Raw genomic sequence first — 133,153 nt, 5'->3', positions numbered from 1 at the left:
TGTGCCTTAGAAAGGTTTCAACGGTGGAAATCAATACTTACACTGTTTCATGTGGTTTGGTCCAGTTGAGGTGTGGATGTACTTCAATTTTGGTCTCAACACCTAAAATGATCTTTAAAAGCGAATGGACGACATGGATAAACCACATGCATTCATGGTGGGCCCAACAAAGTTTACTCAATACGATAAGAGCGTACTATGTAACTCAGTACATAATCCGATTTTCAGTGTGACAGTGTCGGTGTCAGGACTTGGTGCTCGAAGTGCCAACTAAGAGGAGACGTTGGCTACTCCCTTGCCGACATGGTAGTCGATGCTTTGTGGACCCCACTATGATATATTCATTTCATCCCTATCGTCCATCTATTTTTCTAGATCATTTTATGGTATTAAACCAAAAATGAGATATATCACAATCTCAAGTGGACAACATTATAGGAAACAGTGTCGAATGAACATTGTGCGGATCGGATCGGATCCAATTGGATCAGATCCCAGATCAGATCAGTCCGAATTGGCCACTGATCCAAACTTGACTTAATGTACGGTTGGATCTAAGTGGGCCTTAAATTCAGATCGGATCGGGTTAGATTCTGCTCAGCTCTACTGATATATAAAAATCCTTCATTAAAATATACTGACAATTTCAAGAATGCCTCTAAAAAGTAATGAAATTAAATATTTAAAAAAAAAAAAACATCACATTGAAAATACAAACTGAAACTAGCTCCCCGTGTTAATTTAACACTTGTGTAAATGAAATTTAATAGACTTGGACATGGCTTTGTTGGTTGTGTTGATACAAAGTCTCATAAAGTATCTGTTCCAGTAAGAAAGATGATTCATTTATCAATACGAATAGGCTTAAGACAACATATTGTGAGTGTTGTTAACAAGAGGGTTGTATTTAATTATAATTTTTCAAGGCATTCTTGAAACTCAAAAATTATAACCAAGTTTGGATCCCATAAGGCTATTGTTAAAATTCTGACGCCAAAATTGTTATTAGATCTCACTTTTTTAAGTACTTATGACGCATGTTTTACATGTTAACAAGGCTTGTTTATAAATCCTTTTAAGGGATATTTTTGACATTTTCTTCATGAAAGTATGACTTTTATGGTTAGTTATATGGGGTTAAGAGAGTTACAATTTTTTGTTTTTTTATGTTTTAAGAGCTTACAAATAGAGAGAGCTAGAGTTTTTTTGTAAGTTCTCTCCATTCCTATAATTTCTTATGGATAATAAATTGATCTTCGTTTTATGCTATAATTTTTTCCCACAAGATTTTTCCACATAAAAATTGTGTGTTCTTTGGGTATGATTGCTTGGATTTTTTTATTTTATTTTGTTTGTTTCAATGTAGATTAAGGTGCTTCTGCAGAGCCGATCTCCAACAGTTGTCACTCTATTACAATCGGCACACCTTTGAATTAAGGTTTAAGATTGTGATTGAAAAGACACAAGTCACCAGTGATGTTGTAATAGAGGATGTAAAGCACTGCTCCCTATTGCAGGAATCTATAGGTGGGGACCGCTGGTGGAATGGTATGTGATCCAAACCAGTTAGGCCTCACTGTGAATTTGCTTAGTAAATTCTTAATCAGTTTTACAACGTGAACATGGACTATTAGATGCTTTTATATTTTAATCAACCATGTGCGCATGTTTTTTCACTGTAGCCATCGTTGGTGGGTTTTCTTTTCCTTAATTCCTTGTATTTTATGTTGTAATTTTTTGGGATTACTCCCTCTTGCCAAAAATAAAGGGGAAATATTATAATCACCTTAACAATTTTTTGTGTATGATGACCACAAAATTTAAAAGCATGGTGAATATCACCTCCTAAAGAAAAGAACAAGATAGCTGAAAATGGCAAAAGCGTCTACTACTGGTGGAGTGCTAAGTAATTACAAACTCTTATGAAAGAGATTAGCTGCAAATAGTGAAAGCTGTTGTATTTAAAATTATTATAAAATAATTTAGTGTTTCAAAATATCCATTGGGACGGACCATGGCTCTGGCCATAGGTGCGCATATGCCCTATAGATGTGTCTTTTCACCGAAACATTATATCCTTTCAATTTTTGTTTTGAAAAGTTATGTCTTTTGAAGCCTAAGGGTCGCACCACTTGGGTTTAAACCCAATAGTCACAACCCGTTGTGAAAGGGTGTCTTCACAAAGTCTATAATAGACTTTCTCTCATCTGTTTTAAAAATAGTAAGAAAAAGTTTGTTTTATATTAAAATTACAGTTTAAGTGTTTTCTAGTTCAGGTTAAGACTACAAAGTGGTTTGAGCCCGTGTATAGCTAGTGCACCGCTGGGACCGGGTCATAGTCGTTGTATCCTCGAGGTCGATTGCTCTGGAAACCTATTGCACTTGGGACGTTGTCCAAGGGGAGCAAATTCGATTTCAAGCCGAGTGACTCATGTCACGCCTCGACTTCTATAAACCAATAAGTTTTCTCTTTTTCTTAATTTAAATTTATTTTATTTAAATAGTTTTTCAAACTCCATATCCCAACAATCTTGTAATCGAATTTGAGATTTATTATTGAAAAATTATGGTTGCATCTATCTGGTTGGAATAGCATAAAATGAAACCACATCAACTCGATTTGTGAGCCATGACCTATATAATCTAAAGTTGTCATATCTAATCTAGTGGTCATGATCTTGTAGATACTTGTTATGTAAGTTCTTTTGACCTTTTATACAAAATCATGTATAAAAATGAATGTATGCACCGACTGAGAATGGTTAGAGAACTTTAGATCTTGATATCTATAAATTAGAATGGTTGGACTACGATCAAACATATGAGAGGCCTAAATTCCTAGACAATTAGTAAGGTTCGTTGTTACCCGTTAGGATAGAGTATGATCCTCAAGTTGTTAGATGGGTCGGGTTAAGGCCATCTTGGATACTAGAGTTATGACCTACATATCGTCTTTATGTCCAAACACATGTCATTCTATCACACATATGTAAAATCTAAAAAATCTATAGTGCCTATATCTTGGATAATGTCAGGCCTTATTCACTCATAAGAAAGCCTGCATATAGTAGATTTTCTCAAAATCATGATATGACATTAAGGAGCATTTTTATTAATCTCAAAATTTGTAATTTATTTTCGCATAGCTTAAGCCAAACGTAAACTTCACATGAAAATAGATCAAACTGTTGCACCATACTGAGTAGGATATACACTGATCTCAACATCCCTGTACAATAAAGATCAACCCAAAATGCATTTCAAAATGGGATTTTATGTTGGGATTCCCATCATATCAAGAATTTTTATTTGTAGACCATCATGTATGGTTAAAAAGAAAACTTTGGAAAGAAAATTGTGGAAAAAACTTAAAAATACAATCTTCCAAAGTATCTTCTAAAATGAGCATGATAAGTCTATGGTGTAGTCACTATCTCATAAGTCTGCTAGTTGCTTACATGTGGATGAGTAATATTCATTGTACAGTCAACCGGATGAAGGATCTAAATCCATCATATACGTGTCAGAAATAGAATTTTTGATATTGGGAAATGTACTTGCTAATTATGTGCATTCTCATCATTTTCAAGTTGGTGCAACCCTTAAGAAGGGTTCTAACCAGGAATATCTGGTGGTTATAACCATTCTATTTGAACTTGACATGTTGCATAAGAGTAAAAGCATTCCGATGAAACTTGATCGAGTCCACTGATTTGATGGACCTCACATGAGAACAAAATCGTCAAATATGGAAGGAGTTGAATGTCCCAATAACGAGATTTCTTGGACAATCTCATTAAATAAATAAATAAATAAGGTGGAGATGGCTCAAATCCAAATTGGTATAAATATAAAAAAAAAAGGTAATAATGAACCGATAATCTAACCATATATTTAGTGGGATTGAAGTGAACAATTAGAATCATTTATCTTAATTGCTCGTAGGTTTATTTTCTCGTGAGTTTGCTCTCCTAGGAAACCTTTAATACTTTAATAGAACACCGTGGTTCATATACATGCAACTATAATTTTATATGATATATGTCTTTGGATAATCTAATCCGGGCCCAATTTTGATGATCAACACTATTCAACTAATATGCCGAACCATGTATAATGTGTATCACCAAATTATTCTCTCATTGGAGAATCTTACATGTCCAACTTATGAACTAAAAGTGGATGGTTTACTGTCTACTTTATGATGAGAGATTTTAGGAAGATATTTGATGACAACTGATGGTGGGTGGCATAAGAGTGCATTGTCTAAATCGTGAAAAGACGGGGCCTACTATATTGTTGGTGCTAGAATAAATATAACATGTCATTTTGATTAAGTGCATGTTAAGGAGTTGATTTTTGTGTGATTGATGTGTATATAGTGAATAGCTATATTGATGTTGATCTTTAGAAATGCAGTAGAATACACGGTTCTACACTAAGACGTCACTACACACATGTTTGTAACATGAATAGTTCATTAGTAGGTTATTCTTTGTCTTTATAGTGACCTAAAAATTAAGTTATAACGTGAACCAACCATTGGTATGAATAACTTGTATAATAATGAGTGCACACAAGAAATAAATGAGTACATTATATTGAACTTAATCAGATCAATGACCAAGTCTATCAAACCATTGGCTCACTTATTACTGTGTATTTATAGACAATGCACATTATTCATTTTATATCATTGCATGTATTTTGTAGCCTTTAATCCATCCTATGTGGATTGATGATTGATATATTTGAATCCCATGTGCCATATGTACAAAATGTAGTATTCCTATTATAATATTATACATTAGACAATGTATGACAGTTGATACGTATACACTTAGAAATTGTACATATGTCGAAAACATCCCATTTATAAAGATTTCAAATTGTGCAAGTTATGTACTTATATACACTACAATGTTCCAAAGTTATAGATCCATACAAATATTATATTGGCCCATGTGGGATGATTAGGTTGGTGTATTTTTAAAATATTACCTTTTGCAGGCCCAATAAATGAAAGATCTAAATCTTACATACGTATTACTATAATGCCTTGAAAATCGGGGGTCGAGCAGGAACTCAACTCCTGAGTTCCAACACATCACTTATGCAATATAGATCATGATGATTAAATGTTGTCCGTATTAGTGCATTAAACATGAGTGAGATTATATCAAAACAGCATATTATACTCCAAAGACAGTTAATTTACGCAAGCGGAAGACTGTGATAAGTATATAAAACATATAAGTGATTGTAAGTCCCCAGAGTATGAACATGTCACCAGGTTAAATAATTACATATATAATTTCAAAAATTACAATATGATAAAGTGCAATGTTCAACTATCCCTGTAGCCCCAATACGCAACTTCAGGTCTACACAGACCCACTAGAGAGTTACATGTAAAAGAATTCCTCGTCATCATAGAAGACAAGCTCCATCACGTAAGCCTCGTCATCACCTATAACTACAATAGAGTCTGGTTGGTGTTTTAAAACACCGTCCCAGAGTGGGAGTGAGTGATCAACTCAGTGGAGCTATAAGGCAAAGGTTAACATGTTATCAATTCGGTTAAGCAGTAATGATAAAGCAACATAACAAAACACTCCTAAATACTCTGATTAATGCAAAGATGGTATGTATTAATGATGCATGCCCTCGCTTGCACTGCCTCTACGACATCATCTCACTATCGCGGCATGCACCCCTTCCTCTGTGCTCAACTCCAACGCCAAAGGCACATGCAATTGCGGTGCATGTACATGATTAGACAAGTTCTTAATTAGATTTATTCATACAGCAGGTTCGGGAAGCTAAGGTACATCTCCTTTACATCATTGACCCAAACGATGATCCATCTAGGGTCATCAATCCTAGATAATCACATATGATAGACAAGTTATAGGGCAATGTCACCCTTGATTTTAAAAGTAGTGGACAAGCAAGTTCAGGTCACTACAAAGGGCTCGTCACCACAACGTAGGCCTTAATTTATACTCGAGGTCACTACAGGAAAGGCTCGTTACCTTAGCATAGGCCGACAGCTCGAATACAATGTCTCATACTACCGTATTTGGCTCACGAGTTTTGATTGCTCACTGGACACTACGGAGAGGTTCGTCACCCCAGTGTAGGCCGACAGCTCGACCACGGTGTCATATACCACCATGCCCAGCTCATAAGTCCTAGCGGATCATGGTACCAAGGTTAAACGGGCTTTTTATTGGTAAGTTTAGTACCTTAGCTTCAAGCAGTAGCATCCATACATGGTGAACATACATAGGGCCAATCGGGTTGCTTGACAAGCTCGACTGATATGAGCGTACGTTAAGTTAGTCGACATGGAGTGCATACGCACTCCTCGTGGCGTAACCACTGTCAATAGTCGCCGTACGACTCGGATTCATTGAGCATATTCGTCGTGGCTAAAACAACTTGGCCACCGATTGTAAACCGTTACTGATTGCCTAGACTATATCGCAACTCCAATCACACTCCAAATAATAACATTCACATGTGAGAGTCAAAGACAGCATGTGACAACCAATCTAAATATAAATCTCATTTAAGTATTTCAACAACACATGGTGTACATGTGATCATACATAGGCATTTCAACCATAAAGCACATAGTAGTGATATAAGTTATAGAAAGGAAACTATAACTATAGATAAGGAAATTGAGAATCCCATCTCAACGCCCTCAATAAATACATTTCAACAAGTATTTTCTCATTCAGACATTTTATCAAACACTTAGACTACACATATCACATACATGTACTAAATTAGTTATAATGTATATTATAACAAGTCCTTTCACAAGGGAGTTGCCATACATACAACAAGCATGTATTCTCAATCAACAATCATAGCAAGCACAAATCATAATTCCATATTCATACGAACATTTAAACAAACACATGGAATGCATTAATTTCAACATAGTTCATATATATGTGTAATATACGGAAACATCGTATCTAAGCATATGTGATAGCAATCAAGTTAGTCATAAAATCATTAATTGACATTGAAAGCCTTGAAAACCATAACCTAAACGTTTATAGTCCATACCTTTCGCCGGTGGACTCGTATCGAACTCAGTTCGAACACTAAGTCTTCGTCTACGGCACAACGACAACCTATAACATGAAATAGGTTAACTATTTCACCCTTTACTCTATCTAGATACCTAAAACAGGTTAGGGTTATGATTTCTTACCCAAGAACAGAATCGGAATCACCGGAATAGCGATACGGGAAGGCTGATTCGACAGGTGGAGCGGTGGGATCAAAGGCCAGCAATGATCTCCCACTTTCTCTCTCACTTTCTCTCTCTTTCCTTCTCTCTTTGCTCTCTTCTCTCTCCTAAGGTTTGGAATTCGTATGGAATGAGAGAGTGGTGAGTTAAGGGCTATTTATAAGCCCAAATGTGAACTCAATGGCCTTAGGGCCATGATATACTTAAGTTATAGTCAAAAGTTGCCTGTTTTGGGCTAATGGAGCACATCTGGAGGCCCCCTTTCTGCATACGGTCTGGGAATAGTTTCCTGATATTGGATCTAGATCAAGTTAAGTTTTCAGTCCGATCGAATTTACGGATCGACTGCGAAGGACCAGTTTCAGTTCAACGGTCATCGTCACTCAATCAGGGCTACAAGTACACTAACCTGTGTTGGAAAATTTTCCTGATCCGAGGGTGTAGTTGGGTCAGAATCTGACAGTCTGGAACCTTAAATTTGGCCCTCAAGCGAATGACCCAATTCACTTAAATCTGGGTCCCGTTTCTAAAGATATTCGCATTTCTCACACACTTTGCTCCGGGCTCAAGTTGTGCATTTCTGGACACTATTAGGACTTAATTTTCGAGATGATTGTCAAGCCCAGTAAGGCGGTCATAACCGTATAGTTTCGTAATAATCGGACCTTCGACACGCAGTCCAGGTCCGATATGGAGTTTCGTGATGCTCCCGAGAACAACTGGGTTTTAAGATGGATCCTAGGTTTTTAGGCAATGTAGCGTCAACGATCTTACTGAATTTGGGTCTTGCGGTTTGTATTGAAAGCTGTCCAAGCTAATCTGACAAGTGATTTAGTTTAGCACTTAGTTAATTCTCGTCTAATTTCTAAAGGATTTGGTCCTCACCGATTTCTGTCTGAGGTGGTGCTCGGGTCTTTCTACGAATTTTTTCGGGATGTTACAATCTACCCCCCCTTAAGAAAAAAATTTCATTCTCGAAATTAAAACTTTTTCGTACTCCTCAAGAATCTGAGGGTAGTTCTTTCGAACCCCGACTTTTGTTTCCTACGTAGCCTCTTCCTCAGTATGGTGTGTCCACAGTACCTTCACAAGTGGAATCACTTTATTGCGCAACACCTGCTCCTTCCTATATAGGATACGCGTCGGTCGCAGTGCATAAGTAGCGTCCTCACTCAACTGCACCTGCTCCCACTTGATAATGTGGGAAGAATCAGGAACATATTTCTTCAACATCAACACATGAAATACGTTATGCACGCCAGCGAGTGGTGTGGGCAAAGAAAGGCGGTACGCTACCGTACCCACTCGATCTAGTATCTGAAATGGGCTAATGAATCTCGGTGTGATTTTCCCTTTCTTTCCAAACCGGAGGATTCTTTTCATTGGGAAAATATTCAGGAATACATGGTCCCCAACCTCGAACTCTAGATGTCGCCGCCTCGTATCGGCATAGCTCTTCTGTCTGTTCTGTGTTGCCAGAAGTCAACGCCTGATAATGTTGATCTTCTCTGAAGTCGTCTGTACTAACTCTGGGTCAATCAAGCTCTTCTCGCCAACCTCTGCCCAGCAATGCTGTGCTCGGCAGGGGCGCCCATACAATGCCTCATAGGGAGCCATGCAATACTCACCTGAAAACTGTTGTTATAAGCGAACTCTGCATAAGGAAGACAGTCATCCCAATTGTCCTTGAAATCAAGCACACAAGCTCGCATCATATCTTCCAACACTTGATTTACCCATTCTATCTGCTCGTCAGTATGTGGGTGAAATGCGATACTGAACTTCAGTTTCACACCCATTGCTTCCTGGATACGAGTTCAGAATATAGAGGTAAATCGTGTGTCTCGGTCTGTCGTGATCTCCATAGGAACTCCATGCAGACGTACTATCTCCTTAATGTACAGTCTAGCCAAATTGTCTACTAAGTTCGAAACTCTGATGGGGAGAAAATGAGACGACATCGTCAACCAGTCCACAATCACCCATATGAAGTCATGTCCATTCCTTGTCTTCGGCAACCCTGAGATGAAATCCATAGAGATGAAATCCCATTTCCATTCAGCTATGGGCATGGGCTGAAGCAGTCTATGAGGTCGGCGATGCTCTGCCTTGACCTGCTGGCACGTGAGACAATGGGACACATAATATGCTATGTGGGCCTTCATGTTGTCCCACCAGTACGAGCGCTTCATGTCTTGGTACATATTCGTACTGCCAGGATGCATTGCTATCCTCGAATTGTGTATAGCTTCGAGAACTTTTTTTTTCAAGTCATGAAGGTTCGAGATGCACAGGCGGCTACAATAACGTAAACCCCCGTCCATACCAACTCTCCATTCTAAGTCTTCATCTTTACTAACCCGCTTTCTCAACTCTGCCAACCCTTCATCTTCTTCCTGAGCCACAATGATTCGGTCATCGATAAGTGGCTGAACCCGAATATGTGCGATGCTCTCGAATGGCTCCTCTACCATAAGTTTCTGCTCAAAGTCTCGCACAAAATCTACCATATCCCATTCTGCTATCATCAGTGGAGACGCAAATGCCATTGTCTTTTTGCGTCTCAACACGTCTACCACAAGGTTGGCCTTGCCAGGATGGTAGGAGACCTCAAACTTGAAGTCCTTCAAGATTTCCATCCATCGTCGCTACCTCATATTCAGATCCCTCTGCGTGAATATGTATTTAAGGCTCTTGTGGTGGCAAAAGAGCTCGAACTCCTCTCCATAGAGGTAATGTCTCCAGAGCTTTAATGCAAAGATGACGACAGTTAATTCTAGATTGTGCGTAGGGTAGTTCTCCTCATGTTTCTGCAACTGTCGCGATACATAGGTAATAACCCTATCATTTTGCATCAAAACACAACCCAAACCAACACAAGACGCGTCGGTGTATATCGTATATTTGACCCCTTGCTCTGACAATACTAGTACAGGGGCGGACGTCAACTTGTCCTTCAGTTCCTGAAAAGTTGTTTGTGCCTTCTCATTCCAAGCAAACTTAAGATCTTTTCGAGTGAGCAGAGACAACGGTCTAGCTATCTTGGAAAAATTCCTAATGAATCGACGGTAGTAGCCTGCCAGGCCAAGAAAACTCCTCACTTAAGTAACCGAACCGAGCTTCTCCCAGTCCTGAACTACGGCTACCTTAGCAAGGTCCACCGCTATTCCTTCCTTGGACACCATAGGTCCCAGGAACTTGACTTCTCTCTCCAGAAGTTACATTTCTTGTACTACGCAAACAACTGGTTCTTCATTAGAGTATCAATGATTGCTCGCGGGTGCTCTTCGTGATCCGCCCGATTCTTGGAGTATATCAAGATGTCATTTATAAACACGATGACGAATCGGAATAGATACAGCCGAAACACCCGGTTCATCAAGTCCATGAACACGGTCGGTGCATTTGTGAGTCCAAACGACATCACAAGGAATCGTAGTGCCCAAAACTAGTCCTGAAAGCTGTCTTCTGCATATCCTCATCCCTGATGCGCAACTGGTGATACCCTGACTGTAAGTCTATCTTAGTGAAGTACTGTGCCCCCTTTAACTGATCAAACAGATCATTTATCCTGGGCAAAGGATACTTGTTCTTCACCGTCACTTGGTTTAATCTACAATAATCAATACACATTTGCAGTGATCCATCTTTCTTCTTCACAAACAACACGGGTGCTCCCCAAGGAGATACACTCGGTCGTATGAAGCCAGCATCCAACAGATCATCGATCTATTTCCTCAATTCCTCCATCTCACACGGAGGCATGCGATACATCGGTAATGAAATGGGTGTCGCACCAAGCACTAGATCAATAGTAAAATTGATCTCATGCCGGGGAGGTAATTTAGGTATCGTCCTGAACACGTCCGCAAAATCCTGAACTACTGACGTGTTCCCCAACATCGGACCATTAACATGCTCTAATAATGTAGCGTAGTAACTGATGCGGTAGTACCAATTGACCTGCACTGGGAATGTAAAGGTCATGCCCTTCAGTTCATGGGCTGTCACCACCCTAGCATCACAATTGATCTCTGCCCTCATCTCAGTGAGCCAATTCATACCGAGGATTACATCGTAATGACATAGCGGGGCAATAATCAGGTCGACGAGTACTGTTCTGCTCCCTAAGTCTATCAGACAACTCTTACACATCTTGGTAGTATCTGAGAAAGTCCCTGTGGTGGTAAGGAGTCTCAACCTAACCATAGTACTAGATTGCAGCCCCAGTCGCTTGACTGCTGCGTATGACATAATGGAGATAGTGGACCCGATGTCCACTACTAAGAAGACTGGTGTACCTTGTGTAAGACCCGTATCCTAGTCCGTACTGTTCCATTGAGTCCCGCGATCCTTCCTGTCGAATTTCGACGACCTGTGACGAATAATCGACGTTGCGATCGACCCTAAGCCTTATGCTGTAGATTTGAGTCGGCTTAAAACAAGACTTGTACCATTGCGACCGCACCGTCGCCGCGGTTCCGACGCCGCGTCTCTCGCACCGATCCGATACCCTGGCAGGAAGATGTGAGCCGGCGTTTATTTCGAAGAAAACGCCGCGCGTTTGCAATCCCAAGAGAATCTCTTCAATGTGTCAAATCAATCCCATCAATCAATCCCATCCATCACCTCATGTCAAGTACAAGCAACCCATGCTTTCTCTCTCCAAAGTCAACCTTTTCTCACCCTCTCTCTTACACACCCATGCTAGTCAAGTACACATCACCTCACATCCATCACTCCCTCTCTTTACATCCCATCTCTCCCTCTCTCTTTCTCATTTCCCAACCCAATTCCAAGCAACCCATAAGCCTCACACGTCCACATTTTTCCAAGGAGAGAAAAAGAAAAGTGAGTAGTGTGGCCCACTTTCCATCCCTAAATCTTCCATCTTAGCCCTTGAATCTTCATCTCCCACCATCAAAGTGAAGCACAAGGAGGTCGGCTTTCCATCGGACCAAGAAGATCGGACGGTGGGTGCCTTATAGGATAGGTTTTTTTCATGTTTTGATGATGGACCAAGTGAGGCCTACCGATCAATGGTATGGATCTCACTTGGGACCTTAAGATGTGGCCGATGGCCCATCTTGATCTTCATGATCATTCCATGATGGGGCCATTCTCCATGGACCCCATCATGATGTTTATTTTCTAACTTGGAAAGAGGTCATCTGGACCGTCCATTTGAGTGGAGAAGGGATCTCCACCGTTGATCCTTGATTTGGTGGGCCCACATGCAATGGGACCCACTCGATGTATGATTGCTTGTAAGGGAGGGCTCATAGTGGCGGAGCCCTCCATCATGCGTGTCCCATTTCTCTCTCTATCTCTCTCTCCTACTCTTTTATTTATTTCTTTATTTATCTTTGTGTGTGATGGGGTGGCCATGTGACCCACTTGGATGGGCCCCACCTTAAGGTATGTTTTATCCTTACCGTTCATCCATTTGGTGGCCCACAGGAGCAAGGCCCACCTTGTGCATGCCCTGTGCATAGGCCGTCCCTGTCCAGGGACGTCCCTGGACTGAAATGAAAATACAAATATGAGCTTGGTTCATGAGTGTTGGAGGGGGTTTGCCCATGTAGGCCCCACCTTGATGTATGGGGCTAATCCACACCGTCCATTCCATTTTCCAAACCATTTTAAGCGTTGAGCCAGAAGATGAAGCTGATCCAAGCATCTGGTGGGCCATACCTTTCAAAACGGGGGTTTTCACCGTCTAAATTCACTTGAATCTTTTTTTCATGCCAAAAATATCCAATATTGGACTCTACAGATTTGTTATGGTCTGTAGAGACCAATGGCTGGGGTAGATCTACCTGATGCGGGCCCCACATATGAAAAACCCTTGAAAAATGGGTTTTCAAAAAAAAATTAAAAAAAAATATTTAAGGGCAGCAGACGCCAGAGACGCAGGCGCTGCGTGTAGGCGGCGTCCGTGCAGGGACCCACGGCCCCTCATGTGGGCCCCACCATGATGTATATTTTGCATCCACGCCGTCCATGAGGTGGACCACCCCTTGAGGTGGGTCCCCTCCAAAATCGATCAGATCAGGACCTCAGGCAGCCCACACCACAAGAAAACAGCGGTGATTGAACTCTACCATTGAAACCCTTTTATGGGCCATAGAAGTTTCGGATCAAGCTAAAATTCTTTTTTCCTCTTCTTCCAGGCCCGTGCGACCTTGTGAACGGGTTGGATGGGAGATAAACGTTATGGTGGGCCCCACATGGGACCCACAGAGATGTATGTGTTGTACCCACCGTCCAGACAGACTGTGGGGCCTACCTTGCTGTATATGTTCGTCCGCACCGTCCTCCCTGGACGGTGGGACCCCCCCCCTGTGCGCGTGTGTGCGCACGTGTGTGTGCGTGCGTGCGTGTGGTGTGTGTATATAAATATATATATATATTATTATCTATATATATATATATATATATCATAATATGTATATGTATATATATATATATTTATATATATATATATATTATATTATATATGTTACATTGTATATATTATATATTATATTATATAATATATATTTGTTGGTGGGCCTTAGGGATTTTAATGGTGGAAATCATCATCACCACTTGTGTTTTGGTATGGCCCACCTTGGTATACATGTAAGGCCCATGTGATGGGGCCCATTCAATGTATTTGAGGCCCATGTTACAAGGCCCATTGTGATACATTCAAAGGCCCGTGGGATATGGCCCATTGCAATGTACATAAGGCCCCTTCGATGTGGCCCACTTGATTTATAAAAAGCCCATATGATGCGGCCCATTTGATGAATATAAGGCCCATGGGTCGGGGCCCAACAGGATGTCCTTAGGGTCCATTGCAATGAGGGATTCCCCCATAGTGTGTGTAATGACAGGTTATGCCTTGGGAGAAATGTTGGTTTGACGTCCACGTTGTAAGAATAATGTTGGTTAAATGTCCGCGTTATAACTCTCCCTAGGGCCCATTAGTAGGCCCACATTTGTTGATAGTTCACCACTTTATAACATGCTTAGTATAGCCCCATGATTCATACCCATACGCATCATTTGTATGCTTGATATGAGGAATGTTTGATCATAGCATAAGCCGTTGGACTGAGACATTACGGGACTCCTTATGAGACGGAGTGCCCCACATGATGGTACAGTATGGGATTGCTGCATGATTATGCGGTGTGACTCATGCATTTCGCATATGTGTGTCATGATCACTGCACCCCCTAGCGACATTAGGGCCGTGGCTCCACAGACACATCGTGGATGGCCGTATCAAATATCGAAAATACTTGGTTCTAGCACTGTGGGCACTTAGGATGTCCTTGGGTAAAAATCTCAGAACCTTTTGATACCAGGAGATGCTCCAACGTCTAGACCGAGTGGATACACGAGCACCTGAGTGTCGAATACCAGTAGGCCATGTCTCCCACTATGTCGTGGTCAGTTGGAAGGGGGTGTGGCCTTATCCACCCAATTGAGTGGGCTATAAGCTAGGCTGAGTTTGACCAGCTTGCAAATGAGTCCACTATCGACGAGCCATATAGGTATTGGCAGACTACTGGTCAAGCGGATAGTGTGGTCTCTTCCACTTACTTGACTGTACAGCTAGGGAGGAGGCAGTCAGTGTGAGGTGTACTAGTCCCTGGTGATATTCAGAGAGGAACTGTACTGATATGTGTACTTGATGAGGACTGACATGCTTGCTTTGCATCTCGCATATGACATTTGGCTATATAGGCCTCGCATCGCATGGCCTTGGTATGGCCGATAGCATTCATGACTTGCATCATATAGCATTGGTGCAGCTGATGGCATTCATGGACTTATCGCATATTTCCGCATTACTCTGATATTGTACACTTGGCGCTGGCCTTGCACACACATTTGCACCACCCTCTAAGCTTTTGTAAGCTTATGCACGATCGTTGCGTGCAGGTTGTGTTGGACAGCAGCAGCGCTGAGGCCGGAGTGCACATCAGTTTATTTTGAAGCTTTTAATCACCCTGTATTTCCCTTTCTGCATTGTACTTAAAGTTTTTGATTTAGTGGATATGTGGTGATGTTGTTTTGTGACTTGGTTATGCTTGTGGTTATGCTCTATTACAAAATTTTTTTTTTATGAAAACCCTCCTTGTAGGATCCCAGGATCGGAACCTGGCATGAGAATGCCGGAATCCGAAAATGGGGCACTACGGAGGCTGTCGGCACCGGATTCGGCGATCGGGAATTTTGTGAGCCCGTTTTCTGAGTTTGGGGCGTGACACCTTGGATATGGGTTGTAACTTCAAAAGTCATCGGTGCTGTAACTGCTATCTCGGATGCCTCAGTTGTAAGTGAATGCACCCGAGCCTGTTGAGAACGGTTCGGCTATGGTACCATAGTCGTTAAGGCGGCCTAAATCGATGTGCAGGCGGCCAAAAAGATGGATGTGCTGGTGCTGACCGTAGAGGTGGGGCTGCAATAGCTTAAGGAAGCTGGCGGTTGATCCTTTAAGGTAGCGAGAAGCTGATATCCCTCATCTTGGTGAAGTAGTACGTATCCGTGTTGTCTGACCTCTTGTAGTAAGTGCACCATAAGTCTTCTCACCTCATCGGGGCTGGTGGAGCTGTAAGTCTGGGAGGCGAGTCTGCACGGGGCCTCTTGTCAAGGAACGACCTGCTCGGCAAATCTGGTCGCTGCATGGGAACCATAGGTACGCGTGTGCGGGATAGCCTATCCCCATCCTGCTCCGCTCGTAGAGACATGCTCACTAGCTCAGCATAGGTAGATATGCTAGCGCAACACATCTTCGAGCGTATTTCGGGTCGCAGACCCTCAGAAAATTGCTGCATCCTCATCCGCTAATTAGCTAATATCAACGGAGCGTACCTAGCCAGTTCTGTGAATCTATTCTCGTACGCAACAACTGTCATCCCTCCCAGACGGATGGGAAGAAATTCACTCTCCTTCTCATTACGATATGTGAGGAAAAAATACTTCTCATGGAAGCGCATCTCGAAGGCCTCCCATGTCCATAAATAACTGACAGTAATGGTCCGAAGAACGTTGTCCCACCAGAAGCTGGCCTCCTTCTCTGTAACGCCCTGAAATTCAGGGGTCGAGCATAACTCAGCTCCTGAGTTCCAAAACATCACTTATGCAACATATTTGATGATGGATGTATGTTGTCTGTATTAGTGCATAAAACATGGAATAGATTAAGCCAAAGCACAGATATAATTCAGGGATAGGTGAAGAAAGCAAGCGGAAGACTTATAGAAATATATATGTACAAGTGTGAATCCCTAAAGTACATACACAAACCAGGTCGTATGAAAGTGTTACTTAACAAAATTACAAGTATCAAGTTACATCATTTAAATCCCAAAAATAATCCCAGAGTCCCGCGCATCAGAACAAGCTCGCTAGAACCCGTCTGAAAACTGCATGTAAGAGAAAGCAGCCTCATCATCATCCATCTCCCGCTCTGCCTCAGTGGTCGCCTCAACATCTGCAACATCATCATCTAAGACAGAGTCTGGTGGGTGTTTAACACCGCCCCAGAACGTGGGAGTGAGTGATCAACTCAGTGGAACAATAAGGCACTGGTTAACATGTTATCAGTTCAATCAAGCAGTAATGATAAAGCAGAATAAGTAAACAAATCCTAAGTACTCTTGTTAATGCAAGGATGTATGCAAAATGATGCGTGCCCTCAAGCGTACACCCTCAGCGTCTTCATCTTACGTTACACATGACACCACCTCAAAGTGCGCCACATCTACAAAGCACATGCAAATGCGGTGCATGGATATGATTACCAAGTTGTTATTAGTCCTTTTCATACAGTAGGATTGGGAAGCTAAGATACCTTCCTCATATCACCATCCAAACAGTGATCCATTCTAGGGTCGTCAGTCCTAGACATCTCATACGATCATATGGTTTCAGGTCGTAGCAAAGGGCTCGTCACCAATCAATGCACGCCTTTCATACCTTTATTACCACAATTCGGCTCGTCACCTCATTGCGGTATCCTGGTATGCTCGAGGTCACTACAAAGGGCTCGTCACCAATCAATGTAGGCCGACAGCACGAATATAGTGTCCCATACCACCATAATCGGCTCACGAATTTAGTTGCTCACTGGTCACTACGGGGAGGCTCGTCACCCCAGCGTAAGCCGACAGCTCGACCACGGTATCCCATACCACCATGTCCGGCTCATGAGTCTTAGCGGATCAAGGTACCATGGTTAATATGATTTCACTGGTAAGTTCGGTACCCTATATTCAAGCAGTAGTGTCCATACATGGTGAACATACATCGGACAATCGGGTTACTTGACGAACTCGACTAGCATGAGCGCACGTTGGGTTGAACGACATAGAGTGTGCAAACACTCCGCGTGGCCAAACCACTGCCGCCAACTCTAATACGGCTCGGGTTCATCTAATTACATCTGTTGTGGCGAAAGCAATCTCAGCCACAACCTTAAGGCAGATTACCGATTTCCTGGACTATTCATAGTCCCAAACACAGTACACTACAATAGATAATCATATTAAATGTAAAACAGTAATGGAGCAACAACTTAAATTAAGTGGTACTCAAGCATCTGAAGAATATCAACTTAACATAAATGTAAGCATAAGAAATGCTTGAAATTAAATAACAAGGAATATAACTTGCAAGAAGGAAATCATACACATTAGTGGGAGAGTCGAGAATCGCTTCTCAACGCCCATACTAGGTTGAAACATCACACTATAGATCATTCAGACATTTCTACAAACACTTAGAATACACAATACAACATATATGACATATGTTGAAATACACACATTTGGACAATTCCTTTTACCAAGGAGTTGTCATACATACATTTAGCATACATACATGACAAATAATCATGGCAAACACAAGTGCATATTTTATACGCATACGGTACTTTATACATACACATAGAATACACAAATCTCAATATAACACATGCATATTAGGAACGCAACATAAACACAACATTTGGCATGTGAAATCTCATCCATAACAAGAATAAATCATTCACTGGCATTGAAAGCCTTGAAAACCATAACCTATACACTTAAAGTCCGCACCTTACGCCAGAAAAGAAACACCGAACTGATTTATATGAGTTGTCTTCGTCAACGGCGATAGAATACCCTAAAACAAGGATAGAAATGAGATACAACAACACCAAGACTAATCTAAGCTCTAACACAGATTAGGGTTAGGTTAACTTACCCCAAAATGAACTCAGAACCGTCAGAATAACGATTCGAAGTGAAGGTTCAAGGATGTAGAAGAACAGGAAAGAATCCAAGATGATTCACCAACTTCTCTCTCACTATCTCTCTCTTTTCCACTCTCTTTCCAAGCTAGGGTTAGAGAAAATTCGTATGGAAAAGAGAGCTAGGGTTTAAGGACTATAAATAGGCCTAACTTTGATGAAAATAACCGCAGGGTCAAGGTATACTTAGGGTATAACCAAAACCTGACTCTCGCGATCCAACGAAGCACTTCTGGTAGGCCTAAAACCACGAAAGGTCAGACTTAAGCTCACTGACCATGGATCTAGGTTAGGCTGAGTTTTCGTACCGACTGGCTCTTCAGATCAGCCGTGGCGGACCACACTCAATTCAACGATCACGGAATCTCGATCAGGTCCACAAGCACAAGGACATGCCTAGGCCACCTTCCCTGATCAGAGGGTGAAATTGGGTCAAAATCCAACGGTCAGATAGCTTAAAATCATCGCGCAAGCGACACGACTCAGATTTCATAAAATCACATTAAATATCCAACCGTTCTCACACTCTTCACTCCAAACCCAAACAAATCGACCCAGAACAACATCTAGACTTGATTTTCAAGGTGATGGTCAAGCCCAACTTAGTGACCGCAACAACCTAAGATCATCGCTATCGGACTTTCGACACGCGGTCCAGGTCCGATCCAGAACTTCCAAAAATTCTCCAGAACAACTGGATTTAGCGATGGATCCCAAATTTCAGAGTAACATAGCGCTAACTAATCTACAAGTTTTGAGTTATGCAGATCGAATTTAAAGTGATTGATGCGAATTTCACAAGCAATCGAGTATAGCGCTAATTACTCCAAAAACAACTACTTAAGGAAAGATAAGCACAAAATTTCCAAGGTCATTACATTCTCGAACATGTAGGTGACCAACTCCACCTGTTCTGCCTCAATGCGGTGTAGCGGCTTTAGCATCTTGGATATGCGGTCAAGCCAATACTCGGCCTCCTCGGGTCTATGAGTACCCGTAAAAGTGGGAGGTTGAAAGCGCTCGAATCACTCAAATAGGCCGTTAGCACCCACATTTCCAGCAGGGTGCACGGGTGATGCAGGTGGAACCACACCCATGCTTTGGGCGAGGGCCCCTGCCATGGTGGCTAAAAACTGCTACTGCTGCTGTTGTTGTTGCTGCATCAAGAGCATCATCTGCTCCAACCTATCAATAGGAGGAGCCGGCTGAGGCACGTGTGGCGTCGAGGTAGACGCGCGGTTCTACTCGGGAACCGGTGGTGTAACAGGTGTCAACCCATTTGTGAGGTCAGTGGCCGGCTGAGAATCCGGCATAGTCTTGTGAGTCGATCCCAAACTGGGGTCCGTATGGCTATCGCTTAGGGGAGGAGCCCCGTCAATCGAGTCGCCAAGGGTGAGACGTGCCGTGCTCCGTGTGGCCTTAGGTGGCATTCCTTATATACAACATAGGGTGCAACCCGTGCCAGATTCAACATAAGATCATACACTCACCCACACATCATTCACATTACAACTCAAAGAAACTTCATGCATTTCATTCACCAAAATTTATCACAATACATGAGATATAAATTCACATGAGTCATGACAGAAGATGCATGTGAGCTGACTTGAACAAGCTTTAACCATTAGACATACTAACGGCCAAACAAGCCTACTAAGGCCAATACAAAGGAAGATTAACAGCAAAGTAAACTAAAAGATGACTACACATGTGACTAGTCGTTGGAATCCGGTGATGGAGGAGGGGCGCCCTTGTCCTGCATGCAGCACATGATAGCCTTTAAGGTGCGAGACACCTTCTTAAATTTTTATTTCACGAAGGCCCGGGTCTCACTGACCTCCTATCATAGGGCGACCTGGCCCTCCTTAAGCTACGCCAAACGAGATTCGATAGTAGTCCGATCATGGCGAGGCTCATGTGTAGTAGGAGGAGGTCTCTCCTTAGACTCTTGGGCCTCCTCTCCTTCTTCCTGATCTCCCCCTGAGCCACTGCTCTCATCATCACTGCCATTACCACCACCTCCTTCTTCTTCGTCGCCACTTCCTTCCTCACCTTCATTCCCTTCAACATCATCACTTTCTTCTTCTATATCATCACTCTGCTCTTCCAGGCGAGCCCTGAGTCGCCTTTGGTCAATGCCCATGTTGTCAAGCATGTTTTCGCTGATAATGTGGATCGAGGTGATGTCCTCCATATGGAGTCGGAAACAGTAGTGGCGGGCAATCTTGCAAACAAGTAGACCAAAAGGCAAAGAGGAGCTTTCTCTCTCAGACCACGCAGTGCGGATTATCTGGGATAGGATAAGGGTAGGCAGACATACTTTCTCTCCTTGTCCAACTCTGAACAAGAAATCCACCATGAATCTTGTGCATTTGGTGCAGTTACTCCACCTAGGATACACATTATACGTGCATATATGGTGGAGCAGGCAGAAGTCGTTCGTCATCTTGGATGAAGCGAGGCTATTTCCCCACCTCCAATGCTCGGATCAGCCACGTAGGAAGTGTGTGAGGAGTCTCCTCTCTCGTTCGCTAGTGAGATTCTTCTCACTGGCATGTACCATACCTTTTTCGACTCCCATAATGCAAGCAATCTCGTCCACACCAATTATGACCTCCTGCCTTCCCAGAGGCATAGAAAACTGGAGAGGTTTCAACAGCGAATTTTGAATGAGGGCGTAGAAGGTGTGCACAATGCCTTCACTCACATGAGTGTTGGCTTCAAATACGGGACCCCACCCATGGTCCAGGAGAAAATCGATGACTGGATACGTCCCAAACATCTTCTCGTCAACATGTGCCTCAAAAACGACTTACGGTTGCGGGACTTACCCAAGTCGATGTTTGACAATAGCGATCTCTCCAAAGGAATGTGAGGATCAAGGTCCCGCTTGGACCTCCGTTCATGCTCGGCACCGTACTGGCTTCAACGTCCGCCCTCCTCGTAGTACGACATGGTCGGCTCGGCCCGACCTCATCCGGGGCTGCTCTCTTCCTTCCCGTGAGAGAAAGAAGCATAAAGATTGAGAAGATGACGGTGACAATCTTGAAAGGAGCCATTGGAAGAGGGAATGTTTGAAGGATGAGGGGATTTGGTGGGTTTTGGAGGGCTTGAGACACAAAAGAGGGCTTTTGTGTTCAATAGATGAAAATAAGGACACTAGAAGGATGGAAATGGTAGTTCTCAAAGCAATGAAGGTGGGTAGATGTAATGGGTATAAGATTTGGAAGATGGAAATGTGTGTAGAAGGAAATTTGAGAGAGAAATGAAAGTTTGAGGGGTTTAGAGGGTTTGTAAAGCATGAAATGGGGTAAATAGAGGGTTAGGGGAGAGAAATAGGGGCCCCACATGTGTGCACAGGCCCACCTGACCGGGCGGTGGGCGGTGATGCCGCTCGAACTCTGGACCGTCCGCGGTGGCTCTGCCTAGGGGCGGTGTCCACCCCTCCCAAGGGTGCTGAAAACACGTGGGACCCACCTTGGGTCCCTCTACAAATTACGGTATGCCCCCATAATGGTTTGAGGTGCTTTCGGACTTCAACTCGCACGTATTCACACTTTTGGCGTGTTTTGAGCGCGGGATTCGCTGAATTACCGCCCAAGCTCATCGATTGACGGGTTAGAGAGAGATTAAGATCACCTTTACATGATCTTATACGCACACAGGGTGAGATTCAATGGTCAGTTTCACCTGTCAGCGAAACTGAAAATCCTACGACTGTTTCTACATTGCATCGTTCCCTCCTAGGTCAAGGTACGTCAGTGTACGTTGCGTTACCATTACCCAGGTCCAGTTTAATCCAAATCATGCTCTGATACCAACTTGTAATGCCCTGAAAATCGGAGGTCGAGCAGAAACTCAACTCCTGAGTTCCAACACATCACTTTTGCAACATAGATCATGATGATTAAATGTTGTCTGTATTAATACATTAAACATGAGTGAGATTATACAAAAACAACATATCATACTCCAAAGACAGTTAATTTACGCAAGCGGAAGACTGTGATAAGTATATAAAACATATAAGTGATTGTAAGTCCCTAGAGTATGAACATGTCACCAGGTTAAATAATTACACGTATAATTTCAAAATTTACAGCATGATAAAATGCAATGTTTAACTATCCCTGTAGCCTTGATACGCAACTCCAGGTCTACACAGACCCGCCAGAGAGTTGTATGTAGGAGAACTCCTCATCATCATCATAAAAGATAGGCTCCATCTCGTAAGCCCCGTCATCACCTGCAACTACAACAGAATCTAGTTGGTGTTTTAAAACACCATCCCAGAGTGGGAGTGAGTGATCAACTCAATGGAGCTATAAGGCAAAGGTTAACATGTTATTAATTCGGTCAAACAGTAATAATAAAGCAACATAACAAAACACTCCTAAATACTCTGATTAATGATGCATGCCCTCGCCTGCACTTTTGCGATATCATCTCACGATCGCGACATGCACCCCTTCCTCTGTGCTCAACTCCAATGCCAAAGGCACATACAAATGCGGTGCATGTACATGATTAACCAAATTCTTAATTAGACTTATTTACACAGCAGGTCCGACAAGCTAAGGTACCACCCCTTTACATCATTGACCCAAACGATGATCCATCTAGGGTCGTCAATCCTATCTAATTACATACGATAGGCAAGTTATAGGGCAATGTCACCCCTGATTTTAAAAGCAGTGGACAGGCAAGTTCAGGTCACTACGAAGGGCTCGTCACCACAGCGTAGGCCTTAGTTTATACTCGAGGTCACTACGGGAAAGGCTCGTCACCTTAACATAGGCCGACAACTTGAATACATTGTCCCATACTACCGTATTCGGCTCACGAGTTTTGGTTGCTCACTAGACACTACGGAGAGGCTCCTCACCCTAACATAGGCCGACAGCTCGACCATGGTGTCTCATACCACTATGCCCAGCTCATGAGTCTTAGTGGATCGTGGTACCAAGGTTAAACGGGCTTTTCACTGGTAAGTTTAGTACCTTAGATTTAAGCAGTAACGTCCATACATGGTAGACATAAATAGGGCCAATCGAGTTGCTTGACCAGCTCGATTGGTACGAACGTATTTTGAGTTAGTCGACATGGAGCGTATACGCACTCCTCGTGGCCTAACCACTGTCGATAATCACCATACGACTCTGATTCATCAAGCGTATCCGTCGTGGCTAAAACAGTTCGGTCACCGATCGTAAACCATTACCGATTGCCTGGACTATATCGTGGCCCCAATCACTCCAAACAATAGCATTCACATGTGATAGTCAAAGACAGCATGTGGCAACCAATCTAAATATAAATCTCATTTAAGTATTTCAACAACACATAGTGTACATGTTATCATACATAGGCATTTCAACAATAAAGCACGTAGTAGCAATATAGGTTACATAGAGGAAACTGTAACTATAGATAAGGGAATTAAGAATCCCATCTCAAGTAAATACATTTCAACAAGTATTTTCTCATTCAGGCATTTTATCAAACACTTAGACTACACATATCACATACATGTACTAAATTAGTTATAATGTACATTATAGCAGATCCTTTCACAAGGGAGTTGCCACATGTACGACAAGCATGTATTCTCAATCAACAATCATAGCAAACAAAAATCATAATTCCATATTCATACAAACATTTAAACAAAAACATGGAATGCATTAATTTCAATATAGTTCATATATATGTGTAATACACGGAAACATCGTATCTAAGCATATGTGATAGCAATCAAGTTAGTCATAAATCATTAACTGACATTGAAAGCCTTGAAAACCATAACCTAAACGTTTATAGTCTGCACCTTTCACCGGTAGACTCGTATCGAACTCAGTTCAAATACTAAGTCTTCGTCTACGGCACAATGGCAACCTATAGCATGAAATAGGTTAGTTATTTCACCCTTTACTCTATCTGGATACCTAAAATAGGTTAGGGTTAGGATTTCTTACCCAAGAAGAAAATCGAAATCGCCGGAATAGCGATACAGGAAGGCTGATTCGGCACGTGGAGTGGTGGGATCGAAGGCCAACAACGATCTCGCACTTTATCTCTCACTCTCTCTCTTTCCTTCTCTCTTTGCTCTCTTCTCTCTCCTAGGGTTTGGAAGTCGTATGGAATGAGAGAGGGGTGAGTTAAGGGCTATTTATAGGCCCAAATGTGAACTCAATGGCCCCAGGGTCATGGTATACTTAGGTTATAGCTAAAAGTCGCTTATTTTGGGCCAATGGAGCACATCTGGAGGCTCCCTTTCTGCATAGTCTGGGAAAAGTTCCCTGACATTGTGTAAGGCCCACCCCCACAACACATGATATTGTCCGCTTTACCGAAGCTCACGGCTTTAAAACGCGTCATGTCTATTAAGGGGGAACCCAACTTATAACCACCACAACTTCGGACAACTCTTCCAATGTGGGATAAAGTTTCACCTTCACTGTGGGTACAGTAGCATGCCAGTACAGTAGCCTGCCAACCACTGGTAGCTGGCCCAAGCCCGTCAGACCCCGCTCACATCAGCATTTGCCCACATATGCCCGCCCACATGTGATCACACAGTGATGGGGCGTCACAATATCCCCCACCGAAGGCAGAGCCGTCCTCAGCTTTGATACCACTTGTAAGGCCCACCCCCAAAACACATGATCTTGTCCGCTTTGCCGAAGCTCACAGCTTTAAAACGCGTCATGTCTATCAAGGGGGAACCAACTTATAGCCACCACAACTTCGGACAACTCTTCTGATGTGGAACAAAGTTTCACATTCACTGTGAATACAGTAGCATGCCCGCACAGTAGCTTGCCAACCACTAGTAGCTCGCCCAAGCCCGTCAGGCCCCGCCCACATCAGCATCTGTCCACATGTGCCCACCCACATGTGACTACACAGTGATGGGGCATCATACATTAGATCTAGGTCAAGTTAAGTTTTCGGTCCAATCGGATTTACGGATCGACCGCGGAGGACCAGTTTCAGTTCAACGGTCATCGTCACTCGATCAGAGCCACAAGTACACTAACCTGTGTTGAAAATTTTTTCTGATTCGAGGGTGTAGTTAGGTTAGAATCTGATGGTGTAGAATCTTAAATTTGGCCCACAAGCGAAGGGCCCAAATCACTTAAATCTAGGTCCTTTTTTCTAAAGATATTTGCGTTTTTCACACACTTTGCTTTGAGCTCAAGTTGTGCGTTTCTGGACACTATTAGGACTTGATTTCTGAGATGGTTGTCAAACCCGGTAAGGCAGTCATAACCGTATAGTTTCGCGGTAATCGGACCTTCGACATGCGGTCCAGGTCCGATACGGATTTTCGTGATGCTCCCGAGAACAACTGGGTTTTGAGATGGATCCTAGATTTTTAGGCGATGTAGCGTCAGCGATCCTACTAATTTTGGATCTTACAGTTCGTATGGAAAGCTGTCCAAGCTAATCCGACAAGTGATTTAGTTTAGGACTTAGTTAATTCTCGTCTAATTTTTAAAGGATTTAGTCCTCAGCGATTTCTGCCTGAGGTGGTACTCAAGTATTTGTACGGATTTTTTTGGGATGTTACAATTACTTTATGAATATTAAGTACTTGATAACTCACATTATATGAATGCTTGTCTCTCTAGAGTTTCACTTAGCATGAAGCAAATGGTGACTTAAGTTTTTCAAGTAGACTAGTAGTGAATGTGCATTAATTCAATGTTAATTCTGATTTATATTTTATTATGTAGAAAGTGATATTATAGAATACTGGGTCTAATAACAGACGGACCATCGGCACATATCACTTAATTATTTAACACACTTATTGCTACTTTTCTATAAACGGTTCATATTATTGCTCTTATACATAAAGTTGTTGATAAAGTGACAAGTACGCATGCCTAATTTACGAGACAAGTTAAATTCACTTTTGGTATCATTCACAATACTTTCTAGACAATATTACCTGCTTAGAAATGTGGAGAAAATGTTATTTTCATCCGATCATGTACTAACCTAGAACACCTGTTAAATCCAGTCAATTCATGTGATAGTTCCTATCAAAGATTTCTCTTAACTATTGGTTAATGGGTTTATCAGGTGGGCCATAGATATATCTATCGAGGCTAAATATGAAATTGTGGGGGTGCAGTTGGATGCATTTAAATAAACCACTTAACCCATGGAATATAATTTTAGTCAATAAGTATTTGATAAATGGGTTGACATATATAAAATTGAAGATTTGCACTAAGAAAATTATATGTTAAATGTTATGGATCAATATGCACATGTTTTATGTTGACATGTAGATCTTCGAGACAAGGTGTCTGGAATTAAACATATTACATGTTTCAATGATCAAATTGGTAGTCATCAAATGAATGGTAGAAAGAATATTGGTAGCAGTCTGAATTCATAAGATGATTATTGGATCAATAAGATTTTTAGGCTATATTCTATTATCATTAGAGGTTAGATTTAGACATATGAAACTAGTATTCATATGAGACTATAAGTTTATGCAATGAACTGTGTTGTTTTACCATCAACAAATATATCTAATAACTAAACTTATGTACATATGGGCTCATTGTTCAATCCATCGATCAAGATACTTGATAATGAACGTGGACATTTCTCCTCCATATTCAGTTGTTAAATATCTATTAATTATATTGAATTCTAATCACTAATTGATAAATTGGCTGACCTTTCATGTGTTAGGGAACATATGATAACATGATAATGTTGCGATATGATTACATGAAAGTTATACACTATTTTAGTTGTCATATATCTATGCATGACATATTACTCCAGCCTCTTTGTATTGCAGATACAATAAGGTCGATTGACGTTATCACCACTTAGTTGAATAGTGGGCTAGTGAAGTAGCTTGAATTGTAAGAATACATTCAAGGCTAAGAAAGTTAGTTGTATTCATAATCGGTGATACAACAACAATCATAATAAAAGTGATGCTCAGTATCTGTTACTTGATAGAATCATAATTGTTGACTCAGTGAGGTTAGAAATGAGTTCAGTATGCTTTGACTTAAGATATGAATAATCAAAGAGGCTGCAGCTGACTGCCAAAGACTTGATTGAGGAGTAAAATGAGGAATTAGCCTAGGCAGAGACTCATTTATGAGTAGCTAGTTGGTGAGGCAATAACTTGCCAATATGATGATCCCTAACTGATCTAAAAGGATGATTAGCCACAATGGGACTGAGACATGACCAAACTTGTATGAGAAAAAAGCCTGACGGAGCAAAGACGGGTGAAGGTAAAAGACCTACGGGTCATAAATCCTCTGACCAAATGACTATCTAAAAGATTAGTCAATGATACATCGAAGGAAATGAGGCTGAGCCTAATATATGAGCTACTAATATTGGCAACCCAACCTATACAAGTAGAGATCTTATTAGATAGGTTCAATGGGTAAACAACAAGGCACGAGGTAGACGATTGCACTGATGTAAATGAGCCCCTTTTATGGTGTACAGTGCGAGCAGCAATAAAGAAGGATGAGTTTGTGAACTCTTAATGAATCTATAGCCATATATTTGGTGTTGTACCCAATTGCTGTATACACTTGATGGAATTCACCTATGTGGATGTGGAGGTGGAGGCTGCTTCCTATGAGAATCTAGGCGAATTCTCTAGAATACTCCTGGAATCCAAGTAATGATGTATGGCCGAAACGTACTGAACCGCAGAATCACTTATAATGGAAAAGTTGTGTGAGTTACATGTACTTGCGATCTACATCAAAATGAATCAGGTTCAAGACTATGGTGTCACCTGATTCCTGTAGACCTGTCATATTTACTCTAATGTCGGTTCAAGTCTATGATGACACTGACAACATTACACAACTCTTTCATCTTAATCCGAAATGTTAAAAATTTTAAAACATGTGAGGGATTGTTGTATTTTAAATTATTTAAAAATAACTTAGTATTTCAAAATATCTGTTGGGACGGACCATGACTGTGGCCATAGGTGCGCATGTGCCCTACGGATGTGTCTTTTGACTGAAAGGTTATATCCTTTCAATTTTTATTTTGAAAAGTTGTATCTTTTGAAGCCTAAGAGTCGCACCACTTGGGTTTAAATCCAATAGTCACAACCCTTTGTGAAAGGGTGTCTTCACAAAGTCTATAAATAGACTTTCTATCACTTGTTTTAAAAATAGTAAAAAAAAGTTTGTTTTATATTAAAATTACGGTTTAAGTATTTTCTAGTTCGGGTTAAGACTACAAAGTGGTTTAAGCCCGTGTACAGTGAGTGCACCGTTAGGACCGGGTCATAATCATTGTATCTTGAAGGTCGATTGCTCTGGAAACATGTTGCACTTGGGACGCTGTCCAAGGGGAGCAAATTCGATTTCAAGCCAAGTGACTCATGTCACACCTCGACTTCTATAAACCAATAAGTTTTCTCTTTTTCTCAATTTAAATTTATTTTATTTAAATAGTTTTTCAAACTCTATATCCCAATAAAAGCAAAGTACAAGCGATAAGATAAACAACCAAACCGACATTTAAGAGTGAGAGAGAGAGAGAGAGATTTCTGCTCCCAGCAGCATTATTAAATTAAGCAGATAACAAACACATTTCTGATACTGCAGAGAAAGAGGTTTGTTGGAGGACTCTACTCATTGCAACTTGAAATACATCATAAGCATGCGACGTATAAAGTGTAAACAAAAAGAAAACGATGAAGGCTTTGAGGAAAATGACTCTTCTTTGCTTTTTTGTTTATTTGAGACAACCCTAAAGGGTTGAATATATAGAGTTTTACAACGACTATACAAGGTAAAATAATAAATACAAAATCTTCTATTTATACATCGTTTATCTATAGAATCGGCTATACAAGGCATGTGGCTTGTCTAACATCCCCCCTCAAACTAATGCTAGTCATCGACAAGTAATAGTATTTGCTAACTAGAAATGAGTATCGTGTAGAAGTGAGGGACTTCGTGAGAATGTCTGCAATCTGATCATGGGATCCGACATGTGGTAGTGAAATGAGCCAAGATTGAAACTTCTCGTGGATGAAGTGACAGTCAACTTCAATATACTTTGTCCGTTCATAGAAAAGCGGATTAGAGGCAATTTAAATGGCACTCAAATTATCTACATGGAGTAGAGTAGGATCTTGTAGATGAACGCCTAAGTCAGAAAGAAGTCCACATAACCAGATGATCTCACTACAAGTAGCTGATATTGCTCTATACTCGGCTTCCGTGCTTCATTTGGAAACAGTGGTCTGCTTCTTACACTTCCAAGAGATGAGAGAAGTGTCGAGAAAAACACAGTAGCCAGTGGTAGATCTGCGTGTGAGAGTACAACCGGTTCAGTCAGTATCTGAATAAGCACGAAGGTCCAGAGGGGCCGTGGAGGAGAAGAACAGATATCGATTTAGAGTTCCACGTAAGTACCGTAAAATGTTATACTTCACTACAATAGTTATAAACTACGTCTCACGTCCCAGTCTTACTTAAACCATTTACAATGAAACTTTTATTGTGTCTTGCATTTTTGCTATTGCATAAACTAATTTTAAACTGTTGAGTTTCATTAGATTAAACTGCTTGGGTCCTTACTCATGCCTCCATGGTAGACTTACAAGAGTTTCAACACCAAGTTATATGAATTTGAGTACCTATTGCAGTGAAATCCCACTGTAGTGTGAGTGCATGAGTAAGGGAAAAAAAAAAAAACTATTTCTTAAGAGATTGCTTGTGACGACGGGTGGAGAGGTCTATGTGGCCAAGGCTGTGTGGGGCGTTCATGGTATGGCCCACATGAGTTTTGAATTTGCCTGATTTATAGAATCTTATCCTATCATGTGGTGGTGAATTTGTCATGGACATCTCTGTGGACCCCACACTCACAGGCAATCCTCTCCCTTTTGGAGTGGCCACGAACATGGTCAACCAAAATTTTAGCGGTTAAAGTAGTTTCTGAATAATAATAAATCAAAAACAATTTTATTTTGATAAAATTTCCATAATATATTAATTATTTTCGGAGACTAGCTAACCCCCCACGCACCTGTACACCTGGCACCCCTTCTAACTTGGACACTTGAGTGGACATCTAATGGACGCGGCTTCCCGTGCCTCTGCCCTAGGAACTTGACGTGGTTGGAAGCTGTGGGGCCCACAGAGATGACCGTGACAAATCCGATCCCTCCATCAGTTTCGGAAAACCACGCTTGGCAAGAGTTAAAATTCAGGCAGATCCAAAACTCAAACACGGAACTTCCTGCGCGGACGGCAGATTAAATACCTACTGTTGAAAGTTTTGGATGAAGCCGATATTTGTTTCATCAGGTATACATTTTTTTTATTTTTTTTTACACACGCGCACACACCCCCACACACTCACGCCGGTGGAATTTCACCCCCTACGGGTACTCGAACCCTTACCGGGAGTTGGAACTCCTGAAGAGTCTACCACCCGAGCAAGAGTAAGGAGCCTGCCTCATCCAGGTGTAACTGATCTTAAGAAAAGGTTGGATGAGTAATCGAACCCATGACGTCGTGTAGAAATTCCTGTGAGTCTGCCATTGAGGCACGAATAAGGATAGTAACACTACACTGCTGAGGTAGAAGTTGGGACATGCATTGCATGTAAAGGCACACGTGTGGGCAATCCTCTTGATTTTCAGTCAAATCCCATTCTGACGTCAGCATGGGATGTAGTCCAGATCCCATGCTAGCTCCGGGTGGGTCTTTATAAATACCCATTGAAAGGGTGCGGATTAGCTACCGACAGGTTGGACAGCGAGACCCGCTACTGAAGTGATGTCACCAAGTTCCGTAGGCCTACCATGACGTATGTTTTGTATCTACACCTTTTATCCATTTGGAGAGATCATTGTAGGACAATATCCACGTAAAGAGTTAAATCCAAAGCTCCGTGAACCCCAACAAAGAAAACAGTGGGGACAGTAATGCCCACCAATAAAAACTTCTAAAGGCCACGAAAGTTTTAGTGAGCAAGGTGCCTTCTCTGATTTGCTTATGGCTTTCCCTAGGCATTAAGGACCAGTTTGGATACCACTAAATTTTATTTTATTTTTTTATTATTATTATTTTTAACTTAAGGTAGTTTTTTTGAGTGCCTGTTCATAATTAAATTATCTTATGCTACCAATTTTATTTTATTTTATTATTATTTTTATTTTTAACTTAAGGTAGTTTTTTAAGTGCCTGTTCATAATTAAATTATCTTATGCTACCAAAGTTACTTTCCCGTTAGTATTTCCTTCTTACTTTTCAACTTGTTTAACTTTTTTATTTTTCTTTGCCTCTCATGTCTCATGTGACATGTGATGTATGTCCATATTAAAAGAGGCCCCACATCATGAACGGTCTACATCAAAGGTGGGACCCAGACGATGGATGGTCCATATTAACACATAGTAGATGTTTCACATCAAAGGTCAGCCCCTAATGTCAAACTCTAACCATGGTGGTGGGGCCCACCGTGATGTATGAGAGAAATCCAACTCGTTCACTAATTTGGCTAGTCATTTTAGATAGTGGACCACAAGATGAGGCAAATTCAATGCTCAAGCGAGCCACAAGACAACAAATAGTGGACTGTTAGAGGCTACCATCCAAATAGTTTCTGTTATGAAACTCACCAATTCCTTGAATCAATGGCAAGGATCACGCTTAAGATTGAACGGTCGGATCCGATCTTAAGCTTGGGCTATAGAAACACCAACCCGATAAAACTTGGGTTGGGCTTGGGTTACCCGACCTAACCCGAACCCGATCAATATGTAAGTTATTTATAAATTATAATTGAGTGTGGATCGTTTGTGTCGAAGGCACACTAGTGATGTTGAGTTTCATTTGTCCATGTCATTTCCAGGGACTCAAGTTAACAAGATATGTCAGATTTCTCTCTCTCAAAATAGACTTCATGCTATGCTACATGACTTTTAAAGGAGTAACTTGTCTTATATTTTAACTTATTTTAAAAAAAAAAAAAAGTTTTTTATAATGAATAATTACATATATAATTAATAAAATTATAGATACAAAAAATAAGTCTTATATTAAAATATAATAAACTAATGTAATAACGAAAATATTAGCATGTATATACCCGATCAACCCGGCCGAGTCCGCTTGGGTTGAGCTTGGGTTGAGAATTCCCAACCCGAGATTGAGTTGGGTTGGGTTAGGATTGAGGTATAGGAACCTTGGGTTGGGTTAGGGTTGAGCACCAACCCCACCCAACCTGACCCGCCCGACTTTCAGCCCTGATGGGTGCATAATAACGATGTGAGGTGCTGTTACATACTCCTCGTGTCATACTCTACCTGGAAATCCATGATGTTTAAGAGAAATCTAAGCCGTCTACCAATTTTTGCCTATCATTTTAAGGCTTGGGACAAAAAATGATATAGATCAAGTTCAAAGTAGGCCACAGAGCAGTAAACATTAAATATAATTTCAACAGTACGAACTTTTCAACCTACTACTTAACATTGAATATAGTTCACAGTACGAACTTCTCAACTCACTTTTTCTCATGCTTAAAATGAGATGTTGCAATTGGTGGATGGATTAAAATTCTCAAAACGAGACGTTGCAATTGGTGGATGGGTTAAGCTTCTCAACCCACTTTTTTCCTACGTGGAACTCATGCCTAAAATGAGATGTTACAATTGGTGGATGGGGGTTATTCGACTGAGTTTTTTTTTTTTTGTTAATGACGTCATGAAAAAGGTTTCTTTATTAAAAGAGATGGATAATTTTGTAAATAAGAAAATATATACGTTAGTGCATGCGAGATTCATTGCAAGCGGCAGGTCTTGCAAGGGGAGGTGGATTGCGTCTCTAGCCAGGAAGCATATCTATAAGGAGGCCCACCGTGTTGTAACTGTTTGTCCACGCATCTATCTCTATTCTCAAATCATTTTAAGGTATGAAACAAAAAATGAGGCAGATCAACACCCAAGTGGTCCACACTAAATGGTAAGCTTGGGTTACATTAAATGCAAGTCATCCTACATTGATTAAAAAGTAAGAATCATATATGGTGAGGTCTCCTTGAGCGTTAGATCTTCTTTATTTTTAGGCTTATACCTTAAAATGATCCAAGAAAAGGGAAGGACAGCATGATAAACAAATACATCACGGTGCCCCCACACAATCCGCTTCCTTTGCAGGCTCCCTGTTCGACATTCTTTTCCCTGCTGAGAAAAACTTGGATGCTTAGCCAGAGCACGACCAATCCAAGCAATTGAAACAGTAGATTCCCCGTTGACGGGTTCCAATCAAACAACTCGAACAGTGGGCTCCCCGTTGATGGGTTCCAATCAAACAACTCGAACAGTGGGCTCCCTGTTGACCGGTTCCAATCAAAGAGTTGCGCCTACAGAAATGAATTGAATCCGAGCCTTCCGGTTGGAGGCCGTGGTATTTTTTAAAGTCAAACATGCAGATCCAACAAAGAAATTGACAATAATATGAGGTTGAATCTTCCGGTCAAATCTGATTTTATTGGATAGTTGAGATAGTGGTACATATACTGTGTATACACCGCAGTAGGCATGCCTGCGAATGTTCATATTTCACCAGCAAATCGAAATAAGGGTTTCCCTCTTTTGGAGCAGAAAGAATTTATAGGCAGATTATCACTATAGCCTTGCCCTTGCCCTTGCCCTTGCCCTTGCCCTTTTAGAGGTCTTCTACTTATACTCACTACTCACTCCTAGCCTTCACAATTCTTGGTCTCTGTTGCACATCATCAAATCATCCAAGTCTATTTTCCCTTTCTTACTATCCATTGATGCCTGAGTAGACTCGGACGATTTGGTCATGTACAACAAAGACCAAGAACTGCGCTGCTTAGGACTGGGTTGTTGCAAACTAAAGGCTCTAAAAGGGCAAGGAGAAGGCCCAAGAGAACTCACTAGTCATCCTTGCCCTTTTGGAACTTGGAAAATGATTCATGTAGCCGACCACAATTAGTTGAGACAAAGGCTTAGATGCAGGATACTTGTCATATGAAAGGGAAGAAAACTGAAAGTTTTATTTCTCAACAGAACTAGTGGTTTGTTATGGAAGAAACTATGTTAAGGTAAATAGCCTATCAACAACAAAAAGACACAGAAGCATTGCTAATAAATATGTAATAGAGATAAGATTCCAATGGAAAAAAAGTTCAACCAAAAAAACGATTAGAGGCAGTTTTCTTCAAATCATAAAAGAAGTCGTAATTTTATCTTTAGATAATACAACTACAATTTCGTATGCAAAATAGCTAATGAAGGAAGCTTCAATAGCAAGAAAAATAAGCTTCCCAAATCAAACTGTACGTATTGCTGAGATAATGAGATTACACAAATGGAAAAATGTCCAGAATTAGCATTCATCTGTGCTAAATTGCAGAACAAGATGGTGTGGATGCGCAACAATGATAATTCAGTGTATCTACAGAGACAACAATGGCCGTCGGCTACCAAAATATACAGCATAAAATATATATGAAAAGTGCTCTTTCACAGTCTATATATCAAGATACCAATGCAACCAAAATCCGATCAGAATTCCAAAGCATCTTCTTCCTCATCTTCATCCTCTTCTTCATCCTCATCAGAATCATCAGCAATGAGTCCATTATGATCAACATCAACATCATTCACCTGTCTCACAAATTGCCCTCGAAGTCGAGGCCTCCTTTCCGCAAGTCACTTTGGATTGACATACCTGATCTTTTTGTCAAAACATCGGTCTTTCCTCTTCTGCCTAAACTTCATCAACGCTGCCTCTCTTCGTTCAACTCGAACAGATTTCACTTCAGCTGAAGATGAGCTTGCAATGGATGGCCACAGGTAAGGTCTATGCATTTGACCTGGTTGCAAATTGGCATTGACTGGGTAATAAGAAAAGGGTGTCATCATGGGTACATGAGGACACTGTGGAAGAGCATTATATTGAGGAAGCATGGCTGGGGTTGTGCACTTTGGTGCTTCATGCAGGCTTCCTTGATACAGTTGCCCAGATGATGGCATCATGACTTGATTCATCATTCCCGGCAAATAAAATGGCAAAGGAGTGAGAGATGGAATATGTGGAACTTCAACTTGGCTTTCGTTGCTCGGATGCAAACGTGATGTTGAGAATTTTTCCTGGGATAAGTTCCATCCTTGTGGATAGTACAGAGGCACAGGCGCACTAGAAGACCTCTCCAAAGTGCTGAATGTGGGTATATTCTCACCGCCCAAGAAACTACTTCCATGAGAGTAGTTTTCCCATTCTTCTCTGCTATTGCGGCCTTCAGTATCACCTACTTGCGTGCGTGACAAAGGAAGTTTCTCTTTGGTGATTAACTGTTTTGATGGAGCCACATTTTCATCTACACAACCAAATCTAGGATGGTTGTTTGTTGGCACACTTGACTTCACATATGTAAAGAATGCTGAACACTCCCCAACCTTGAGTTCACTCTTCTTTGGGCGTGATGAAATTCCTCCTAACAATACCATTTATTTATTTATTTTACTGAGGAGGGAGCGAAGAGACCTACAGCTACAAGTATTCACAAAGAAACTAATCAATCATCGGTTGCGGCAGAAAGAGTGGAGTCGCTTACCCAATCGGTCACTAGGAACCAACACATTAGGATAGAGTTCTGACAAATTACATAGTGAAGGATCCACAGAAGCAGATGTAAGAACTCTGTTTAGTGGGCCTTACTGATCAACGGCTTGGATTGTCATTCAGTTGGACTGGATGATTGAGTAGAACAGTCGGCCCCACTTCAGGTGATGCGCTACGCAGTCTATTTACGCAGCTTTGTGTACTAGGGCTGGAATGCTATAACTGTCTTACGCAGATAGCAATTTGAGTTGTACTAGGATGCTACAATGTGGAGCGTGGGAGAGAGAGTTGTGATGGGTTTCAAACTCTCTCTCTACAGATTCTATAAAAGAGAGCTGGGTCCCCAATCCTACACCACAGCAGAAATTCAAGTCCCATCTACTGACTTGCAGAAAGGGTGTGAAAGAGAGGAAGATCCTAAGCTCTAAAGGAATTCTGGTATTCTGGTGTTCTTATCCGGCTTCCATGGCGGCGTCTCAGCTAGGTAAGATATCTGAACCCCTGATTGCCATGTCCCATGCACAGACAGATCCGTGGGCCTATTCCGCATATAGATTAAGTCCCACAGTTGGTATCAAAGCCATCTGTGCATAGGTATGGATGAGTCATATCACATCAGCATTAGAGATTTTCGAATTCCTGGAACAATTGAAATCAGGGATTTTTCCCTGAATTCAGAAATCAACTGTTAGGGATTGTTCCCAGAATTCAGACATGAGTAAAATAAAGGATTTAGGATTCGGAATCCCCAAATTAGGAAATTAGGGTTTTCAGATTTGGATCCCCAAATCAGATAAATTAGGGATTTCAAATCCCAAATCTCAAATTGGGGATTTCAGATATACAACCCCAAAATCAAGTTGAGATTAGGAATTTTCGAATCCCTGGATTCTAAAATCAGACTTATTAGGGATTTAGATTCGAATCTCCAAATCTGGATCCAGTAATTGGGGTAATCTAGAAATACGAAACCCACATCTATTTAAGGTTTTCAGATTCCAGATTCCAAAGCTCAGATTCGCATACGATAATCCCAAATTGGGGATTTCATATAACTTACCTGTATTTCTGGGAGATGACCATGGAGACTGTAGCCGCCATCTTTGTTGGACAGTTATGCGTCTTCTACTTCATCCTCATCCACACCAGCGTCGCCATCTCTCTTTGCGGCAGCCGTTAACGTCGCATGGAGAAAGTCTCCTGGCAGATGCTGGCAGCACAGCTCGTGATCGAGCTCTCTCCCATCGATTCCCTCTTACGGTCGAGAGCGACTGCCTTTTTGGGTTTTTTTTTTTTTTTCGTATGTTAGGTCGAAAACCACTCGACATAAGGACGGGATTTACAGACCCCATTTTCATGTATTCGGGTTTTTAGATTTAGACCTGATTTGACATGTGCGGGATTTTCAACTAGGCCTAATGCTTATTCAGGGGCCCAGTCTCGAGTTTTGGATCCACCTGATATTTATTATGGGCCTGACATTAGTTCGAGGCCCATTAAATCCCACGTATTTATGAAATCTCAAGTATTTCGTTTTGGCCCTGTCAAAACAAATAGGCCCATTTAAGCCATTAGTCTTCTATAGACATTCATGGGCCCAATTTTTCATAACCTTTACGAGCCTAATATTTCATAAGGCTGTTGGGCGAAACTCGTATGTAGTTGATATTGTAATCATTATGTTTACATTATAAACATTAATGATTGATCTAAACCATCCATGATGTATTCCATAGGCATCTCATATAGAATATTCACTAGGTGGGATAAGGGTGTGTATACACTATAATTGAACTAAACAGATTGTTGATTATTACCGTCCATCTTATGATAATTCTAATTTAATTATGAGTGCCTTAAGGATGATGTATAGATCATACAGATCAAATTCTGATGAAACCCCTATTTAGGCCCATTACCCATCCTTAATAGTCTTACATAGACCATTGGATCATAGGAAGCGAAACATATCTGACAGTTTCTCTTTATAGTTCATCCATTTTCCAATGATCAAAACTGAATATCTTATGGGCCGCATCAGAATAATTTAGATATAATCCATAGAGAGGCGGAATTATAAAAGCAATCTTAAAGTCTATATGTGTAGTTTTGGATTCGGTTGTGTTAGCCACCATAGTGACCTCAATCGATAAAAATTCTACAAATACAGACTTGTAATATTGGATTAGAATGATTGCATACAGTTGCGTTCACGTCTTCATGCATGCAGTAACGAAAACACAGATGATTACCGTTTGGCAAACGCATGAACAGGTGAAGTAAATGGTGCTGGTAATGTAAAACTAAAAGACTCATCTCACCCACAGGTGTTGAGTGTCTCAGATTTATATCACTGACATCACTTAGCTTCATGTTCAGGAGGATCACTAACATGTTATTATTTCCTCCCATAGGAGGAATGATGATAATGTAACAAATTCTCACCAGGATGTGATGGTTGGGCCCATTTTCATCCTGGATGATTCAGTTGATGCCTCCCTTAGCAACTGAATTGATTAATTTTGCCTGATATTTGTTTGCATTCACAAAATTGCTTTTGTGAAACTATGAACTAATGTGAGTATATGTGTATCTCTTATATTTCAGTCTCAATTCCAACTAATACGCATCAAGTCCCTGCCTTAAATGGGTCTAATTATACTCAATGGAAGAACGCCATTGAAGTTGTACTGGGCTGTCTTTAATTAGATCTTGCCCTGATAACACCAGAACTGTCAAAACCATCTAATAATACCACTGAAGTTGAATATAATCGATGGGTTGCATGGTTTAGATCAAATGATACATGCCTGAAAGTCATTAAGTATTCAATTTTTGAATCAATGAAGGGTGTCATGCCTGAAACAGATAAGGCTAAAGTTTTCCTGACTGAAATGGGAAAACGATTCAAGAAAACTGATAAATCTGAAGTGAGCATTCTTTGGAATAAATTGACTCGCTCGTCCTACAATGGAAAAGGCAACATCCGTGAATACATTGTAGAGCAGATCGAAGTTGTTTCTAAGATTCATGCTCTAGGGCTTGTACTCACTGATGATCAACTGGTTCATTTGATCATAAACAACCTACCTCCTCAATTCGGCACGTTCCTGGTAAACTATAACACTCTGAAGGACATGTGGTCATTGGATGAACTCATCACTCAGTGCGTCCAAGAAGAAGACAGGATCAGACAGATGATAAAAGTTCAAAATGTTAATATGCTGACTTCAGGACAAGGGCATGGGCAAGGGAATAAAGGTAGAAGGAAGAGGAAACAAGGTTCTAATAATGGATTCTCTGGTCCTCCATCTGGAAACCATGAGAATCAATCTGGAAATGGATCTAAACGCAAACGGGTTAAAGGCAAACCATGCTACTTTTGTAAAAAGACGGGTCATCTAAAGAAAGACTGCGAAGGTTTTAAGGATTGGCTTATAAAGAAAGGTAATCATTCTATTCTTGTCTGTTTTGAATCTAATCTGACCGATGTGTCAGTGGATTCCTGGTAGATAGATTTAGGAACTACTATTCACATATGCACTTCTATGCAGGAATTACTACAGGTCAGGCCACCAACTGATGCGGAGCGCTCAGTATACGTAGGCAATGGTGTCAAAGTTGACGTGGAGGCAATAGGAGTCTATAGGCTTAAGTTGAAGACTGGTCATTTTTTGAATTTAGTAAATACATTCTGTGTGCCGTCTATAAGGTGCAATTTAGTTTCAATTTCCTGTTTGGATAAGTTGGAATATTCGTTCTACTTTGGAAATAAAAGTTTTAGTATTTACTTTAATTCGATTAAAGTTGGAACCGGCTTTTTAGTAAACAACTTATACCAGTTAGACTTGATTACCTCTTACGTTTATAATATTAATACCTTGCATGGAAATGTAGTGGGATCCAAGTGAAGACTAGACTATGAGAATTCCTCCATGTTGTGGCACAAGCGGCTGTGCCATATATCTTGTGAGAGATTAGACAGGCTTGTGCGAGAAGGAATTTTACATTCTCTAGACTTCTCTGACTATAAAGTATGCATTGATTGCATAAAAGGGAAACAGACTAGAACGAGAAAGAAAGGTTCAACCAGGAGTGTAGATCTATTAGAGGTTATACATACAGATATTTGTGGACCATTCCCTACAGCCTTATGGAGTGGCCACAAATATTTCATTACCTTTATAGATGACTACTCTTGCTTTGGGTACCTATACCTTATCAGTGAGAAATCAGATGCCCTGTATGCTTTTAAAATCTATAAAGCCGAGGTTGAAAATCAACTCGATAAGAGAATTAAAGTTGTCAAATTTGACCGTGGTGGTGAATACTATGGCAGATATGACGACTCAGGACGCAATCCAAGGTCATTCGCTAAATACCTGCAGGATTGTGGCATTATTGCTCAGTACACTATGCCTGGTACTCCAAAGCAGAATGGAGTTGCTGAGAGACGTAATCACACCCTTATGGATATGGTGCGAAGTATGGTCAGCAATTCAACATTGCCAGAATCTCTGTGGGGTGATGCGATCAAAAACGCAGTTCATATATTAAACAGGGTTCCCAGCAAAGCAGTAAGCAAAACTCCTTTTGAGTTGTGGAATGGGAGAAAATCAAGTCTCCGATATCTACATGTTTGAGGTTGTTCTGCTGAGGCTAAAATTTATAACTCGCATGAAAAGAAGCTTGATCCTAGAACCATAAGTTGTTTCTTCATTGGATACCCAGAAAGATCAAAAGGCTATCGATTCTACTGTCCTTCCCACTCCATCAGGATTGTTGAGACTGGGAATGTCAGATTCATTGAGAACACTGAAAACAGTGGGAGCACGAACATAAGAAATTTTGTATTTGAGGAACAAAGGACTGTGACTCCTGTCATAGTCAATCCAGATCACGTGGACATTAATGATGCAGTCGATTCTGCAGTCACTGCAGAGCACCACGTAGAACCTCATATACAAACCACTGATGAGAAAAATCAAGATCAAACCCAACAAACTGAACCATTAAGAAGATCTGAAAGAGAGAGAAGGCCTGTAAATCGAGACGATTACATCGTATACTTACAGGAACACGACTTTGACATAGGGGTGGAAAAGGATCCTGAATCCTTTACACAAGTCAAACAAAGTGCTGATCCTTCTCGTTGGTTTAATGCCATGAAAGATGAGTTGAAATCCATGCAGGACAATAAAGTATGGGATCTTGTAGAGTTACCCACTGGAATAAGGCCGATTGGTTGTAAATGGATATTTAAAACCAAACGGGACTCCAAAGGTAATGTCGAACGATATAAAGCCAGACTTGTTGCCAAGGGTTTTAACCAATGTAAGGGCATTGACTTTAAGGAGACTTTCTCACCAGTATCCAAGAAAGACTCATTCAGGATCATAATGGCTCTTGTAGCTCATATGGATTTAGAGTTACATCAGATGGATGTAAAGACTGCATTTCTCAATGGGGATCTAAATGAGAATGTGTACATGTTGCAGCCCGAAGGTTTTGTAGCTACTGGCGCAGAACATTTGGTTTGCAAACTTAAGAAGTCTATCTATGGGTTGAAACAGGCATCGCGGCAGTGGTACCTTAAGTTTCATGAAGTAATTTCTTCATATGGCTTTGTAGAAAACACTGCAGATGAATGCATCTACATTAAAACCAGTGGGAGTAAGTTCGTTATCATGATTTTGTATGTTGATGACATTCTGTTAGCTAGCAGTGATACCAGGATGTTAAGCGACACCAATAAATTTTTATCTCAAAAGTTTGAAATGAAAGACCTTGGTGAAGCTTCTTACGTCATCGGCATTGAGATTCGCCGTGACAGAACACTTGGACTGCTCAGCTTGTCATAGAGGGCCTATATTGCAAGGGTACTCGAAAGGTATGGCATGCAAAATTGTGCTTCAGGAAAGTCGCCTATTGTGAAGGGCGACAAATTTGGTTTATTTCAGTGTCCAAAGAATGATTTAGAAAAGAATCAAATGAAAGAATTTCCGTACGCATCAGTAGTAGGGAGCATCATGTATGCTCAAGTCTGTATGCGACCGAACATTGCCTTTGTTACTGGAATGTTGGGAAGATATCTATCTAATCCAGGAATGCAACATTGGATAGCTGCAAAGAAAGTATTACGGTATCTTCAGAGAACAAAAGACTTCGGACTCACATACAGAAGGTCTGATCAGTTGGAGTTGATCGGATATTCAGATGCAGACTTCGCAGGCTGCGTCGATACTAAGAAGTCTACTTCAGGATACATCTTCATGATAGTGGGAGGAGCTGTGTCGTGGAAAAGCGTGAAACAATCTACCACAGCCTCATCTACTATGGAAGCTGAATTTATTGTCTGCCATGAGGCATCTAATCAGGCACTATGGTTACAGAGTTTCTTTTCAGGTTTGCGGGTACTGGAGCATATCCCGAAACCATTGAGAATATTTTGTGATAATTCGGCTGCTATTTCCTTCTTTAGTAACAACAAGCATTCGTCAAGGTTGAGGCATATCGACATCAAGTATCTTGTTGTAAAGGAAAGGGTTCAGAATCATCAAGTGTCCGTGGAATTCATCGGCACTAAGCAGATGATTGCAGATCCGCTCACTAAAGGGCTCCCTATCATGCCATTTCAGGAGCATGTAACATCCATGGGAGTCATTGATCCCACAGATGTTTTCAGTTAGTGGGAGTTGAGCGTACTTTGATTTTCAGAGACACTTAGAGATCTCGTTTTATACAGTTTGTTTGGATGATTTTGATATAAAGATTTATTTCTACTTATTTATATATATGCGCAAATTTTGAATAAGTGGAACTACAGTTGTGTCTCGTTGGAGACATGAAAAAGCTTCAGGACCTCTTAAGGATAGGCACATATTATCACACTAAAGTGTGTAATCCTTATACCACATTTCCTAATTCGTGATCTATGTCGTTAAGATTGAAAGTATTTGTGATCGTGCTTAGACTCACTTCGCCTAAATAAAATGTTGTGATGACTACTGCGTTTCGATACTGACTGTCTTAATGGACCAGATTGAATAGCATTACTCATACTGTCCAACTGTTTCATTGGTTAGCAATTTAGATATTTTCTTAAATGATCAAAACTTGTTTTCAAAATTATTCTATATGACCATCATTGACGTTGCTCAATGAGGCCCAAGTGAGAGAATGTAAGAACTCTGTTTTGTGGGACTTACTGATCAACGGTTTTGATTGTCATTCAGTTGGACTGGATGATTGAGTAGAACAGTGGGCCCCACTTCAGGTGATGCGCTGCGCAGTCTATCTGCGCAGCTTTGTGTACTAAGGCTGGAATGCTATAACTGTGTTACACAGACAGCAATTTGAGTTGTACTAGGATGCTACAATGTGGAGCGTGGGAGAGAGTTGTGATGGGTTTCAAACTCTCTCTCTACAGATTCTATAAAAGAGAGCTGGGTCCCCAATCCTACACCACAACAGAAATTCAAGTCCCATCTACTGATTTGCAGAAAGGGTGTGAAGGAGAGGAAGATCCTAAGCTCTAAAAGAATTCTGGTATTCTGGTGTTCTTATCCGGCTTCCATGGCGGCGTCTCAGCTAGGTAAGCTATCTGAACCCCTGATCGCCATGTCCCATGCACAGACAGATCCGTGGGCCTATTCCGCATATAGATTAAGTCCCACAGCAGAGACATTAGACTGTAAAGGAAACACAAACAGGCAACTTAGACATCTCTGAGCAGCAAGTTGCAGCAGGAAAATGCAGAGGATGTGTTTCAGGACAAGAACAAACAGGATGACCATACAGCACGGATAATTGTAATAAGCATTTCATGGAATAAAACGGGTCTATAGCTAGTACCCGAGTATTTCAACTCTTTGAATAGATCCTTCTGCCTGTGTTATTCCTTTACCTTCATAGACCAGATAAACTAAAAGGATAATGCATGGAGAATAAGGCAATAAGCTACTCAGGGCCCATGACAGTAAAACCCACAAACTTACATGGATACGTTTATTAGTGCCAAACATGGAAATAAAAGGTGTCAGACATACAACCTTGGAAAATTCAGCAAACTGACATGTCATACATTAATAATATAAATAGATATGGCACGTGGAGAGGGGGAGACTAAGGTGAGAGGGCAGAAGAAGCAATTATAAAAACCATTGCATTGGACAAAAGTAGTTCTCTGGGCAGACAGCTTCACCTTGAAAATGACCTAAATGCCCTTTATTTTGGTTTAAAAGCATTTCATTGCCCTCTAATAAAGCATAGTTTTAGCGGTTTGCAAAACTAATTGAGTGTAAATTTTTGCCATGGCCACTCTTGTTGTATATAGTAGAGGCAATGCTGAGACACATTTTTGCAAAAATATTTATATCACAAAAGCAAAAAATAAAAAACTATCTCAATAAATAAAAATATAGGGAACATATTACGACATGATGCCAAAAAAGAAGAAAAAGATACAATGAGATATTTCCCTAATAGCTGTGTCAACATGATACCAAAGAAAAGAAAAGAACTAGAACTAGATAAATAAATAATAATAATTCTGTCTATTCAAGTTTGGGAGTGGAAAGAGAAGTGTGTTTTTTTAGTTATTCCATTTGTTTGTCTTCTAAAGAGTTTGCAAATGTCCTTTATGTTACTGTCAATTTGTCTGTAGTATTTTAATGTGCTTCGCAAATTTTTTTTCTTAAGCTTTCTTATCTCCTTAAGATTGTATTAGTCCAATCACCATCCTTTATGTAACTGTCAATTTGTCTGTAGTATTTTAATGTGCTTTGCAAATTTTTTTCTTAAGCTTTCTTGTCTCCTTAAGATTGTATTAGTCCAATCACCATCCTTTATGTAACTGTCAATTTGTCTGTAGTATTTTAATGTGCTTCGCAAATTTTTTTCTTAAGCTTTCTTATCTCCTTAAGATTGTATTAGTCCAATATGATTGGTGCTTGATATCTTCTTTTTCATTTTCTTTGCAGTTTTCAACCATTGTGTATTTTTTATGTAATTATATTTGCCAATGTTGTGCTCTTTTTGCCTCGTAGTGTGTGTTCACTTTTCCTCTCGTTTCTTTTGATTACTAATTATGCAGAGTATTCTTGCATAATTGTCTATTCATTCATATTAAAATGATGCAGGACATGAAAATTAATATGATATGCAAGATCTCAAGCTTTAGATTATACTAATTCAGAAACAATCAAATAAAATTCCACATCCCAGGGAATCTGTGCGGGTCCAAGCCTACACAGGCTAGGGCTAGATCAGTAAAATTATGGACCAAACGATACTCAAAGGGAAGTAAAAATCATCCACACATGCACAACAATCAGTCCCTAATCCAAGGGATTCACCAATTCCAATTCAGAAAACCCTAGGGGTAAGAAAATGGCAAATAAATTGAAAATAATGCAATCTAGGATTAGGGTTAGGGAGAATAGGTATGAGAGGAGTAAAATATGCGGAAATCTGAACCTGGAGATAGTCCCTGCGTGTAGACAGCGGACCAGGCCTATCGCACATGCGCAGGGTTTGGCCGCACGTGCGAGGGGGCGCTGAACACGGAGAGCACCTCCTTGACTCTGGTTGGCCAGGGGAGGGCTTCAAAACTCCTAAGTTTCATGTCGATCGGATGTGCGGTCTGTGCGTGGTGCTCTGCTGAAGTTTTAGCTCTCCTGCAGGGCCAGAATCTGGAATTCTACTGTAAAAAGGAAAACTGTTGCAATAAAGGACAAATTTGAAGCGTGGATGGTGGTAAGAGATGAAAAATAGAGATGGTAGAGGATAGGGGCGAATTATGATCGATGTGGCTTCGCACCACGGTAGTTAGCCCTTCGATAAAGGGAGGGCTTCGCACCCAATTGGATTTCCACAACTCGAGAACTTAGAAAAGTAGAAAAATGCAGAATTTTTGTTAAGCTTCAATGGAAAAAAAAAAAACCTACGAGGGGTGCCAATATTTTTTACTAGGTAAATTCTAGGTGACACTTGTATCACAAGTGTATTGGTGATATTTCAATAATATCGCCGACGTAGAGATGTCACGGAAAGTTTGTTTATTTAAAAAATTCTATTTCATTTTTTTATGAGCACATTGTTCTTTGCAATTTTCAATTTGTCGTTCTTAATATTGATAATATCTCAATATTATAGTTATTGCAACATGTGCGATATTTAGACCAAAATCTTTCATTTCCTTTCTAGTTGTTGACAATTTCTTAGCAAAATATTGCGAGTTTTCGATATTTTGCAATATTGATGAATGTTTGGATGGAAGGTTGGATGGATGATTTGATGGTTAGTTGGGATGGATGGGATGGTTAGATTGTTTCTTACGAAGACACATGCTTTTAAGCCCCCATTAAATGGAAACTTATTGTGTACACATTCTTTTTGCAAATTTTTTTATTCCTAAATATGTAAATACGTGTATTTTAGCATCTCCTGAAGTTTCACAAAAAATTCTACTGCTTTCCCCATTTTTTTCCCGCATTTCCGGTTATCAGCGATATTATCAACGATATTGATATTGTTTTTGTATCCCTATCTAGTGAAACGTGTAGCGATACCGATACTTGAACACCTACGCTACAGGAGATTAGCGCTATTTGGTTGTGCTACATAGCGCTATGGCAGCGCTACACTACATAGTGTGCGCTACACTACGCTATTTGAAACACTGATCTTAATGATGACTTCATTTTTAGTGTCATCGGATCCAATCTCCTCTCATACGACATTTATCATGAAAGATAACATTAAGATCAACAGCAAACATTGGATGAATTGTTGAATAGCTGCATCCTTGAAGAAAATATGTAGAAAGGCCAGAGTTGAATCAACTTGCTTTCTTAAAATTATATCCATATCAAAATTTCAAATCCAAACGGCAATTCAAGAGAAGAAAAGATTGCATCAGAAGCTATTACTAAAAGAAGAAACTGACCATGATAAAAATGATGCTGGGACCTTGGATTACCTTCCTCTAAAAGGCAAGGCTATCTGATGCAAATGGATCGTTGAAGTACAATGAGTAGAGAACATAGCAAGATGCCATTTACCACAGCGTATTTTTCAAAAGGAAAAAAAGAAGAAGCTAAAATACATAATTGTATAAAACAGTGTAGCTTTCAAATTACCAGCAAAAAAGCACAATTTTTTCGTATTCTGATTAAAACACAGATAAACAGAAAACGTTTAAAAAAGGCAAAAAATGGCTTGCAAAAACCGCAAGGAATTTGTCCAGCTTTCATCATCATCTAAGCCTTACCTGAACAAATTTGAGTCGACTACATTAATCTTTTTTGGCCATTCTACTGGCCATTGTAGAAAGCAATGAGATGGAAAGAGAAAGGGAGAGTAAGAGAGAAGAGAAGGAAGCAAGAAATTTGGGGCAAAATTGTTGTGTTTAGCCCAAACGGCCAACACTTAACGCATGCACACACAAACTAGATGACTAAGGTCTAACTGAAGGTCCAGCCCTTGATAGAGTGGAATGGCAGAACAGGATTCAGGTAACCAACACCAATTAATTATTATGTATTTATTTATTTATTTGAACATTGGAATTTATTAGAAAAGGCCGCAACCAAAAAATAGAAGCAAACCAAAAAGTCTAAGAAAGAAAAATTACAATTCTTGCCAAGTAACTGAAAAAAAGCACAATAGCCTTTAAAGCCCCACATAGCATGTACAAGTATCATCAAAGACCCCACATTGGGAAGATGCTTGTGGGTTGCATGAAGGATGAGCTTGGTGAAGTTTTGACCGTAGGATTGCGAGGATGGCATGATCGGACCATTGGATGCCACTTAATCATTGTGGCCCGTCTTGATCATGGACATCATTGGGACCCATTGAGCTCTTAGGATGGTTAGATTATTTTATGCTTTAGTGCTTTGGTTAGTTAGTTGATTTATTGGACTACTTTCATTTCTCTTTTAGTAGGGAGGGTATTTTGAAATAAGTGACTTAGGGGGTATAAAGCAAACTATGTTTAACTTAAGTTGGTTTTTTTTTTTTTTTTTTTTTTTTTTTTTTTTTTAAATAAAACTCCAAATTTGGAGCTATAAAAAGCCTTGGACGTCCAACCCTAATGGAGATGGTATTTTGAATGAAATTTTGAGAATTTTCTCTTATGCTCTTGTGAATGGAGTTCTTTTAATGGTGTGAAGCCATCCCTTTAGTGTGAAATCAAGAGGAAACTACCTTGGAGTGAATTCAAGACCATGTTTTTTAACGCTGAATTTTTGCACTTAACGCGGAATAGGGAAAACTTTCCATGTTTAGTGGTGTTTGTTAATGCATTATTAACGCGAAAGACGGAAAGCGCTAAGTGGTTTTTAACTGAATTCTTTCCGTGAAAGGAATCTGGCTTAATGGTGAATGCGGAATGCGCTCCGTGATTTTTCATTAAACAAAAATATTTGCTTCCTAAAGTACCTTTTTTCAAATAACTACGGCAATTTTTTCTTTTAAATTGTTTGCGAAATACAAAATCGAATAAGTGGATGGTAAAAAAAACATCATAGTGGCCCTTAGAAAGGTTTCAATGGTGGATGGCATTATCACCGCAACATCCTTTAGTGTGGTTCATTGGAGCCTTGGACCTGCTTCATCTTTAGGCTCACATATTAAAATAATATGAGGAAAATGATAAATGGCTTAGATAAAACACTTACATCATGGTGGGCCCCACAGAGCCCTTCCGTCCAGGTGGGGGTAGGACGCAATCCGCGTTTGAAGCAGATGGGCTGGGGAGGCGGATTAGATACTGCCAGTTTGAGCAGCGCGTCAAGTACTGAAGTGACATCTCCAAGTTATATGGGCCCCACTGTGATGTATGTGTTTTATCCACACCGTCGATCCATTTTGAGATATTATTTTAGGGCATGATCCAAGGAATGAGGCAGATAAAAAGCTGTGGTGGACCTCATCACAGAAAACAGTGGGGAGAGTGATTCCCACCGTTGAAACTATCCTAAGGCCCACCGTAATGTTTATTTGAAATCCAACCTGTTCAAAAGTAAAAAAGACATAAAAGAAGGAAAACACAAATATCAAGTTGATCTAAAACTTTTGCGGCTTTTAGAAATTTTTAATGGTGGGTGTCACTGCCCCCACTGTTTTCTGTGCTGGGGTCCACTGGAGCTTTGTATTTAACTCATTCTTTAGATCTTGCCCTAAAATGATCTCTCCAAATGGATGGACGGCGTGGATACAAAACATACATCATGGTGGGGCCCAAGAAACTTGGTCACGTTACTTCAATAACCGGTCTTGCTACTCAACCTGTCAGTAGTTAATATGCGCCCGGGTTGGGACGGAATTGGGAAGCGGATTGGCTGGTGTACTGACGTCAGCAAGTTTCATGGGTCCCATCATGACGTATTTGTTATTTCCAAACCGTCTATCCATTTTATGAGCTTGTTGTAAGGCTTGAGCTGTAAAATAAGACAGATCTAAAGATAAATTGAACCATACTGGAAAAAGTAGTGGAAGATTGAATGTCTACCATTGAAACCCTTTTGGGTTGCTGTAGTTTTGGATCAATATGAAATTTGTTTTTCCTCTTCATCTAAATATTTTTGACTTTATGAATAGATTAAATGAAAAATAAATGTTATAGTGGGCCCTGCGAATTTTTTAATGGTGAAAATCATTATGCCACTACTATTTGGCTCATTTGAGTTTTGGATATGATTCATTTTTTGGATAATACTCTAAAATGAGCCCAAAAATTTAATGAATGGTGTAGATATAATAAATACATTATTGTAGGGAACATGTAAGTTTGATATCCTTTGAACCGTTCGTACAACTCAGACCTCGAGGAGTGTCCACGCTCGTCTTCGCATAGACACGTATATACACCAGCTATGTAGCTCGTCTTCGTAGAAAGTTCCTGCGCTAGAAACCTATATGGGCACACTTTGACTTTTGTGAATAATGATATTTTAATTTTCTATCAAATACTTCATATTTTATTTGAATTAAATAGAATAATTTTATTTTTATTTAATAAAAAGTAATTTCTTTATAATGTAAAATATTTCCAAACAAGAGATAGGGATAAATGTGTCAAATTAACATATTTAATACATTTGATATGTTTGTTAACAAACAGATTGTTTCAAATTCAGTACTAAAATTTCAGACTTCAGCCATAATTATCAAACGAGTTTTTTGACTTCAAATTTCAGATTCAGGATTTAGACTTTAGATTCAGGCTTTAGACTTCAGATTTAACAAACGGCTCCGAGACTATTTTCTCTCTTATTTCTCGAAGGTAACTTCTCCCTATTTTTCCTTTCTCTAATCTCAAACCGTAGCATCCAAAACCCATATCCATCAACCCAAACCCTTTCTACTCCCAAACCCCACCCGATTGCATACAGATCCGACCATCCGTAAAACCGTACAGACTGGACCGTACGGGCAGCCATACGCCCGCACGTATGTGGCCCCTCTAACACGTGGATTTGATCCCCTTTGCTTCCTCTCTCATCCCATCACAACTCCTTCACAAAACCCTAACCCTAATTCATATTTTTCCCTTTCTTTCATAACCATAAATCCCCCTTTTCTTTTATAAATCTTAATTCCCCTCAAAACCAAAATTCCCCTCAATATCCTTTGGATGCAAGTGATTTCCCTTGATTGATGGCCTATCCCTATGTTAATTTGGGGGTTTCTTAATCCCATTGGGACCGATTGCTTAAGTATGTTAACCGTTCCCATTCCGAGCATGTATTAGCCGATGATCCTACATATTGTGCACTTGTTTACTGTTTTAGATTGATATGAGATTGCTGAAATTATGATTTATTGCTCATATAATCTGAAATTTTGATTTTAACATCACTTTAGGAAAGAAATTTTCATCCCGCATCATCCTAGTTCCTTCTTCTCTATAAGATTAAAGCAAGAAGATCAATATCAAGATTAAAGCTTCAAGCACTCATTCTACAATCTCTCTCTCTCTCTCTCTCTCTCTCTCTCTCTCAATAATCCTATTTCTTGAATGTTGATGACTTGATGTATAGTTATTCATTGTTAAACGCATCTAAGGATAAATAGGACTGTGAAAGTAACGGATCCGGTTCAGATGCAGGAGGTAACTATCATGGACATGGCTATTGTTATTGCTAGGAAGGCACTCCTATGGAAGATATTAGGTTAATGTTGTGAACATTCTAAGTTTAAAATATTTTCACTTTTTCGTTTGTAAGTCGTCTTTGATTTTCACTTCTACATATATGATGAATTGAATTTTATGTACAACCTCAAACTCGACAGTTCAAACACAACTCGACAATTTGAACTCGAACTCAACTCAAAAGCTTGAGCTCGAACTCGACTCGAGCTAGCCCGAGTTGTTGACCGAACATAGCCGAGTTGGCCAGTCAGGCTCGAGGACCAAGCCGAGCTGAACTCGAGTTGGGGTAGGCTGCTAGCCAAACCAAGTCGAGCTATGCCAAGCTCAACTTGATTTGACTCGGTGTCCAGCTCTACCTCCCGCACCACCCTAACCACCTCATTAACCTTCCCAACCAACACTATAATCTTCTTTGGCAACGCCAACAACCTCCTTTTCCTCACACAAACACTTTTGCCCATCCCACCTCCTCTCTGGATTCCGTCGGCAAGACTTGACGATGGCACGTGCATTGGAGATTTTTGGATAGTTGTCCATTGTTCCTTCGGTAGGCCCTACTAAGTTGGGTAAACACCATCCAACCCATGCATTGCATGAGCCTTGCCATGATGATGGGATGCGCCAAATTTTATTTATTTATTTTTTTAATGATGACAGGGTGTCCCCGCCCCTTTTTTTAGGCGAGACGCAATCACTCGCAAACCACGTGCATCGGGTAAAACAAGGGGAGGGGAATTGAACTCGCGTTTGTGGGGAGCAAACCCACGATGCTAGCCATTTGCCCAAACCCTGGGCGTGTTGATGTGCCAAAAAATTAGGCCTATACAATCTTTAGGTGAGATGCACCATAGAAAATAATGGGTGTCCATCCACAAACCCCTAAATTCAGGTAGTGGCTCATATGATGGTTGGATCAACCTATTTTCTGGGAGTCCAACTTCCATGGTGGGGTGATCTTACAGGACAGGTTGGATGCAATACACACAATCCGATGGGCCCCAAGCACGGTTATTGCAGAATAGTTGCCAAAGTATTTAATGCCTAACCATTTTTGTGGGGTCGTTCGGGTCAAATGCGAATTTCCTAAGTCTAGGAGCCCGTGCAAAAAAAATCCTTCTTGGCCCACAACGATGTGTGTGCGATATCTATTGAGTCCGTCAGTTGTGCCAACTCATATCAGAATATGGCTGCAAAAATCAGATAGATTCAAAACTCAAGTGGGCTACCACCATAAAGAATAGATATGGGGATGCCTGCCATTGATACTTTCCTAAGGCCAACCATAATGCTTGTATCATCCAACTCATTCATAAGGTGAGTCCCGCCAAGATTGAAGGGCAAATACAAACATCAACTTCATCTAAAACTTTTGTGGGCCCCGAGAAGGTTTCAAGATGAGTGTCTCCATTCCCACTATTTCCCATGGCATGGTCCCACTATTTCCCATGGCATGGTCCACTTGAGTTTTGGATCTTGCTGATTTTTGGGCTCGCATCCTAACATCAGCTAGTGCAATTGATGAACGAAGTGGATTTTTTTTTTGTTTTTTATAACGACAGGGTGTCCTCGCCCCTTTAAGGCGAGACTATTCCCTGCAGAGATGGACGGAGTAGATATCACACCTATATCAAGGTGGGCTCCAGAGCCTTTTGTTGCATGGTTCCCATTTGCTGCAGACCTGAGTTTGAAGTATGGTCCGCTGATCGAGTATCCAGGGGATAAAGGCACGTGTAGGCTTCAGGGACGACCATGTCACCCACCTTCTCCGGGCGATTTAAGTCGCTCGTCCTTCGGAGCCTCCCCTTCACGCAACAACCGATGTGTGCCCCCCTTATGTCAGCACCTCGAGCCCAACCCAAGGCCACACGCTCACTCAACATTCAAGTCCTAACCATGTGTTAGCTAACCCGTTCGAGATTGGGGATTTCTATTTGGGCCCAGACCCGGATCTGGATGGTTTCCTGTCTTCTCTCCCAGAAGTGTCAGTCTCTTCATCCAATTACTAACCTCTAGCCATCACCTTGGTCCCTCAGTCATCCTCCCCTTGCGACTTATCCACTGGCAATCCCAACCGTCTTGAGTTCCCCATGGTGATCTGGAAAACTCCCAACCTCTTACTCTCCCCCTTCCACATATCGAAAAAGAGCCCTTGAAGTGAATCTGAAGACGACTTCTCTGGGAGAGACATGTCAAACTCCTATTATTCGAACTACCAGTCCCGCCCTTCATCCCCCCCACAATTCCATCCAGCCCTCAGGAGATTCCTTAGATCTCGGTCCTATCACACTATTCCAAGAGAACCCATCGAACGAAGTGCTAGTAGCAGAACCTCTTCAGATGTTCGCAGATCTTACTACCGAATTAACACCATTGGATGGAAATAGGTCAGACCTTATTAACAAGATCCAAAACAAGTGCTGGATAAGAGAAGCTATTGAACACGTGGGAAGATCTCTTGGGCTATCTTTCGGGGATTGGATGGAGGATTACATCGCCCTATTCCATTGTATCGAAAACAGAGGAAGACCCATCCCAGAGTCCAGATCACCAGCCAAACAAACCCCCAAAACTAGCAGCAATCGCGAGCTCCAACGTCTGAAATCTAGTCCAGGTCTCAAATCAGTCTCCAAAGCCAAGCACCGGAGGCAGGGCAACCGAGGAAGCTCTGTTATCCAATGAAGATCATTTCATGGAACGTCAGAGGGGTGGCCTCTAAGCAAAAAAGGAGCCTTATTAAAGCATCAGTAAGCAGGAAAAACCTAGATGTTATTTGTTTCCAGGAGACCAAGGTCCCTCTTCTCAAGAACAACCTGCTGGCCACCTTGTGGAGGGCGAACGATGCGAAGTGGACATCTCTGGATGGTGCTGGAAGCTCGGGAGGTATCCTTGTCACGTGGAAATCCTCCAAGTGGTACCTCCTGTCCTCCTCAAGAGGAGCCTTTTCGGTGTCAGTCATTCTGAAAGATAAGTCTTCCAACTTTTAGTGCCTCATTTCTGCCGTTTACGGGCCTACTGTTGATTCCGCTAGGACTGATTTTTGGGATGAGTTAACCCGTGCTAGACAATCCTTTTTAGGCCTTTATTGTGTGGTCGGCGACTTCAATGTCATCCGTTTCGCGGAAGAACGCTCTCGCAGGAGAAGGATATCTCTAGCCATGCATCGATTTTCTGAATGGATTCTGTCCCAAGAGCTAATCGATCTCCCGTTCTTAGGGGCCAGGTTCACTTGGACCAATGGTCGTAGAGCTCCCATTCAATCAAGATTGGATGGATATCTCGTTTCTCCAGAATGGATCGAGGCATTCCCCTCAGTCCATCAAATCGCTCGGCTAAGAACCACCTCAGACCACTGTCTGATCCTTCTTTTCATGGAAGAAGATAATTGGGGTCTGAAACCGTTCAGGTTCAACTCCTCTTGGCTTAAGACGGAAGGCTCAAACAGAAGATAATAGATTGGTGGTCGAATTTTCAGGTGGAAGGATTCGCAGGGCACAAGCTTATCTGTAAGCTCAGACTCCGCAAACTTAAACTTAAGGAGTGGCGCCAGGAGGAGGTCCATAAGAGAGAGACCGAAGCAAATTCTCTTCTCACGGAGCTCCATCGCATTGATTCAGAGGCTGAAGGAAACCCAATTTCGACTGATCTCCTCGGCAGGCGCATCCGTATTATCCATGCTCTATTGGCCAGAGCCCTAGAAGATGAAGCTTCCTGGAGGATAAAATCCAGAATCAGATGGATAGCAGAGGGTGACAAAAACACCAAATTCTTTCACAGTATTGCCAACATGTATTCCCATATAAAGGCCATAGTTAGCATCTCCGATAACGGCGTATATATTGAGGATAAACAGGCGATTGAAGACCTTGCCATCAACCACTTCAAAGATCTCTTATCTTTTGAAAATCGGTCCAGACCGCGTCTTGACTTCGTCAACTTTAGCAAATTGGATGCAACTGAAGCCAATTTCCTAGAATCCCAATTCTCAGAAGAAGAAGTCAAGGCTGCTGTTGACGCTTTGGGAGGGGATAAGTCTCCCGGACCAGATGGATTTCCAATCATCTTTTTTCAAACCTTTTGGGAGATTGTCCATCAAGACGTTCTTCTCTTCATTCAGGAATTTCACGGCAGAGGTAGACTATCGAAAGGGCTCGGTGCTTCCTTGATTGCCCTCATACCCAAGGTGGCTGGGGCTTGTTCTTTTTCCGAATTTAGACCTATCACTTTGGTTGGGAGCCTGTACAAAATCCTTGCCAAAATTTTAACTACTCGCCTTTCGAAAGTCATTGGGAAGCTAATTTCGCCCAATCAAAATGCCTTCATTAAAGGTAGACTGATCACAGATTGCGCCCTAATCGCCAACGAGGTCCTCCACTCCTGTCAGAAATCAGGCTCTAAGGGCATTTTCTGTAAGCTTGATATGGCCAAGGCTTACGATCACATGGATTGGGGATTCCTCCTGTATATGCTAACTCGTATGGGTTTCGGGGCCAAGTGGAGAAAGTGGATAGAAGCCTACATCGGATCGGTTCATTTCTCAATATTCTTAACGGCTCTCCTAAAGGCTTCTTCAAGAGCTCAAGAAGCTTGCGCCAAGGGGAGCCCTTATCTCCCCTTCTCTTTCTCATAATTGGCGAGGCCTTTTCCAAATTGATGTCTGAAGGGCAGGAAGAAGGAATCCTGCGAGGTATAGCTATGCCAGGGCTGCCTTCACCCATCACCCACATCCAATTTGCAAACGATACACTCATCTTCTCAGAACCTTCAACGGTCTATATCGAAAACCTCCACACGGCCCTCCACTGTTTCAAGGCTGTTTCCGGGCCGAGAATCAACATCGGGAAATCAAAGCTGTTCGGGATCAATGTGCAACTAGAGGACCTCCATTCGTACGCCACTATTCTGGGTTGCCCTGCAGATTCGTTCCCTACATTCTTCATGGGCCTCCCCCTTTCAGTTGGCCTTCCTCTTAAATCGATGTGGGACAAGGTGATTAGCAAGTTTCAGAGATGCCTCGCTAGATGGAAATGCCGTTACTTGTCCCTGGGAGGCCGCCTAACCCTTATCAAAGCAGCCCTTTCAAACCTCCCCGTGTACTTGACGTCGCTGCTCAGATGCCTTCCTCCGGTGTTAAAATCCATTGATAACATAAGAAGAGATTTCCCGTGGTATGGGATGGAAAACCAAAGGAAAATCCATCTCCTCGACTGGAAGGAAGTTTGCAAGTTATTCCGAGAAGGTGGCGCCAATGTCAAAAACCTGAAATTCATGAATCTCGCTCTGCTCGTCAAATGGACTTGGAGGTTAGGCGCCGAAAGAGATGCTTTATGGTCCTCGATAATCAAAGGAAAGTATGGCTCCTCTCCAAGCGGTTGGTGGACAAAAGACTCCTCGTCCTACAAGGCTTCCTATCTTTTGGAAAGGGATTCTTTGGGCAAAGCAAGCAGTTTTCCAGAATATTAGTTTCGAGCTGGGCAACGGTTCTTCCATCCGCTTCTGGGAAGACTTATGGGTGGGGGATGATGTCCTGAAAACTCAATTTCCTAGCATCTACCGCCTAGCTCCTGATAAAAACATCTTTATCCATAACTGCTACTCAGTCACGTCTGCCCAAATTGTCTGGGACATTAGATGCATAAGGAACCTCTACGATAGCAAACTCTCGGAATATATCGACCTCCAGGATTGCATAACCAAGACCATGCTGCAACATCACTTGACTGACAGTCTCGTCTGGAAGATAGACAAATCCGGCTCCTTCACAGTTAGATCTCTCTATTCTCAGATCTCTCCAACATCCCCCCCGTCTACCCCTGTTTCCCCCTTCATCTGGAGGTACCCGGCGCCCCCCAAATTCATCTGTTTTGGCTGGTTGGTGGGCTAAAACAGAATCCTAACCATAGACAACCTCAGAAAGAGGGGAATGCAGATCGTTAATGTTTGTCTTTGCTGTATGCGAGAGGCCGAGAGAGTGAATCACCTTATGGTGCACTGCTCTTATATTTCCCAAATTTGGGTCGAATTCTGCCAGCGGTTCTCGATTAGTTGGTGCATTCCAGACACGGCCTCCAATCTTCTTTTTGTCCTGGCATGGTCTCAAACTAGGAAAAATTAGATCAACCATTTGGCGCATGACTATTCTTGCTATCTGGTGGTCTGTTTAGGAAGAGAGGAATGAAAGATGCTTCAATGATAATTCTTCTCCAGCCATCGCAGTGGGGTCCAGGGCCAAAAGAATGTTGTTTGAATGAGCGTACAATGTCAAGGATCTGAAAGATTGTGACCTTAGTTTCCTAGGATGTTAGGGGCTTTCTGCTATCTCAGCAGATCTGCTTCTCTTTCTTGTTTTCTGTTTTTCTTGTTTTAGTTCTCTGTTTTTCCTGTTTTCCTTTTAATGAATTTCAGTTTGTTGCTTTTTTTTTTTTTTTTTTTTTTTTTTTTAAGTCAATACAAACTTGCTTTTGCTGGGGAAGCCCTTTTGCAGTAGTTGCATCCAAACGGGTCCTTATTTATTTAGGGGTGCAAATCCCTAATTTTCCTTTCTCATGTCTTGGAGACTCTTTGAGATTTCCTCCTAAGAGGGACAATCTCAGGTATGGTTATTATAAATTTATAACCATCTAAACGTGGAAGTTTCGGAAACCCTCATTCAGGATGAAAATCCGACTTCAATATGGGCTTTCTGTGATACCTGTGATATTGCCGGTACCCTGCAGTGACGCTATTGCATATGGAAACCTATAGTACTGATACCACTTGGTAGTGGCAGTCTTATGGGAATTTTCATTTGCTACCTTGCAGTATTGGCAGTACCTCGAATATTGCCTTCTTAGGTGAATTTGTGTTGTATTCTCCTTTGCCTACGTAGTCACTTTCACAACATCATCCAGATGTGAAGAGACTCAAGTGGTTTTCCTTTTTTCATCAAAAGGTAGTCTATTTTGTTTCCGACATAATTTGTAATTTTATCGGAAGAAAGTGACTGCAGTTTCTTCTTTACCATACACGAGTCAGGTTGATTTTAGAATTTCAGATCTTCCATCCCATAAAACAGTACTTTCTACCCATGGGTACTTGTTGGTTGGTCAATGATTGAAAGTGTTGATCTTAATGTGTTTAACTTAGCTCTTTTGTCATAAGAACTAAATCATCAATACCCTTGGAGACCTACATGAGCAGGATATGATATGGATCTGGCTTGAAGTAAGGGTGGAACTCGGGCACGTTGGGTTGGGTTGAGGGGTCAACCTGAGCCCAAACTAACCTCAAGAGGACCCAACCTGCAACTGGACCTGACCCCAATTCCAACCCGGTGCCCAACCTGAACCAAACCCGACCCAAATACATGTGATTATTCCCAAACTGACCTAACCTAATGTGAATTTGGTCAATTCAGTCCCGAATCCAACCCATTCAAATTGGATTGGCGTTTTTCAACCCAAATCCAATCTGAGACCTTGACAACCCGTCCCAACCTGACCTCAGTTTGGGTTAGGTCAGTCGGGTTCGGGTTGACCCAAACCGAAGTTGCAGCCCTAGCTTGAACACAACATTTTCACTCAAATTGAAGTGCAGACATGGGGAATAGCCCTCATTTCAGAGGGCTCAGGCAATATAGAGACATTGTTAACTGAAATCAATCTTGATAAGATTCCATAAAGGAGCAAGTGGCAAGGTAGCGAGCTCTTTCCATGGACACTTCCTGATAGTCAGAACTACTTTAGTAGTCTAGTGATTAATTGGGAGCCTCATTTTACTTTTGACACCTTTATTGTAGGTAGCAGCACTATGTATTGTTGACTATCCATTTGTGAACTTCTCATTTACCTTAAAAAAAATCTCAGTCACACCAAAACCCAAACATCAAACAATTAGAAGACCGCATCATTCAAGCATGTGCTAGCATAATGTGTGCTTGTTCACCATTGTAGGCATTCATTTGTGAAGTTCTTCAACAACATTATGTTTGTACCAAGAAACCCATTTTTATTTTTTATTTTTTATTTTTTTATTTTTAAATTATCTCTCTCGTTAGATCTGTTTGTGTGTGTTCACCATTCTAGGCGTTCATTCGTGAAGTATTCTTCGACAACATTTGTTTTTAAATGTTTGTACCAAGAAAACATTTCTATCTCTTGTTAGATATGTTTATACTGATTGATGATTCCCCATGTGGGTTATGGTGGAACACATTAAGATATATATATATATATCTATAGCGGAACGCTTACCTGCGAACCAGTTCGTACGGACTACATACGAACTTTTTTGAGAACTCATCATATCTGATGAGTCTTGAAAATCTGAACGGTCCACATGAAGCAGAACCTCATGAAACCCCCGGTACGAATTTTTACTTTGAACCAATACTTCGGTGGGCCATGAAAAATGCAAACAGTTTCTTCGCTTGATTTGAATTTCCCTTTGCCGTGGCCCACCAGAATCTTAGATCAGGGTGAAAATTCACCTCGTAAGGTTTCATGGGATACCGCATCTTATGGACCGTTCGGATTCGACACCCATGACACGTGTACAATGATGCGCACGTGCGTAGGTGAGCATGCCTCTCTCTCTGTCTCTCTCTCTCTCTATATATATATATATAATGATTTTCGTAATGTCTCTTTTGTTTGGAGTCATCAAGCCTCGAGGATATGTACAAGAAACCAACATCTACAGGATTAATGGATAAGCTGGAGTCCAAGGATGAGGAATTGGACATAAAGAAAATGTTGAAGGAGATCGAGTTGTTGGGTAAACATCATTAAGATCTATTTTGGTATTAAGCTTCAAATATTGCATTCATATATCTCATATTGAATAAGGCCTTTGTTCGTCAGCACTTTTGGTTTTACCGAATAAGGCCTTTGCGTTCCTAAATTACCGAAGAGTGCTTTCCAGCTGATGCTTTCATCCACTAAAAAGTGATAAAGTCAAGTATGGTGGGACTGACGCTGTTTTTTTATGACATCTAACCTGTTCAACAGGTTTATCCCACCATGATATACGTATAAACCAACAATCAGGCCAATCTAATCATCGCATAGGGTACACATAAATTTGGACGGTTTGTGGATGTATATTGTTCTTTATGGTGTGGCCCACCTGATAGTTGTGATGTTTTTTTTTTTTGTTTTTTTTTTATTTTTTATTTTTATATTGTTTTTGTTTTTTTGGCTGTGTTTATGATCAGAATTGTTGGATGCACGATTTGGATGGGTTGGATGTAATAACAACACGTGGGCCCACAATATGAGGAATTTTTTTAGCAAAAATCTCAATTTCTTCTCGCATTATGTTTATCTTGATTTTTTAAGTTTAATTGGAATCTTTTATTGCACCAACCCTCACTTTGTAGTTATGAATTTAACTAGCCAAGCAAAGTTCCAATTGAACACTTGGCTTTCTCTTAATGGTTCTATTTCCTGGGTTTTATTTTCCTTCCACATCCTATATCCCCGACTCTCAGACTTGAAGAGAAAGCATGTCTAATAGATTTTTGGAACTGGAAGTGTGCCCAAAACAATTCCACAATGGACCTGTCAGTCAGCTCATCTGACTGCTTGCAAGTTGTGGCAAAAAGACTCCAGATTCAGCATCTGGAGGAATGCTTCCAAAAGGTGCTGCAGATGGATGGTTTAGAGACCCCAAAAGGCTGCAACATGCTTACATCAGCATGCTGACAGGCCTTATGAGTAAGGCATGTTCATGTCAGAGGTTCTTTTTACACGGAATGAAGTTCTAGTAGACTTTCAGTAGCCATTATGTAAGATTGTTTCCGTTGTATTGGAGTCTTACGGTTACAAGGGCTGAGATTCACCGAAGCCTATGTTGAGAATTTCCACATTGTCATGTTTTGGGATTTGGGAAAATGTTGTGGACCTATCTTATACCCTGGGATCTAAATTGCTGTCAAACAAGATTGTCTAGACTTTGGATAGACTGCATCAGTTTGGTTTTAGAACAGGTTCCTTCTCTGGGGAGTGATTTTTTTATACCACATTCAGACGTACACTCAGTTTTGATTTTGCAGATAAATCTAGGTTGCCTTGTCTTATACCCTTATGGTTTGATTGGATCTAGTATTCAGGAAGGTCTTTGAGATGGTGGGAAGTAGTGCGGTTCTACAGGTTAAAAGAAGTTTGAATTTGGAGACTGCTATGCAAAGAATATTGGAATGGTTAGGTCAACTTATGCAACTGATTTCCCCCCCCGGTAGGTGACATAAAACTATTAAAAACAAAGAAAGCAAGCTACAAGTAGAAAGAGGGGATGGAGAGGGATCATCCCACTACTCGAAGAGCAACAATTACAAATGTACACCCTGTGAAACCAACATATCATCTTTTTCAAACCCTTAAAAAGAATAGTCCTCAAAGCCCACAAAAGAATCCTGCCCTTGGTCATACTACCTCCAGTGGAGAATACTTGTTGTTGGAGATTCTGTTGTTCCATTCCTCTGAAATGGACCTGATGATTGCAAGCATAATAAATCCATCGAAGCTGTCATTGCCCAATGCATATCAAGCATGGGATGAAGTGATGATGACCAACTTTGCATCCTTGAAGCACATAGGACAATGTTAGATGAGCTGTTAGAGACACTGTAGTTTGTAAGTGACCCAGGGTTCAATCCCTGGCAGTGTTACCTTAAAAAAAAAGAGGATAACCTTTAGTTATCTTCATATTTTTGAGATGGTCAATAGTAAACATTTTGTTGTTGACCACCAACCAAGTAAATGTAACCACTCATGTGGGGCATGATTCTGGCCCACTAACTGTCCCACAACTGAGGGAATGGCAGGGCCTGATAGAAAGCACCTGAGGGCTACGGACCCTAATGCCATTTATTAGCATCCTCAAGAGATGGAGACAACCAATCCACTTGGATTTGCAATTGAGAAAAATCCTCTACTTTCTTGTCTGAGAAGTTTCTTTTAAAGGTAAGGGACCAAATAATCAAGTACACTTTCTAATGATGCATCAGCTAATGATTTCTTCCAACTAACCGATATATGGAAAACCTGAGGAAATCATGTAAATGAGCCCTCTTGCCACCCCATGGATCTGCTCAGAACCAAATGCCACCACCATCATCCATTTCAAATTGGATACCTGCAGCAAAATCATGGGAGGCCATCATGGTGGTGGGTTCTTGCTTTAGGAAGGTGTCATCATCGACCATGCTACAGAGAGATGGGAGGATCTCCGATCGACGAGAATTTGTCGGCTAAAGAAGTCAGCTCCAGTGCTGGGGTTTATCTTGGTATTTGTCGGATGAAGAATTCATGGTCCAGGTGGTGTTGGAGAGTGAGGCAGACCATTTAGCCAGAGGAGCTAATACCAAAAGCCATGGCAAAGGGTCTGGAGAGCCGATGAGGAGAACTGCAATGTTTATGGGTGGTGACGGAGCTCTAGTTCAGGATCCTGCGGACTCCCTGATCTTGGGAGGTCCATGTGTGTGGTGGAGATTGTCGGTTCGATCGGAGAGGTAACATTTATCCCTTTGGAGGCTACATGTGTCCCTCCCTCTACTCGGTGGAAGGCGATGGTAGGATTGCTGTCCTGAGGCACATCTACTTCTGTCCTTTCCACCATAATAGAGCCGTGTCGACCTCTCTCCGGTGTAGTCCTCGAGTTGTGCTCTTATGTGGAGGGCTGAGATTGTTTCCTAGCTGCCTTCTAGCATTATCGATGTTGAGACACTGACACATAGTGCAACTATGGTAGCTAGTTTGGGTGGTGCATCCGTCTTTGCCCCTGGGGAGGTGCCATGTGTCCCTTGCCTTGTCACGTGAGAAGTTGTGGTGGGATAGCTATCCCATGGTCAGCCGCCATCTAATCCCATCACTTCTATGGAGTGATGCAGTTCTCTTTGTTCGTTGCCGTCCTCGAGCTCCGTCCTTGCCACGTGGAGACCTGAGATCGTTCTCTAGTTGCTTGGTGGAATAAGGGAGGCTGGTTTGATGACATGCATCTTATTCTCTGGTTGCTTCGTGTCAACTGTAGGTCAGAGCATTTTTGGGCGCTTGGACATCTTTTCGAACACTATCCCATCAAGGAGAGACTTTGCCACGTGTCTTTCCAACGCCTTTGTAGGGTGACGAGGTGTAGTCGAATGATGTCAATGGTATGATGGAGCTCAATGTTTGGTGTGCTAGCACTTCCTTGGGGCTAGACATGTCTCTCACTTATGGGGTTGTCAGGTGAGAGCATTCTATAAGTGACATGTGTTCTGCTCGTTTTTTAGAGGGGGTTAGTGGAGAAGAGGTGGGGTAGGCTACGCCACGTGGCCATATCCTGTTCTTTTCAGAGGGTAGATCTTGTGTGGAACCCCTTCTCTCATGAGAGAGATTTTGGAGGATTTCCCTTGTGTGGGAGATCTTTTTAGTTTTCCCACGTCTGGCTCCCCACCTTTATCCCCGTCCCCATTGGAGGTCTTTCATATCCCTCCGTCTTCTTCTTTTCTCCTATTCACCTCTGGAGTTTAGCTTTGAGTTTGGGACGTCGAGTCCCAAGGTTTCTGGTCGCTGGGCATGTGCACCCTTGTGATGGTTGCTATTTCTCCAGATGATTCCCCCTCGACTCTTTGGTATCCGTGGGGGTTGAGCCATGCCTCCTTGAAGACACTTTGGACGTTTCCTTTTTGCAGGCGGTCTTGTGTCTGGAAGATGATCGGATTCTTGCTATAAATCTCTGTTCTTTGGACTTTCCCTCGGGAGTTATGGAGAGTTTGGTTGCAATTGTTAGGGGTTAGAGGTGGAATAGGGAGGCTATCAACCATGTGGGAAGACTTATCAAGGTGGTGTTTGGCAACCAGGATGACGACTACATTGCCCTCTTTCGGCTTGTTGAAGAGAGTGGCCTCTAAAAGCCGGATGTCCTTTGCTGAGTATTAAAGGTGGTCTATGAAATTGTCCCTGGGGTGTCTAGAACTAGGGGTGTACACGAACCGAGTTAGCTTGGTTAGCTCGCTCGACTCGACTCGACTTGAAAAAGCTTGATTTGATTCGGTTTGAAACTGAGTGCGAGCCGAGTTGAGCTGATTTTTTGAGCTCGAAGGAATTTTGAGCCGAGTTCGAGCTTGCCCGAGCTCAACTCAACTTGGATCGAACCCAACTCGAATTGAACTCGGATTGAACCAGTTCGGTGACTCGGTTATTTTGATATTGATGTTGCTCAGCAAGTGTTTGATGAAACGACTCAACGAAGTGTCGACTGATGGTGAGGAAGGTATGTATATGAAACAAATACCCTTGTATCTTGATTTTTATGTTGCATGTCGAGTGTTTGATGAAATACTTGTAAACTGATGTTGCTGCTTTACATTTAGTGAGAAATTGAAGGTGCACTCCATGTGTTTGAGAAAATGCCGTAGAGGCTCGAACTCGGCTCGAACTGGCCCGAGCTGCTGACCAAACTGAGCTGAGTTGGCTAGTCAGGCTTGAGGACCGAGCCGAGTCAAGTTCGAGCTAGGGTCAGCTAGTGGCCGAGCTGAGTCGAGCTATGCCAATCTTGACTCGGTTCAACTCATGTACACCCCTATTGGGAATTGGCTAGTCTTGGGGTTGATCCTTGTGGGCAGGTTGAAGCCATTCCTAGAAGTGAAAGGAGGGGGAGGGGTTAGATTGGTTATCCGATGAAGATCCTCAGTTGGAATGTCAGATGGCTCGAGTGCCCCTAGAAGCGCGTCCAAGTGAAGGACATTTGCAAGTGGTCCAAGGCCTGCCAACTAGTTATTCAAGAAACTAAATTCTGGAAGATCGATCGGGGGATGGTCGAGTATATTTGGGAGCGTAGGGGTGTGGAGTGGGAGGCTCTTAACGAGGTCGATTTTGTCGGCAACATCCTAGTTCATTGGGGCTCGAGAGTCTTCGTTAGGGAGGACAATTGAAGTCTAGTTGGTTCTCCATTTTTGTGGTATCCGTGAGCCATCCTTTGCCTTTAGGTGGGTTTTCTCAGGGGTGCATAGTCCGAACTAGTCGACTCTTCGCTCACTCTTGTGGGAGGAGTTGTCTGAAGCGTTTGATAGATGATAACTCCCTTAGTGCTTGGGTGGTGATCTCAACATGGTAAAGCTCATTCCAACCATTTTTTTAAAAAATCTTTTTCAGGAAACCCCAGCCAACTGAGCTAGTTGAGCGAGAAGAGGAACTTCATCCCATTTAGTCTAGTCTTTCTTTGTTGGGGACATCACGCGCAAATGCACACCCCCTACGCACGTACGCAAGGAAGAGGACCCCACCATCGATCTAGATCGATGACGACGTCCAGGGAGGGCCTCCTAGTTAGAAGACTGCGTTTTGGTTCGTTGGAGTGGGCCTAATAGCCATGTAAAGCTTACCATGGGTTCTCATGATTGTGGCCTACTAGTCTAATTAATCTCGTATTTTAGGTTTTGCTTATTATTGTTATTTAGAGTATCATGGACGGTTTAGATTACTTTGATTAGTTGTTATTTTCTATTACTTCATCGCCAAATACTAGGTTGTGCACATGGCACGAGTTTTGGGGTATAGGGTTTTCTTATAAATTGGCACCCCTTGTAGGTTTTTTTTTTTCCGGTATTGAAGATTAATAAAAAAATTTCCTGCGTTTTTCTACTCATCTGAGGTTCTGAGTTGTGGAAATCCAGTTGGGTGCGAAACCCTCTCTTTCTTGAAGGGCCGACTACCGTGGTGTGAAGCTACATCTTTTTTGATTTGCCCCCATCTTCTACTATCCATACTTCTCATCTCTTACAATCATCTACGCCTCAAATCCATCCTTTATTGCAGTAATTTTCCTCTTTACAGTAGAATTCTAGAATCTGGCTTTGTAGGAAGGCTGAAACTTCGGCGGAGCACCACGCACAGACCGCACATCGGATTGAGCCGAAACTGGGGGTTTTGGAGCCCACCTCTGGCCGACCAGACTCAAGGAGTTGGTTTCTGGACTCGGGGCCCCCTTGCACGTACGGCTAGGCCCCTGTACACCTGCGTCAGGTCTGGCCTGCTGTCCACGCGCAAGGACTGTCGACAGGTTCCATTTTCTTACCTCTTTCATCCCTCTCGTACTTTCCTTCCATAACCCTAACCCTAACCCTAGATTGCATTAATTCCAATTTATTTTTCCCCTTTTCCCTAACCCTAGGGTTCTCTGGATTGAAACCTGTGAATCCCTTGGATTTGGAATATATTTCTGTGCATGTGTGGATGACTATACTTCCCTTTGAATATTGTTTGGTTCGTAATTTTTAGTTATCCAGCCCTAACATGTGTAGGCCTAGACCTGCATAAATTCCCCTTGCTTGAATGATTGAACTTTTGTATGGGACGTGGAATTTTTATGTGATTGTTTCTGAATTAGTATGATCTAAAGCCTGAGATATTGCATATCATAGTCAATTTTCATGTCCTACATCAAATTTGGTATCAGAGCTTAGGGTTCTTATAGGGGAATGCATTACATGTTTAGGGTTTAGTTTGTTTATGTCCATTATGCATCCATTCTCATCATATGTATCTGTTTAGAGGTCCATAAATCTTGATATAAGCTATTGAAATTTCTGTTATTAGAAAATTAGCAATTCACATTGCTGTAATTTTCTGTTATCCCTTTAGTTTTTATTTTTTATTTATTTTTATTTTTTTAATTTTTAGAAGCAACTAGAAAATTCATTAACACTAGAAAAGAGCAAAGAAGAAAACAACAAGGGAAAGGGAAAAGGGGACACAACTGCTGAGGTAGCAGACAGGCCTTAGAAGCCTAAGGAACTAAAATCAAAAGACTTAAGATTGTTTACAATAGAAGCCTATTCAATCACTAATCTTTTAGCCTTGGACCCCACCACCACGGCAGTGGAAGAAACATCGTTAAAGCATCAATTGTTCCTTTCCTCCTAGACAGCCCACCAGATTGCGATAATAGCCATACGTCAGATCGCAGACTTAATCCTTTTCAATTTGATCCCATTCCAAGCCTGCATTAAACCGAAGGTCGACTCAGGATTACACCATGGAACTGAAAAAATCTGACAAAAATCGGCCATGATTTTAGTCGTGAAAGAGCAATGGATGAGCAGGTGATTTGCCGATTCCGCGTCACTCATACAGCACAAGCAGATGTTCACTAGTTGCATACTGTGCTTGATGAGGTTATCAATTGTCTGAATTTTGTTCCGCCCTGCTAACCAGGCAAAACAAATATACTTAGGAGGCACCGGGAGCTTCCAGATAAAAGGCAAAGCCTGATGCAGCTGCTGTTGTCTAAAACTTGTATTGCAATAGAGGGAATTAGTGGAGAAAAGGCCCGACTTCTCAAGCTACCAAACGAGACTATCAGGGTGATCACTGTTGGGGGCCCATCTTTGAATGCACACCATGAGGTCCTGAAATTCCTCAGTTTCAATGTTGGAGAGATTTCGAAGGGTTTTGATGTCCCATACTATTTGGGCCGAAGTCATAGAATAGCAGTCACTGATAAACGTATCTTTGTTAGGGGAAAGTCGGTAAATAAGCGTGAATTGATATCTCAGAGGCCCATTTCCAATCCATGGGTCTTCCCAAAAGTGAATTGAATCACCATTTTCCCAGCTCAAAAGGACTGTTCTGGATAACCGGGTCTTTTGTTTTGAGGATCCCTTTCCATATGTGGAAGGCCTTATAACATGAGGAGGATTTAGGCCACCAATCCCTAATAAAAGTCCCATATTTACCTTTGATGATGGCAGCCCACAGTGCATCCTTCTAAGTAGCTAATCTCCACGTCCATTTCCCTAACAAAGCATGATTCATTGCTGTCAAATTCTTCACATTCGCTCCTCCTTCCTTATAATCCTGGCAGACTTCATTCCAGTCGAGAAGGTGAAATTTCTTTTGGCTGTTGGAACCAAACCAGAGGAAGTCTCTTCTGATTTTGTCGATAACGTTGAGCACCTTCCCGAGACACCTGAATGGCAACATAAAATGGAGAGGGAGGCTGGACAAAGCGGCTTTAATGAGCGTAAGACGACCTCCCAGGGACAAAGACCGACTTTTCCAAGAGGCGAGGAACTTGTGGAATTTGGCTATGATCTTATCCCACATAAAAAGGGGCGGTCGTCCCACCGAGAGAGACAGGCCCACGAAGAGGGTAGGGAAGGACCCTAGCTGACACCCGTGAGAGTCGGCCAAGATCTGAAGCGAGGGGCTTGGAACATTGATTCCTAACAATTGAGATTTGGACATGTTGATGTGCAGACCAGATACGGCTTCAAAACAACGCAGTGTAATGAGAAGATTGTCGATGCACTCCGCAGAAGCTTCTGAGAAGATAAGAGTGTCATCCGCAAACTGGATGTGTGTGAGGGGGTCAGGCAGACCAGGAACAACAATTCCACGCAGAAGACCATAATCCTGGCCCTAAGACAGTAAGACCGAGAGAACCTCTGCGGTTATCAAAAAAAGAAGGGGAGAGAGGGGGTCACCCTGTCGCAGGCCTCTGAAACTCTTGAAGAATCCTTTGGGGGATCGTTGAGGATGATTGAGAAGTGAGCGGATCTAATGCAAGCAACGATCCACTGTCTCCACTTTGCGTTGAAACCCATCCTAAGCATCATATATTGTAGGAAACTCCAGTCAACATGATCATAAGCCTTAGCCATGTTCAATTTGCAGAAAATCCCTGCTGATTTAAATCTGTGACACGAATGGAGGACTTCATTGGCAATCAACGCTCCATCAGTAATTTGTCTTCCTTTAAGGAAGGCGTGCTAGTTGGGAGAGATCAGCTGGCCGATGACTTTAGATAGCCTGGTGGATAAAATTTGGCAAGAATTTTATAGGGGCTCCTGATGAGACTGATAGGCTGGAAATCTAAGAAGGAATTGGCTCCAGCCACCTTGGGAATAAGCGAGATAAATGACGCTCCAAGCCCTTTAGATAACTTTCCCCTGATGGATTCCCACTTCTCCCCCCCCCCCCAAAAGCATCAACCGCAGCTTTCAGCTCCTTAGTGATTTGGGATTCCAAAAAGGCAGCATTAGTGGCCTGTAGGGAGGGAAGGGGGGCATTGTCCAGACGCGGTCTGATCCACTTCTCAGCAGTTACAAGATCCTTGAAATGGGCAATGGCGAGATCTTCAATTTCCTTTCTGTCTTCAACTCTTCTTCCTTTGTCGACAATGCTTAGAATTGCCTTCGAATGAGCATGCATATTAGCCAAATTGTGAAAGAACTTAGTGTTCTTATCACCGTTGGCAATCCATTTGGCTTTGGACTTAATCCTCCACGAGACCTCATCTTCCAGTGCTCTGTTCGAAAGCAGCTGAATAATTGCGACTCGCCTAGAAAGAGAATCAGGCGACAAAGGAGTCGATTCCTCCTTGGAATCGATGCATTGGAGTTCCTCTTGAAGTGCAACCACTTCGGCTTCTTCTTCACCTCCTGTTGATGCCATTCCTTCAATTTAAATTTAAGAAATCTAAGTTTACATAAGCTTATGGTCAGCGAACCCCTCAACCCTGCATTCAGCCCACCATTCTTTAATATTTTGCCGAAGAGCCTCTGACTGGAGCCAGGAAGAATTGAACTTGAAAGGTTTCGGGCCCCAGTTCTCCTCTTCCACTGAAAGGAAAATCGGGCAATGGTCAGAGGTTGTTCTTGGCAGGGCGATTTGCTGAACATTCGGGAAAGCGTCGAGCCAGTCCGGGGAGATAAGGAATCTGTCCAAGCGGGAGAGGACTGGGTTTGCACGGCCGTTGGTCTAGGTGAACCTAGCTCTCGATAAAGGAAGGTCGATGAGCTGGTGAAGCTGGATCCAATAGTAGAACTGTGACATTGCTGGGGGCGGGCGTCTTCTCGTAGAATGATCGTCCGCTGAGCAAGTGGCATTGAAATCACCCACCACATAGTAGGGCCCTGCAAATGATCGTCTAGCAAGGGTTAACTCTTCCCAGAAGGAAGGCCTATCCGAGTTAGCATTGGGGCCGTAAACCACAGAAATAAGGCAATGAAAGGAAGAGCACTTATCTTTGAGGATAACAGACACCGAATATTTTCCCCAAGATGAGTCAAGGAGGTCTCAAGAAGAGGATTTCCAAGCAATTAGAATCCCTCCCGAAGACCCATCTGCATGCTTGGCAAACCACTTCGCATTGGCCACACCCCATAACGAACCTAACAGATAGCTCTTGAAAGTAGCTACCTTGGTCTCTTGAAAGCACACCATGTCCGGATTTCTTTTGGAAATCGTGGATTTGATTAGGCTCTTATGTTTGAAGCCAACCCCCCTGGCATTCCATGAGACTATCTTCATTGGAGCCTGGAATCCTTGTTTTCTAGAGGACTATTTAGAAACTGTAATGTACCCCGGACTCGCTTCAAGGGGTTGGAGTTCGTGGTTGCTGGACTGTCTGGGTAGCTGTTTAGCAGGCGATCTACCCCTTTCAATCGGTCTACCTCTGTTTTCAATACATTGGAATAAGGCTACATATTGTTCCAGTCGATCTCCAAAGGACAGACCCAGGGATCTGCCTACTTCACCAATGACCTTTTTAATCCATCTTTTGTTCTGAAGCTTGGTGATTAAATCCTGTCTAGCTTGACCCGAGGGCGAAGCCTCTAGCTGGGGATCGACAATCATCTATAGAGGTTTCCCCACTAAGACATCGCCGGCTAGGTTTTCATCGAAGATGGTAAGCGGACCAAGATCCATAGCATCGATGGATGGAGGGCAGGAGATGGGAGGCGAGTTAAAGGAAGGCGAATGAGACTGACATTCTGAGAGGTTGCATATGGATGAATCCCTCCCTCCCGATTCGTCTTCGGAGAAGGAGAGGGCAAAGGGGGGGATAATGCGAGGTTTGGGGTTTTCCAGTTGAGGGCGGGGGAATTTGGGTTTGATGGTGGGGCAGGGCAGGAGGGGATGGGAGAGGGAGTGGGAAAAACGGAGGTTATTTGCGCAGGAGATGGGACCTTACCCGAAATACAATCGCGCGAGTGACGCAGGCCATCCACCTGTTCCACCTGAGGAGAAGCGGAAGGTGACACGCGTCGAGCGTATCGTAGGTTAGGCGTCAGATTGGCAGGGTGAGGGGACACACGTCCAACATAGCATGTGGGAGAGGGAGACGTCTGATGTGAGGTAAGGCCGTCTGACAAAGAACAACTGAGAAACGGCAGAACTGCAGGATCCGCCGTTTGGACCCCCGGATAAAGGAATACCTCCCTGCCTGCTGACCTCGAAATTTGAGCCCGTTTGTCACGCGTCTCGACGAGGGCGGTAGATATTTGCTTGCATGCCTCCCGATGTATCTCGTCAGTAGGGTAATATGGCGGTAAAAGCTGAGGCGCTCCACGTGGCATAGAACTAGCAGCGTGATGATGGACTTCGACTGTAACACTGACGGGATCGCTCTGAGGAGTTCCGCGGGTGCATGGAGCTTGTGCTCGGGCGTCAATGGAGGGCGGCCGGGACTCCGATCCCGCAGGTGGCGGAGGATCTTTTCTCGTGCGCCACATATCACCCCACTTAGGAATCAACTCACCCGGCGACTCCTTAATCACCGGAAATTCGAAAGTCCAATCGTCGACAGACACCTTCAACAATGAGGGTGGCTCCGTCCCTTTCTTCCGTTTGACTTTGATTCGGATGACATCGATCTCCTCCCCCAACTTCGTCTTCGAATCCAGCTCGAGGTAATTCCCAAGATAAGCTGCCACAGAAATGAAGAATTCGTCAAACCAAAGCTCCAATGGGATCCCCCAGATCTGGAACTAGACGTTCTCCATCTCGAAAATGGAGAAGTCCTCCCACTTCATGACACGGGCAACCGGACCACCAGAATGGAGGTGTCCAACCTTCAGCAGCATTTCCTGGTTAATACCCGGACAGACTTTCCCACAACTCGTTGTAACCCAATGGCTTAATTTGATAGTTCCCCGGTCGGAATCCCGTTGTCTCTGATATCCAATCTCGCACCTGAGCGATGGAGGCACCTTCCTTACAGAGGATGACAATGGTCTCCTTGAGATATTGCTAGCCCTGCGGAAAAGATCCCTGTCAACATCAATGGGGACACCGATTTTGGAAAAGGATGGAACGGGGATGGTTGGTGGGGGTGTGGGGTGGGGGAGTGCGGAGGGCGAAGTAGGACGGGTGGGTGAGGTTCGAGGATGGTGACTCGGAGATGGTCGGTTGGGGTCTTGGTGAAGAAGGGCCTCCTTAAATGTTGGAGTGACCTTCAGCGGGGGTAGCGAAGAGGAGGGAGGGGGTATGGTAGTGGGTGGAGGCGAAGGGGGAGGCAATATAGGATGTTTGGGACGATATACCTTAGAAGGTACTGGATGAGTTTTTTGAGGGTTGGCAAATGCCAGACTAAATCTCGCACGTTGAATCAGCATCGGGCATCCGACGAACTTGACACCATGAAGCATGCCTACTGCATGAGCTAACTCCTCAGATGACATACGCCCAGTGGGAAGCCTCTGTATTCCCCGGAATAGCGATCTCGTGGCATCATGACATCCATAACCGCGCCAGTGCGCTTGAAAATACGTTCAATATTGAGGGGGAACCATCCCTTTGGGAAACCTTTAACAAACAAAGTAGGGTACTGGATACGATTCCTTAATGAAGAAGCGTTCTGGGGTGCTTTCTGACGACTGGCTACTTGCCGGCCCTTTTAACCCTTGTCGTTCCACTTCTCGTCAACCGACTTAGATCCACCAACATGAGCATTTGTCAAAACTGAATCACCCCGAGGATTTCCACTATCGTTACTCAGGCTCGAATTGTCAGTCGTTGCGTCTCCCCATTATCGTTGAGAGTGACGGTTTGTCGCCCTTGTTGTCTTCTCTCTAGTCGCCATAAGTCGCCCTTGTCGTGATGAATTTCGGTGACGTTGTTATCCCTTTAGTTTGACAACTATTTTGCTGAATTTCGGTGACGTTGTGTAATTTCCCTCATATAGAGTCCCATAAGATCATTTAGTTTCATTTAGACGCATATAGTCGCAGTAGAAGGTCCTTAGGTTGAGTTAGTAATTGTATGTTCACACATACGGGTCGTGGTTTTGGCTTGCACCCTACACTAAACATGGAGTAATTGCAAGAATCAGTGAACAAGTTGACTCGGCCGGTTGATTCTTTGGGTAAGCGCTTGGAACAACGTATAGACCAACGCCTTGAGCAGTTTAATGCCCGTTACCCAACTAGAGACCTCCCTCGGGGCAAACCCCACCATTGGGGAAGATGTTCAATCTCAGGCAGGTGGTTAAGGGGTTAGACCAAGGAATGGAGGTGGCCAAGGAATTAGTCATGGGTGCGCACCTGTGCCCCCACCCCGCGAGAGACATCATGATCAATATGACCCAGATGCACAACTCCTCAAGGGAGTTAGATGGCCCTATGTTTGATGGCCACTTGGACCCTAAAGCCTTTTTAGATTGGTTGGCGGATATGGACCACTATTTTGAGTGGTATGACATGTCGGATGCTTGTCGAGTCCGATTTGCCAAGATGAAGCTTGTGTGTCCAGCAAAGAGGTTTTGAGTGACGGTAAAGCGAAAGAAACAAAGAGCGAGGGAACTCCTAATAGTTCATTGGGGGGAAATGAAAGAAACACTTAAGGAGAAATACCTCCCTTTCTCTTATCGCTTATAATTGATTAAGGAATGGCAGTCTCTTCGAGAGGGTTCCATAAGTGTTGTTGAATATATTGAAAAGTTCGAAGAGTACTTGACCCGTTATGAGGTTGATGAAGACCCTGTACTCACCCTTGCTCGTTTTAAAACGGGTCTCCGTCCTGATATTAGGAGAGAATTGCTTGTAAAAGACATAGACACTATTGAATAGTTGTATCAAATAGTGTTAGACGTCGAGCAATGCCTTAAAGTATCTGTGGGAAGGTGGTTTGACTTTCGTGATTCTAGTGTTAAGGCCAACCCCTCTGGGGATAAACCTAACACTGGGTACCAGAACAAACCTTCTAACAGTTTTCAGCCCAGGCCTAAGGACGATAAGGGTAAAGAAATTGCTGGGTCTAGCTTGCGTGAAAGTGGGGTAACTAGGTTTCAGGGGTTTGGTCACTTTGCCCACCGGTGCGGCACGAAAGAGGGCACCAAAGTATTCTTTATTGATGGGCAAGTAGAAGTAGTGCCCCCAGAGAGTGACGGTGAAGATGAAGAATATGAGCCAGTAGAAACCCCTAGTGATGAGGAAGAGGGAGCGCAAGAGTCTGCGATCCTTGCGATTGTGCATTGCGCCTTGGCTCAGGCCAAGAATAGTGATGATTGGTGCCGCAACACGATCTTTTATACTTATGCAAAATGTGGGGAAAAGAGCTGTAAGATGATCATTGATAGTGGTGGTTGTGCTAATGTGACATCGACTAGCACTGAGCCGTTTGGACTTGAAGCTGGAAGCCCATCCTTGACCCTATAGTCTCCTGGGTTGATGAAACGTCCATTTTAGTCTCGCACCATTGTCTTGTTCCTATTCAGTTTGGATCATATAAAGACACTTTGGTGTGATGTTGTTCCCATGGATGTTGGCCATATCATTCTGAGTAGACCGTGGCTCTATGACAATGATGTTATCGTATTTGGTCGTTCGAATGTTTGTACATTTTGGTTCGAGGGCAAGAAGGTTAAGCTAAATCCACTGCCACCCAAGAACACGACTGGAAAGGAGTCCACCACACAGAGTGGTGTGAGCGGCTCAAAAGAATTGAAGGAATCGAAGTCTAAGTCCAAGCCACTCCATATTCTAAATGCCAAGGACTTTAAGCGAGAAACGGAGGCGGACTCGATGGTATATGCCCTTGTGGCTAGGGAGTGTACCAGAGGCTAGCGTAGAGTTACCCACTGAGGCCATTCAGGTAGTGCATGAGTTTCGTGATGTCTTTCCTGATGATCTATCGAATGAGTTTCCCCCTATGAAGGATATGCAGCATGCCATTGATTTAATCCCTGGGGCGATTCTACCAAACCTCCTGCATTACAGAATGAACCCAAAGGAACACGCTGAGTTGAAGAGACAGATTAGCGAACTCCTAGAGAAGGGTTTCATTTGAGAGAGCATGAGCCCGTGTGTCGTGCCCGCCCTCTTACACCTAAGAAGGATGACACATGGAGGATGTGTGTTGATAATAGGGCCATTAACAAAATCATAGTCAAGTATTGGTTTCCCATACTGCGTCTTGATGACATGTTGGATATGATGGCCAATGATACTATCTTCTCAAAAATTGACCTCAAAAGTGGTTATGACCAAATCCGTGTACGCCTTGGTGATGAGTGCAAGACGGCCTTTAAGACGAAGGATGGGTTATACGAGTGGCTAGTTATATCTTTTGGGTTAACTAACGCCTCAAGCACTTTCATGCGTGTAATGACCCAAGTGTTGAGGCCCTTTACGAGGAAGTTCTTGGTGTATACTTTGATGATATCTTGATTTATAACATGACCAAGGAACAACACCTCAACCATTTGAGGCAGGTTTGTCAGATCCTTAGAGTCGAGAAATTGTACGCCAACCTAAAGAAGTGTGCGTTTTTGTCTAGTAGTGTTATCTTCTTAAGTTTTATTGTGTCAGCTGAGGGCATATCGGCGGATCCGGAGAAGGTCAAGGCCATTGTCAAATGGCCTGAACCCCACAATATTCATGAGGTGCGTAGCTTTCACGGCCTAGCCACCTTTTATAGGCAGTTCATTCGAGGTATTAGTTCCATTATGGCTCCTATCACGGATTGCATAAAAAACAGGAGAGTTTCAATGGACAAAGGCAGCCTTGAAGGCCTTCAATGAGATAAAGGTCAAGATGACCGAAGCTCCGTCATGCGACTTCCGGATTTTTTAAAAGCTTTTGAAGTTGTTTGTGACGCGTTAGGAGTTAGCATAGGAGGAATACTTAGTCAGAAAGGGCACCCTGTCGCCTTTTTTAGTGAGAGACTGAATGAGTCGAAGTAAAAATATTCCACCTATGATAAAGAGTTCTATGTAGTAGTGCAATCACTGCGCCATTGGCGTCATTACCTATTGTCGGAAGAATTCTTCTTATTCTCAGATCACGAGGCCTTGAGATATCTGAACTCTCAGAAGAAATTAAACCTTAGGCACACCAAGTGGGTTCAATTCCTTAAAGAGTATACTTTTGTACTTAAGCACAAGGCCGGTGTAGAGAATAAGTCTGCCGACACATTGAGTCGTCAAGTCGCATTACTCAATTCCATGAGTCTCGAAGTCACGGGCCTCGAGCGCATCAAAGAAGATTATTCTGAGTGTCTAGATTTTGGAGTTGTGTGCGCGTCGTTGTTAGAGAGTCCGTTAGGAGCTAGCAGTGAGTATTTGATTTTAGACGGGTATTTGTTTAGGAGTGACCGCTTGTGCATACCACACACTTCCTTCCGCGATTTTCTTGTCTGGGAGTAACATTCAGGAGGGGTCGCAGGTCATTTCGGTCGAGACAAGACCATTGCCCTAGTGGATGATAGGTTTCATTGGCTAAGCCTCAAGCGAGACATGACCAGAATTATAGGGCAATGTCGTACTTGTCAACTGGTAAAGCAAAGGAAACAAAACACAGGATTATACACGCCTTTGCTAGTCCAGGACATCAGTATGGACTTCGTGCTTGAACTTCCCAAAACGATTCAGAAACACAATTCCATATTTGTTGTCGTGGACCGTTTTTCTAAAATGGCCCACTTCATTCCTTGTTCTAAGACCTCCGACGCATCTCATGTTGCCAAGCTGTTCTTTAGTGAGGTCGTCAAACTACATGGGTTACTAAAAACCATAGTGTTTGACCGGGACGTGCGATTCATGAGTTACTTTTGGAAGACACTATGGCTCCAATTTTCTTCTACTTACCCCCCTCAGACCGATGGTCAGACTGAGGTGGTCAATAAAAGCTTAGGAAGTTTGCTCAGATGTTTAGTATGAGAGCAAACCAAGACGGGACACCGTACTACCTATAGCCGAGTTTGCGTTCAATAGTTCTGTCAATAGGTCTACAGGTTCAAGTCCTTTTGAGGTTGTTACTGGTTATAAGCTGAGGAAGCTTATTGATCTTGTCCCTATGTCACTGTCCCATAGGCCGTCAAAGTTTGCAGTCTTTTGCACATCACATTTATTCATTGTATTAAGAAATCAGGCGAAAGATCACTACTAGTAATAAACATTACAAATTTTCTGCAGACTAGCATAAAAGTTTCAAGGAATTCAATGTAGGGGATTCTGTGATGGTCCGCATTAGGCCCAAGCGGTATCCTCGGGGGGCCGTTCGTAAATTACACGCGCTTAGCGCTTAGCCCTTCAAAATTATAAAATGAAATGGTCTCATTGCGTATGTGGTAGATCTTCCACCTTCTATGAGAATTAGTTCCACATTCAATGTAGAGGATCTAGTTACTTTTCAGGGGACCACTGATACTTTGTCCAGCCCTTCGCGCACCCATCATGATTCCCCAGATTTGTCCCTTGACCCACGACATCTTCCCGACATTTATTCCTAGCCTCTACCTCCCATACCTAACCTTCCCACACCCAGCGAGGAAATAGAGGATATTTTGGACCATCAGATGGTATCAACGTTGGACGGCGGGTTTCAGAAGTACCTGGTTAAGTGGAAGTCATGCCTAGCTTCAAACAGTACGTGGCTCACTGAGGAGGAGCTTAAGAGACTTGATCCTGACATCTTGGAGTGGTTCAAGAGTTTTGTTTCGCCAGTGACAAAATCTTCGCAGCCAAGGAGAGTTGATGGGGATATCACACGCAAATGCACGCCCTCCCTACGCATGTACGCAAGGAGGATCCCACCATCGATCTGGATCGATGACGACGTCTAGGGAGGGCCTCCTAGTTAGAATGCGTTTTGGTTCGTTTGAGTGGGCCCGATAGCCATGTAAAGCCCACCATGGGTTCTCATGATCGTGGCCTACTAGTCTAATTAATCTCGTATTTTAGGTTTTGCTTATTATTGTTATTTAGAGTATCATGGACGGTTTGGATTACTTTGATTAGTTGTTATTTTTTTATTACTTCATCGCCAAGTAATAGGTTGCGCACATGGCGCGAGTTTTGGGGTATATGGTTTTCTTATAAATAGGCACCCCTTGCAGGTGTTTTTTTTTTTTTTTTTTGGATTGAAGATTAATAAAAAAATTCCTGCGTTTTTCTACTCTGAGGTTCTGAGTTGTGGAAATCTAATTGGGTGCGAAACCCTCCATTCCTTGAAGGGCAGACTACCATGGTGTGAAGCCACATTTATCCCGATTTGCCCCCCATCTTCTACTATCCACGCCTTTCATCTCTTACAATCATCTATGCCTCAAATCCGTCCTTTATTGCAACAATTTTTCTCTTTACAGCAAAATTCCAGAATCCGGCTTTGCAGGAGGGCTGAAACTTCAGCGGAGCACAACGCACAGACCACACATCGGATCGAGCCGAAACTCGGGGGTTTTGGAGCCCACCTTTGGCCGACCAGACTCAAGGAGTTGGTTTCTGGACCTGGGGCCCCCTCATACGTGCGGCCAGGCCCCTGCGCACGTGCGTCAGGTCTGGCCTACTTTTCGCACGTAAGGACTGTCGACATGTTCCGTTTTCTCACCTCTTTCATCCCTCTCGTACTTACCTTCCATAACCCTAACCCTAACCCTAGGTTGCATTAATTCCAATTTATTTGTCCATTTTCCTTAACCCTAGGGTTCTCTGGATTGAAACCTGTGAATCCCTTGGATTGGGAATATATTTCTGTGCATGTGTGGATGACTATACTTCCTTTTGAGTATTGTTTGGTCCATAATTTTTAGTGATCTAACTCTAATATGTGCAGGCCTAGACCCGCATAGATTCCCCTTGCTTAAATGATTGAACTTTTGTGTGGGACGTGGAATTTTTATGTGATTGTTTCTGAATTAGTATGATCTAAAGCTTGAGATCTTGCATATCATAGTTAATTTTCATGTCCTGCATTATTCTTTTGGGAATATAGCAATGTAATTAAACAGTTGTATATATTTGGAAATGAAATAACATCTCATTTTGGGTTACCCTCACATTTTTTTTTGCGATCTTGTATATCACATTTTGTTTGCGATGTTGTATATCATTCATGGTTAAGGGGGAACACTACTGAACTAATTGTACAAATAAACAAATAAATAAATAAATAAAAATAAAAATAAAATTCTGAGTTGCACCTCAAGATCGGAGTCGGGGGCTTAGGCTCTGTTTCCATGGCATGACAGTCTTTCACCCAAGAGGAGCTCCATGGCGATCATGTCACTCGTAGCATCTAAGGCTTTTTTAAATTGGGTTCTCAAGCAAGAACTGCTAGACCTCCCTTTGTGAGGTGTTAAGTTCACTTGGTCTAATGGCTAGGAAAGTCTAATCATGTTGAAGTTGGATAGATTTTTGGTTTCTCCCATGTAGGTGCAAAGATTCCCCTTGGCGCGTGCCAAAGGGGCATTTTAAAGCTTGTATATGATCAGTACCTTATTCTTGTGGAGTTTTATGTGGATTGGGGTCCTAAGTCTTTTTTTGTTCAAGTTGGCTTGGCTTAAAGCTGAGGGTTATCAGGCCATGGTCTCAGGCTGGTGGTCCTCTTTTGGGGTTGAAGGTTGTACTAGTTTCAAGCCCTATCAGAAGCTAAAGTTGTTGAAATCATGCTCAAGGTGTGGAAGAAAGATGTGTTTGGGCAGAGGGAGATCGAGATGGATTCTATCCTTCGTTAGATTTAAGCTTTGGACATCAAGGAAGGAGGAGGCTTGCTATTCGATGGTGATAAATCCGTTAAAGATAAGCTCTCTACCAATTACAGTTCTAGACTTAAAGGAGATCAAGTGGCTCTAGTACTCTTAGACAATCTGGCTCTAGTAAGGAGATGAGAATTCTAAGTTTTTCCCTGAGATAATGCTAGAGCCCAGGTCAATTGTATCTCCTCGCTTTTGGTGGATCGGAAGAGGCTAGTTAACAAGAGCTCAATTTGTGATGCTATTGTTAGCTTCTACTCAAATCTGCTCTTAGGTGAGGATTGGGTGTGGTCAAGTCTTGATAACTTGGCCTTTGATTGGGTGTGGTCGAGAAGCCTGCTTGGGTGGAGGAGGTCAATGTTGTTGTCATGGATCTTAGTAGGGACAAAGCTCCTGGTACAAATGGGCTTCCCTTGGCCTTCTTTCAGATTTTCTGGGAGATGATCAAGTCGGATTTGTTGGGCTTCGTTGATGATTTATTTATTTATTTTTTAATACTTTGGTCGTATCCTGTCTGAGATGGGTTGTGTTCACACCCCAAGTATAGGGTCGTGATGTAGTAATAAACTCGGTAAGACCGAGGTCGAATCCACAGGGACTGAACCTTGTACGTAATCTGAAAATAACTTGAATTAGAACTAGGATAAGATGAAATCTAAATCAGGTAAAAGGAAGGATATAATTGTGAATTTATTTAACTAAAACTCGTGAAATTCAAAGTAGGGAACTAGGGTGCCAAGGATCCACTTGTAGCAATTGGGAAGCTACCTTGCATTGATTGAAGGACACAACTGGAATCAGAGTCCATTATATCCAATTGGTAGGAAGAAATTTGTCAGATCTCTGAACTTCTCATGGGTCTAATCATCAATAGATAAGAATGGCGAAGATTTGGCAGTGATTCCGTCACCTAACCATGCCCAGTAGACTATGCAAACAACAACAATTTACCAATCTCATAGCCAATTGTGAGAGAATTGTGAAAGTTAGGAAAGGTTCCATCACCCAACCATGCCCATGAGACGATGGTGAACAACAGGGTTCTCAAGTTCACAATCTCAATGCAAGAAAAGAGAATATCTCAAGCTATCGCAGATCTATTATAATTTGAGTCACAACAAACCATTAAAACTAAAAACATTCCTTATAATCAAACTAGAATCCATGAGAGTTCAATAAACATAAATCAAATCAAAGCTAACACCCCAATCACGCTACAAGCTTCACCTCTTAGCCCTAGCAAAGAGGTTTAGCCAACCATGGATATGATCAAGTTATAATCTCTTAAACAAAAAATAAAAAGATAAGAAAAAGCAAAACTCTTCCACGTGTACCAGATGCCTCCACCGCTGCTCCACGTTCCCCAAAGATTGGATCCCCTTCACTCTCTCTTTTTTTTCCTTTTATAGAGCAAGGAGGGGCGGTGGAATATGCTAAAGTCGGTGGAGTCTGTCGGTTTCGTGCGTAAAGGCTTACGTAGTAGCGAAAACCGCACAACCTTTGTGTAGGTCCAGATCGGACAGTGATTGTTGTCCATTGGATCACTTCCGATCCAATCTGTTAGCATGATGACAGATGAAATTCCCTTCCCTCGTTTGGATGGTCTGGATCATGCAACCGGTCACAGGTGGTGGGCCACAACGTCCTGGAACAGCCGGAACTCGCGGACGAGCGCTGCCTGTGAATTTCTTGCACTGAGATGCTCGGTGGGCCCTATGGTGATGTTTTCGGTGAAATCCACCCCGTTCGTTGGATTCTTGGCAAAATTTCAGTCAGGAAGAAGTGGTTTTTATCGGGTTTTGGTGCGGTCCACTATATAAAATCAATTTGATGTCCATGCTGCGTTTTTTGACAATCCACGTGTGTATGTGTGCAAGGGGCCAAACGGCCACCTAGGTGAGGGTCACACCCCACCTCTGGAGTGAATGGACAGTCCAGATCATTGATATGGGTGATGAGTGGGGCCCACTATCAAAACCCATCCGACCAGCGTTCGTTCGCTGGACGCTGGTGCGGGGAGATGGCGGGTTAACTACGTTTGACCGGATTAGTTGGTGCGCCGCGGGCGCATGTACCACATGTACATGCGCTACACATGTAGGGTCCACTGTGATGTACATGTGGAATCAGTTCCGTCCATTCGCTTTGTCATCTCATTTAAAGGGTTGAGACAAAATTTGAAGCACATCCAGATATCAGGCAGGCCCCAAATCGAGAATTTATGGGTTGATCTGTCCGTTGAGCCACTTCTACAATGATCCAATGACTGAAATTTGACATGTACAGTTAATTTATGGTCCTCAGGCCATATATAAAGTTTCGAGCCGAACGGATGGTTGGAACCCTGTGATCTCACATTCTGGATGATTTTCGAGCCCGTTAAATGTGAGTGGCGTGATTTTCTCGAATCTTTGGCGTGTAAATTCTTCGATCTCGGTCCTCTGGGGTCCGTCCGTTGCCTTGGTGGCTTCAGAGCGTCAAATCCACGCTTTTAGTACCAATTTTCAGTTCAAGCTCCTAAATACACCTTGCATTACAAACACGATTAAAATGGGCCGTTAAATAGTATTATGTTCGTAAATTCAGGTAATAACTGGGGTCTAATATGCAATATTCGTCCCTCAACAGGTTGTTCTTTCATAGCCCTTATCCTGAAGCCCAGAGTTGCTAAATACTTAAAAGATTTCAGGCCCATCAACCTTATTGGCAGTCTCTATAAAATTATTGCCAAGATTCTTAGCCATAGGCTAAAGGCTGTGCTTCTTAAGGTTATTTCTCCGTTGCAGAGTACATTCATCTTCAGTAGACAGATCCTCAACAATGCTCTTATTTCCCATGATTGCCTTGACTCGTGTCTCAAGGTTGGTAGGCAAGGAGTCATCGGTAAGTTGGATCTGGAAGAGGCGTCCAATCACGTTGATCGGTCCTTCTTGGATTATATGTTGGCTCATATTAGGTGTGGAGCTAAGCGGAGACATTGTATCTAAGCCCGTGTCTCGTCTATGAGATTCTCTATTCTCATTAATAAATAAGGCTCTTTGTTTGGCTTCTTAAAGCCTCAATGGGCCTTCCCAAAGGTATCCCCTTTCTCCCTTTTTGTTCGTGGTGGTCTTTGGAGTCCTAAGTCAGATGCCAGTCAAGGGTCAATCTATGGGCCTCTTTCGAGGCTTTGCGGTCGAAAATGTTCCCCAATGCATTAGCCATCTTTAGTTTGCCGACGATACCCTTATTTTTTACGAGGCTAATGAGTCAATGGTGGACAATTTTAGGAAGATTATCAAATTTCTTGAAGTTGTGTCGGGGATCAGAGATAATCTGGCTAAAAGTAGGCTTATTGGGATTCAGTTGTCTGAGGAGGAGGTATCTCGTTTGGCTGGTATTTTCGGTTGTTGGGTAGGGTCTCTCTGTTCTTCTTACCTTGGCTTACCTCTTCGCGTCGATAAGCCCGCGAAACATCTATGGAATAAGGTGATTAGGAGAATGGAGAGCGAGCATTCATCGTGGAAAAGTAGACTCCCATCCCTTGGGGGCAGAATGACTTTAATTAAGGATGCCCTATCCAATATTCGTCTCTATTTTATTTCACTATTCCGGTGTCCTAAGTCTATTCTTGCCAGGATTGATAGGTTAAGGAGGGACTTCCTTTGGCAAGGTAGAGCGACTAAGGGAATATTTCTTTTGTTGAATTGGAGGGAGGTGTATAGACCATATGCTGATGGAGGTGTGGGTATTAGGCGGCTTGATGACATAAATTCAGCTTTATTGGGAAGTGAATTTGGAGATTTGGAGGTGGGCAACATGTGGAGGAACATCATTGCTGGTGAGTATGGCACCTCCAACATGGGTTGGTGGACGATGGATTCGTCTCTATATCGGGCGTCCTATCTTTGAAAGGCTGTTGGCCAGGTTGCGAGGAAAGTGTTTACTGGTATGGGTTTTGCTGTTGGGAATAAGGTTCAAGTCAGATTCTAAGAAGATGTTTAGAGTGGGAGTCCTCACTTTGCTTGAATTTCCCTCGTCTTGCTAGGCTCTATTCTGTTGATGGTTTTCCGTCACACTTTATTTCTCAGCCTCGGGGAATGGGGGTGCATGGGTTTCTGTTGCTGGCGGCGTCTGTTATGTTTGGAGATCGATAATAGGTGCGGCTTCTTTCTCGGTTGCAGGGGATCCAGCTTGCTCCAGGTGTGAAAGATTCACTGATTTGGCTGAAGGATTAGTAGGGAATTTTCTTGGCAAGGTCCTATTTTCTCATTTCCCAGACTAGGAATCTGGGTCTCTTGCAGATTGGCCTTGTTTGGCCCTACGTTGCCTCTTCTAAAGTCTCGGCTTTCACTTGGTTTGTTGGCAGGAATATGGTCCTTATCATCGACAATCTTCGCAAAAGGGATATGGTGCTGCCAAACATTTGTCTCGTTTGCTTCAAAGATGCAGAGTCAGTTGACCATCTATTCATCCACTGCCCCTTTGCTATAGATGCATGGAATGGTGTTCTGCATTCTTTTAATGTTTCATGGGTGATGCCAAGCTTTATTGAGGGTCTGTTCCACACTTGGCATGCCAGTCGAGTCGAAAGAAAGTGCAGGGCCAAGTCTGTGGTTGCTCCGCCCGCCGTTCTCTGGACTATCTGAGGTGAGAGGAATAACTGTTGTTTCTGTAATAGAAACAGTTCTACTCTAGGGGCTATCATCCGGGCTAATTTGTGTATTAGGGATTGGGTGCCCTGTGTGGTAGTCTGTATTTTCTTTTTCTCTTGTTGGCCTTTCGGCTCTTAATAAATTGCATTATCTTTTAATAAAAGAAAAAAAAATGGGCCTTTGAATCACATGAGTCTCCGTACAAAGAAAGTCACGGGTGAAGACCAGCCTCTCTTGAGACCATATTTATAACTTGCATCCACAACATGTTTACTTCCGTTCCAAACTTTCAAAGCCATTTGCCTAATAAAGCCCGGTTCGTGGTTCAAAGGTCCTTTATACCCATACCACCTAATTCCTTTGGATGTCACACTACTTTCCACCTAACTATATGGAATTTCTTCTCCTCTAAAATGCCTTTCCAGGGGATATCCCATTGTAACTTCTCAATTGGTTGATGACATAACTGGACATTTAAACAAAGAAATGAAATAGATCAGTACATTTGATAAGGCTGCTTTGATTAAAGTTATCCAGCTTACAGAGGATATATACTTTTCCAAGCTGATAATTTTTCCATTCTTTCAATCACCGTAAAGGCTTTTGCCAGGGTTGTGAATACAAAGAGGAAGCCCGAGGTGAAGATGGAAGACTGCCTGGGGTACAACCCAAAATTGAGGCCATTGCTTGGACCCCATCCTTAAAGACAGCCTGGGAAGAAATTCATTTTTAGTCAAATTAATCTTCTCGTTTAATAGAACCTCAATACATCTTGAGACCATTCACAAATTAGCATTTTGATCACTCTTTGCATCGTAGAACAAGATGGTGTCATCAGCATATTGCAGATGTGGAAACAGAGACCTGAAAGCTGTCTAATCCTTCGTCAACTGTCTTATCCACCATTCTACTAAGAGCTTCATCAATCACTACAAAGAAGAATGGGGAAAGCAAGTCTCCTTGGTGGATGCCTCATCACCTCAACAGAATCCCGAAGGGAGCCATTAGTGAGAACCAAATACTCTGAGTAGATGTCTGCCAACCACCTTTTCCATTAAGTCCATCTTGTGCAACATATACTGGAGATTCCTAATTCACATGCTCATAAGCCTTTTCCATATCTAATTTGAATATAAGATCCGGCTTATCCTTCTTGTGTCTTGCATTAAAACATTCATGAGCAATGAGTGTGCATTCAACAATTTGTCTGCAATGAAGAAGCGCCCCCCTGAGACTTGGAAGTGACCCCCTCAGTGCTTACTGCTTAGCCTAGTAGCCATTGCTCAAGCCAATATCTTGTAAGGGCTTCCGATCAAACTTACAGGTCTAAAGCCTCTAAGATCCTCTGCACCTGTTTTAGTAACATGTCACATGAGTAATGAATGACGCCCTAATTCTTTCGAGATAAAAGCAATCCCTAATTCAGAAATAAAAATAAAAGCAATCTCTCTCTCTCTCTCTCTCTCTCTCTCTCTCTGCCAAAGGCCTCCAATGCTCGCCTCTCCCGATTCCTAAAGCATTGATTATTCCTTTCTAAGCAAGTTCCCTTTCACCACATCCTAAAAAACATGGAAAACACAAATGGGAATTTATCAGGACCAGGAGCATGGTGTGTCGTAAAGGCCATTACGTAAAGGTAACGGTGGTAACTGCTACATGTTACAGAGTTGTAAAGGCCGTCAAGGAAAATTGATCCGTATAGGTTGTTACAGACCCCATAACGGCCTGTTATGCCCCCTGTAAAGTCTGTAATGGTCCATTACGGTGCCGATACAAGTTCTTTGGGGTTTTTTTCCCAATAAAAAGAAAGAGAATGTAAAGGCTGTTATGGGGGCCATAACAGCTGTTACAACCCGTATCGCAAAGGTAATGGTGGTAGTTGTTATGGCCACCGTTACCATTCTGGAATACCTTCACTAGGAGCTTTATTAGTCCTCAAATAAAAAAAATTACACTTTTGACCTCTTGTTTGATTGTAGACTCCAATCAAGCATCTTCTTCATCAGTTCATCCGAGATTCAACGAAATTTCAAATTGTCTAGTGATGTTTGTAACCATCCATTGCCAATTAAAAGCTGAGTAGAAATCCACAACAACTAACAGTCATCTAGCTTGTCCTCCACCATATGCCCATCACCATAAGACTTTGGATACACATGTTTTCTCTTGGTGTTCACAATGCCATGGAAAATTTCTCCTTGACCCATTCAGCTTCTATCTCCGACACTACAATTTCTTCCTCATTAGCCTTCGTTTTATATTCCATCTATAGAATGCCACTGTCTGTATTTTCCCTCAAGTGACAAATCTGAGAACTCTTCCTTAGCATCCATAGGCTGAGAGATCAAGTGATCAAGCATGATACAATAGTTATGAACTTTTCAAAGATCTGTTGGCCATAGAAGACATTTTCATAAGTAGGGGTGTACATCGAGTCGAACCGAGTCGAGCTGGCCTCAGCTCAACTCGGCTCGAACACTAGTTGACCTCAGCTCGAACTCGGCTCGGCTCGGTCCTCAAGCCTGATTGGCCATCTCGGCTCGGTTCGGTCAGCAGCTCGGGCTGAGTTCGAGCCAAGTTCGCCATTGAGGCATTTCCACAAACACCTAAACTGCAACTTCAAAAACCTACTTTTACAAACAGAGGCAATGGTTTTACAGGTGTTTTATCAAACACCTTCTAAGTAACATAAAAACCAAAACCAAAAAAGGAAGAAGAAGAAGAAGAAGAAGAAGAGAAAAAGGTATTTGTTTAATGTACATACCTTGCTTGCCACCAACCACATCTCGTTGAGTCATTTTATCAAATAGTTGGTGAGCAACATCAATGGCAAAGTAACCGAGTCACCAATCTGGTTCGATCCGAGCTGGATTTGATCCGAGTTGAGTCGAGCTGGGGCCTGCTCGAACTCGGCTCGAACTCATTTTCAAGCTCAAAAAATCAGCTCGACTCGGCTTGAACTCAGCTTCGAACTGAGTTGAATCAAGCTTTTTCGAGTCGAGTCGAGCGAGGTAACTGAGCTAGCTCGGTTCGTGTACACCCCTAATCGTAGGTGCCAATTTTGATGATTAGGATGACTATCGAGACTGTGATCAAGGTGCGAAGGTCAATCTACTTGAATTTAATTGCACAATGCACCCGCTTGTAAGCATTGAAGGGCGGCAATCTTGATGGCCTCTTTCATGATCCACACTGACACGTACATTGATCCCATTGATGGCCTTGTCTTGTTGTTCACTACCCTCAGGACTTTATCAATGGGCTAAAGTACAAAGGAGGTGTATGGGAGAGCAAGTGGAATGGGTGCCAAAACTAAGGCAATTGATGGATATAAACTTTTCTTTTTCTTCTTTTTTTAATATCTCAAATGTTGTATTTATGGTTATAAACTTGGTATATAGGAAAGGACAACAGAAGAAATGGGATAGGCATAGCTTAGAGAAACATTTTTGAGTAGGGGCCTATGTTGAGAATCAAAGCAAGATTTGGGTGGAATTCAATGTATCAGAGCAAAGAAGGGTCAAACAACTTTGTTTTCATTAAAAAAAAAAAAATCATTTTCTTGTATTTCAATGTAATGGGACCTAGGCCACCAAATTGTGCTTGATTTGTGTTTTGATTATGGCCAAGCTGTTTGAATTTCAGCAGGTCAAACTGATAGAAAGCATTTTATCAAAGAATGGTTTGATTCAGGCCATTGAATGCACTCTAAAAACACTAAAAGATAGATTCTAATATTTTACATTTTTCCTATTTTTCCAATAATTTGTCAAGGTTCTTGGGCAAAAAAAGAAAAAAGAAAAAGAAAAAAGAAACGTCCAATATGGGTCTGATACACCCTGGTATTGTATCGTTTTTGGGCCCAACCATTATGGCCCATGATACCGATATTAAAAACTTTGAAATCGACCTCTGCATAAAAAGATACAAGGCAACATAAATGTCACAACAGGCATTTCCATTTTTTCTGATTTATCTGGGTTTTTTTTCTCCTTTCAGTTTTTACTTGAAAAGATATAAAACTATGTGACTGTTACAATGACATATTTGTTGAAGTCTGATATATATCAGTTGTTTGGAAAAAGAATGATAAGGATACCAATATTTTGAATCTGGGTAGTAAGGAGTGATACTTTTTAGTCATGTCTAGGTCTTAGTTTCATCCATTACCATTGAGTTGGGCCATGTGCATCTCAAATGAAGCTAGGTTGAGATGATGATGCTTCCTGAGAGTGTCAAAGTTGAATTTTAATTAGTGGGTCAGCCATAGGCTGGATAGTATATAGCAAATGTGGTAGTCCTTGTCAAGGTATCCAGTAACAGGAATGGTGGCTGTAATGGCTAGCTTTGGGGCCATTAAGATATGGCCCTTAACAGTCATCATGGCACCCCATAATGGCTGTTAACTCCTGTAATGGTCTTTTTTTTTTTTTTTTTTTGAAAATTTATTTATTTAAAAGAAAAAATGAATCAGCCCCGTATTGGCCGTTCACGGCCTATTTTATCATAATGGCCGTTACCCCTGTAACTGTCATTTTTTTAATAAGGAAAAATGCATCGGCCTGTTTAAGGGCCAGATGTTACAGCTCTGTATCATATGATGGGTACCGCCATTACTGTAAAGCAAAGGCCGTCATGTAACTGCTTTTTGAATTACCTTGGTCCTAGTTCTAAGAGTAATTGAAGAAGTCTGCCATACATTTTGGTTTAGAACTAAGAAATTTAACCAGGAAGTGAGGGATCCATAGATGTTTTTTCCCAGCAAGAATTCGATGGGGGGACAGATGCAGCTATCTTGGTTTGGGAAAGTTCTTCTAACTATGCTTGGTTTCACCCAAAAGGTTAAAGAACAACGAAGAGAAATGCAGTTTAGCCATGCTTGTGCGTACGTCAGCATTAGGGAAATTGTATGATATTCAACCTGGGGATTTTCTTTGTTTCCTGCATTTTCTGTTCATTTATCCAGACTGTTGAATCTCTTATGGGTCCCATTGTGGATGGACTATGCCCCATAATTCTCCTACATTGCAAGATCGTGGCTATCTTCCAGATGACTCTGGACAGTTGCTGCATTTCTTTTTGTGATTTTTTATTCACAGGCCACAAATGGAAGGGTTAAGATTGTCCCATTAAGGAGATTCTTGGGCGATTTTCCGTCCAGCATGAACCCATCAGATCAATGGCCTGGATCACCACAGCATGACTTCTGCATTTACAAACAAACGACCTGAGCAGGCCGCATTTCCTTGGGTTGAGATTCGTAATTCCTATTTGTATTGCTAGTACACAATGGGTTCTTGTATGAATTTGAGTTCCATTCATTATTTCATGTTCGCTAATTCATCTCTCCGTTGCTCTGCATATTGATGTTGCTCTCTCTAGGTTCTCCACATATGAGCTGGAAAGAGAGGAAGGCATTGAAGAACCAGAAAGTTGTTACCTTGGGTGGAAAGGTGAACTCAGTAGATGCAGCTTACCTTTTCTTAACTTCATGCATGGAATCAAGAATTGCTTGAAACCTAGTCAGCTCATCTTTTCTTGAGAATGAAACGAGTTGTGTTCCTCCCTTCACCTCATCTTACGAAAGAGTCAAACCGAGCAAACATCGTTTCGGCCGAGTCGTGATGTTTTGAGTGTCTAGGCAAGTCCTGCAAGACTGTATTCTAATCGCTTGATTTCATTTGCCTATTCTTGACAGCCTCCAAAGAAACAGCGGATGCCGTTAAGTGTAGCTAGTGTGATGATAAAAAAACAGAAGGAAAGAGAACAGAAGGTGTTACAAGAGGTGATTGTTTCCTGTCTCAGCTTTTTATCTGACTTCTTGCAGGAATATAGAATTCCGCGCATAGCTGGCAAGGATGCCTCAATATCTTCCTGATTGGAAGATCCCAACCATTCTTTGGAATGTTTTCCATCGGATGTCGACCATTGTTATTTGTTAACCATCTATATGTTGGCCTTTGATCAAAGGCTTAGGAACTCTGGCAATCTTGACAATTCACAAGGTTTCCATCAATGGTGGGGTCCATTAGAACAAGGTGTGGATCATCGGACATGGCTGAACACATGGCTCCAAGTGAGCATTTGTGGATGGGTGTGTTGCACCCTTTAATTCCTCTCCTTCCAATCTAGGGTTGTCTATGGGTACCCGATCCACGGTACCTGATGGGCCTGACCTGTCTTTAATGGGTCAAGAGTCCCATTTATTGAACCTGTTAATCCGGTTCTGGCCTTACCTTTTGGACCTGGTTAAAAATTTGGGTCTAGCTGGATTTGGATTGGGTCTATGTGATGAACCCAGTTAAAGGTCCATTTAGGTACAATTAGTTTTATTAGTAAATTTTAACGGAGCTAATATAGATTGATTATTCTGGCAAAAGAAATAAGGTTTCCTAAGCCACAAACATGTAAGAGAGCACACCATGGACATGTCTGAGTGGCACGTGTGTGCAATCTAATCCATCTATTGGGTGGCCCAATCATGTAAGTGCTCTTATTTGTCCCAAACCCAACTTGAAACCTAGATCCAAAGACCCTGTGGGTACCCAAACCCAATCCGATCCATGTCTGAGTCTTCAGGAACTGGACATTGGACCCAAAATGACTTGACCTGGCAAGACCAGAACCCGGTTAGCCCAGGTAAGAGTGCTATTAGACCCAACCCAAACCCAATCGGTTGACAACCCTATTCCAATCTGTATACTGTCTACTCCTGACCAAATGATATCTTTTTCAGGCGCCGATGCTCACAGAGTCTCTGAAGCACAGAAATAAAAACAGTAGTGGAGAAATTCAAGGGTGAAGACAGTTCTCAAGGCAAGTGAGGGCCATTTCAAGAAGGGCGTACTGAACGTGGAGCGTCTTTTGAGAGCCCCTTCATCATCAAGAGATGGCGAAAACAAGCGGAACTTTGGCAAAGGAAAGAAGTAGAAAGGTAATGGGAAGAAGAAGGGTAAGAAGAGGCACTGATAATTGATTTTCGACCACTAATAACATAGGCTTTATGTTTGATTTTTGGTAGTATAGTAGATACAACAAATCAATAATTCCTCTAAAGAGTCCATGGCTCATGTAAAAGTTGGCCTTGTCATCACTTGTAATTTCAAGCCATATAAATCTTGAATCTCAAGAAAATCTCACATCCGGTCTGTGAAAACGTCGGGCAGTTTTTCCACACACACACACACACACACACACATATATAATGAGCTTTTCTTTGCACTCCCAGGTGACTCAACCATATTAAAATCAAGGAAATTGGGATTTGTTTTACATTCGTTTGGATCTGAAATCAATTTAGAACTCCCATCTGTGGTTCTTATTGAATTCAAATCTTAGCCTTAGAAGTCGGTGACTTGACTCAAAACTCGGCCAACTCAACCCCACTTAGCCAGGAATTGTGCGGTCACTATGAAACTTGGTGGGAAGCTTGAATCGGTTGAGACTCAGAATGACTGGATGAGTCAGTTCACCTACTTGCTTAACTCGAACAGGACTCGGCGTTATTTGAACTGAGTCATTTGATAGTTCATGCAATCGTTAATAAAAGGATGAGCTGCTGTTGGTGGGGCAAAGGCATCTGTGTCTACTAAAAGAAGCACTACTATTAGAATATATTCATACTAATAGAACTGCCTATTATTAGGAAAACCTAATTTATTAGTTAATAATTATTAAATATCAAGTCTTCTCTAATTGAGCCTTCAAATCAACGCTTTTTTTTTTTTTCGAGTTTTCAACTATTATTTGAAGTATGTTGTGGGTCTGTCTTTCTGTCTTTTGATTGCTTTGCTGCTTAGCTGGATTGAGAGTAGATATGCTGGGCCCCACTGTTCATCGATGGTCAAATCCCAGCCTTCAATTGGTGGCCAGTAAATTGACAAGAAAGAAAATACAACAATTGTTTGTTGTTCCACTTACAGCTGAAATAAGCCCAAAGTTGGATGGCTAGGATCTTCTGATATTTTTTGTTGGGGGCATGGCGTGAATCAGTGATTTTGGATGCCTGAAACATGGGCCGAATTGTAATGTAGAGAATTCTTTGATCGAACATTGTATAAAAATCTCTAATATATTTCCTGCAATGGATGCATCTAAAGCCCTGATACAAAGTTCAGACTGGTTGACGGTACACAGACGTGGCCCACCAGATGATTGGTCCTCCATTTTTGGGCCAGGGCGTTTGGAGATCCTTCACTTGAGGATTCCTCGCTTCACTATTTTTGTTTTCGGTTAGATTTTGAATAGCACTCTTCCCATTTGTCATGTTACAAATTGTGATAAATCCAAGCCGCTCATCACATGGTCCCCACCGAAAATCTTGCTCGGCTGCATCTGTTGAATATGGAATCTACATCTTCGAAACCATCCTTTTCAAAATGTGAATTTTCAAATGGTGTGGATTTCTTGCTATGTTTGTAAGAAATTCATCCGCTTTTTAAGCTCATTTTAGGACATGCGACCAAAATGATGAGGGTCCAAAACTTAAGTTGGACATAGGAGAAGAAACAGTGGGGAAAGGAATGCCTACCGTTGAAACCTTCTTAGGCTCTACCTTGATGTTTATATGTCATCCAAACCGTTTATGAGATCATTTTCACTGAGATGAAGTGAAAACAGGAAAAACTTAGGCCGATACAAAACTTGTGTGGCAATACAAATGTTTCAACGGTGGTCACTAAATGCCCACTGTTTCCTCTTGTGTGGCCCATTTGAGTTATGGATATATCTTATTTTTGGTCGCATGTTCTAAAATGAGCTTGCAAAGCGGATGGACGGGTTGGATTTCTTACCAACATGGCAGTGGGCTCTGCCCAGAATCCTTGTGCAGAAATCCTCGTCCGATATGTGCGCACCGCCCCCTCAGTGCGACTTGCGGCTACAATCTTTCCCCGTGGAAAACTTTGAGACTCTGGCAGAGTGTACTGGATGATACGCAGGACCTTGGATCTTCGAGCTTGCACACGTGGAATACAAATAATTCAAATTAAAGCCTTCAGATTATGGGTCCCATTAAAGCTGCCCGTGGAGCAAAAAATTAAGATTATTTGACTAACTATTGCTGTGGTGGATATTTACTGGACGGTTAATAATGAAAAATAAGCAATGGTCCAAATTTCAACAAATCAGAGGTTAGGATTGTTCAACCAATCTGATTTTTGAATTGTGACTTAAGAATAGGTCCCACAATTTAGTCTGTTAATTTGAGTTCTTATATGCCATTTGTATAATTTCCGAGTACCTGCGTATAAAGTGTCATACTCTGCCAGAGTATATAAATGGCTTTCCTTCCGAAAAACATGCACGGCCCGTTGCTTTGATGGCACCGTACCACAGCATGGTACGTTGGTAGGATCCCACTCCCGAATTACATCGTTAGAATGATCTGAACCGTTGAAGTTCTCTTTAATATCATATATAAGCTATGGTCTTATAATCATGCTTCAGCCATCATCCTGACCTTTCAATCTTGGATTTCAATACGGGCAATTACATATTGATCTTCATAGACAATCAACCGTTCAACAAATGTGTCTTATGATAGCAACGGTCCACAATCAACGTCTGCGCGTATAAAGGTGCCCGTGTGGCCAGCAAACCTCCCAATCATTTGATTCTCAGGCACAGGATATACCTGGTGCCCTCGGTTCGTTGGCCTGGACAAGTGGGTCCCATGGTTCAATGATCCAGACCGTTGGCTTGATAAGCCCTACGGTGGATGGATCATGGCCCACCAATCTTGTTCTTTTTACGGTTAGGATTAAACGTAGAGGATAATTTAGGGTGTGTCCATCCACACTGGGCCCAAAAAACATACTGTCTTCATAAGCACACATACTAAGCTTTTCAGTTTGTATTCATGCCGTTGGTCGGGAACTCCATGTCTGGACCATGGCCTAACCTTTCAATACGTTTCCTTTTGGGCAACTGAACCGTTCAAAGAGGCCCATCCATGGTGAGATTAAGTAATCCGAACCGTTGATAGGATGAAATGCACCGTGGTTGACCACAAAAAAAAAAAAAAAAAAAAAAAAAAAAACCATTTTAGATCAGATGATCCTCTTTATCCAATACTGGACCTTTCTTTGATGTTGAATGTTGATCGTTGCTGTATTTATGCCTCCATTTCAACATCGTTAGGGACATCGCCATCCATGATCAGGGCCCGTCGTACCAACGGCCTGGATCGCTGAAGCATAGGACCACCTGTATAAACTGAAATACGAGGATAACATGCACGCCTCGGGTCTTTCTGGCATTGTACTTTCTTCCATGCCACTACTTTTTATGGGACGGCCTCGGTGGATCCCTGAACGTGGGTTCCACCTTGATCTGCCGTCCATCCGTTTTGAAATCCCATTTTAGTAAGTGATCCAAAAATTGAAGCAAATATAATTATCCGTGGACCACACCACAGTTAACTGTGGAGATTGAATAATGGGGAAATAGGATGTTTATTTATCATCCAACCTATTGATAAGGTCACAAAGACATGGATGAAGGGACCACATAAATATCAGCTCGATCCTAAACTTTTGTAGTCTACAAAAGGTTTTTAGTGGACATTCACACTCTTTCCTTCGGTATGGTTCACCTGAGATTTGGATCTACTTCATTTTCGGCAAATTTCACTAAAATGAGCTTTCAAAACAGATGTACAGTGTGGATGTAAGGAACATACATCACCGTGGGCCCCACAGTCAGGGATCCACCGAAGCCGTGTCCTTTTTATCGGCATGCTTGATGGCCCCAAATCACGTGGTCCATCTCTCTCTCTCTCTCTCTCTCTCTCTCTCTCTCTCAACGGGCTCCTCAGCACACGTGCCAACTTGGCAAGTTGACGGGACATCTGCGCCATGACGCAAGCTGGCCCCCAATCGTGAAACTGACCATGGCGTCAGCACACATGTGGGGGCGCTTGAAGTGGAATGATGGCACGCGTGACACGTGTCATGATGGCAAATTTTGACAGGTTTAAGACGGTTGAAGCTGGATGGTGGCACACATGGAGGGACTGAATATGAACGCTGATGCATGTGAAATGCTTTGCACGCATTTTACGTATGCGTGCAAGCAAAAATGGACGGTGGATTGTTTCCACACGTACCGATGCATGGGGACTCTATGGTTACACTTGCAGTAGACGCGACTTGGCTGCGACGCCGTAACCAGCAATGTGGGTGCGACTCTGACCGTAGGACCCACCTTGATGTATGCATTGTGTATCCACGCCGTCCATCTTTTTTTCTAAAAAGATTATTTGAAGGCATAGTATAAAAAATGAAGCAGATAGAAATTTCAGTTGGGATATACAACAAGAAATAATGGTCATTTAATGCCATCGTTAAAAACTTTCTAGGATCCACTGTAACGTTTATTGACCATCCAACCTGTTGATAAGATCACATAGAAATTAGATGAAATGAACAAATAAGAAAAAAAAGAAAAAAAAAAAAGAGCACATATCAGCTTGATCCAAAACTTTTATAGCCCACTAAAGGTAACCACTCTTTCCAATGGTGTGGTATACATGAAATTTTTATCTACTTCATCTTTTATCCCATGCATTAAAATAAGCTGAAAAACAGATGGACGGCATGGATTTACAATTCATAAAATCAATGTGGTACCTACGTTTAGGGTCGCACTCTAATTGCTGTTTCTGGCAGCAGCCAAGTAGTGCTCTTTGCAGTGATGCATGAAGACTAGTTGCTCTTTTGGGGGACACATGAAGCACACTTTAAAAAAAAATAAAAATAAAATGAGATAAGCTCAAATACAACTTACTTGTACGTTCAACTCGTGTGTGATGTCTTCATGGTATTTGTATAATATCCAACCCGTCGATCAAGGTGGTCCCACCATGATAATAGAATGCCCTAGATATCAGGTTGATCCAACTACCAGGTGGCCCAAAACAATGAATAACCATACAAGCGTGGGCCTACCGTGTCCAAACTCCTAGCTTGTTTGGAACGTGGAATTAGGTGGTATGTAATTGTATTTGATTCCATACAAATTCCATCTGGCATTTGGAAACATCTCGAAAAATTGGATTAATTTAGGTATCATATCATCCACTCCTAAAAGTAAATATTGTGGGATTTCTTGTGGATTTTGAAATCCACTACAATTGCAAGCCCCACATCGATGCATGTGTTTTATCCATGTTATCTAACCATCTGTGCTCTATATGCATAATATTTGAGTTGCATATGTTAGGGTTTGGCCTGCGGAATCACACAGATCTAGATCTAGGATAACAATACAATGACACCAAGAAAACACAAGAGAACACACAAATTTAATGTGAAAAACCCTTTCGGAAAAAAACCACGGCATAAAGCGACAGAAATCTATTATGAAAGCATCAATTACAAAGAGAGAAGACTTACCCGATTCGAACAACCTCGAATCTCACTCTTACTCCACCTTTTGATAACCCTAGAACCCTTTAGGAATCCTTTAAGAAGCCTTAGAATATATACTTTAGAATAGCCCTAGAGACCCCTATTTATAATTTAAGAAATTCTATCTACGCACCTAGTCCTGAAAAGTTTGAAAACTGCCTCAAATTTACGCAGTCCACACAGGAACTGCGTAACCTCGACTATTCGAGTCGAGGCCTCGACTGGTCGAGGGACCCCCTTGACCGGTCGAACCATCCCCTCGACCGGTTGAGCAGCCCGGACACCAAAAAACACAAGTCGTTGGACTTTGAGTCGAACAACCCTCGACTAGTCGAGTGGACTACTCGACCGATCGAGCTGCGCAGATTTAAGGCATCTGTTAACAATCTTCACCATGCCTTCAATCTTCAACCATGTATCTTTGTAACGCCTTGAAAATCGGGGGTCGAGTAAAAGTCCAACTCTCGAGTTCCAACGCATCACTTATGCAACAAATTTAATGATGATTAAATGTTGTTTGTATTAGTACATAAAACATGAATAAAATTAAGCCAAATCAACAAAACATAATCCAGGGACAGTTGTAATACGCAAGCGGAAGACCGACTTAAATATGTATAACTCTACAAATCAGTATAAGTCCCCAAAGTATGTATGCATTGCCAGGTCAATAATTACATGTATTATTTCAAAATACAAAATGTCAAAAATGTAATAGTCTACTACAAGTATAACCCTGAAGCCTCGTCGATTCAAAACGGTCTATGAGAACCCGCTTGAATACTGCATGTATAAGAATGCCTCCTCATCATCCTCAAAGTCCGGCTCCGCCTCTCAAGCTAGCCATCATCTGAACCTACAACAGGGTCTGATTGGTGTTTAAGACATCGTCCCGTAACGTGGGAGTGAGTGATCAACTCAGTGGAATAATAAAGCAAAGGTTAACATGTTATCAATTCAGTCAAGCAGTAACGATAAAACAATACAATTGAACATCCCTAAGTACTCTGATTAATGCAGGAATGGTATGAATAAATGATGCATGCCCTCGCCTGCACTCCCTCAGCGATCTTCATCTAATGGTCGCGCATGTCAGTCACTTCCTCGTGCTCTCTACACATCGCCAAACGGCACATGCAATGTGGTGCATGAATATGATTACCAAGTTCTTATTAGTCCTTTTCATACAGCAAGAATATAGTGTCCCATACCACCGTATTTGGCTCACGAGGCTGCGTTGCTCACTAGATACTACGGGGAGGCTCGTCACCCCAGCGTAGGCCGACAGCTCGACCACGGTGTCCCATACCACCATGCCCGGCTCATGAGTCTTAACGGATCAAGGTACCAAGGTTAAAGGGATTTTTCACTGGTGAGTTTGGTACCTTAGATTCAAGCAGTAGCGTCCATACATGGTGAACATACATCGGGTCAATCGGGTTACTTGACGAGCTCGACTGGTACGAGCGCACATCGAATTGATCGACATGAAGTGCACGAGCACTTCATGTGACCTAACCACTGTCGACAACTGAAGTACAGCTCGGACTCATCGAACACGTCCTGTGGGGCTAAAACAACTTCAGCCACCAAATCAGGGCTTGTTACTGATTGCCTGGACTATATCGCAGTCCCAAACATATTCAATTATAACAAGTATTCGTATGAAATAGTCAAAGCAGTAATAAACATATAATTTCAATCCTATAACCATTTAAGCATGTTATGAAGTGAAATATACACAGGAATTCACACATGCACATTTGATAAGTAAAACAGAATATATAATATAAATTGCATGGAGGAAATCATATATATAGTCAAGGTAGTTGAGAATCTTATCTCAACACCCAAATAAAGTACCTGATGCCGGTACTTAATCATTCAGACATCTTTACGAACACTTAAACTACACCTTTTTAACATACACAACGTATGTTGATTATAATGTGTATTAAGGTAAAACCTTTCGCTAAGGGGTTGCCGCCTACATAACAACCATATACCCACAACAATTGTCATGGTGAGCACGAATGCAAATCCTCCACTCATTCAGACATTTTCACAAACACCTAGGCTACACTTTATAACATACGTGACGTATGTTGGGATAACATGTATTTGGGCAAATCCTTTTATCAAGGAGTTGTTACACATACATCTTGCATATATACACGGCAATTAATCATGGCAAACACAATTTCAAATTCCATACATATACGATCATTTCTACAAACACACGGATTACAATATACCCAACAAAGTTTATATATATACGTAAAGCGAAACAGACATCGCACTTGGCATGTGAAATAGCACCCATATCAGTAATAAACCATTAATCGACATTGAAAGCCTTGAACACCATAACCTATACGTTTATAGTCCGCACCTTACGCCGGTAAACGCGTAACGGATTCATTTTAGACACTCAGTCTTGTCAACAGTGGATTGACAACCTATAGCATAAATTAGGTTAGCTATTTTATAACTTACACTATTTGAAACCCTAAAACAGATTAGGGTTAGGTTTTCTTACCTAAGAACGGAATCGGAATTGCCTGTATAGCGATACAGGAATGGTGGTTGAGTCCGTGAAATAGCGGGATCGAATCTCAGGAAGAATCTCCAACTCTCACTCTTACTTTCTCTCTTTTTCCTTCTCTTTTCTCTCCTCTCTCCCCTAAGGTTTCTCAAATTCGTATGGGGTGAGAGAGAGAGGGTTTAAGGTCCTTATATAGGCCCAGGATTGATGGAAATGGCCCTAGGGCCAAGGTATACTTAGGTTATATCTAAATACGGACTGTTCTGGTCCAACGAAGCACTTCTGGTGGCCCCTTTTCCATGTTCCATCGGACTTAAGCTCTCTGACCATAGATCTAGGTCAGGCTAAGTTTTTGTTCCGATCAGATTTACAGATCAACCGTGGCAGACCAGTTTCAATTTAACGGTCACCGGTACTCGATCAGGGCCACAAGTACACTGACATGTGTGGGACATTTCTCCTGATCCGAGGGTGTATTTGGGTCAGATTCTGATGGTCTGAATCCTTATATTTGGCCCGCAAGTGACACGACTCAGATTACTTAAATTCGAAATTTACTTCTAAATATATTCACGTTTCTCACACACTTTGCTCTAGGCTCAAGTTGTACATTTCTAGACACAATTAGGACTTAATTTTCGGGAGGGTTGTCAAGTCCAGTAATGCGGTCATATCCCTATAGTTTTGGGGTAATTGGACTTTCGACTTGCGGTTCAGGTCCGATACGGAGTTTCAGTGTGCTCCAGAGAGCAACCGGGTTTAAAGATGGATTCTAGATTTCAAGGTAACGTAGTGTCAATGATACTGCACGGTTTGGGTCTTGCAGATCATATTTAAAGTGATTAGTGCTAATTTTATAAGCATTCTAGTTTAGCACTTGCTAACATTAACCTAATTTCTAAAGGTTTTGGTCCTGGGTGATTTCTACCTGAGGTGGTACTCGGGTCTTTGTACGGATTTTTTCGAAACGTTGCAATCTACCCCCTTAAAGAAAAATTTCATCCTCAAAATTAGTACCTTTTGGTACTCCTCGAGAATCTAAGGACAGTTCTTTCGAACCTCGGCTTCTGTCTCCCAAGTAGCCTCTTCTTCCGTGTGATGCGTCTACAGCACTTTCACAAGTGGAATAACCTTGCTACGCAACACCTGATCCTTCCTGTCTAGGATACGTGTCAGCCGTAGTATATATGTAGCGTCCTCGCTCAACTGTACCTGCTCCCATTTGATAATGTGGGAAGGATCGGGAACGTATTTCTTCAGCATAGATACATGAAATACGTTATGCACGCATACGAGTAGAGTGGGGAAGGCAAGGCGGTACGCTACCCCCCTCACTCGATCAAGTATCTGGAATGGGCCAATGAATCGAGGCGTAAGCTTCCCTTTCTTACCAAACCAAAGAACTCCCTTCATAGGGAAAACTCTAAGGAACACATGGTTTCCGACCTCGAACTCTAGCGGTCGCCGCCTCGTATCGGTGTAGCTCTTTTTCTGCTCTGCGTTGTCAGAAGTCGGCGCCTGATGATGTCGACTTTCTCTAAAGTTGCCTGAACTAACTTTGGGCCAATCAAACTCTTCTCGCCAACCTCTGGCCAGCAATGCGGCGCTCTACACGGGCGCCCATACAGTGCCTCATAGGGAGCCATGCCAATGCTCGCCTGGAAGCTGTTGTTATAGGCGAACTCTGCATAAGGAAGACAGTCATCTCAACTGTCCTTGAAATCCAGTACACAGACTCGCAACATATCTTCCAGATCTAATTCACTCGTTCCATCTGCCCGTCAGTCTGTAGGTGGAACACGGTACTGAACTTCAACTTCACACCCATCGCTTCCTGGATACGAGTCCAGAAGATAGATGTGAATCGCGTGTCTCGGTCCGACACGATCTCCAAGGGAACTCCATGCAGACGTACAATCTCCTTGATGTACAACCTAGCCAACTCGTCTGCAGAGTTCGAAACTCTGATAGGGAGGAAATGAGCCGATTTCGTCAACCGGTCCACGATCACCCATATGGAATCATAACCCTTCCTCGTCTTCGATAATCCAGAGATAAAGTCCATAGAGATGAAATCTCACTTCCATTCTGCTATGGGCATGGGCTGAAGTAGTCCAGGAGGTTAGCGATGCTCTGCCTTGACCTGCTGGCACGTGAGACAACGGGACACGTAATCTGTTATGTGAGCCTTCATATTGTCCCACCAGTACGACCTCTTCATGTCACGATACATCTTTGTACTGCCTAGATGTATAGCCATCCTAGAATCGTGAGCGGCCTCAAGAACTTCTTTCCTTAAGTCAGGGAAGTTCGGGACGCATAGGCGGCCACGGTAACGTAAGCCTCCATCCGTACCAACTCTCCATTCGGCGTCCTTGTCGCTGCTAGCCTGTTCTCTCATCTTTGCCAATAGTTCATCGTCTGCCTGAGCCACGATAATCCTGCCATCAATGAGGGGCTGCACCTGAATATGTGCGATCCCCTCATATGGTTCCTCCACCATGAATTTCTGCTCAAAGTCCTACACAAACTCTACCATGTCCCACTCTGCCACCATTAGCGGAGCTTCAAATGCTATGGTCTTCTTGTGGCTCAACGCGTCAGCCACAAGGTTGGCTTTACCGGGATGGTAAGAAACCTCGAACTTGAAGTCCTTCAAAGTTTCCATCCATCGCCGCTACCTCATATTCAGGTCCCGTTGAGTGAATATGTATCTGAGACTCTTGTGGTCGCAAAAGAGCTCGAACTCCTCTCCGTAGAGGTAATGCCTCCAGATCTTCAAGGCAAAGATGACGGCAGCCAACTCCAAGTCATGCGTAGGGTAGTTTTCCTCGTGTTTCCTCAACTGTCGCGATAGGTAGGCAATAATCCTGTCTTTCTGCATCAAAACACCGCCCAAACAGACGCGAGATACGTCCATGTATATTGTATACTTGACCCCTTGCTCTGGAAATACTAGCATAGGGGCAGACGTCAACCTGTCTTTCAGCTCCTGAAAAGCTGCCTCTGCCTTTTCATTCCAGGCGAACTTAAGATCTTTCCGAGTCAACTAAGACAAAGGTCTGGCTATCTTGGAGAAGTCCTGAATGAATCATCGATAATAACCTGCCAGCCCAAGAAAACTCATCACCTCAGTAACTAAACTGGGCTGCTCCCAGTCCTGAACTGCGGCTACCTTGGCAAGGTCCACAGCTATCCCTTCCCTGGACACTATGTGTCCCAGGAACTTGACTTCCTCTTTCCAGAAGTCGCACTTCTTGTACTGAGAAAACAACTGGTTCTTCCTCAGAGTATCAAAGACTACTCGCAGGTATTCCTCATGCTCTTCCCGACTCTTAGAGTATATCAGGATATCATCAATAAACACGATGACGAATCGGAACAGAAATGGTCGAAATACCCTATTCATCAGGTCCATGAACACGGTCGGTGCGTTCGTAAGGCCGGACGACATTATGAGAAACTCATAGTGTCCAAAACTAGTCCTGAAGGCCGTCTTCTGCACGTCCTCATCCTTGACGCGCAGCTGATGATACCCTGACTGTAGATCGATCTTCGAAAAATACTATGCCTCTTTCAACTGATCGAACAGATCATCTATCCTGAGCAAGGGATACTTGTTCTTCACTGTCACTTGGTTCAACCTGCGATAATCAATACACAATCGCAGTGAATTGTCCTTCTTCTTCACAAATAACACAGGCGATCCCCATGGAGACACGCTAGGTCATATAAAGCCTGCATCTAACAGATCATCGATCTATTTCCTCAGCTCCTCCATCTCACACGGAGCCATGCGATAGGTCGGAAGAGATACAGATATCGTACCACGCACTAGATCGATCGTAAAATCAATTTCGCGCTGAGGGGGTAGTCCAAGTATCTTCCTGAATACGTCTGAGAACTCTTGAACCACAGGAGTGTCCTCTGGCGCTGGACCATGAGCGTCCTCCAGCATGGAAGCATAACAATCAATGCGATAGGGTCAACTGATCTGTACTGGGAATGTAAAGGTTGTGCCCTCTGGTCCATAGGCTGTCACCACTCTAGTATCACAGTTGATCTCTGCTTTCACCTCTGTGAGCCAATCCATCCGGAGAATGACATCATAATGATGTAATGGGGTGACAATCAAGTCGAGGAGCACTGTCCCACTCCCTACATCTATTGAACATCCCTTACAGATCTTGGTAGCATCCGAGAAAGTTCCTGTGGCGGTAAGGATTCTCACCCCAACCATAGGACTAGTTTCCAACCCCAGCCGCTTGACTGCTGCACATGATATGATAGAAATAGTGGACCCGGTGTCCACTAATATAAAGACTGGAGTACCTTGGATATGTGCCGTAACATCAAAAGCCATAAGTGGCGTAGGTGCTGCCTCTGATGCTTCAGCTGTAAGTGAGTGCACTCGAGCCTGCTGAAAACGGTTGGGATGAGGTACCATAGGTCACTGAGGCAGCCTAGATCGAGGCACGGGTGGCCAGAATGATGGATGAGCTGGTGCTGAGTGTAGAGGTGGTGGTGATATAGTCTGGGGAAGCTGACGGTTGATCTTCTGGGGCGGTGAAAAGCCGCTATCCCTTATCCTGGTGAAGCAAGTCACCTCCGTGTGGCCTGGCCTCTTACAGTAGGCACACCACACATCAGGTTGCCTCACAGGGGCAGGTGGAGCCATCAGCCTCAGCTGCGAATCTGCCTGTGGCCTCTTCACGAGGAATGGTCTACTTGGAATCTCTGGTCGCAGCTTAGGAGCCATCGGTGCTCGCATATGGGACTGCCTGTCCCCGTCCTGCTCAGCTCTCATAGACATGCTCACTAGCTCAGCATAGCTAGGTATGCTAGCGCAGCACATCTTCGAGGAAATATCTGGTCGCGAGCCCTCAGAAAAACGCCGCATACGCATCGTCTCATCTGCCAGAATCAATGGAGAGTACCTGCCCAACACCGTGAACTTGTTCTCATACTCAGCCATTGTCATCCCTCCTTGTCGGAGGTGAAGGAACTCACTCTTCTTCTCGTGGCGATAGGTGATGGGATAGTATTTCTCGTGGAAGCGGGTCTCAAAATCTGCCCACGTCTATATGTGTCTGACCGCAACAGTACGGAGGACACTATCCCACCATAAGCTGGCCTCCTTCTCGAACATGAAGGTGACCAACTCCACCTGCTCGGCTCTGTGCAGTGCAGCGGCTTTAGTATCTTAGAGATGCGGTCAAGCCAATACTCAGCCTCCTCGGGTCTGTGAGTACCCGCAAAGGTAGGGGGCCGTAAGCGCTGGAATCGCTCAAGGTGGCCGTTGGCACCTGCATTCCCAGCAGGGGGTGTAAATGGAGCAGGCGTAGCCACACCCATGCTCTGGGCAAAAATTCCCACCATGGTGGCCAAAACTGCTGCTGCTGCTGCTATTGTACCTGCTGCTGTTGCATCAATAACATCATTTGCTCCAACCTATCAGTAGGGGGAGCCGACAGAGGTACAGATGGCGTCGAGGAGGACGCACGGTTCTGTTCTAGAATCGGTGGTATAACAGGTGTAAGCCCATTGGTGGGGCCAGTGGCCGGCTGAGAGTCCGGTATGGTGTCAGAGGGAGACGGGCACGACTGGGGTCCGTATGGCTATCGTTTAGGGGCGGTGCCCCGTCAAACGAATCGCCAAGAGTGAGACGTGCCGTACTCCGTGTGGCCTTAGGTGACATTCTCTATATATAACATAGGGTGTAACCCAGGTCAGATTCAACATGCCCACAAACTCAACCACACAACATTTACACACAGCTTAAAGAAACTTCATGCATTTCATTTACCAAAATTGTCACAATTACATGAGATACGTTATAACATGAATCATGACAGGAAACACATATGAGCTATTACAAGTAAAGTTGCAAACGATAAAACAAGCCAACTAGTACAACATACTTTCCACCTATACTACTACTAAGCTTGTCAACATTAAAACACACACATTCTAAGACAGCAACAAGATAAACTACAGGGTGACGGCATGGATGACTAGACATCCGAGTTTGGCGACGGATGAGGGGCGCCCTTATCTTGCAGGCAACACGGGATAACTTTCAAGGTACGGGTCACCTTCTTAAACTTGTGCTTCACGAGGGCCCAGACATCGATGATATCCTGTCGCAGGGCAGCCTGACCCTCCTCAAGTCGAGATAAACGGGCTTCCCTAGCAGCCCGATCAGTGTCATGCCCCGGTGCCGTAGGAGGGGAGCTCTCCTCCGTGTCTTGAGCCTCCCCTTCTTCTTCCTGTTCCTCCTCTATCTCTTTACCACTTCCTCCTTCGCTTTCTTCCTCTAGATCAATACTTTCCTCCCCTTCACTATCGGACTCTTCCCCATATTCGTCGAGTCAGGCTTGACGTTGTCGAGGGCGGATCCCCATGTTATTAAGCGTAGCGTCGTTTATGTACCGGATCGGCGCAATAGCATCCATGTTGAGTCTATAGCCGACCTCTCAAGCAATCTTACATACCAGCCGGCCGAACGGGAGTGAGACGTCGTTCCTGACAGAGCGTACGGTCTGAATTATCTGAAGTAGGGCAAACGTGGGCAGACATAACTTGTCCCCATGTCCAACTTTATACAAGAAGTCTACCATCAAACGAGTGCACTCAGTGCGGTTGCCCCACCGTGGATACACATTCTACGTGAAAATGTGGTGAAGCAAATGGAAGTCATCTGTTAATCTCATCGATGGGAGACAATTTTCTCGCATCCAGGGAGCCAGTCGGCCACAGAGGTACCGCGTCCGGTGATCTCTTTCTTGCGCACTCTTAAAAAAATTCTCATTGGCATGTACCTCACCACGTGGAATCCCCATCATCTGGGCTACCAGATCCACATTGACTATGTGCCCCCACCTCCCTACATGAACAGGAAACTGGAGAGGCTCTAGTGATGGGTCTCGGATATGGGCATAGAAAGCATGAACCGTATTCTCACATGCGGGAGACTTACCTTCAAACATGGGACCCCACTCGACGTCCACCAAGCGGTCCATAATCGAGTGTAGCCCATATAACCTCTCATGTACGTGAGCTTTAAGTACAACCCTACGGCCACCAAATCGATCGTATTCGAAGCCTATCGGTAGCGCTCTCTCAATCAGGGTTTAGGGATCTAAGTCCCGCTTCGACCTGTGCTCACGAGCGGCGCTTGTGCTTGCCTCTACACTCGCTCTCCTCTTTGGATGGGTTAGGCGACTAGGCACGGCTTCATCCGTAGGAGCCCGCTTCCTTCCTATGAGAGAAAAGAAAGTGGAAATGGAGAAGATGGTCGTAACAAGCTTAAATAGGGCCATTGGAGTGGAATGATAGGTGGAAAAAGGATGGGTTGTTGAACTTGAAGTTATGTGAGACACAAATGTGGGATTTGTGCACTCAAATCGAACGAAAAGAGAGAGATAGGAGAGGGTTTTGATGGGAGACGGTGGAGGGGTGTATGTGTTGAAGGAAAATGATGAAATGGGTGGATAGAGGGAAGATTTGAGAGAGAAATAACGGCTTTTGAAGGAAATAGAGAGCTTGGAAGGGTGTAGGGAAGAAAAGAGGGAAAAAGGAAAAGAAATAGGGGTCCTCACGTGATTTGGTGGGCCCCACACGAGTTTAGGGGTTGGCCCGACGCCGGCCCGCAGCGGCTTGACAGGCCCTGCCGAACCCGACCGCGGTCCACCGCGGTAGGCGGCGCCGCCTCGGTCCTCTGGACCCAGCGCGGTGCAGCCCTGGTGGGTTGGTGGCCACGCCCCTCTCGGGGTGCCAATGGTGTACAGGTCCACTGTGGGTCCCCCTGAATTGCGCCGATTTGGCCCCGACTTTGTTTTAAGTCGCTTCGGGTCATTTCGAGAATTTTTGATGTAACTTCATGTTTTCTCGATTGTGGAAGGCTGAGATTGGGTAAATCATAGTCTAAACCCGTCAATTGATGGTCTAGGGGTGATCCAGGGTTGACTCAAGCGATCACGGATGTATACAAACCCGATCTCAATGATCGTTTTTGGTAAATTTCGCCAATTGGCGAAACTGGACAACCTAAGCTTGTTTCTACATTTCTCTTGCACCCACCTAGGTCTAAATGCGTCAACGTACATCATGTGACCATAACCCAGGTCCGGTTTAATCCAAATTATGATCTGATACCAACTTGTAACGCCCTGAAAATCAGGGGTCGAGTAAAAGTCCAACTCTCGAATTCTAACGCATCACTTATGCAACATATTTAATAATGATTAAATGTTGTCTGTATTAGTGCATAAAACATGAATAAGATTAAGCCAAATCAGCAAACCATAATCCAGGGACAGTTGTAATACATAAGCGGAAGATTAACTCAAATATGTATAACTCTACAAATCAATATAAGTCCCCAAAGTATGTATGTATTATCCGGTCAATAATTGCATGTATTGTTTCAAAATATAAAATGTCAAAAATGTAATAGTCTACTACAAGTATAACCCTGAAGCCCCGTCGATTCAGAACGGTTTATGAGAACCCGCTTGAATACTGCATGTATGAGAATGCCTCATCATCCTCAAAGTTCGGCTCCTCCTCGCAGGCTACGCCATCAATTGAACGTACAATAGGGTCTGGTTGGTGTTTAAGATACCGTCCCGTAACGTGGGAGTGAGTGATCAACTCAGTGGAACAATAAAGCAAAGGTTAACATGTTATCAATTCAGTCAAGCAGTAATGATAAAGCAATACAATCGAACATCCCTAAGTACTCTGATTAATGCAGAAATGGTATGAATAAATGATGCATGCCCTCGCCTGCACTCCCTCAGCGATCTTCATCTAACGGTCGCGCATGTCAGTCACTTCCTCGTGCTCTCTACACATCGTCAAACTGCACATGCAATGTGGTGCATGAATATGATTACCAAGTTCTTATTAGTCCTTTTCATACAGTAGGATTGGGAAGCGAAGGTACCTCCCTTATATCAATTCCTAAACAACGATCCATTTTACAGTCGTCAGTCCTAGCAATTCTCATACAATATTGCGGTTCTAGGTCGCTGCAAAGGGCTTGTCACCTTATCAGTGTAGGCCTAGTGTACTCTTATTGCTATGTAAGGGTCGCCTCTACGCGGTCTTAGAGTACGCTCGAGGTCACTACAAAGGGCTCGTCACCTTATCAGTGTAGGCCGACAGCTCGAATACAGTGTCCCATACCACTGTATTCGGCTCACGAGGCTGCATTGCTCACTGGACACTATGGGGAGGCTCGTCACCCCAGCATAGGCCGACAGCTCGACCACGGTGTCCCATACCACCATACCCGGCTCATGAGTCTTAGCGGATCGATGTACCAAGGTTAAAGGGGTTTTTTACTGGTGAGTTTGGTACCTTAGATTCAAGTAGTAACGTTCATATATGGTGAACATACATCGGGTCAATCGAGTTACTTGACGAGCTCAACTGGTACGAACGCACATCGAATTGATCGACATGAAGTGCACGAGCACTCCGTGTGGCCTAACCACTATCGACAACTGAAGTATGGCTTGGACTCATTGAATATGTCTTGTGGGGTGAAACAACCTCAGCCACCAAATCAGGGCCTGTTACCGATTGCCTGGACTATATCACAGTCTCAAACGCATTCAATTATAACAAGTATTTGTATGAAATAGTCAAAGCAGTAATAAACATATAATTTCAATCCTACAACCATTTGAGCATGTTATGAAGTGCAACATACACAGGAATTCACACATACACATTTGATAAGTAAAACAGAGTATATAATATAAATTGCATGGAGGAAATCATACACATAGTCAAGGTAGTTGAGAATCTTATCTCAACACCCAAATAAAGTACCTGATGCCAGGTACTTGCTCATTCAGACATCTTTACGAACACTTAGACTACACTTTTTTAACATACACAACGTATATTGATTATAATGTGTATTAGGGCAAAACCTTTTGCCAAGGGGTTGCCACCTACACAACAACCATATACCCACAACAATTGTCATGGCGAGCACGAATGCAAATCCTCCACTCATTTAGACATTTTCACAAACACCTAGGCTACACTTTATAACATACGCGACGTATGTTGGGATAACATGTATTTGGGCAAATCCTTTCATCAAGGAGTTGTTACACATACATCTTGCATATATACACGGCAATTAATCATGGCAAACACAATTTCAAATTCCATATATATACGATCATTTCTACAAACACACGGATTACAATATACCCAACATAGTTTATATATATACGTAAAGCGAAACAGACATCGCACTTGGCATGTGAAATAGCACCCATATTAGTAATAAACCATTAATCGACATTGAAAGCCTTGAAAACCATAACCTATACGTTTATAGTCCGCACCTTACGCGGTCAACACGTAACGGATTCGTTTTAGACACTCAGTCTTGTCAACGGCGGATTCGCAACCTATAGTATAAATTAGGTTAGTTATTTCATAACTTACACTATTTGAAACTCTAAAAAAGATTAGGGTTAGGTTTTCTTGCCTAAGAACGGAATTGGCATAGCCTGTTTAGCGATACAAGAATGGTGGTTGAGTGCGTGGAATAGCGGGATCGAATCTTAGGAAGAATCTCCAACTCTCACTCTTACTTTCTCTCTTTTCCCTTCTCTTTTCTCTCCTGTCTCCCCTAGGGTTTCTCAAATTCACATGGGGTGAGAGAGAGAGAGGGTTTAAGGTCCTTATATAGGCCCAGGATTGATGGAAATGGCCCTAGGGCCAAGGTATACTTAGGTTATATCCAAATACGGACTGTTCTGGTCCAACGGAGTACTTTTGGTGGCCCATTTTTCCACGTGCGGTCGGACTTAAGCTCCCTGACCATGGATCTAGTTCAGGCTGAGTTTTTGTTCCGATCGGATTTACAGATCAGCCGTGGCGGACCAATTTCAGTTTAACGGTCACCGACACTCGATTAGGGCTACAAGTACACCGACATGTGTGGGACATTTCTCCTGATTCGAGGGTGTATTTGGGTCAAATTCTGATGGTCTGAATCCTTATATTTAGCCCGCAAGTGACATGGCTCAGATTACTTAAATTCAGAATTTACTTCTAAATATATTCACGTTTCTCACACACTTTGCTCCAGGCTCAAGTTGTGCATTTCTAGACACAATTAGGACTTGATTTTCAAGAGGGTTGTCAAGTCCAGTAATGCGGTCATATCCGTATAGTTTCGGGATAATCGGACTTTCGACGTGCGGTCCATGTTCGATACAGAGTTTCGGTGTGCTCCTGAGAGCAACCGGGTTTAAGGATGGATTCTAGATTTTAGGGTAATGTAGCGTCAATGATACTGCATAGTTTGGGTCTTGCAAATCATATTTAAAGTTATTAGTGCTAATTTCATAAACACTCTAATTTATCACTTGCTAACATTAACCTAATTTCTAAAGGTTTTGTTCCTGGGTGATTTCTGCCTGAGGTGGTACTCGGGTCTTTGTATGAATTTTTTTGAGACGTTACAATCTTGCTGCCCTCTTCTCTTATCTTTGCATCATATCATAGCTTCAGTTAACGCTTCTCGTGCACACTCTGTTCTTCTTTTACGCCATCGCCAAGCCCAGAGAAGTTACACAGAACATGAACATCTCTGTAGGAACGATCTAGGTGAGCATGTTTGCCGGATCAAAATACATGTCCTCAACCACTTTTGCCCCTGTCTTCTCAAAAGGAAAGACGTAGTCTTCTTACCATCTCACCACTACCTAATATTGCTTGCCGGGGTACTTGCTCACAACACTGGTAGCCTGTGAAATAACCAGTCTAATTTAGACCATGACATATACTGTCAACTGCATTCGAATAAGGTTCATGAGATATCTTACTTTTTTTCTCATCTATTTTGGGACATGTCCTGAGAAAAACTTGAGGAGAGACGCGTAGGGAACGCTCTCCAGCTTTACCTGACTCATCATATCCTTGATCAATACTTACACATAAGGTATTCCTCCTATGATTACAAAAGCCTACTCCTCCTTCAGTCTCAATGCCGAGAACCATCTTTGTAACCCCCCGATCATTCATCCTGAATGTCCCACTTAACCGAGTCTTCAGTACATTGATTTCAGACATGTCATAATTAGCGATCTACATGTTATCAATTCCTGACTCACCATGAAGGAATCAAACCACTGCCTAGGCGACAGGTCAAACCATGACCTCCTGCAAAGTCTTTTCTTAGCCCCTTTAACTTCGAATCGATCCGGTTGCTTCATGTAGATCTGCTCTTCTAATTTTTCTTGAAGAAGTGCAGACTCCACATCCATCCTTCCAGCTCAAGATCACATTGGCCAACCAGCGCCAATCACGAATCTAATAGATACCTGCTATACTGTCGGCGCGAATATTTCTGAGAAGCCGATCCCTTCTCTCCGAGTAGAATACTTCGCTACCAACCTCGCCATGTACATATGTTGTATCATCCTGAAGATTCACCTACATCCAACTGCTTTTCGGCCCACTAGAAGCTCCACCAGCTCCCATATTTCGGTTTGGTACAACGAATTCATTACATCACCCATAGTCACCTTTCACTTCTCACTACCAGGCTCACCAAGAGCCATATGAATAGAAGTTGAATCCTCCTGTTTTTTTATTGGAGTCGTCCATGTACCTCACCGATATCCTGTGATTATATCATGTGATTCTTCTCACAGGTGGCTGCTCCACCTGCTCTGTATCCCTGTCCGCATGTCTCAGCCTTCCTGTCCTGCCCGCTCATGTAGCCATACGTAACATGCCACACACGTGCAGAGGTGGAATCCGCTACATCCACTGCAGCTTCACCTTTTGAAGTGCTCCCGATCAACCTGTACAAGTTACCGAGTCATTGCGCTTTCATGATTACCCGGGCCCCCTTAGATACCTTAAGAGCAAAATCAATACCTGTGAACTTGCAGTCTATTGCCTCAAGTACGCCAAGAGAATCAGATTCTGCTTCAAGTCAGGAACGTGCTTAACATCAGTCAAGCTACACTCTACCCCATCAAACATCTTGATTCGCTCCAAACCAACATCCACAACATTACATGCAATATCATTGCCCATAAATACTTGTCCACCATCGCACTCCTTGTAGCTGGTGAACCAACTCCGATGAGGAGTCATGTGAAAAGATGCCCTTGTGTCTAGCATCCACTCGTCCTTGTGATCATCGTATGGCCGCCTGATAGTAGACATAGAGAAAACATTACCATTACATCTACTCAATCCATCAGACGTGGCAGCATTTGCCTCCCTATATGAAGTCTCAGAATCTTCTCTCTTCGATTTAGGATTTTTACAATCCTTCTTCACATGTCCTTCCTTCTCACATTTCCAGCACTTTACCTTTCCTTTGCCTTTGCCCTTGAATTTGGATCTAGAATCTGAAGAACCCGTACCTTGTTCAAAATTCCTAACCCTTGTAAATAGTGCATCAGAAGATGTCCCCATGTCGCCGTTTAACTTTCTCATAGCCTTCTCTTGAAGAGCTGAGATAACGGTGTCGACACTCAGGATTTTATTCGTATTGCACATAGTGTCCTTGAATGACTCATACGACATCGGGAGAGAATTCAACTATTCACACCCCAAGTGCAGGGTTGTGATGTAGTAATAAACTCGGTAAGACCGAGGTCGAATCCACAGGGACTGATACCTGTACGTTATCTGAAACCAAGTAGAAATAAAGCTAGACTAAGATGTGATTTAAACCAAAGAGAATTTAAGAAATAATTTGTGGAATAATTATCTAATAACTTAAGGAATTCAAAGGAACGAAACTAGGGATTCAGAGGATCCACTTGTAGGGATCAGGGAGATCTTATGCCTGCATCAAGGATTATGGAATTCAAACTGAACTTACTTGATCTGGTTTTCAAGAGATGAAAAGTATATGAATTAGAATGGATTCCATCATCTTACCATGCCCAGGAGACAAAGTAAATAACGGGATTAAACTAATTGCCAACCAATCGAAAGTACATGAAAGTTAGGAAGAGTACTATCATCCAACCATGCCCAGGAGACGATGGTGAACAACAGGGCCTCCTGACGTCATAAACATCAAAAGAGAAAAAGAGATATTCAAAGCCATTGCAAACCCATTGTAATTTCAGTCACAACAGACCATTAAAGACTGAGTAAATATTCTTTTAATAATCAACTCAAAACCAAGTTCAGTTCATGAAAAGTAGGAAATAGTGTCTCCCATCTCGCTACAGGCTTTAACTCTTAGCCCTAGCTAAGAGGATTAGCTACACATGATATGGGCTAAATTCTAACTAAAAGAAAGAAGAAGAAGAAGAAAAAGAAGAGGAAGAAGGAGAACCGTTTCAGCCAAGCTTTGGATCCACACGCTGACAGCAGCCACGTCTCCTTTCAACCTCTTGCTTTCTTTTTCACGTCCAGCCCCACGATCCAGCAGAAAGAACACCTGCTGCTTCCCACGTGCAGCAGCAACCGACCTCAGCAGCAGCAAACCACGTTCAGCAGCAGCCTACCGCAAGCCTCCCTCTGACGTGCAGCAGCAGCCGAAACCGTTCCTCAAAATCGAGACCCATTTTTTTCCTCTTACACTTTCTCTCTCTTTTTTTATAGCACTCTCGTCGGCACCCAATTTCCGTCCTCCATGCGGAAGTTTTTCGCATAAGAGACTGTGTTGGAGTCGGAATAGAAGAGCTTTCGCAGCAACTGAGTTCTTCTGCGCAGTAAAAACGCAAAACGACTTGCGTTTGGAGTGTCTTTGCGGCGTGATATCGACCTTCCTGACAATTCTGAAATCTTGGCTAGGGTATTGGCCTCCCTGTAGACACATTAGACGGTCTGGATCACTCAAAATGTTAATGATCGTGACCCACTACCTCCCGCAAATCCCGGATTCCCCGAACGCGCGTAAGGGGTACGCAGAGGCGCTGACGTGTTCGGTGGGCCCCACAGAGGTATTTTCAGAGAAATTCACCCCGTCCATTGGATTCAGGATGAAATTTCGATCAAGAATGGGTGGTTTTGAACGTCCATTCATGAGGCCCAAAGAAGAAATCATGCCAAAATTCATTTTGAACGTTGCAGGAGTGCCTGTTTGTGGCCTCTGTATCGTGCACATGTGCACACTTGGGTGTAAAATTTTAGCAAGGGTTTATAGTATTTGAGGCCCTCTACACGATGGATGGCTTGGATCATCCAAAAAATTACACTGTGGGGCCCACTACCGTCCGCAAAACGGACGTCGTCCGTCCGTTACGCAGCGCGAAACGGCTGCTGCCGTGTTTGGGAAGGAGACGCGGGTCAGCGCTGCTGACCCACGTCTGTTGGCTCGGTGCGGCTCGGGTCTACGTGTGCTGTGCACACACACATCACATACGGGCCCCACTGTGATGTGTTTCAACAATCTGATCCATCCATTCATTTTCTCATCTTATTTAAACCGTCGAGACCAAAGTTGAGACAGTTCCAGATATCAGGTGGGCCCAGAATCAACGGTTTATGGGCTGATCTGTCAGTTGGGGTACTTCCATAGTGATCCGAGGGCTGAAATTTGATATGTGCGGTTAATTTATGGCCCTCAGGCCATGTATGAAGTTTTGAGCCAATCAGATATCAAGAACTATGTGATCTTACATTTTTCACCAATTTCGGGCCTCTTTAACGTGAATGGCCTGCTTTCCTCGGATCCTTGATGCATAATTCCATCGATCTTCGTCTCCTGGAGTCCGTCCCTTGCCTTGGGTGTCATCAGAGCGTTAAATCCATGCTTTTAGTACCCTTTTCTAGTCCAAGCTCGTGAATACACCCTGCATCACAAACATGATTAAATCAGGCCGTTAAACAATACTATGTTTGTAAATCCAGGTAACAACTGGGTCTGATATGCAATATTTGACCCTCAACATCAATAATATATATGCTTGTTCTTCATCTTTCATCACTTCCTCTATATCTAGCAATTTGTAAACTAATTTATTAAAGTTGTTGATGTGAGCCTCCAGATCTCCACCATCAGCCGTCTTGAAGTTATACCACTGCCGCTTCAAGTGCAGGCGATTTTCAGAGGATTTTTTCGCATAAACATCCTCTAACTTCACCCAGAACTTAGCCGCAGTTTTCTCTCTCATAACGCTGTAGAGCATCTCATCCGTGAGATATAAACGGATCGATGATAAAGCTTTCTTATCAAGAGTATTCCATTCATCATCAGTCATAGGAAACTTTCGTTCCTCAAGAGCACCATCTTCGCCTTGCTTGATTAAGGAACTCATCATCTTAATCTTCTATAACTCAAAATTATTTTTCAGAGTACTTCTCAATCTTATACCTAGTGCTTCCCATTATTACTAATCCCTCAGATTCAGATTTGTGCCGTAACGATTGCTCTGATACAAGAATTTAATCCTAAATATGAGATAATACTTTAATATTTCCATTCATGCAATCATTATGCAACAACGATGTAATTCCATCTAATGCAATTCCATACCATTTCATCTCGTGAACCAAATAGGAACACACACTTGGCTTTATCTCTTGGCACATGTTTTCATCAGTCATGGAATATTGATGTTTCTATCTTTATCACCCTTAGTTTGGAAACATGGAGGGCTGGCAACACTTACTCCTTTATTTGCTCAGTCAGCCTCACCCTCCTAGGAGTAACACTTATATTTTAAATAGAGATGATCTAGTGCACGGTTTGAAATAAAATGTCATGAGAATAAGTTATAAAAATTAATTAAATCTCTCTATGGGCTTAAGTAAGCTCTAAAACATTGGCATGATAAATTTAGAAAAGTATTATTGTTAAATGATTTTTAAATTAATGAATAATAAGTGTATGTACAACAGATTGTTTGAAAGTACGTATATTATCATATGTTTGTATGTAAATGGCATGTTGATCTTTAGTTCTAACATTGATTTAGTGAATGAAACTAAGTCTTTCTTAAGATCATAATTTGATATGAAAGACTTAAGAGATGCTCATGTGATTCTTAGAATCAAATTTATGTAAGATCCCAACGGAATCACTTTATCTCAGTCGCTTATATTAAGAAAATTCTAAAAAATATAATATTCTAAACTATACACTTGCAAGCACTCCTTTTTTTTTGGGTTAGCTTGTTAATACACACCCCACTTTCAGTACAGACTCCACTGTTAGCCAACCCCACTAGGGAATCAATACCAAGACCTCAGTGTTGCAAGCACTCTAATCCTTATGTGAAATTGTATAAAAATGAAGGTAATAATGTATCACAACTTGAGTACTCTAGTGTTATTGGACATTTAATGTATTTAATAAACTATACTATACCTAATATTACATATGTAATTGATAAGCTAAGTAGATACACCAATAATTCCGTAGAAGATCGAAATGTCATAAATAAATTACCAAGATATTTGAAAAAAACTTGTAACTATGATATTAGGTATACCGTATATTCTATTATACTAAACTTATACAATGATGCAAATTTAATATCAGATTAAATGGAATCCTAATCCATAAGTGGTTATGTGTTTACTCTTGAAGGAGCCGCAATATTTTGAAAGTCTAAGAAGTAGACTTGTATTTCTCGATTCATGATGGAGTTTGAGTTCATTGTTCTTACAACAACACATGAAGAGATTGAATGGCTACCAGTGGCAATAATTACGCTACACTGCGATAAGTAGCTGATCTACTAACCAAAGCGCCATCCAAAGAATTATTGATGAGTACATCGAGGAGAATCAGGCTGAGTCTCACTCAAATAAATTATCGTCAATGGGAACCCAACCTAACCTATATGACTAGATATTCTAAAAATTAGATTCAATGGGTAACAATAAGTTGCCTTGAATGATTTGGTACCGACACTATTAAAAATAAATAAAAATAGGACCCCATTACTATGGTGTAGCAGTGTTATGACCTGTATTGAGGAAGGTTAGACTATGTCCTTAATAAGTTTCATAGTTGTGATATAGTGGGATGTCTAACTGCAAGTACATCTTTGATGGACTCATCTATATAAGTGTGAAAGTGGGGTAGCTTCCTATGAGAATTGGGACATTCTCTAGAGCACTCATGAACTAGGATAAAGCATATGATTGTAATGTGTTGCCTTAAGGCATTCAAGTTGCTTTAAAACATTGTGTGTGATGTGTTTGGTTTGTTATTATGGGGGCCAATTCAAACTTTATGTTACTAGCACCTAACAAATTAGACAAGTTTCGACGAGGCGTAACATGGTACAATGTGGTGTGGTGTGGTGCTATATGTCTTTGATCGGACATCTTTTGTTTTTTCTACATGGACATGTGTTCTGGTCATGCACATGTAGACAAAGAGTTATCATGCGCTGACATAATATTTAATGAGCTAGCATGCACCAATATGCATTTATTACGTCGCCCGCATGTGCCTCGAGCTCTAACGGTTACTTACAGTTCTATCTCCTCTACTCTTCTCTGTAACAAATTTTTAGGCAAATGATCAATATGAGTAATCTCAAGTTCGTGTGGTTGAGATCACAAGTGCACGTGATCAAAATCATTGATCTTAGTAGAGAAATGTTGTATCCCGATACAGACTTGCTGAAACCCAGTGCATCAAGAATCTTCTTGTGGAGCAAATCTATCTTTAAGACAATGAATGTAGCTTGCCTCAACGCTCCAAATTACTCCTGTTGATGTAAAAATCTGGTCCACCCTCTTTAGACCTTCGGGTACCTGCACAGGAAGAAGAGAAAGGAGACCCTGGCTAGAGCAACGGACCCTCCGATGCCAAAGTTAGGCTAAGAATCTGGGTGTTATAGTATTGAGGGGGTTTGGGAGAGAGTTTTTTGCGTACCTTTCACCCTTGAAGTGTTTCTCATTTATAGGAGAGGGAGGATCCCGCCGTCTAGGGATTCTCTCCCTGATTTCTTGGAGATTTAATTTAGTCATTATCTGCTTACAGATACTTCCTGATCCCAAGATCCTTGGGATCGAGAATCCTTTCACAAGATTTTCAGAGCGGTATTTCAGCTTACACCATTTCTTCCTCGCTCAGCTCGGCCTTGACCGACTCAAGTAACAGATGAGTCTCGGCTGGCTGCAAGGATGAAGCCTTCTGCCCCCTGTCGGACGGAACAGGATCGACTTATGGCCGATATTCTTCCCTAATCCGATACCCAACATTATCTGGCCTCGTATGGGTCAGTTTTGTGGTCGGTCAGGTTGCTTTTATCTTCAGGGCCTCAATCGGTCTCTTTAGACATTGCTGCCTCATAACCGAGCCAACTTTATGCGTCTTACTTTGCTTATGGCTCCTGACTCTAAAGGTCTCAGCCGGGATCCGTTTCAATGAAATTCGAGCTAAGTCTCTCATCTAGGCTTGTCTTGGTCCAACACGTTGCCTCGGATTCTCGGGCGGTGCCGATAGAGTTGGTCCATTCCATAACCGGGTCTCTAGACTAGATGTTTTTTCCCCAACAGTAAGCCCCCTACTCCTTGTGTTAATTAGGTCGACATTAAGGAGTAACGAGTTTTTTCTTTTTGAGTCGTGTGCCCTAGAGAATGAGGTTATAATGGGGCATTTAATGCTTCATGTTTCGTTCTTAACTGGCGTCGGTTCGATCCTCGAGGTCGCACGAGCGGACAACCGTCAGAACGTTTCGTTCGCTTATGAGCATCGAACGCGTGGCGCGGGCATTACCTGCGTCAGTCGGCGTGCGCCACGTGCCAGCGGGAGAGTCGAAGCATGTGATGATTTGACTCCTCCTTAAATGTCGTTGCCACGTGGCACGGGTATAAAAGGGGAGAGCGGGATTTGTTTCCCATTTTTGCGTGAGCTTTCCTTTCCCATTCTCTCTTCTTCTTTTCTCCTCCTCTCTGCCTGTCTTCACGTTTTCCCACCTTCTTTATTACTTTTGCTCTTCTTTTCCTTTTTACTTCCCCAACTGTGCGCTTTTCGCCTCTTCGGTGAGTTTTCTTTCCCTCTCTTTCCTTTTTGACTTTTTAATGGCAGCACATTCTTTAAGTCCCTGGGAAGGAATTTTCGGTGATGAAGACGAAACAGGACATCTCTGGAATATTTTAGAATTGCCTTGCTGGCGGAGATGGTGATTAGTGTCAACGAAGCTTTTCGGTTCTCTGAAAGAACGTCTGGAACTTCAGCGAAACGTCCTGCTTCGGCGGGTTCTTCAGGCGGAGGGGCGTCTCTGGTGTCTGCCTCTGGGAGACCTAACCCTCATTTTTCTGGGGATGACTTAGAAGAAGAGCATGAGGAGTTAGAGGAAACCACTGAGTCGGTTACCCTCAGAAGGTCGGCTAGGGTCGTTGAGTCGGCAGACGAAGAGGGAGATGTTACCGAGGGAGAAGTTGGGGACGACCAGAAGGGTCCAATCCTATCAGTTTTAACTAAGACAGATTTAGATAGGATCCGAGTCAGGTATCATGTCCCCGACTCGGTTATTATTCGTCTTCCTCTTCCAAGTGAATTTCCTGACCATCATTCTGCTGTGATGGTCACAAATTTTTAAGTCGCAATGCAATGTGGCTTACGTCTGCCCCTCCAACCCGTTGCTCTGGATTTTCTGTCCCGACTCCGAATCGCTCTTGGGCAGATAGTATCGAATGGGTGGAGGATCTTGTTTGGATGTTCAGTGCTGTAGGCCGAGACAAAGCAACCCTCACTGACTATGGACGAGTTCCTTTATCAGTTCCAAATATGGCCAAACCCTCAACAACCCGACTGGTACTTCTTGTGCGCTTAGCGGAACAAGGGTAGTCCTTTGATAACCAACCCTCCTACCTCCAACAAACACTGGAGAGAGAGGTGGTTCTGGGCATGTGATCGATGGGAGACTGCTGAGTCTGGGCTCTTCGAATCTCGTATTCCCCGGGCGTTTTCTGAAGCAGGTGACTCGACATTTCCTTTCTCCGTATCTTTTTTGTTTCGACATTCCTGAGTCTGACTAAACGCGTTTTGCAGATATCCCCAAGAGAAGGCCGAAGCTAGAAGCTGGTGCTCTAGCTCGAATCAAGGATCTGAGGGGACTAAGTCTAGAAGATCGGTCTTGGAAGACTCTTCTTCAACCAGAGCGTCTTCTTCTCTCCGGCCTGGACTCTGCCATGACAGGTATCCTTGAATTATTCTGATGCATTTCTTTTGAATTTTATCTAACTCTTTACTTTATCCAATACAGAGATGGCTGAAGCTCGACCCTTTCTTAAACCAGCATAAACAATGAAGGTTCCTCCGAGATCGGTGCTTCTGTCAGAGCCTCGGCCTTCAAAGAAGGCAAAGACGACTCCGAAGGCTAAGGAGCCATCCACCCCAGTCGCCCCTGCTCCGGTCGTCCCGACCGTCGTCGTGCTTTCTGACCCCAAAGAGAGGGCGGAAGAGGCAAGAGCGACTCCTACCAAGTCTCAAGCGACCTCTGAGCCGGGACCCGTTGTAGAGCGAGTCTCAGGACTAGAAGTGGAGCAGAGAGGAGAGACTTCAAGAGACGGAATGACTCAATAGGAGCCTTCCCCTTTCCAATAGGTAGTATCGGGGATGATCCCTTGGGCCATCGCTCATGGGAGCAAGAGAGACTTTGCTAGCCTTTACAACGCCTCTTCACGGTAAACTATTGGTCATGCGGCAAAGATACTTCTTGAGGTAATGTTGGTGATCTCTATTATTTGTGATTTCTTCTATTGGTGACTCAGTCTAACCTTGCATTTTTCTTGTGCAGTTGTCCTTGTTTGGTTAAGGCATGCTCGGATCTGACTGCCACTTAAAAGCAGGCAGCTGAGGCAGGAGCAAAAGTCAAGGCTTCCTTGACTCAGGCAGAAATTCTGTTGGGCGAGTTGGGACTTGCTTGGAAGGCCACTGCCGACGCCAAAGCCGAGTACGCTCTCTTGGCTTCGCTACTGACGGAAGCTCAAGAAGAGAGTCGGCGAATCCATCAAGCCCACGCCTCTTACGCGGATAAGTTGGCTCGGACCAAGGGTGAGGCAGAGGCAGCCATTTGGAAGGCCGTCGACGAGGCTACGGAGGCCAAGGAGGCTAAGGATCGAGCTATGCAGGCTTTTTTCGAATCCCAAGAATTTGAGGAGGAGAGGGATCGCTTGTATCAGAGCGGATACACGGCTTGTATCAGGGTGATGAAGGAATCTTTTCCTAACCTTGATCTGTCGGGATTCGATGATGATGTCTTTGGTCCCGAAGGCGTGGAGGCCGAGGCCGCCAAGTCTGCTGATGTTAAGGCTGGTGTCGAGGTCGAGGCTGAGGCCGAGGCAGCCCCTGAAGTTGTTGAGGTTGCTCCCAGTGGTGATAGCTGAGTCTGAACCACTTCTTTTGGTACCATCATCAGCTCTATTTTTGGCACTCACACCAGCTCCTCAAACAGACCGAGCTTCAGGGCAGGCTCGAGAGTATCTACGGCCAAGGAAGATGCTTGCATGTCACAGCTGACCTTTCCTTTTGCTTTATCAATGTAATGTCGCAGCAAGATGTAGCTCAATGTAATAAACGTACTGATAAATGAATATACTCAGTTTTCTTTTATTCATCTTGATTCAGTTTACATGCTTGTTAGTTTTGAATCTTTCTGAATGCTTCGCTGGGCTGACGTATGAATGCTAGATTTTTAGATGCTCGGCGTTTCATGGATGGGGTAGCAACTGTCCAGTTAAGTCTTCCAATCGATATGCCAATACAGACATACCACTTTCCATTGGCTTTTTTCACAAGTTCGACGTGGCTACCCATTCCGGGTAGTATATCTCTTCTATGAATTTGGCCTTGAGGAGCTTACTAACCTCTTCTTCAATGATTGCATACCTTTGAGGACCGAGCAGACATCGCTTCTATTGGATCAGCTAGTAGGTCGGATCGATGTTAAGTTGATGTGTGATAACGGATAGGTCGATTCCTGGTATGTCTTCATGGTTCCATGCAAATACATCAGCGTATCGCTGGAGCAGGGCTATTAGATTATTTTTCAGTGGCGATTGCAGAGACGAGCCAATTTGTACCGTTTTAGATCCGTCGGTCTCGACCAAAGGTACCGAAACAAGGTCTTCCACCGGTTGCCCTTGCTCATAAGTTTCGGCTCGGGGATCTAGTGACTCGATCACTGATACCTCGGTCGGGACTTTTACGGCTGTTGCGTAGCAGCATCTTGCGTCTTACTGATCTTCTTTAACAACTCTCACTCCCGACCCAGTCGGGAATTTCATAGAGAGATAGTATATAGATACCACAGCTTGGAGGAGACTTAGAGAGGGTCGGCTAAGTATTGCATTATAAACGGACGACTGATCGACTATCAGAAAGTCGACCATTACTGTCGCCTGATGCGGAGGATTTCCAGCAGTAAGTGACAGTGAGATGATACCTTCTGAGAGTATCTGTCCTCCAAAGAATCCGATCAATGGGGTTCACACCGGCCACAAGTTCGATCGTTTAATACCCATTTTTTCGAATGCTTGAGTGAACAGTACGTCAGCAGATGATCCTGTGTCGACGAGTATGCGAAACACCCTTTGGTTTGCGATGGTTAGAGTAATAACTAATGCGTCATCGTGGGGATGATGAATGCCTCGAGCATCTTCATTGGTGAACGAGATGCAATATTTTTCTCTCTTCTTTTCCTTCGAAGGCCGAGCTATGATCAAGATCTCAGACTTGGGTCGACTGATGCTCCTGACGTGACTTTTGCGAGCATTATTTGAGTCGTCTTCGCCGCGGGGACCACAATGATAGTCTGGATTTCCTCCATGGGTCGGTTATCTCCCGAGTGTTCTTCCGCTGTCCCGGTTCTCTCGACTGTTCTCTGAGCCAGCTTTCTCGGATAAGCCTTTCGATCTCTTCCTTCAAGTGATAACAATCACTCGTACTGTGGCCATGATCGCGATGGTAGTGGTAATATTTATCCTTATTTCGCCGGTTCGGATTACTCCGAAGCTTATTCGGCCAACTGACAAATCCTTCACTCTTGATTTCCATCAACACCTGCTCTTGAGGCTTATTAAGCAGGGTGTATGTAAAAAACCTTCGGTCAGGTTGCTTGCCCGACTTGCGTTCATCGCATGTTCGGTCATCCTTACGCTTCTTTCCTCCGATCGAGTCAACTTCTTTTTTGGTTGACTCTTTGGCTCGGGTTTTCGGGTTCTAGGCGGCCTCATACAAGTTTCTTGTTTCCTCGGCGTCTGCGTATTTATCTGACCGAGTCATGAATTCAGCCAAAGTTTCAGGCAGATTCTTGTCCAGGGATGCCAGAAACGGCTTATCCCTAGCGCTTTGCATGATGGAATTGAGTACTCTCCTCTGAATGTCTCCGAACTTAGAGTGATTCAAAGTTAAAACGTTTGATGTAGTCTTTCAGTAGCTCTCCCTCCTTCTGAACTATGTTGTTCAGATGCGCATGAGGCTTTAACTTCTTCTTCCCGCCAATGAAGTTGGTAAGAAAGGCATCGCTGAGTTCCGCAAATGTGCTGACGGACTTTGGTTTCAGCTGCTTAAACCAAAGCCGGGCTACGTCGGCTAAGGTGAGGGAGAAAGCCCAACACATCACGACATCCAAGGTATCATGCAGTTCAATGTACGTTTGGAAGCATTCGATGTGTTCAGTCGGGTTAGTTTTACCTGTGAAAGGTGTAATCTGCGGGAGGCTAAACCTTTTCGGCGGCCGAGCTTGCATCACTTCATCAACGAACGAGGATGCTTTTGTTTCTGTCCTGGTTGAATATATATCCCGACTATGCTTCATGTCTGCCATCTCTTCTAGCACTTCTTTTTTAAAGTCTTGAAGGTCAGCTTGTTAAAGCTCGTTGCTTTCTGCCATCCCTTCAACCGGAGGCCGGCTGCGCCTCCTCCGATCTATCTCATGTCGAAGATCAGTGAAAGGTAGTACGGCAATTGCGGAATGAGCGGGCGCTGGCTAGGGCGGCCCATGGGGCTGACTCGGCTGTGCCAGCGACCGCGGGACAGTGGGATGAAGGTCGGCAACTTGTTGCGAAACATTCATCGCCTGTTCTTATTGGGACCCAGGCTGCTGAGTCTGTTGACGGTGCATCTGCTCCAACATTCGTTTCATAATGTTTATGTCGGCTTTGAGCTCCTAGACCTCCCGATCCAATCGTCTATTTCCTGAATTTCGCTGGGTATTTCTAGTTGTTGCAGATGCTGCAGGGCGAGCCGCGAAACCTTGTTGATTGTCAGGTTGATTCTGAGTTCCTTGGATCCCGCCTGGGCTTGACGGTCTAGCGTCATCAACCTCATTTGGTTCGTTAAGACCAGTTTTTCTGGTTCTCACCATTAGCGCTTGCTTGACACTTCTGGATAGAGTCTGGAACACGACTCTTTGTATCGGTTCCCACAGACGGCGCCAAACTATTGATGCAAAAATCTGGTCCACCCTCTTTAGACTTTCGGGTACCTGCACAGGAAGAAGACAAATGAGACCCTGGCTAGAGCAGGGGACCCTCCGATGCCAAAGTCAGGTTAGGAATCTGGGTCTTATAGTATTGAGGGGGTTTGGGAGAGAGTTTTTTGTATACCTTTCACCCTTGAAGTGTTTCTCATTTATAGGGGAGGGAGGATCCTGTCGTATGAGGATTCTCTCCTCGATTTCTAGGAGATTTGATTTAGTCGTAATCTGCTTACGGATACTTCCTGATCCCGAGATCCTCGGGATCGAGAATCCTTTCACAAGATTTTCGGAGCGGTATTTCAGCTTACACCGTTTCTTCCTCGCTCGGCTCAGCCTTGACCGACTCAAGTAACAGATGAGTCTCGGCTGGCTGCAAGGATGAAGCCGTCTGCCCCCTGTCGAATGGAACATGATCGGCTTATGGTCGATATTCTTCCTTAATCTGATACCTGACACTATCCGGCCTCCTATGGGTCGGTTTTGTGGTCGGTCAAGTTGCTTTTAGATTCAGGGCCTCAATCGGCCTCTTTAGACATTGCTGCCTCGTTAACCGAGCCAACTTTATGCATCTTATTTTGCCTATGGCTCCTGACTCTTAAGGTCTCGGCCGGGATCCGTTTCCCTGAAATCCGAGCTAAGTCTCTCCTCTAGGCTTGTCTTGGTCCAACACATTGCCTCGGATTCTCGGGCGGTGCCGATAGAGTTGGTCCATTCTATAACCGGGTCTCCGGACTTGGTGTTTTTTCCCTAACAACTCCTTATCATTTCTGTTTCTATTTAATTTGAATTTTCTTTTATATCTCAGTATTTCAAAACTAACACTAAATTTCAATATCACTTGTTTTATCGTGTTAGTGGAACAAATGTAGAAAGTGAGGACTATACACCATCAAACGATCGACGATGGTAAACTGCCATCGATCTAGCAATAAGAAGCTTTGACTATACCCCCATTCTCCTTCATAGATTCCTTCCATCAAAGGATCAACGAAGGTAAATTGCCATCGATATAGCAATAAGAAGCTTACTTCTTGTTTCTTGTTCAATATTTTTGATGAGGTTGAGCATTGCTTTAAACTTGTTGAAAAGGGAAAATTCAAAATGCAAGGATTGAATTATTTGAATTCTGGCCTCTTAAGATTGCTTTAGCAGTAACAATATCTATATCAGGAGAAACCTGAGTGGTGGATTTCAACAGGGCGGTTTGTTGGGCAATACATACAAACGGTGAAAAATAGTGTCCACACAAAACAGGATCTGTCCTAAAATCTTTCAGCTTTTATAGTTTAATCTGAAATTTAAATCACCAGATCGATATGGTTGTTTATTTTTTATTTTTATTTTTTGGTTGTTGTAGGGAAGTGTTTTGAACTAACTGACGAGATGGTATTGATCAATAGGTGTGCATGTAATGTGTAAGTGGGCCAGCCTCATCAGTGCCACAAAGTCCTATTAGGGAATCAATCAGCTGCCATACTTTTAACATGAATTGAAACGCTCACGGACTCTTAATTATTGTTAGCCCACAGCCCCCACGCGCATGTCAGAGGGCCAGGAGATGCAGCTTCCTGTGGTAGCAAGAAACAGCTGGGGAGAAATTGGGATAATTATATTTGGTGTTTTATTAAAACAAAACTAAATTAAATGAAATTCTCAATTCTTTTTTTTTTTTTTTTCTCTCTCTACTTTGTGTTCATGGTGACATTCTATTGAATGTTCTTGCATTAGCCTCCCAATGACAAGCACCATTCTTTGAAACGAGCTTACTAAAAGAGAGACCTCCAATGCTCTCAGAGCACTACAATTTAATAGTGCTCCTAGTTGAGTTGCGACATTTAGTTAGCAATTGATGCATTGATCCAGACCTTTCAAATTTCATAGTACCATGCAGACATGACACCAATCTTATAAACATTTACTATCATGGATTGATTAACACGGACTGTTAAAATTGTCTACACAAAAATAGGCCCCATCAACTATTTGATCCCTCCATCATGGATTGCCTAATATTTTGAAGGAATCACTTTTGTTAATAGGCAAACACAATCATCCCATCCATTGCTTGGAAAAGTGGTGGCTGGAGAAAATAAGGCCCAATCAAGGATGGATTGGATATTTGGATGGTAGTCCATAAGTGAAATAGTTCAGATGATCCATTGGACTGTCCAATTGAATGAATGCAATTACGGGTACCGTAAGTTATGTCTTAGGAGCACAAAAGCATTTTCTCATTATACAATTCCCATTTCCTATGGTATAATTGTAATTAGATGATAATAGGTGGATAACTGAAATTACACAGTGAATATGAGTGTTGAATGTAATTTTCCCATATAAAAAATATGTGTGCCCAACACATGGGACTCAAGATCAGCCCATCTACTAAATATAGAATAAAACTTAGGTTGAACATATCCTAACAGACATGGGACTCAAGATCAGCCCATCTACTAAATATAGAATAAAACTTAGGTTGCACATATCCTAACAGACATGGGACTCAAGATCAGCCCATCTACTAAATATATAATAAAACTCAGGTGGGCCCATCAAGTACTTTTATAAGTTTTAAGCATGTCTTTACATGGTTTTAGATGGTATGGCCCACCTGAGTTCCATATACAACTATTTCTTGGTATATCCCGTAACCTAAAGGTGACCCATCAAATACACGACGTTGATGCTCAACACACATCACGGTGGAGCCACACAGCTCGACCTCATGGGAAGTTCCCATGAGGTTGACCTCATAGTACCATCTCACATTTTTTCAACCGGTTTTATTAAGCCATCCAAACTTTAGCTTCTCAAACTAAACCAATGTCTTTTCTAGGATCATGGTGACATTCTATTGAATGTTCTTGCATTAGCCTCCCAATGACAAGCACCATTCTTTGAAACGAGCTTACTAAAAGAGAGACCTCCAATGCTCTCAGAGCACTACAATTTAATAGTGCTCCTAGTTGAGTTGCGACATTTAGTTAGCAATTGATGCATTGATCCAGACCTTTCAAATTTCATAGTACCATGCAGACATGACACCAATCTTATAAACATTTACTATCATGGATTGATTAACACGGACTGTTAAAATTGTCTACACAAAAATAGGCCCCATCAACTATTTGATCCCTCCATCATGGATTGCCTAATATTTTGAAGGAATCACTTTTGTTAATAGGCAAACATTAAAGCTGTTATTCCCTGCTTCACAGAGTGAGATCAGAAAGTTATGCTCATGTCAGCCATGCCTTTGAAAATCCACAACTGTTCATCAAACAGAAAACCATTTCTGCTGAAATTTCAGGCCTATTGGACATTGAGGAGCGACAATCTTAAGCCAAAAGCCAGCCGTTGGCACTTTCCACCAAGCTCAGTTTGGCTCGTACATTCGTTTATGGCCCACCCGATTAGTGGACTGACCTAGGCCAGGAAATGCAAAAATAATGGGTGGCCCCCAATGAATCAGATCCCGAAGTAGTTTCATGTGTCACACAACACGAGGCACCTTGTACAACCGGTGTGGGCATAGCACAGGCCGTGCCAATCTAAACGTGTACAGCATGTGGGACACGTGTGGAACATCCAAGTCGTTAATCATGAAAAGTTCAATCGCACGCACACGCGTGCCCACAGAAGACCACTACATTCATCAGGTGGTTTGTGCCCGACACAGTAGGACAGCTGAGCTGTACACACGTCGGGTAGCAGACCACGTGGCACATTTTTTATTTTTTATTTTTCACACACGCACACACACCACCACACACTCACGCCGTAGTGGGATTTCACCACCTATGGGTACTCGAACCCTCGACCAGGTGTTGAAACTCCTGAGAGTCTACCATCGGAGTAAGAGTAAGACCACATGGCAGATATCCTGCAGTAAGCATGAGAGAGCTCCTGCTTCATCCGCATAGAAGCAGCTTTTGCAGCAAGAGGACAGTAATTTCTCATTTGCAAAATAACCAAAATGCCCTAAAAACGGTTGTGTATTACGGTGCCTGCGTAGCGTATGACATCCAACCTACCCAACAGGTTTTCTTTTTTGGTAACAAGCACACACCACCACACACTCACGCCTTAGTGGGATTTCACCACCTGTGGGTGCTCAAACCCTTGACCAGGTGTTGAAACTCCTGAGAGTCTACCACTGGAGCAAGAGCAAGGACCCACCATGATAGAGTCGAATAGAAAGTTAGGCTGATCTAATTATCAAGTGGATCACACGGGAATTTCGATGTCTTTGGGTGGTTTACATTGTTTTCTAATGGTGTCGAACACCAGATTATTGGATGGACCCAATTATTGATTGGTACGATCATAATGGTGGGGTGCACTTCGTGTGAGTGCTGTCGAGCTTAAAAAACTTCTTGGGAAACACAGATGCAGGCATTTTGCGGTAAAAACTACCCTAGACATCTAGGGCCTATGTCAGTAAGTTGGGGAATTTATTCCCTGATTTATTTCGTTGCCTGGGAAAAATCTAAAATTCTGTTTTTGTTCTCCAGGATTTCCATTCCCTAATTAAAATAAAAAGCTAAAGCAATTTCTTTAAAGAAAAGCTGGGGAAGGTAAAAACCTACTAAAAGGTGCGAATCAAACTTGTTTTCTATTAGGGATCTTTACCAAACTTGACCCAAGGATTACTTTAAACACCACAGTAGATACAATTTCCAAATGTTTATTGTTTTGCATCTCTGATATCTTTTTAACTTTTTTCTTTTTCTTTTTTTAATTATATACCATTTTCAAATGTTTATTGTTTTGCACCTCTGATATCTTTTTAAATTTTTTTATTTTTTTTTAAATTAACAAAAACGCCTTCCCAGTGATATCGTTTTAAATTTTTTATTTTTTTTAAATTAACAAAAATGCCTTCGCAGTGCCTACAAAGGTGATTGTGAGCTTGGAACATTTGTAGGGCCCATATCTATGTTTGATGTGGACAGTTGAAACCTCCCTGAAGTAACCATTTGGCCCATTAATAAGATCACACGGATTTAGTTTAAGGGAATTGCCCCAAGTTCTAAACAGTGGATGTTCAATCCCAACATTTTCCTGAGGTGTGGTCCACCTATGAGTTGGATACTCATTTTTTTTTTGCCCATGCCCCAACCTTCAAAGCCAAAACGGATGGAAGATGTGAATAGGCGCGAACCTTGTCAAAGGTGAGGTTTGAGGGTATCAGCTTAAGTTAGTTGTGAGGTAGTTGGGATCGTGGTTCACACATGATAGGGTTCGCAATTCCAACATTGCAGGGGTCATGAATGTTGTAGGGATCAGGGTTCACATGATTCAGTTTGCACAAACTGCAACTCCTACCATGCGAGGACAATGACCCTTATAACATCATAACCATGATCCCTACCACGTCAGCATACTATGATCGACGACCATTTATGGGGCCCAGCGTGAGGTTCACATCTCATCCATGCTGTCCATCCGTATTGGTTTTTTGGGATTAAGACATGGGTTAAAGGATGAGATGTATCCAACTCATAAGGGAACCACACTTCAGGAAACAATAAAGATTAAACATTCTTTGTTTTGAATTTTTGAGGCAACAAGGAGTTTGAATCAAGCTAAAATTTGTGTCTTCCCCTCATCTAGACACGTATGACCTGATGAACAGGTCGGATGGCTCCAAAAGTGGACCGAAAGAGAGTTTTGACAATCTACACCAGACATAGTTGCAGGCGTACAAACATTCTCAGTAGGAAACCACCTTTACAAACGTTGAGACAGATGTAAATGCATTTTTGTCCCCCAAAAAATAAAAAAACTATCTGAGGTAAAAATTAAAAAATAAACAAACATTTGGAAATGGGTTTCTTTTAGTGTTTAAAGTAAACCTTGGGTCTACTTTGGTAAAAATCCCTTTCTATAAAAACCAAAAAATTGTTTAGTCAAGAAATATAAAAATCAGCAACCAAACACCCTCAGTGATGGAATAATTCTTATATTGAGTTGTCTGCTAGATCACTGAAAATACTTTACATGAATCTTAAATGATTACCAAGGGGACAAAATAAAGAGTGGAACCCTATGCCAGATGGAATTTGTGTGAGTTTGGAAGCAGTCATTTTTAATTCTCTTGGAAAGAATTATTTATCCATTTAGTAGTTTGGAAAGTAAATTTTTTTTTTTAATAAGTATTCTTCCTGAGCTCCAAAACACTACAAGAATGATTTCTATTAAGAATAGCCAGCTAGAAAGTTGCTCTCTCTGGCTCGCTCGCTCCTTCCCTCACTTTGTTAGTCATGCAATCGTGGGAGCACAGGATGGATTGTCAAAGTCATGGACCCAAACAAATTTTTGTCAACAAGATTTCAACTCTTTTTTGTTGGTCGTTGATTGGATGGCTAAAATATCATTGAAAACGATTTTGGAGAGGAACAAAGAATTAAAATAATAATAATAATAATAATAATAAGGTCCACACGATGGACAGTCCTAATCAGATTTTTTTTTTCATAAATGATCCGGACCATTCATATTGTTCCCCGTGCATTGGATGGCTAGGATCACCATATCAAAGTGATCATGAGAGAAATGGGGGAAAAGTGAAGATTATAACAATATGAGGCCTGCGGGATGGATAGTTTAGATAGAAAAATTAGATGTTTTTTTTTTTTTCAAAACGATATAGGCCATGCATTTTGTTGCAATGGCTAAATATCATCATATCAAAGTGATTCTCGAGGAGCATACGAACCTGGGGTGACACCAAAAGACCAACGATCTAGATACATGACCAGATGACATTTTATCATAAAAGATATGGATCATCCATTTTGTTGGGTGATGATCAAATGGCTAAGATCCTTAATCAAAGTGACTATTGAGAGTGACATGGAGATTAGAGGGGGGGACAATATGAAGGGTCACTCAAGATACACATTTAGCAAATTATTTTATCAAATTATCTAGACAACTCATTTTGTAGGCTATTGATTGGACAGCTAGGATCATCATACTATAAGCAATTCAGGATGAGAAGCAAAAGTGGGCTCCATAAGATTCATAGTCTGAACTGTCCAATTTGTGGCCCATTGATTAGACGATCTAGTGATTTTAGAGAGGAACGACAAACTCAGGTGGATGAGAAGCAAAAGTGGGCCCCATTTGCTTGGCCACTTATCCAAGATTGAAGTGATTCTAGAGAGGAATGAGGAGCTATAGGTGGGGTCGACAACAATCATCATCATCCAAGCCATATCCAAGATTGTTGTCAGCTACATGAATTCTTTTCCGCCATTCAATTCTATCAAGGGCAATAACTTCATTGAGACAGAAATCATTGTCATTTTCTTATTACCTCCCTGATGTAGAGCAGGTCGTAGACACTTTCATGGCAAAGATGGACCAGAGAAACCCTGATAGGAGGTGGAAATGATCCGGACTGTCAGAACCTTAAAACAGTTGTAACTTGCAAACCGAGATGAGTTTTTCGACATATTATATATTATTTTGGGGTAGGAGAAGCTACTTAAGCCAACCAACCCTTCTACGCCAGGTTGTCCATGCCGGATTTGCGAGATTCCATCAGATCGATGGTCAAAAGTCCCATTTATTTTTGTTTTTAGTATAACCAGTAAGTTTTAGTTCGAGTATGACTTTTGATCCTTCATGCCCAGCATGAAAAGGGCTTAGAAAATTTAGGAAAATGACGTGGTTGGGCCAAATTGGACACTTACTATTTTTGGCTAAAAACCATGAAGTCTAGTAGGAATAGAGGTCGTCTATAAATAGTAAGTTTACTATTTATAGAAAGTTACGTTTTTAGGGTGTTTGAGTCTAAAACTCCGTCCTAGGTTTGAGTTCCTTATTTAAAGATTTGTAATTTTATTTTTTTATTACTATCATCAATCAAGTTATTTTGAATTTATTAGAAATTATTTCTACTTTTTTCTCTCGTGGATTCGAGGAAGCCCACTGAGGAGTCCAGAGAGCTCCGTGGATTCAGAGTAGATATACCTTGAGGAAGATGGTGATAGACCTCATCACGTACCTCCCTGCGTCACTCTCCCTATGTCCTTTTAGGCCTTCCCTTACCCTTTTAGAGGCCT

The 133,153-nt window shown here is 42.6% G+C and overlaps 2 protein-coding genes across 2 annotated transcripts; one reads left to right on the top strand and one right to left on the bottom strand.

Annotated features, from left to right (window-relative positions):
• Nucleotides 1–34,899: 34,899 nt before the first annotated feature.
• Nucleotides 34,900–44,731, bottom strand: LOC131242028 (two-component response regulator-like PRR1). The gene is made up of 3 exons (XM_058240384.1): nt 43,892–44,731; nt 36,201–36,277; nt 34,900–36,080 (listed from the first exon to the last, which is right to left on the bottom strand). Exons 1-3 carry the CDS (start codon nt 44,002–44,004, stop codon nt 35,296–35,298), a joined length of 975 nt encoding a protein of 324 aa, XP_058096367.1. The 5' UTR covers nt 44,005–44,731; the 3' UTR covers nt 34,900–35,295.
• A 15,261-nt stretch (nt 44,732–59,992) lies between these two features.
• On the top strand, nt 59,993–91,853 carry LOC131242026 (uncharacterized). The gene is made up of 4 exons (XM_058240382.1): nt 59,993–60,119; nt 90,097–90,167; nt 90,413–90,499; nt 91,451–91,853. The coding sequence occupies exons 1-4, from the start codon at nt 60,020–60,022 to the stop codon at nt 91,514–91,516; spliced, it is 324 nt and encodes a 107-aa protein (XP_058096365.1). The 5' UTR covers nt 59,993–60,019; the 3' UTR covers nt 91,517–91,853.
• Nucleotides 91,854–133,153: the final 41,300 nt, after the last annotated feature.

The sequence above is a fragment of the Magnolia sinica genome, chromosome 4, assembly GCF_029962835.1.
Source record: "Magnolia sinica isolate HGM2019 chromosome 4, MsV1, whole genome shotgun sequence".
Lineage (NCBI taxonomy): Eukaryota > Viridiplantae > Streptophyta > Magnoliopsida > Magnoliales > Magnoliaceae > Magnolia > Magnolia sinica.
Note: the sequence above shows the minus strand (reverse complement) of the source record. Positions and strands in the feature narration are given on the sequence as shown.

Excerpts from the sequence above, each read along its gene's own strand:
- LOC131242028 (XM_058240384.1), bottom strand. The coding sequence starts at position 44,004 with ATGGTCATCCTGTTTGTTCTTGTCCTGAAACACATCCTCTGCATTTTC. Across the intron at positions 36,278-43,891 it reads TTTCCTTTACAGTCTAATGT|ATCTGCTTCTGTGGATCCTT; the intron begins CTCTGCTGTGGG and ends CAGAGTTCTTAC. Across the intron at positions 36,081-36,200 it reads GGTTCCTAGTGACCGATTGG|GAGGAATTTCATCACGCCCA; the intron begins GTAAGCGACTCC and ends TGGTATTGTTAG.
- LOC131242026 (XM_058240382.1), top strand. The coding sequence starts at position 60,020 with ATGTACAAGAAACCAACATCTACAGGATTAATGGATAAGCTGGAGTCC. Across the intron at positions 90,168-90,412 it reads TTGTTACCTTGGGTGGAAAG|CCTCCAAAGAAACAGCGGAT; the intron begins GTGAACTCAGTA and ends TATTCTTGACAG. Across the intron at positions 90,500-91,450 it reads AACAGAAGGTGTTACAAGAG|GCGCCGATGCTCACAGAGTC; the intron begins GTGATTGTTTCC and ends TATCTTTTTCAG.